The sequence below is a fragment of the Oncorhynchus keta genome, unplaced genomic scaffold, assembly GCF_023373465.1.
Source record: "Oncorhynchus keta strain PuntledgeMale-10-30-2019 unplaced genomic scaffold, Oket_V2 Un_contig_753_pilon_pilon, whole genome shotgun sequence".
NCBI classification, from domain to species: domain Eukaryota; kingdom Metazoa; phylum Chordata; class Actinopteri; order Salmoniformes; family Salmonidae; genus Oncorhynchus; species Oncorhynchus keta.
The window spans coordinates 231093-361602 of NW_026289522.1; the positions used below are offsets into that span (position 1 = coordinate 231093).

Here is a 130510-nt window from a genome sequence, read left to right on the forward strand (position 1 = left end):
GCACTTCTCTTTTCCTACTAGCACTGGCTTAGCTGATAACTCCTCTATATTGTGGAAAAATGTACTTACTTTGACTGTGATATGTGATTGTCTCACTTTGCTATCTTAATATGAATGCACTTTGGATAAAAGTGTCTGCTAAATGACTACATTTAAAAAATATATAATGTAATTCTGATCATGTGCAAACTGTCATGTCTGTTGTTATGTGAACTGAAAATACCAATAATTGACCTACTGTGGAGACAGCAGTCTTTTCCAGGAAGCACAACTCCCAGTATTCTCCTATTATCCAATTACAAACTCGGTTAAGTGGTATTTGTTGTCTCCCTGTCGTCTTCCATAAACTGTCTTTGATTCAGTGCAGTTGGCATGAGGAAGACGACTTAAAATAAGTGTTTTCTCATGCAGTTTGGATTCAGACCCGCCTTGTGCCTTTTGAACAAACAAGATGACTATTGTATTGAGTGGACCAGACTCAACAAACCTCTGTAACGTTTTTTGTATTTGTCAAACATTGTAAATCGAGATTTGTAGTTGAATACTTTTTCATACGTTGTTGGATCATTTTTTAACAAAGGAATGAAAAAATCTATTACTGGTCTTTGCTGTTTATTGCTGTTGCTCTGTATGACTTGTCTGTTTTCAGCTGGCCCACCACCACCAGCCCACCTCCACCTGTCTGGCTCTGCTTTGGTTGTCTGTTTTCAGCTGGCCCGCCACCACCAGCCCACCTCCACCTGTCTGGCTCTGCTTTGGTTGTCTGTTTTCAGCTGGCCCACCACCACCAGCCCACCTCCACCTGTCTGGCTCTGCTTTGGTTGTCTGTTTTCAGCTGGCCCACCACCACCAGCCCACCTCCACCTGTCTGGCTCTGCTTTGGTTGTCTGTTTTCAGCTGGCTTTGGTTGTCCCGCACCACCAGCCCACCTCCACCTGTCTGGCTCTGCTTTGGTTGTCTGTTTTCAGCTGGCCCACCACCACCAGCCCACCTCCACCTGTCTGGCTCTGCTTTGGTTGTCTGTTTTCAGCTGGCTCACCACCACCAGCCCACCTCCACCTGTCTGGCTCTGCTTTGGTTGTCTGTTTTCAGCTGGCCACCACCAGCCCACCTCCACCTGTCTGGCTCTGCTTGGGTTGTCTGTTTTCAGCTGGCCCACCACCACTAGCCCACCTCCACCTGTCTGGCTCTGCTTGGGTTGTCTGTTTTCATCTGGCCCACCACCACTAGCCCACCTCCAGCCCCTGTCTGGCTCTGCTTTGGTTGTCTGTTTTCAGCTGGCCCACCACCACCAGCCCACCTCCACCTGTCTGGCTCTGCTTTGGTCTGTCTGTTTTCAGCTGGCCCACCACCACCAGCCCACCTCCAGTCTGGCTCTGCTTTGGTTGTCTGTTTTCAGCTGGCCCACCACCACCAGCCCACCTCCACCTGTCTGGCTCTGCTTTGGTTGTCTGTTTTCAGCTGGGCCCACCACCACCAGCCCACCACCACAGCTCCACCTCCACCTGTCTGGCTCTGCTTTGGTTGTCTGTTTTCAGCTGGCCCACCACCACCAGCCCACCTCCACCTGTCTGGCTCTGCTTTGGTTGTCTGTTTTCAGCTGGCCCACCACCACCAGCCCACCTCCACCTGTCTGGCTCTGCGTTGTCTGTTTTTGGCCCACCACCACCAGCCCACCTCCACCTGTCTGCTCGGCTGTCTGTTTTCAGCTGGCCCACCACCACCAGCCCACCTCCACCTGTCTGGCTCTGCTTTGGTTGTCTGTTTTCAGCTGGCCCACCACCACCAGCCCACCTCCACCTGTCTGGCTCTGCTTTGGTTGTCTGTTTTCAGCTGGCCCACCACCACCAGCCCACCTCCACCTGTCTGGCTCTGCTTTGGTTGTCTGTTTTCAGCTGGCCCACCACCACCAGCCCAGCCTTGGTATTGCTATACCTCCCTCACTGCCTGTAGTTTGTTATTATTGTAATGATTGAGCCTTGCTCTGGCAGAGAGCTCCCCTGAAGAAGCAGAGCCTAACGCCTAGCCCTAATGACCTAATGCAGGTAGCCTGGTGGGCAGGAGCGTTGGGCCAGTAACCGAAAGGTTGCTGGATCGAATCCCCGAGCTGACAAGGTAAAAATCTGTCATACTGCCTTGGTTGCTGGATCAAATCCCCAAGCTGACAAAGTGAAAATTAGTCAGTCTGCCCCTGAGCAAGGCAATTAACCCACTGTTCCCCGGGCGCGATGCGTGGATGTTGATTAAGGCCCCCCCTCACACCTCTCTGATTCAGAGGGGTTGGGTTAAATGCGGAAGAGACAACACAAGTTCCATGCAATAATGATTCTATATAATATTGTACATTTTGTTGAGTTTGTTCTGGATTTGGGAACTGTGAAAAGACCCCTGGTGGCATGTCTGGTGGGGTAAGTGTGTGTGTCAGAGCTGTGTGTAAATTGACGATGCAAACAATTTGGGATTTTCAACACAATGTTTCTTCTGAAAAGAAGAAGTGATGCAGTCAGTCTCCTCAAATCTTAGCCAAGAGAGACTGGCAGCATTGTATTTATATCTTCCCTCTGTTTACAATGAAGAGGAAGACATGTCACTCTGTTCTGGGCTAGATGCAGTTTAACTAGGTCTTTCCTTGCAGCACTTGACCATATGACTGGACAATAATCAAGATAAGATAAAACTAGAGCCTGCAGAACTTGCTTTTTGGAGTGTGGTGTCAAAAAACCAGAGCATCTCTTTATTACGGACAGACACCTCCCCATCTTTACAACCATTGAATCTATATGTTGACCATGACAGTTTACAATCTAAAGTAACGGCAAGTAATTTAATCTCCTCAACATGTTCAACAGCCCCACCACCATTCATTACCAGATTCAGCGGAGGTCTAGAATTTAGTGAATGATTTGTACCAAATTACAATGCTCTTAGTTTTAGAGATATGCAGGACCAGTTAATTACTGGCCACCCATTCCAAAATAGACTGCAACTCTTTGTTAAGGGTTTCAGTGACTTCATTAGCTGTGGTTGCTGATGCATATATGGTTGAGTCATCAGCATACATGGACACACATGCTTTGTTTAATGCCAGTGGCAGGTCATTGGTAAAAATAGAAAAGAGTAGAGGGCCTAGAGAGCTGCCCTGCGGTACACCACACTTTACATGTTTGACATTAGAGAAGCTTCCTTTAAAGAAAACCCTTTGACTTCTATTAGATAGATAGCTCTGAATCCACAATATGGCAGAGATTGAAAACAGATTATGGTCAATAATATCAAAGGCTGCACTAACATTACAGCTCCCACAATCTTATTATTATCAATTTACATGTTGAGTGCCCTTTTATATAAGCATGCTGAAAGACTGTTAATTTGTTTATAGAGAAATAGCATTTTATTTGGTCAAACACAATTCTTTCCAACCATTTGCTAATTGTTGGCAGCTAGCTGATAGGTCTGCTGTTAGAACCAGTACTGCTTCACCACTGTTGGGTAGTGGAATGACTTTGGTTTCCCTTCAGGCCTGAGGACAAAGACTTTCCTCTAGGCTCAGATTAAAGATATGACAGATAGGAGTGGTTTAGAGTCAGCTACCATCCTCAGTAGCTTCTTTATATCATTGATATTGGCTTCATAATACAGTTTCTTCTTCTTTTTGTTGAGTTTAGTCACATCATTTCTCAATTTGCAGTGAGTCAGCCAGTCAGATGTGCAGCAGACTCCTTTTGCCCCGTCTCTTTCAACCATACAGTTTTTAAATTTCTCATCAATCCATGGAGCCTTAACAGTTCCAACAGTCAGTTTCTTAACAGCTTCGTGTTTATCTATAATTGGAAGAAGACATTTCATAAATTCATCAAGTGCAGCGTCTGGATGCTCCTCATTAATCACATCAGACCAACAATTTTGTTTTTTACATCATCCACATAAGAGTCACAGCAAAATCTTGTGTATGATCTCTTATACATTATTTTAGGCCCAGCTGTTCGGCTTTCCTGGATATAGACACTATATTGTGATCACTGCATCCAATGGGCACATTTACAGCTTTAGAACAAAGTTTTACAGTATTAGTAAAAATGTGATCGATACATGTGGATGATCTTGTTCCTGTAGTGTTTGTAAACACCCAGGTAGATTGATTAATAACCTGAACCAGATTACAGGCACTGGTTACATTGAGAAGCTTCCTCTTGAGTGGACAGCTTGATGAAAACCAGTCAATATTCAGGTCCCCAAGAAAGTAGACCTCTCTGTTTTATATCACATACACATCCTTTGTGTGTGTGTGTGTGTGTGTGTGTGTGTGTGTGTGTGTGTGTGTGTGTGTGTGTGTGTGTGTGTGTGTGTGTGTGTGTGTGTGTGTGTGTGTGTGTGTGTGTGTGTGTGTGTGTGTGTGTGTGTGTGTGTGTGTGTGTGTGTGTGTGTGTGTGTGTGTGTGTGTGTGTGTGTGGTAGTAGGGATGTTCTGTTGATAAGTGTGTGAATTGGGCCATTTTCCTGTCCTGCTAAGCTTTCAAAATGTAAAAGTCCTTTTGGTGTCAGGGAGCAGAAAGTACATCATTTTATTTTCGGAATGTAGTAAAGTAGAAGTTGTCAAAAATATAAATAGTAAAGTAGAGTACAGATACCCCCCAAAAACTACTTAAGTAATACTTTACACCACTGGCACTACTGACCCTGGCTCTGCTATTTCTTTTCCTCTCACTCCCTTATATTTATCTCTGTATCTCTTTCTTACTGTCTCCGTTTCTCTGTCCCAGTCTCTCTCTGTCCCCGTCTCTCTCTCACATTCTCTCTCTGTCTCATTCTCTCTCTGTCTGTCTCATTCTCTCTGTCTCAGTCTGTCTCTGTCTCATTCTCTCTGTGTCTCATTCTCTCTGTCTCAGTCTCTCTCTGTCTCAGTCTCTCTCTCTCTCTGTCTTACTCTTTTGCTCTCGTGCCACTTATTTCATACTTATTTAGGTGACTGATGAAAAAAGGGATAAGATTGATCACAGCTCTTAGAGAGTAAACACTCTCACCTCTATTACAATGAATATGTGGTCTAGTTTTGCTCAGTAGCTTTGCGGTTGACCTGCGCAATGGATACGTTCACATCCAATGAATACTTGATGAAACAGAGAACGTACAGACAAGGGGTTGCTTCTTGGTTAATATTACAGTTTTATTGTTTCTACTTCTCAGGTTGAGCAGATATCAGCTGAACAGGGCTAACGCTACAGGACAGGAAATATTCAAAGGACAAGAGAGAAGGTTTGGAAAAAGTCGTGACACAGGAATGGAAAAAAGCCAGGTGGTGGTATAAGCCCAATGATGGAAGCCCTTTTCAGTACTACAGCAGTCCTATAGGACCAGACAATGGTACGTACTTAACCCTAACTCCCCCCTATCCTCCCTCCCTCTCTTTCTCTTAGAAAGAGTTGCTCAGTAAAGCCCTTCAGTACAGCCAGGAGAAAGACGGCAGCTTCCTCACTGGGTGAAATATTACCCACGGTACCCCTGGGGTGACCGATTTGTTGTTTGTTTACACAGGAAGTAGAAAGCCAGGGTTAAGTCATGTGACCCTCTTCTTAAATCCTTTTGTTTTTGTTGTCCCCCCCAAGCCCCAACCATCCCTCTCTTTATCCATCCTCATGGGTCATGAGTCATAATCAGAGCCAGAATATTAATACTGCCATAATAGTCTAGCGTGGTCTAAAAAAGGAGAAAATATTAGACTAGAAATACACTGATATCTTCTAAGTGTGGAGTCAGGGAGAGAGGGATTGGGGTAGGGTGGTGAGGGGAGGGGCGAGGGGGTGGGGAGGGGAGGGGCGAGGGGGTGGGGAGACTTTGGGGGTAAAGGAATGTGTTGTTCAGCCCCCCGCACCCTGCCTCAACCACACGGCTGCTTTATTTGGAAGAGAGCCCCCCCCCCGCATGCCCCCTTCCGCCCTTCGACACCCCCCGCATCCCCAGTGCCACCCAGCCGGCAGCACGACCGTCTTCTTAAGAGGAGGGGGCGGCGTTAGTCTTGTCGTCGCGGGTGACGGGGATGCTGCGGTCGCCACGGCCGAGGTCGCCACCTCCACCGGTGACCTTTGGGCCACAAAGGGTCAGGAGGCCGTCGGTGGACAGTGTGCAGGAGATAGCCGATTGGTCCACGCTGGAGGGGAGGCGGTAGCGGCGGTGGAACTCACGTGAGATGTAACCGTGGTCGTCCTGGAGACAAGAGAGAGACAAATGTAGTGATTGTAAGTCGCTCTGGATAAGAGCGTCTGCTAAATGACTTAAATGTAAATGTAAATGAGGATGAGAGTAACGATGTAGTGTCCACGTTCAACACTTTAGATGGAAAATGATGAATGTTTTTTATGGTGCTTTTTAAATCATTATCCCTTCACACTGTCAGATACAGGCCTAACCATATGAATTCAGCACTCTAAGAAAAAAACATATGCGGCTGCTGGGAATGACGCAGAAAGGACGTAAGAGAAAGCAAAACGTTCCTTAGTTACAACGGCTCCCCCACTCAGACTGTCCCTGGAGGCCACTAACATCCAGAATGAAAATAAATGATGAGAGAGAGAGAAGAAAGAGCGAAAAGAGACAACATCACTTTGTATGTTGTCTACCTCACTTGCTTTGGCAATGTTAACACATGTTTCCCATGCCAATAAAGCCCTTGAATTGAATTGAATTGAATTGAATTGAGAGATAAGTAGCATATTGTAATCTAATTTAATGACTCTTAACTCTTACAAAGGAAAACTCAAAACATTGTGGGTCACGTTCACCTCTATGACTAACATACATCACATTTGTTCTGTGTCACCGTGTGGCCCAGAAAATGAAATGATTTCTCTTAGAGTTGCTCAGTAAAGCCCTACAGTACTGCCAGGAGAAAGAAGGCAGCTTCCTCACCGGGTGAAATATTACCCGCGGTACCCCTGGGGTGACCGATTTGTTGCTTGTTTACACAGGAAGTAGAAAGCCAGGGTTAAGTCATGTGACCCTCTTCTTAAATCCTTTTGTTTTGTTGTCCCATTGGTTATGTAGGAATCCCTATCATTGGAGATGTTTTTCCCAGCAAAGTGTGTCCGTGTTTATAGTTTCATCTGAGGACACGTAACTGCTTGGTTGGACTTCATCCTGGCTGAACATGGGCCTTGAAAAGGGTTGAATTGAATTCGTATGAGGGGCAATGCGCGTAAGCCAACCAATTCCCAGAGTAAACAAAACAAGGCTGTGGGTGGGTGGGTGGGTGGGTGGGTGTGGGTGGGTGGGTGGGTGGGTGTGCTCGACACACATGAATTAGGTTGAGAAATTCTCCTCTGACTCAAAATGTTGAATCTAATAACACATCTTGTTAGCATCTCTTTGAGGACGTGGCTGGTTCATGCTGGTTGTTGTAGCAGTGGCTCTGTCTAGGTAGTTGGAAGGAGCAACCTGCCTAAGGATGAATGCACTGACCTGGAAAGCACAGTGATGACAGTATCTGGTGCGCTTGTTGCTTCAACTACTGTCACAGGAGGTTTCCATGTGACAGGCCTGCAGGCACTCACACTATACATGTACAGTATATACAGTATGTCACAGGGTGTTTCCATGTGACAGGCCTGCAGGCACTCACACTATACATGTACAGTATAGACAGTATGTCACAGGAGGTTTCCATGTGACAGGCCTGCAGGCACTCACACTATACATGTACAGTATAGACAGTATGTCACAGGGTGTTTCCATGTGACAGGCCTGCAGGCACTCACACTATACATGTACAGTATAGACAGTATGTCACAGGAGGTTGGTAATGACAGGCCTGCAGGCACTCACACTATACATGTACAGTATAGACAGTATGTCACAGGAGGTTGGTAATGACAGGCCTGCAGGCACTCACACTATACATGTACAGTATAGACAGTATGTCACAGGGTGTTTCCATGTGACAGGCCTGCAGGCACTCACACTATACATGTACAGTATAGACAGTATGTCACAGGAGGTTTCCATGTGACAGGCCTGCAGGCACTCACACTATACATGTACAGTATAGACAGTATGTCACAGGAGGTTTCCATGTGACAGGCCTGCAGGCACTCACACTATACATGTACAGTATAGACAGTATGTCACAGGGTGTTTCCATGTGACAGGCCTGCAGGCACTCACACTATACATGTACAGTATAGACAGTATGTCACAGGAGGTTTCCATGTGACAGGCCTGCAGGCACTCACACTATACATGTACAGTATAGACAGTATGTCACAGGAGGTTGGTAATTGGGGAGGATGGGTTCGTGGTAATGACAGGCCTGCAGGCACTCACACTATACATGTACAGTATAGGCAGTATGTCACAGGAGGTTGGTAATTGGGGAGGATGGGTTCGTGGTAATGACAGGAGTGGAATCAGTGGAATGGTATCAAATACATCAAACACATGGTTTCCATGGTGTTGATTCCATTCTATTCGTTTCGTTCCAGACATTATTATGATCCGTCCTCCCGTCAGCAGCCCCCACTGATATATATGTGCACATGTGAGAAACCAGGCATTGGTGTTCCAAGCCATAGTAGAGGGATTGTGTTTGAACTCAGGAGTGGGTGTACTACCACAAGTCACAGTGGTAGTTATGAGCTAGCTCAGCCTGCCCGTCCAGGGAGATTAGGGTGGGTGCTGCTTAGATGGGATGGAATCTTAACCCATCCAACCAGGGGTCACCGATGGTGGGAGGTCTCACCTGTCTCTCTCCATGCTTTCCCTGGATCTCCACATAGTCATCAGTCACCTTTACGTTGAGTTCATCAGGAGAGAAGTGCTTCACATCCATGAAGACAGAGAACTTGTCCCTGTCGGACCTGACCTGGAGAGATAGAGGGAAAGGGGTTAAAGGTCACGGGTGGCGGGAACCTGGTAACCACAGTGATGCTCATCTTCTGAAATGTATTTTTTTCCCCCCATATCAGTTCAGTTCTATATGTTGTCATGGAGTCATATCTCAGAGAGATATGAAGAAGATTATCCATTTCTGGAGTGAGTATAGATGCTGCAAAACAAAATGTATGTCACTAGTCACCAAAACACTCGATGTTGTTTGGACATCGAAATTCTGATATCCTGGCATATAACCCAAGTTGAAATGCAGTTTGAGCTAGTAATGGAATGAGTCAGTCTATTATGGGCAGGACAGAGCATGGTTTAGACTTGGTGGATAACACTGCAGCAGTCTCTGAGCTCTTCCCTGCTGAGAATCACTCAAGATTAGTGCATTCCATTTGCCGCTCATTTTCAACGTACTTGCAATAGTCTTGCAAACTGCAAAATGCACTTCTTATCGTTGTTTACAGCTCCAGTAGTAGGGGTATTTGACCTCTCTGTTCTCTGTACTCTCTTATGACAATCAGCAACATCTACTACAGCTGTATAGGATAGCAGGATGTCGTAGCCATTCAATAACAGATCTGGCTAGTGCTACTACTGTCATAGCCATTCAATAACAGATCTGGCTAGTGCTACTGCTGTCATAGCCATTCAATAACAGATCTGGCTAGTGCTACTGCTGTCATAGCCATTCAATAACAGATCTGGCTAGTGCTACTACTGTCATAGCCATTCAATAACAGATCTGGCTAGTGCTACTGCTGTCATAGCCATTCAATAACAGATCTGGCTAGTGCTACTGCTGTCATAGCCATTCAATAACAGATCTGGCTAGTGCTACTACTGTCGTAGCCATTCAATAACAGATCTGGCTAGTGCTACTGCTGTCATAGCCATTCAATAACAGATCTGGCTAGTGCTACTGCTGTCATAGCCATTCAATAACAGATCTGGCTAGTGCTACTGCTGTCGTAGCCATTCAATAACAGATCTGGCTAGTGCTACTGCTGTCATAGCCATTCAATAACAGATCTGGCTAGTGCTACTGCTGTCGTAGCCATTCAATAACAGATCTGGCTAGTGCTACTGCTGTCATAGCCATTCAATAACAGATCTGGCTAGTGCTACTGCTGTCATAGCCATTCAATAACAGATGGCTAGTGCTACTGCTGTCATAGCCATTCAATAACAGATCTGGCTAGTGCTACTGCTGTCATAGCCATTCAATAACAGATCTGGCTAGTGCTACTGCTGTCGTAGCCATTCAATAACAGATATGGCTAGTGCTACTGCTGTTGTAGCCATTCAATAACAGATCTGGCTAGCGCTACTGCTGTCATAGCCATTCAATAACAGATATGGCTAGCGCTACTGCTGTCATAGCCATTCAATAACAGATCTGGCTAGTGCTACTGCTGTCGTAGCCATTCAATAACAGATCTGGCTAGTGCTACTGCTGTCATAGCCATTCAATAACAGATCTGGCTAGTGCTACTGCTGTCGTAGCCATTCAATAACAGATCTGGCTAGTGCTACTGCTGTCATAGCCATTCAATAACAGATCTGGCTAGTGCTACTGCTGTCGTAGCCATTCAATAACAGATCTGGCTAGTGCTACTGCTGTCATAGCCATTCAATAACAGATCTGGCTAGTGCTACTGCTGTCATAGCCATTCAATAACAGATCTGGCTAGTGCTACTGCTGTCATAGCCATTCAATAACAGATCTGGCTAGTGCTACTGCTGTCATAGCCATTCAATAACAGATCTGGCTAGTGCTACTGCTGTCATAGCCATTCAATAACAGATCTGGCTAGTGCTACTGCTGTCATAGCCATTCAATAACAGATCTGGCTAGTGCTACTGCTGTCATAGCCATTCAATAACAGATCTGGCTAGTGCTACTGCTGTCATAGCCATTCAATAACAGATCTGGCTAGTGCTACTACTGTCGTAGCCATTCAATAACAGATCTGGCTAGTGCTACTGCTGTCATAGCCATTCAATAACAGATCTGGCTAGTGCTACTACTGTCATAGCCATTCAATAACAGATCTGGCTAGTGCTACTGCTGTCATAGCCATTCAATAACAGATCTGGCTAGTGCTACTACTGTCATAGCCATTCAATAACAGATCTGGCTAGTGCTACTACTGTCATAGCCATTCAATAACAGATCTGGCTAGTGCTACTGCTGTCATAGCCATTCAATAACAGATCTGGCTAGTGCTACTACTGTCGTAGCCATTCAATAACAGATCTGGCTAGTGCTACTGCTGTCGTAGCCATTCAATAACAGATCTGGCTAGTGCTACTACTGTCGTAGCCATTCAATAACAGATCTGGCTAGTGCTACTACTGTCGTAGCCATTCAATAACAGATCTGGCTAGTGCTACTACTGTCGTAGCCATTCAATAACAGATCTGGCTAGTGCTACTGCTGTCATAGCCATTCAATAACAGATCTGGCTAGTGCTACTGCTGTCATAGCCATTCAATAACAGATCTGGCTAGTGCTACTGCTGTCGTAGCCATTCAATAACAGATCTGGCTAGTGCTACTGCTGTCATAGCCATTCAATAACAGATCTGGCTAGTGCTACTACTGTCGTAGCCATTCAATAACAGATCTGGCTAGTGCTACTGCTGTCTAGCCATTCAATAACAGATCTGGCTAGTGCACTGCTGTCATAGCCATTCAATAACAGATCTGGCTAGTGCTACTACTGTCATAGCCATTCAATAACAGATCTGGCTAGTGCTACTGCTGTCATAGCCATTCAATAACAGATCTGGCTAGTGCTACTGCTGTCATAGCCATTCAATAACAGATCTGGCTAGTGCTACTGCTGTCATAGCCATTCAATAACAGATCTGGCTAGTGCTACTGCTGTCATAGCCATTCAATAACAGATCTGGCTAGTGCTACTGCTGTCATAGCCATTCAATAACAGATCTGGCTAGTGCTACTACTGTCATAGCCATTCAATAACAGATCTGGCTAGTGCTACTGCTGTCATAGCCATTCAATAACAGATCTGGCTAGTGCTACTGCTGTCATAGCCATTCAATAACAGATCTGGCTAGTGCTACTGCTGTCGTAGCCATTCAATAACAGATCTGGCTAGTGCTACTACTGTCATAGCCATTCAATAACAGATCTGGCTAGTGCTACTGCTGTCGTAGCCATTCAATAACAGATCTGGCTAGTGCTACTGCTGTCATAGCCATTCAATAACAGATCTGGCTAGTGCTACTACTGTCATAGCCATTCAATAACAGATCTGGCTAGTGTTACTACTGTCATAGCCATTCAATAACAGATCTGGCTAGTAGTGCTACTACTGTCGTAGCCATTCAATAACAGATCTGGCTAGTGCTACTGCTGTCGTAGCCATTCAATAACAGATCTGGCTAGTGCTACTGCTGTCATAGCCATTCAATAACAGATCTGGCTAGTGCTACTGCTGTCATAGCCATTCAATAACAGATCTGGCTAGTGCTACTACTGTCATAGCCATTCAATAACAGATCTGGCTAGTGTTACTACTGTCATAGCCATTCAATAACAGATCTGGCTGCTAGCTGTCATAGCCATTCAATAACAGATCTGGCTAGTGCTACTACTGTCGTAGCTATTCAATAACAGATCTGGCTAGTGCTACTGCTGTCGTAGCATTCAATAACAGATCTGGCTAGTGCTACTGCTGTCATAGCCATTCAATAACAGATCTGGCTAGTGCTACTGCTGTCATAGCCATTCAATAACAGATCTGGCTAGTGGGTACTACTGTCTCTAGCCATTCAATAACAGATCTGGCTAGTGAATACTGCTGTCATAGCCATTCAATAACAGATCTGGCTAGTGCTACTGCTGTCATAGCCATTCAATAACAGATCTGGCTAGTGCTACTGCTGTCATAGCCATTCAATAACAGATCTGGCTAGTGTTACTGAGGAACTGTCATAGCCATTCAATAACAGATCTGGCTAGTGCTACTGCTGTCGTAGCCATTCAATAACAGATCTGGCTAGTGCTACTGCTGTCGTAGCCATTCAATAACAGATCTGGCTAGTGCTACTGCTGTCATAGCCATTCAATAACAGATCTGGCTAGTGCTACTGCTTCTCTCTGATTTAGTATAGCGACTTCCCCAGGGTCATGTCCTTGTCTCCCCCACTCAGCTTTCTCTTCTTTATAACTGTTACATCTCCCTGTATTAGTAATGAATGGTCGATTTTACTGTATTACACATCGCGATCAAAATCTAAGCACTGTACCCTAAGTTTGTTTATAGGGGGCAGATGTGATAATCATGGTTTAGTTTACCCATTTAGGAAGCCTGAAAGAACACATGAGACTGCACACAGGGGAGAAGCCTTACAAATGCTCAGTCATGGCCTCCTAGATTAAATACATTTAGTTTCTCTGTGAAAGATATGTACACATAGACCACCTTAGGGCCAATTACAGTACGAGTCAAATCTGTCCAATCTCAGTCCATTTTGCGAATCCTCTTTTTTTTTATAGGAAAACAGCATACTGTTCAACCAATGAAACTGTAGAGGATGTAACCAATGCATCATGGCACTAATAACTCTGCTTCAATTGATTAATTTCACCCTTATTTTACCAGGTCTGTTGACTGAGACCACATTCTCATTTACAGCAACGACCTGCGGATGATTCGATTCCCCCAAGGACACACAAGCTCTCTCTGTTAGCCAGGACAACATCTTCTGTCTATGAAGTATTACATCTTTCCCCATCAAACACTGACAACCAAGTCTGCTTTCTATCCATAAAGATAGACAACAAGAAACATGCAAATCATACATTTGGGTAGTTTGAACTAAACTAAAGGGACTACAGATTTAGAATGATGGTGAATGAATAGGTCTTAGTGGATCCTATTCTTCCCCAGAGGACGGAGCAGGTTAGCCTGGTAAACTGAACACTTCCAATGCTGAGCACAGTGATCAGTCAAGTTGAACAGGTTAGTTGTTACCTCAGACATGCCAGAGTTGGTGGAGTCCAGGAAGTTGCGGAACAGCGACTGTCTGTAGTAGGGGCTGATGGTGGAGGCAGCGTAGGGGAACAGGTCATAGTCGAACATGCCCTCCCCGAAAAACTGGTCAAAGAGACGAGCGGGATACATGGAGCCCATGGCACGTCTGAACCACGGGTGCTGGATGGCAATATCCATACTAGCGTAGGTTAGGTTTTAGCTCAACGGGCCCAAACTCAATACAGACGGTTTCCTGCTGCTCTGCTTTAGCTCGGCTCGCTAGTGCCTGTGTTCTGTTAGGAGTAGAGAGAGAGAGGCGTGAGGGAGGACTAGAGGTAGTAGTAGCAGTAGTAGTAGAGAGGAGTAGGGGTCCCAAGTGGTGCGTGTCCTCTGCAGCCGCCCCCTCTTTATATACCTGTGGGGCAGAAAAGAGAGGCTTTAGTGCAGATCTCTGTGGAATGGCATTATCTCATGGTGGGACGGGCTCAGTCAGCAGAATCGGTGGGTGGAGTGCCCGCTGGCCCGTCCAGCTACAACCTGGCCCTCGTAACGTGGCGGGACCTGTGCCAGCGCCAACCGGACGACAAGGCTCTGACAAAACAAGCCGAGGCTTGGCCTGTGGAGAGGGTGAGGAAGAGGGGGAGACGGAGAGAGAATCAGGAGGTCAGGGGTGAAAAGAAATGGATTGGTGGCACCTTAATATGGGAGGACTGGCTCATAGTAATCACTGGAGAGAATAAATAGAATGGTATTGAACAAATCAAAAACATGGTTTATCATGAGCCGTCCTCCCCTCAGCAGCCTCCTGTGGTTGGTGGGGTTTCTGACACTGGATACGGGGGATGGGAATTAAACCTGTCTGGGTGTGGAGCACCGACATGCTCATCCTCTCTCTCTGTCTTACACACACACACACACACACACATACACTATTGTTCTGGTACTTTGTTGGGATGAAGAGCAGACTTCAGTCACAATACAGTCTGGGCGTGGCTGTGTGAGGGCGTGGAGAGGTCAACATCACAACAGCAGCGGTCAAACATTGTGAGGATGGGTATTTGTCCGATTGACCAGTTTGGAATGTAAAGTAGAGGGAAAACAGCAGAGGAAACAGCAGAGGAAACAGCAGAGGAAACAGCAGGGGAAACAGCAGAGGAAACAGCAGAGGAAACAGCAGGGACAAAGCAGGGAAACAGTAGGGGAAACAGCAGGGAAACAGCAGAGGAAACAGCAGAGAAACAGCAGAGGAAACAGCAGAGGAAACAGCAGGGAAACAGCAGGGAAACAGCAGGGAAACAGCAGAGGAAACAGAAACAGCAGAGGAAACAGCAGGGAAACAGCAGAGGAAACAGCAGAGGAAACAGCAGGGAAACAGCAGAGGAAACAGCAGAGGAAACAGCAGAGGAAACAGCAGAGGAAACAGCAGGGGAAACAGCAGAGGGAAACAGCAGAGGGGAAACAGCAGAGGAAACAGCAGGGAAACAGCAGAGGAAACAGCAGAGGAAACAGCAGAGGAAACAGCAGGGGAAACAGCAGAGGAAACAGCAGAGGAAACAGCAGAGGAAACAGCAGAGGAAACAGCAGGGAAAAAGCAGACGAAACAGCAGAGGAAACAGCAGGGACAAAGCAGAGGAAACAGAAACAGAGGAAACAGCAGGGACAAAGCAGACGAAACAGCAGAGGAAACAGCAGAGGAAACAGCAGGGAAACAGCAGAGGAAACAGCAGGGAAACAGCAGGGAAACAGCAGAGGAAACAGCAGGGAAACAGCAGGGGAAACAGCAGAGGAAACAGCAGAGGAAACAGCCGAGGAAACAGCAGAGGAAACAGCAGAGGAAACAGCAGAGGAAACAGCAGAGGAAACAGCAGGAAACAGCAGAGGAAACAGCAGAGAAACAGCAGGGAAACAGCAGAGGAAACAGCAGAGGAAACAGCAGGAAACAGCAGAGGAAACAGCAGAGGAAACAGCAGAGGAAAAACAGCAGCAGGAAACAGCAGAGGAAACAGCAGAGGAAAAGCAGAAACAGCAGGAAACAGCTGAGGAAACAGCAGCAGAGGAAACAGCAGCTGAGGAAACAGCAGAGGAAACAGCAGCAGGGAAACAGCAGAGGAAACAGCAGAGGAAACAGCTGGAAACAGCAGGGAAACAGCAGAAACAGCAGGGAAACAGCAGAGGAAACAGCAGGGAAACAGCTGAGGAAACAGCAGAGGAAAAACAGCAGAGGAAACAGCAGAGGAAACAGCAGAGGAAACAGCAGGGAAACAGCTGAGGAAACAGCAGGGAAACAGCAGCAGGAAACAGCAGGGAAACAGCAGGGAAACAGCAGAGGAAACAGCAGGGAAACACAGGAAACACAGGGAAACAGCAGGGAAACAGCAGGGAAACAGCTGAGGAAACAGCAGAGGAAACAGCAGGGAAACAGCAGGGGAAACAGCAGGGAAACAGCAGGGGAAACAGCAGAGGAAACAGCAGGGAAACAGCAGGGAAACAGCAGAGGAAACAGCAGGGAAACAGCAGAGGAAACAGCAGGGAAACAGCAGAGGAAACAGCAGAGGAAACAGCAGGGAAACAGCAGAGGAAACAGCAGAGGAAACAGCTGAGGAAACAGCAGGGGAAACAGCAGAGGAAACAGCAGAGGAAACAGCAGGGAAACAGCAGAGGAAACAGCAGGGAAACAGCAGAGGAAACAGCAGAGGAAACAGCAGGGAAACAGCAGGGAAACAGCAGAGGAAACAGCAGGGAAACAGCAGAGGAAACAGCAGAGGAAACAGCAGGGAAACAGCAGGGAAACAGCAGAGGAAACAGCAGAGGAAACAGCAGGGAAACAGCAGAGGAAACAGCAGGGAAACAGCAGGGAAACAGCAGGGAAACAGCAGAGGAAACAGCAGAGGAAACAGCAGAGGAAACAGCAGAGGAAACAGCAGAGGAAAACAGCAGAGGAAACAGCAGAGGAAACAGCAGAGGAAACAGCAGAGGAAACAGCAGGGAAACAGCAGAGGAAACAGCAGGGAAACAGCAGAGGAAACAGCAGGGGAAACAGCAGAGGAAACAGCAGAGGAAACAGCAGGGAAACAGCAGAGGAAACAGCAGGGAAACAGCAGGGGAAACAGCAGAGGAAACAGCAGGGGAAACGGCAGAGGAAACAGCAGGGAAACAAAAACTTTTGTTATTGACCAAATACTTATTTTCCACCATAATTTGCAAATAAATTCATTAAAAATCCTACAATGTGATTTTCTGGATTTTTTAATCTAATTTTGTCTGTCATAGTTGAAGTGTACCTATGATGAAAATTACAGTCCTCTCTCATATTTTTAAGTGGGAGAACTTGCACAATTGGTGGCTGACAAAATACTTTTTTGCCCCACTGTATGTGTGTGTGTGTGTGTCTGTATCATTGTGTTTGTGTGAAGTAGCGTGCAAAATTGTTTCTAAAGCAATAGTGTGTGTGTGTGTGTGTGTGTGTGTGTGTGTGTGTGTGTGTGTGTGTGTGTGTGTGTGTGTGTGTGTGTGTGTCTGAACCATTGTGTGTTTTTGTGTCTGAACAATTGTGTGTGTGTGTGTGTGTGTCTGAACCAGTGTGTGTGTATTAAAGCCTAAGAACTCAGAGAGAGGAGCTATGCACCCAAACAGACCCCTCCACGCCCACTGCACCCACCCCCAGTTCCCATGGCTCTGATCCCTCTCCCGGTGACTTCCCTCCGGGCCTCGCCCCCTGCTGTATTAACCTAATCCCGCTGGGCTTTCACCCGGTCCAGCACAGAGGCTTATACAAAGCACCGGCCAGGCCCTTTCTCCAGCCCACAGACTCACCCGCCAAGACCAACCGGCCTCGGCCAGGGCCGAGCGCTTAGGGGACGTTGTGGGGCTGGATGGAGGCCAGAGGGGGATGGGGGAGAGGATAGGGGTGCCGGACGTAGCTGGGGTTGGGCCTTGTTACAGCCCTGTCAGCAGGTTTTAGGGGCAGAGAGGGTTTTATCAATGAGCCAGACAATAGAAGCCCTGGTCTGTGTATATCCTACAGTACGCTAGACAGGTCAGGTTATTCATCGTCAGCTCTAGTTGGAACAGCGGTATGTAACCTAACCTGGGGCTAACCTGAGGCTAACCTGGGGCTAACCTGGGGCTAACCTGAGGCTAACCTGGGGCTAACCTGAGGCTAACCTGGGGCTAACCTGAGGCTAACCTGAGGCTAACATGTGACTAACCTGAGGCTAACCTGGGATTAACCTGGGACTAACCTGAGGCTAACCTGGGGCTAACCTGAGGCTAACCTGGGGCTAACCTGAGGCTAACCTGAGGCTAACCTGGGGCTAACCTGAGGCTAACCTGAGGCTAACCTGAGGCTAACCTGGGGCTAACCTGAGGCTAACCTGAGGGTGTGGGGATATTGATTTGTGTTCTGGAATGTTGAGGGAGCACAGAAGCATTTCACTGCACCTTTTATACATGCCGACTGTGTATGTTACCATTACAGTCTGATTTGTATTCCTTCCTTTAGCTGATCACAAAATGATAGTGAAATAGGACAGGAAGGAAATGTGGTAGACAAGGTTTGAATCCAGGTCTCCTGTGCACAACAAGACTGTTTTAGCACACTGAGCTAAATTGGGGGGGTTTGGACCTCTGGAAAGGTTACTCACCACATAAGTGTGATTCACTGAACCACCACTACTGAAGGATGGAAGGAAGGAAGGAAAGATGGAAGGAGAGAAGAAGGAAGGATGGAAGGCTGGATAGATAGAAGGATAGAAGGAAGGAAGCCTTTAGAGGCCTTGCTTAGGGCCTGTGTGCTCGCTCTAGCTCAGGGGTAAGCAACCCTGTTCCTGGCCTAACTTCACCACACCTGGCCAACTGAGCTAATTGATCAGTTCAGTGATGGCCTAACTTCACCACACCTGGCCAACTGAGCTAATTGATCAGTTCAGTGATGGCCTAACTTCACCACACCTGGCCAACTGAGCTAATTGATCAGTTCAGTGATGGCCTAACTTCACCACACCTGGCCAACTGGTCAGTTCAGTGATGTCCTAACTTCAACACCCCTGATCTTCCAGGCTGGTTAAATCAACATTATAAGGTGTCACTCCAGGAGCAGTGTTGCCTACCCTTACTATAGCTAGTTGTACAGTAGCTAGAATACTTCAGGAATTGACTAGTTTAGCCATTAATAAGTCACTATTATTCAAAACTCAATTAACGGTCTCGTGGTTAGAGCGTTGGACTAGAGAACCAGAAGGTTGCAAGTTCAAATCCCTGAGCTGACAAGGTACAAATCTGTCGTTCTGCCCCTGAACAGGCAGTTAACCCACTGTTCCTAGGCCGTCATTGAAAATAAGAATTTGTTCTTGACTGACTTGCCTGGTTAAATAAAGGATTTTTTTCCCCCATTGCTATTTGAAGTGTGATTTGGATTGGTCATAATGTGTTAACATGTAATAACTAAACAGCTTTCTGTTTGCATGGTTGAAGGACATTTCTAGCCTACAAGAATGACAATTATGAGAGGACTCACCATCCATGTTATCAATATTATGGTTTTAACCATGTTTGGATGATATAGAGCCCTCAAACTTAACTCTGGACCACGAAGCCAGTTCCACTGCCTTGTTTCATTGTTTCCCTCTAATGAGGGACTGATTTAGACCGGGGACACCAGCTGTGTGCAATTAATTATCAGGTAGAACAGAAAACCTGCAGGCTCTGGACCTCATAGGGTAAGAGTTGGATAGCCCTAGTAGAGTATCAGTTGAACTAAGCTCATGGGGCATTTATAAGTTGTATTCAAGAAATGTAATTAATTAAAAGTCCAAAAATGGATGTACCCTTTAAAACCCTAAACAGTACCTTAAATAATGAAACTGTTGCAAGCCCAAGCAGACTAGAGAGCAGTCATACATAGAATGTTAGATCAACCAAATCTATGCTCTTTCACTGCCGCCTAGTGGTAGTGTGTTGTAACTGCTGATACTGTTATTCATATGCACAGCTCGGCTATACATTCTATCACAGAAGGTTCGGTTGTTTAGCTATCGAGAAGAGATGTCCAGAGAATTCGGCCACGCAGCCACTTTGTACATTATAAACAGGTAATGGCTTAGGGTCAACATCATTAGAGCACCATTTATCTTAACCACAATGGAATCTCAAACTACTATTAAAAGCTCCTGCATTTTCACTCTACACATTCTTTGTGTTTTTTTTGTTGAATTGTATCCCTTTTTCTCCCCAATTTCGTGGTGTCCAATTGTTTTAGTAGCTACTATCTTGTCCCATCGCTACAACTCCCATACGGGCTCGGGAGAGACGAAGGTTGAAAGTCATGCGTCCTCCGATACACAACCCAACCAAGCCGCACTGGTTCTTTACACAGCGCGCATCCAACACGGAAGCCAGCCGCACCAATGTGTCGAGGAAACACCGTGCACATGGCTACCCCTTGGTTAGTGCGCACTGCGCCTGGCCCGCCACAGGAGTCGCTGGTGCGCGATGAGACAAGGACATCCCTACCGGCCAAGCCCTCCCTAACCCGGACGACGCAAGGCCAATTGTGCGTCGCCCCACGGACCTCCCGGTCGCGGCCGGTTACGACAGAGCCTGGGCTCGAACCCAGAGTCTCTGATGGCACAGCTGGCGCTGCACTATACACATTCTACACACAAACAAAATTATTACATAGAAAATATAAATTCAGAGATGTTTTAACAACTTTATTTTTCATAAGATTATAAAGTGATTTTATAGCACACAAATCCCGATAGGACTTTTTACTCTGATACATCCAAAGTGAAAAGCATAAACAACCGTACAAATACATTGTTGGCACACCATATTATCTCTGCCCTTGTATTATACTGGTATATCAATCATTCTATTTCATATGATCTTGTCAAAAAGGCTATTTTGGTAGTTACTAGCTAGACATATTTGTAAAACATGATATTTGTAAAACATGATATTTTGGTAGTTACTAGCTAGACATATTTGTAAAACATGATATTTTGGTAGTTACTAGCTAGACATATTTGACCATTCCAGAACAAAACCTCAGGTTTTTCATTAAGTATAACGTTGAAGAGTACGGCACATTTAATATGTTCTACATCTGCACTGCTTGCTCTTTGAGTTTTTTGTATAAGATATAAAAAGAGCTTTAATAAATACATTAGATTGACTGAAAGTATTTACTCATTACTGTAAATCACTCTGGATAGGAGCGTCTGCTAAATAACTCATTACTGTAAATCACTCTGGATAGGAGCGTCTGCTAAATAACTCATTACTGTAAATCACTCTGGATAGGAGCGTCTGCTAAATAACTCATTACTGTAAATCACTCTGGATAGGAGCGTCTGCTAAATAACTCCTTACTGTAAATCACTCTGGATAGGAGCGTCTGCTAAATAACTCGAATGTGAATCGCGAAAATTCTGATGCCCTTGTAGGGTAAGAGCTGTTTGAAAAGACCGCCTGAAATCACAACCTGTTTTGGTGCGACAGCGTATAAATACAGAAAAAAAAACACACTCTGAAAATTCTGTTTTTCCTGTGTTTAATATCTTACAGCTGATGAAACTGACACTGACAGTGTTATTTCCTGATAGATGCTGGTTGAAAATGCAATCTACACAGGGCCTTCTAATCAGCAGGTTTGTATGGGCGGGAGTTTAGACTCTCCATGGTGACATCATGCCATACAATTTTTTTTAATAGACCAACAGCAAAATGTTCCATACCTCTCTTCCAACAACAGCTAGTTTTGAGTTTTCCCCTCCCCACTCAAATCAAATTTTATTTGTCACATACACATGGTTAGCAGATGTTAATGCGAGTGTAGCGAAATGCTTGTGCTTCTAGTTCAGACCACACCCAAACTGTCCTAGCTGAAGTCTTGCTTGAGAAATTGCTCTTTGCTAAGAAACTACTTGTTTTAATTGAATACAATCACAGTAAAATACTTATTTGTTACCCAGAAATGATTTGATATCCAGATAAAAACAGCTGCATTGAACCTTTAAAAAACACATCAACATACAGGTCTGTTTCTCAAACCTGTTGTAATTGTGCAGGGTTGTGTCATTATGCATAGCGTTGAAATGCGTTGATTGATGTTTTCACAATTAAAACCATTTTTTTCAGTAAAGATTGGTTTCACAATTATTGATTCAGTACATGGGATGGGGTACAGTCTGATCATTTAAATACACATTACAAAGCAACAGGGCAATTCCCTCTGTAGGCACTGTCTACATTCTATGATCAAGCTCGCAAAATATAGCGAGGATTTAAGACTTTCATATGAATGCATTGCACTTGCAACGCTAGGGTTGTGGGTTGGATTCCCACGGGGGACCAGTTGGGGGGGAAACAGTATGAAAATGGGTTGTGGGTTGGATTCCCACGGGGGACCAGTTGGGGAGAAACAGTATGAAAATGGGTTGTGGGTTGGATTCCCACGGGGGACCAGTATGGAAATGGATTGTGGGTTGGATTCCCACAGGGGGACCAGTATGGAAATGGGTTGTGGGTTGGATTCCCACGGGGGACCAGTATGGAAATGGGTTGTGGGTTGGATTCCCACAGGGGACCAGTATGAAAATGGGTTGTGGGTTGGATTCCCACGGGGGACCAGTATGGAAATGGGTTGTGGGTTGGATTCCCACGGGGGACCAGTATGGAAATGGGTTGTGGGTTGGATTCCCACGGGGGACCAGTTGGGGGGGGAACAGTATGTCCTCACTATCTGTAGGTCGCTCTGGATAAGAGCATCTGCTAAATGACTCACATGTCATATGAGAAAGCTGCAACAACAGTTTGTCCATCAATCAAGTTCATACGACCTCATATTCTTTATATTGTCGTTAATATCACAGTGTGTTTGTGTATGGCTGTGAACTGTAGGTGTAATTAACGTGTGTTCCATGTGTGTGTGTACACGAGGTGTTTGTGTGCACATGACCCAGCCGTCACGGGGACACAGTCACAGGTCACTGCACTCAGAGAAGGACCTCTCCCTCTTCTCCCTGGCCGTGACGAAGTTGAGCAGGTCGATGGCCGTCACCACACCAAACACCATCTGCTTCAGGCTGGGGGAGCCGTCCGTCAAGTCTGAGAGTAGGAGAGAGGGAAGGATAGAGAGGGTGGCATTAGCTCCCTCTTACAGCCATCATTGGACGAGGGGAGGGTGGGGTTATGGTTGGTTGCAGGCCCAAATCAATGTTGGGACCAAACAACTGAGGACTTTGAGACTGGCACATACAGTGCATTTGTAAAGTACTCAGACCCCTTGACTTTTCCCACAATTTGTTACGATACAGCCTTATTCTAAAATGTATTAAATAGTTTTATCCCGCCTCATCAATCTACACACAATACCCCCTAATGACATCACAATACCCCCTAATGACATCACAATGCCCCATAATGACATCACAATGCCCCCTAATGACAAAGCAAAAACAGCGTTTTTAGAAATGTTTGCTAAGAAAGTTTATTCTTTTAAATCACATATGCATAAATATTCAGACCCTTTACTCAGTACTTTGTTGAAGCACCATTGACAGTGATTACAGCCTTGAGTCTTTTTGGGTATGACGTTACAAGCTTGGCAAACCTGTATTTGGGGAGTTTCTCCCATTCTTCTCTACAGATCATCTCAAGCTCTGTCAGGTTGAATGGGGAGCATCGCTGCACAGCTATTTTCAGGTCTCTCCAGAGATGTTCAATCGGGTTCAAGTCCGGACTCTGGCTGGGCCACTTGAGGACATTCAGAAACTTGTCCCGAAGCCACTCCTGTGTTGTCTTGGCTGTGTGCTTAGGGTCGTTGTCCTGTTGGAAGGTGAACCTTCGCCCCAGTCCGAGGTCCTGAATGCTCTGGAGCAGGTTTTCATCAAGGAGCTTTCCCTCGATCCCAGTCCCTGCGCTGAAAAACATCCCCACAGCATGATGCTGCCACCACCATGCTTTACCTTAGAGATGGTGCCAGGTTTCCTCCAAACGTGACACTTGGCATTCAGGCCAAAGAGTTCAACCTTGGTTTCATCAGATCAGAGAATCTTGTTTAGATGCCTTTTGACAAACTGCAAGCGGGCTGTCACGTGCCTTTTACTGAAGAGTCGCTTCCGTCTGGCCTCTCTACTATAAAGGCCTGATTGATGGAGTGCTGCAGAGATGGTTGTCCTTCTGGAAGGTTCTCCCATTTCCACAGAGGAACTCTGGAGTGACCATCGGGTTCTTGGTTATCTCCCTGGCAAGGCTTAGTTTAGCCGTGCGGCCAGCTCTAGTTAGAGTCTTGGTGGTTCCAAACTTCTTCCATTTAAGAATGATGCAGACATTTTTTGGTCGCCTTACCCAGACCTGTGCCTTGACACAATCCTGTCTGAGTTCTACAGACAAGTCCTTCGACCTCATGGCTTGGTTTTTGCTCTGACGTGCACTGTCAAGTCTGGGACCTTACGTAAAGACAGAGCTCAATTTCGAGTCTCATAGCAAAAATTCTGAATACTTATGTAAATAAGGTATTTTTTTGTTTGTTATAAATGTGCAAAAATTTCTTGAAACCAGTTTTCAGTTTGTCATTATGAGATAGTGTGTAGATTGACGAGACTTTTTATTTATTTAATCCATTTTAGAATAAGGTTGTAACGTAACAAAATGTGGAAAAAGTCAAGAGGTCTGAATACTTTCCAAATGCACTGTATACCAGTCACATGCACACAGCAGACATTAAACCAAACTGGTTTAAATGGGTTCAGACCAGCCACCTTACCAACTTGTTACTGCCCTCAGAAAAGGTCAACGAACCTTCACTCCTCTTATCGCAACATGTTCACCATTATAGCAGGCAGAAAGACTTACATTGGATCTGTTCGTGTACCACCAGGGCAAAATGGTCCGTCTCCAGGATACGAGAGAGCTTCCCCAGGTTATCAGTCAGACGGATCTGAGAATAGGATGAGACGTGAGGTTATCAGTCAGACGGATCTGAGAATAGGATGAGACGTGAGGTTATCAGTCACGGATCTGAGAATAGGATGAGACGTGAGGTTATCAGTCAGACGGATCTGAGAATAGGATGAGACGTGAGGTTATCAGTCAGACGGATCTGAGAATAGGATGAGACGTGAGGTTATCAGTCAGACGGATCTGAGAATAGGATGAATAGGTTATGAGACGGATCTGAGAATAGGATGAGACGTGAGGTTATCAGTCAAACGGATCTGAGAATAGGATGAGACGTGAGGTTATCAGTCAAACGGATCTGAGAATAGGATGAGACGTGAGGTTATCAGTCAAACGGATCTGAGAATAGGATGAGACGTGAGGTTATCAGTCAAACGGATCTGAGAATAGGATGAGACGTGAGGTTATCAGTCAAACGGATCTGAGAATAGGATGAGACGTGAGGTTATCAGTCAAACGGATCTGAGAATAGGATGAGATGTGAGGTTATCAGTCAAACGGATCTGAGAATAGGATGAGACGTGAGGTTATCAGTCAAACGGATCTGAGAATAGGATGAGACGTGAGGTTATCAGTCAGACGGATCTGAGAATAGGATGAGATGTGAGGTTATCAGTCAGACGGATCTGAGAATAGGATGAGACGTGAGGTCATCAGTCAAACGGATCTGAGAATAGGATGAGACGTGAGGTCATCAGTCAAACGTAAGATAGAGAGGACCGTTTCATCATATAAACAAACATGGGTGATTTCAGTGTGTGTGAGACCTATTTGCACTACTTACAGAAAAAGTGTGTGCGTGTGTGTGTGTGTGTGTGTGTGTGTGTGTGTGTGTGAGACTGACCTGTTTGAACTGGGTGTAGATCACCTTGTTGACTGGGTCTGAGGGTTTGATCTTCCCAGCCAGCACAGAGGCCAGCATGTTCCCCAGAGTAACCATTCCTAGGACCAGCCTACACACTCACACACACAGTTATTCTAGCAGCAGAACAACACTAACCCATGGACAATGTTACCGGAACAGTTGAATGACTTGAATCAGATGGTCAGTGTCCACAGGTGAAACATGGGTCTACAACATTTACAAATCAACAATACTAATGAATTGAATTCCAGGGTTATTTCAATGGAAGATATCTTCACATTCTCTACAATCATTTAATTTCTTCACCATGAACTAGTAAGCGACACAAAGATAATGGATATGTCCAAAATGGCACCCTATTCCCTACATGGTCAACATTAGTGCCCTATGAAGGGAATAGGGTGCCATTTGGGATGAAAGAGGCAGGAGATGAGACAGTGGAGGAGGACACCCACCCAGCCTCGTCCACTACAGGGGCCTGGTCAAAGCCGTTCTCCTTCAGGATCTTGATGGTCTTCTGACAGCTGACTGTGGGCAGGACGGTCAGAGGGGCAGAGAGGTTCAACCCCTGCAGCTTCAGGTTCCACCACCTGGGGAGGGAGAGAGAGAAATAGACAACCAATTAAATAAATAAAAACAAAATACAACCTTTAAAAGGCATAATATACAGAAATCACCCCACAATTGCCGGGTTGCTAAAATTCTACAATTTACGCCTGATATCAGTTTGTGACAAAACAAGCAATGTGCAAAATCATTCTACCATCTAAACCGCTGTGAAACATATTTTCAATTAACAAAATATATAGTATTTAACTGTTTAAACCTGGTGTACCAAACCGAAAGTAAAAAGACGCATAGCACATAGAACGGATCTACTACTTCTTAGACTTGCTTCCAATTTGAATGACAGATCTATAACTCACATTTCTATGTGAGTTTGGTCAGGTCGCCCATAGAGCTACATATTGCACCTTTAAGAGAAAACTACAAACAAATAGACAATGAAGCACTAGATGAAGATATGCTCAGACCCACAGACCCACCAGGGTTTATTCAGACACAGACCCACCCGGGTTTATTCAGAGACACAGACCCACCAGGGTTTATTCAGAGACACAGACCCACCCGGGTTTATTTAGAGACACAGACCCACCAGGGTTTATTTAGAGACACAGACCCACCAGGGTTTATTTAGAGACACAGACCCACCAGGGTTTATTCAGAGACACAGACCCACCAGGGTTTATTTAGAGACACAGACCCACCAGGGTTTATTCAGAGACACAGACCCACCCGGCTTTATTCAGAGACACAGACCCACCAGGTTTTATTCAGAGACACAGACCCAGCGGGGTTTGTTCAGACCTACCAGGGTTTGTTTACCATGATGTCTGACTCCTTCAGGAAGCCTTTCTCAAACATCCACTTGTCACTCAGGAACTTGGTCCTGAAAAAAAGAGTTGTTGTTGTTGGTTACTTCATCCACTAGGAACAGCTGTTAATGGTTCAGATTAAAGAGAAGGGTTGTTAGTTACTTCATCCACTAGGAACAGCTGTTAAAGGTTCAGATTAAAGAGAAGAGTTGTTAGTTACTTCATCCACTAGGAACAGCTGTTAAAGGTTCAGATTAAAGAGAAGGGTTGTTAGTTACTTCATCCACTAGGAACAGCTGTTAATGGTTCAGATTAAAGAGAAGGGTTGTTAGTTACTTCATCCACTAGGAACAGCTGTTAAAGGTTCAGATTAAAGAGAAGGGTTGTTAGTTACTTCATCCACTAGGAACAGCTGTTAATGGTTCAGATTAAAGAGAAGGGTTGTTAGTTACTTCATCCACTAGGAACAGCTGTTAATGGTTCAGATTAAAGAGAAGGGTTGTTAGTTACTTCATCCACTAGGAACAGCTGTTAAAGGTTCAGATTAAAGAGAAGGGTTGTTAGTTACTTCATCCACTAGGAACAGCTGTTAAAGGTTCAGATTAAAGAGAAGGGTTGTTAGTTACTTCATCCACTAGGAACAGCTGTTAAAGGTTCAGATTAAAGAGAAGGGTTGTTAGTTACTTCATCCACTAGGAACAGCTGTTAATGGTTCAGATTAAAGAGAATGGTTGTTGTTCATCCACTAGGAACAGCTGTTAATGGTTCAGATTAAAGAGAAGGGTTGTTAGTTACTTCATCCACTAGGAACAGCTGTTAAAGGTTCAGATTAAAGAGAAGGGTTGTTAGTTACTTCATCCACTAGGAACAGCTGTTAATGGTTCAGATTAAAGAGAAGGGTTGTTAGTTACTTCATCCACTAGGAACAGCTGTTAATGGTTCAGATTAAAGAGAAGGGTTGTTAGTTACTTCATCCACTAGGAACAGCTGTTAATGGTTCAGATTAAAGAGAAGGGTTGTTAGTTACTTCATCCACTAGGAACAGCTGTTAATGGTTCAGATTAAAGAGAAGGGTTGTTAGTTACTTCATCCACTAGGAACAGCTGTTAATGGTTCAGATTAGTTGTTAGTTACTTCATCCACTAGGAACAGCTGTTAATGGTTCAGATTAAAGAGAAGGGTTGTTAGTTACTTCATCCACTAGGAACAGCTGTTAATGGTTCAGATTAAAGAGAAGGGTTGTTAGTTACTTCATCCACTAGGAACAGCTGTTAATGGTTCAGATTAAAGAGAAGGGTTGTTAGTTACTTCATCCACTAGGAACAGCTGTTAATGGTTCAGATTAAAGAGAAGGGTTGTTAGTTACTTCATCCACTAGGAACAGCTGTTAATGGTTCAGATTAAAGAGAAGGGTTGTTAGTTACTTCATCCACTAGGAACAGCTGTTAAAGGTTCAGATTAAAGAGGGGATCATGAATCAGCGATTCCCACGAGGCAACAGCTGCAATATTCAGACATGGCCACAAGGGGCCAGGCTAAGCTAAACGCTGACAGATCATTAGATTCACTATAGGACTACAGTATATTATAGTCATAATATAACAGTATATTCTAGACCCCGTTTCCTCACATGTAGTTGCGGATGGAGTCTGGCAGGATGACCACACACCGCTGGCCCTCCTTCAGGTCCTTGGCCACCCTCACCGCCGCTGCCATGGCCGTGCCCGAGCTGCCACCTGGCACAGGGGACAAGAGACGGGCACACTGGTTGGCATGACGACCCGTGGCCAGGTCAACCCACAAATCAGAACATGACATAGGTGGCGTTCCAGGTGGTCTTTATTGAAGTGGGAATGTGCAGATATCCCAGTCCCTGGAGAAGTACTGAATGTCTCAGGAACCGCCTTCATTTGATGTGCAATACGGATGACCTGCAACACGGCCACAGAGTCACCACTGGTGACAGCGAGATGAATGACAGAGAAACAGAACGGTGACAAACGTACCACACAGCAAGCCCTCGTCTCTGACCAGCATACGGGACATGTTGAAGGACTCCTCATCGTTGGACTTGTACCAGCTATCCACCACCTACAGGTAGACACACCCTGGTGAGGCAGTGTGTGTGTGTGTTTATGTGTGTGTGTGTGTGTCCATCTGACTCACTGATCGGTCCAGTACAGTGGGGATGAAGTCGTATCCGATGCCCTCCACCTCGTACTGGGTCTTGTCTGTCTTGTTCAGCTCCTCTGGTTCAGCCAGGATGGAGCCTTCAGGGTCCACACCGATGATCTGACCACACACACAGACAGAACCATACCAGACAGAACCACATCAGACCAGACAGAACCACACCGAATCACACAAGATCAGACAGAAACACACCAGACAAGACCAGACAGAACCACATCAGACCAGACAGAACCACACCGAATCACACAAGATCAGACAGAACCACACCGAATCACACAAGATCAGACAGAACCACACCGAATCACACAAGATCAGACAGAACCACACCAGACAGAACCACACAAGATCAGACAGAACCACACCAGACAAGACCAGACAGAACCACACCAGACCAGAGAGAACCACACCAGACAGAACCACACAAGATCAGACAGAACCACACCAGACCAGACAGAACCACACCAGACCAGAGAGAACCACACCAGACAGAACCACACAAGATCAGACAGAATCACACAAGATCAAACAGAACCACACCAGACAGAACCACACAAGATCAGACAGAACCACACCAGACCAGACAGAACCACACCAGACCAGAGAGAACCACACCAGACAGAACCACACAAGATCAGACAGAACCACACCACACCAGACAGAACCACACCAGATCAGACAGAAACACACCAGATCAGACAGAAACACACCAGATCAGACAGAACCACACCAGATCAGACAGAACCACACCAGACAAGATCAGACAGAACCACACCGAATCACACAAGATCAGACAGAACCACACCGAATCACACAAGATCAGACAGAACCACACCGAATCACACAAGATCAAACAGAACCACACCAGACAGAACCACACAAGATCAGACAGAACCACACCAGACAAGACCAGACAGAACCACACCAGACCAGACAGAACCACACCAGACAGAACCACACAAGATCAGACAGAACCACACCAGACCAGACAGAACCACACCAGACCAGAGAGAACCACACCAGACAGAACCACACAAGATCAGACAAGATCAGACAGAACCACACCAGACAGAACCACACCAGATCAGACAGAACCACACCAGACAAGACCAGACAGAACCACACCAGACCAGACAGAACCACACCAGACAGAACCACACCAGATCAGACAGAACCACACCAGACCAGACAGAACCACACCAGACCAGACAGAACCACACCAGACAGAACCACACAAGATCAGACAGAACCACACAAGATCAGACAGAACCACACCAGACAGAACCACACAAGACCAGACAGAACCACACCAGACCAGACAGAACCACACCAGATCAGACAGAACCACACCAGACAGAACCACACCAGATCAGACAGAACCACACCAGATCAGACAGAACCACACCAGATCAGACAGAAACACACCAGACAAGACCAGACAGAACCACACCAGACAAGACCAGACAGAACCACACCAGACCAGACAGAACCACACCAGACAAGACCAGACAGAACCACACCAGACCAGACAGAACCACACCAGACCAGACAGAACACACCAGACAAGACCAGACAGAACCACACCAGACCAGACAGAACCACACCAGACAAGACCAGACAGAACCACACCAGACAAGACCAGACAGAACCACACCAGACAAGACCAGACAGAACCACACCAGACAAGACCAGACAGAACCACACCAGACAAGACCAGACAGAACCACACCACAGACCAGACAGAACCACACCAGACCAGACAGAACCACAACACGTCAGACACATGTTAACACCCAGTAAGGACGGCCATAGCCTGTGATCAGAACCAGAACCGTTTCTATTCCGTCATGTTGAAGTAGTGAATGTGAAGATCCAAGTTGAGACTGATTCTATTTGTATGGATCTTTCCATACTTGAATAGCGATTTCAATTGAACTGTCCACAACCCTAGTCAGAAGCCACCTGGGGATGGGAATTGATTCCAGGTGGACACCCAGAGTTCACTCACCTGGATGTTTGGGCACCTCTCCTTCAGTTTGCGGGCAATGCCAGTGATGGTGCCGCCTGTGCCAGCGCCTGCCACCAGCATGTCCACTTTCCCTGCCAGGTCACAGACGTGGAGGGTGTCAGGTTAGCTCATACAGATCATGAACAGTGTCTCTATGAGGGCTACAAGCCCACACAACTGCTCAGACAATGCTTTGCTGTTGACCAAAACCATGAGTTAAACCTTATTCAAACATACACGCTTGTATAACAGCGATTCTCAGCTAGTGGATGACGACGAGGTTTTGAATGGGTAGCAGGTGTCTGAGTAAGTGTCTGAGTAAGTGGTAGAAAGTGTATAGAAATAATGAATGTACATTTCTAAATAACTTAATCTCTGAACAAATTTTCTTCAATCACAGTATTTTAAGAGAAAGAGAGAGAGAATGCCAGCAAGACAAGAGAGAAGGAAAGAGAGAACAAGAGAGGGAGGAATAGAAGGAGGGAGCCGAGAGGCAGTCTGTCTCACCATCACACTGCTCCAGTATCTCCTCTGCTGTGGTGTCATAGTGGGCCAGGGGGTTACTAGGGTTACGGTACTGGTCCAGGATGTGAGAGTTGGGGATCTCGTTCTTCAGACGCCAAGCCACGCCCACGTGAGACTCTGGTGAATCGAAACGAGCGCTGGTGGGAGTACGGACGATCTCTGCGCCCAGGGCTCTCAAAACATCCACCTGGGTGCATGCAGACACACAGACAGGCAGCGTTTTCATGATCACTTGTGCTGACTTCACAATCAAATAGGTCCTGTGAAATTCCCAGAGGGGAGATTGATGAGGCAGACGTACAGCAGTCTTACCTTCTCCATGCTCATCTTCTCAGGCATGACAATGATACAACGGTAACCCTTCACAGCTGCAGCCAGGGCCAGACCGATACCTGTTAATACAATACCAGACCGATACCTGTTAATACAATACCAGACCTATACCTGTTAATACAATACCAGACCTATACCTGTTAATACAATACCAGACCTATACCTGTTAATACAATACCAGACCAATACCTGTCAATACAATACCAGACCTATACCTGTCAATACAATACCAGACCAATACCTGTCAATACAATACCAGACCTATACCTGTCAATACAATACCAGACCAATACCTGTCAATACAATACCAGACCAATACCTGTCAATACAATACCAGACCGATACCTGTTAATACAATACCAGACCAATACCTGTTAATACAATACCAGACCGATACCTGTTAATACAATACCAGACCAATACCTGTCAATACAATACCAGACCAATACCTGTTAATACAATACCAGACCTATACCTGTCAATACAATACCAGACCGATACCTGTCAATACAATACCAGACCGATACCTGTTAATACAATACCAGACCGATACCTGTCAATACAGTACCAGACCTATACCTGTTAATACAATACCAGACCGATACCTGTTAATACAATACCAGACCGATACCTGTTAATACAATACCAGACCGATACCTGTCAATACAGTACCAGACCAATACCTGTTAATACAATACCAGACCTATTATACCTGTTAATACAATACCAGACCTATTATACCTGTTAATACAATACCAGACCTATTATACCTGTTAATACAATACCAGACCAATACCTGTTAATACAATACCAGACCTATACCTGTCAATACAATACCAGACCTATACCTGTCAATACAATACCAGACCTATACCTGTCAATACAATACCAGACCTATACCTGTCAATACAATACCAGACCGATACCTGTCAATACAATACCAGACCTATACCTGTCAATACAATACCAGACCGATACCTGTCAATACAATACCAGACCGATACCTGTCAATACAATACCAGACCGATACCTGTCAATACAATACCAGACCTATACCTGTCAATACAATACCAGACCTATACCTGTCAATACAATACCAGACCTATACCTGTCAATACAATACCAGACCTATACCTGTCAATACAATACCAGACCGATACCTGTCAATACAATACCAGACCGATACCTGTCAATACAATACCAGACCTATACCTGTTAATACAATACCAGACCTATACCTGTTAATACAATACCAGACCGATACCTGTCAATACAATACCAGACCAATACCTGTCAATACAATACCAGACCAATACCTGTCAATACAATACCAGACCAATACCTGTCAATACAATACCAGACCTATACCTGTTAATACAATACCAGACCTATACCTGTCAATACAATACCAGACCAATACCTGTTAATACAATACCAGACCTATACCTGTCAATACAATACCAGACCAATACCTGTCAATACAATACCAGACCAATACCTGTCAATACAATACCAGACCAATACCTGTCAATACAATACCAGACCGATACCTGTTAATACAATACCAGACCTATACCTGTCAATACAATACCAGACCAATACCTGTCAATACAATACCAGACCGATACCTGTTAATACAATACCAGACCTATACCTGTTAATACAATACCAGACCGATACCTGTCAATACAATACCAGACCAATACCTGTCAATACAATACCAGACCAATACCTGTCAATACAATACCAGACCGATACCTGTTAATACAATACCAGACCTATACCTGTTAATACAATACCAGACCAATACCTGTCAATACAATACCAGACCAATACCTGTCAATACAATACCAGACCTATACCTGTCAATACAATACCAGACCTATACCTGTCAATACAATACCAGACCAATACCTGTTAATACAATACCAGACCTATACCTGTCAATACAATACCAGACCAATACCTGTCAATACAATACCAGACCAATACCTGTCAATACAATACCAGACCAATACCTGTCAATACAATACCAGACCGATACCTGTTAATACAATACCAGACCAATACCTGTTAATACAATACCAGACCGATACCTGTTAATACAATACCAGACCAATACCTGTCAATACAATACCAGACCAATACCTGTCAATACAATACCAGACCAATACCTGTCAATACAATACCAGACCTATACCTGTCAATACAATACCAGACCAATACCTGTCAATACAGTACCAGACCGATACCTGTCACACACACACACACACACACACAGGGACACACACACAGGGACACACACACAGGAACACACACACACAGGGACACACACACACACACAGGAACACACACACACAGGGACACACACACAGGAACACACACACAGGAACACACACACACAGGGACACACACACAGGAACACACACACACAGGGACACACACACAGGAACACACACACACAGGGACACACACACACAGACACAGGGACACACACACACAGGGACACACACACACACACACACACACACACACACACACACACACACACACACAGGGACACACACACACACACAGGGACACACACACACACAGGGACACACACACACAGGGACACACACACACAGGGACACACACACACACACAGGGACACACACACAGGGACACACACAGACACACACAGACACACACACACACACACACACACACAGGGACACACACAGGGACACACACACAATTCAGTGAATCTACCACTAGTGAGACACATTCCTATTCATTTACTGAGACACACAGTTACCTGTATTGCCTGAGGTGGGTTCTATGATGGTGTCTCCTGGTTTCAGATGTCCTGCCCTCTCTGCATCCTCCACCATACGCAGACTGATCCTATCCTTCACACTGCCGCCCGCGTTGAAGTACTCACACTTGGCCACTGCACAGAGACAAAACAGAACGGTACACACTGGATCACACACACAGATTCAAATGTTTTTCATTCTGACTTAAAATACCACCTTGTCTGAAAACATCTGATAATGTAACCAGACCTGGGTCAAACATGTTAATCTCATTTAGTTTAGAGTTTGCACTTTAGGAGCTATTCCATTGTACCATAAAATGTATGAAGCACAAGTGGGGTCATTTTCTGTGCAAAAGTCCTAAGCCAACAATATAATTAAACTGTTACATTCGATACAATATAACTGTCAATAAGTCCCAAATGGGATTATGGAGTCAAGCATAAAGAAATCTACAAAGAACACAGACGCCCCAAAGTAAATCCAATTCACACGACTTCTTAAGCCAACCAATGAAAAAGGTTTTGACTGCCTGTGTTCTATGTCTGCCTCAACAGAAAGAGACGTGGAGGGGGAAGACAGCCTTGAATACTGTCTGAACAGTATTCTCAGGACTATGTCTGCCTCAACAGAAAGAGACGTGGAGGGGGAAGACAGCCTTGAATACTATCTGAACAGTATTCTCAGGACTATGTCTGCCTCAACAGAAAGAGACGTGGAGGGGGAAGACAGCCTTGAATACTGTCTGAACAGTATTCTCAGGACTATGTCTGCCTCAACAGAAAGAGACGTGGGAGAGGGGGAAGACAGCCTTGAATACTGTCTGAACAGTATTCTCAGGACTATGTCTGCCTCAACAGAAAGAGACGTGGAGGGGGAAGACAGCCTTGAATACTGTCTGAACAGTATTCTCAGGACTATGTCTGTCTCAACAGAAAGAGACGTGGAGGGGGAAGACAGCCTTGAATACTGTCTGAACAGTATTCTCAGGACTATGTCTGCCTCAACAGAAAGAGACAGTGAGAGGGGGAAGACAGCCTTGAATACTGTCTGAACAGTATTCTCAGGACTATGTCTGCCTCAACAGAAAGAGACGTGGAGGGGGAAGACAGCCTTGAATACTGTCTGAACAGTATTCTCAGGACTATGTCTGTCTCAACAGTAAGAGACGTGGAGGGGGAAGACAGCCTTGAATACTGTCTGAACAGTATTCTCAGGACTATGTCTGCCTCAACAGAAAGAGACGTGGAGGGGGAAGACAGCCTTGAATACTGTCTGAACAGTATTCTCAGGACTATGTCTGTCTCAACAGAAAGAGACGTGGAGGGGGAAGACAGCCTTGAATACTGTCTGAACAGTATTCTCAGGACTATGTCTGTCTCAACAGAAAGAGACGTGGAGGGGGAAGACAGCCTTGAATACTGTCTGAACAGTATTCTCAGGACTATGTCTGTCTCAACAGAAAGAGACGTGGAGGGGGAAGACAGCCTTGAATACTGTCTGAACAGTATTATGTCAGTATTATGTCTGCCTGGCAGATAAAACCTATCCCAGAACCTTGCGTTATCATGTTTGCACGAATAAATTGGTAAGTCTCTGTGAGAAAAGTGCACAAACAAGGCTGAAACATTGAGTGGGAAACATTTGCACCCATGTAGCAAGTTAAGGTTCAACCATTCATCTCAAAGGGGTTCTGAGAAAAGACTCCCTGATAAACTCACAGACTTCACACTTGAGGCCGAAGGTCTTGGGGATCTTGTTCATGCGCACCAGCGGGGTGTCACCGATCCTCCGGAGGATGTTGGTGAGGATTTTAGGAGCTTTGGTCCTGGAAGAGGGGAGTTTATGATGTCACTGACTAACTCCACGATGATTAATGATCAATGCTCATACCACATTGACATGAATCTGACTAAAAGATGGATAATGGAATAAAGTGGAAAGGAGTAGAGGAGGAGACGGGTGGAAGGAATAACATAAAAGGTTACCAGTCTTACTGTTGAGGGTTACCAGTCTTACTGTTGAGGGTTAGTAGTTTTACTGTTGAGGGTTACCAGTTTTACTGTTGAGGGTTACCAGTCTTACTGTTGAGGGTTACCAGTCTTACTGTTGAGGGTTACCAGTCTTACTGTTGAGGGTTACCAGTCTTACTGTTGAGGGTTACCAGTCTTACTGTTGAGGGTTACCAGTTTTACTGTTGAGGGTTACCAGTTTTACTGTTGAGGGTTACCAGTTTTACTGTTGAGGGTTACCAGTCTTACTGTTGAGGGTTACCAGTCTTACTGTTGAGGGTTACCAGTCTTACTGTTGAGGGTTACCAGTCTTACTGTTGAGGGTTACCAGTCTTACTGTTGAGGGTTACCAGTCTTACTGTTGAGGGTTAGTAGTTTTACTGTTGAGGGTTACCAGTTTTACTGTTGAGGGTTACCAGTCTTACTGTTGAGGGTTACCAGTCTTACTGTTGAGGGTTACCAGTCTTACTGTTGAGGGTTACCAGTCTTACTGTTGAGGGTTACCAGTCTTACTGTTGAGGGTTACCAGTCTTACTGTTGAGGGTTACCAGTCTTACTGTTCAGGGTTACCAGTCTTACTGTTCAGGGTTACCAGTCTTACTGTTCAGGGTTACCAGTCTTACTGTTGAGGGTTACCAGTCTTACTGTTGAGGGTTACCAGTTTTACTGTTGAGGGTTACCAGTTTTACTGTTGAGGGTTACCAGTCTTACTGTTGAGGGTTACCAGTCTTACTGTTGAGGGTTACCAGTCTTACTGTTGAGGGTTACCAGTCTTACTGTTGAGGGTTACGGTTACCAGTCTTACTGTTGAGGATGGGTGTGGGGGGAGTCGGCGTGGTTGCCCCCCAGTCTCCAGGTGCACCGGCTGGGAAGGTCGGGACGGATCCACTTCCTCTCCCCCACCGCCTGGATGGTTCCAGTCACGTCCACCTCTAGCTTGTCTCTGACGCCCCCCTTGGTTGGGAGTTGTAACAGCCCTTCCTGGTCCTTGGAGGATCCGTTGGCGTCCCCATTGCCGTTGGTGACGCGTAGCCTGGCAGCGTGCGGGCACACAGGGCCCAGGACGCTGCTGTCTTTAAGGGAGGGGACCGCAGGCATGTCTCACCTAGGAAGTTAAATGGCACATGGGCTAGTAAATGGCACATAGGCTCTGTCCTGCTCATAAGCACAGATCTAGGATCATATTCCCCTTACCCCAGTCCTAATTGTATCCGTTAGCTGGACAATAAGTGATCTGACCCTGTATCAGTGGTTTGGGGCTACTTAAGAGTCCAAGGGACAGGAGCAGCAGAAGGCCACTCTTCAGAATATTTGAGGGAATCGAGGAGCTGCTGCTGTTGTCTGTCTCATACTATACACACACTGCTGGACAGACTGACAACTTCAAACTAATTACAGTCAGGAAGCCATTAAGAACATTCCTGACAAAAATGACACAAAAATCTAAAACGTTTGACCCCAAGAGGCCTAGTGAGGTGCATATTAAGCTGCACACCTGACACCACCATGCCATGCTGTACGTCCCTCTCAAGACTGGTACTGGGAGCCCCACAGTTCAGTTACAAATGACCCAGGCAGACGCACTACCTCAACACGTTTGATGTTTAAGTCCGTGAACATCCTCAGGTCAATGAAAAAAACAATCACTTAAAATATGCGAACGGCCAAATGCAAGATTGGCTCCTATACCCGAGTTGCTAGGTGTGAGGCGCTACAATTGAAAGAAATGTCTCCTGTTCAGAAGGGCTAATCATTAATGGAGGTAATTGTGTGTGTCCAGCTAATTTGTATTGCCTGAAGACCCAGGGTTATAGAAGACAATGTCCTGTCCCTAACAAATTAACAAGACAACATACTGTCCCTGACATATTAACAAGACAACATACTGTCCCTAACGTATTAACAAGACAACATACTGTCCCTAACGTATTAACAAGACAACATACTGTCCCTAACGTATTAACAAGACAACATACTGTCCCTAACGTATTAACAAGACAACATACTGTCCCAAACGTATTAACAAAACAACATACTGTCCCTAACGTATTAACAAGACAACATACTGTCCCTAACATATTAACAAGACAACATACTGTCCCTAACGTATTAACAAGACAACATACTAACATATTAACAAGACAACATACTGTCCCTATTAACAAGACAACATACTGTCCCTAACGTATTAACAAGACAACATACTGTCCCTAACATATTAACAAGACAACATACTGTCCCTAACATATTAACAAGACAACATACTGTCCCTAACATATTAACAAGACAACATACTGTCCCTAACATATTAACAAGACAACATACTGTCCCTAACGGTTAACAAGACAACATACTGTCCCTAACGTATTAACAAGACAACATACTGTCCCTAACGTATTAACAAGACAACATACTGTCCCTAACATATTAACAAGACAACATACTGTCCCTAACGTATTAACAAGACAACATACTGTCCCTAACATATTAACAAGACAACATACTGTCCCTAACGTATTAACAAGACAACATACTGTCCCTAACATGTTAACAAGACAACATACTGTCCCTAACGTATTAACAAGACAACATACTGTCCCTAACATGTTAACAAGACAACATACTGTCCCTAACGTATTAAAAAGACAACGTTAACAAGACAACATACTGTCCCTAACGTATTAAAAAGACAACGTTAACAAGACAACATACTGTCCCTAACGTATTAAAAAGACAACATACTGTCCCTAACATATTAACAAGACAACATACTGTCCCTGACATATTAACAAGACAACATACTGTCCCTAACATATTAACAAGACAACGTTACTGTCCCTAACATATTAACAAGATACTGTCCCTAACATATTAACAAGACACTGTCCCTAACGTTAACAAGACAACATACTGTCCCTAACGTATTAACAAGACAACATACTGTCCCTAACATATTAACAAGACAACATACTGTCCCTAACGTATTAACAAGACAACATACTGTCCCTAACGTATTAACAAGACAACATACTGTCCCTAACATATTAACAAGACAACATACTGTCCCTAACATATTAACAAGACAACATACTGTCCTAACGTATTAACAAGACATACTGTTAACAAGACAACATACTGTCCCTAACGTATTAACAAGACAACATACTGTCCCTAACGTATTAACAAGACAACATACTGTCCCTAACGTATTAACAAGACAACATACTGTCCCTAACGTATTAACAAGACAACATACTGTCCCTAACGTATTAACAAGACAACATACTGTCCCTAACGTATTAACAAGACAACATACTGTCCCTAACGTATTAACAAGACAACATACTGTCCCTAACGTATTAACAAGACAACATACTGTCCCTAACATATTAACAAAACAACATACTGTCCCTAACGTATTAACAAGACAACATACTGTCCCTAACGTATTAACAAGACAACATACTGTCCCTAACAAATTAACAAGACAACATATTAACAAGACAACATACTGTCCCTAACGTATTAACAAGACAACATACTGTCCCTAACGTATTAACAAGACAACATACTGTCCCTAACGTATTAACAAGACAACATACTGTCCCTAACGTATTAACAAGACAACATACTGTCAGTCTTATGTAACTAACGTATTAACAAGACAACATACTGTCCCTAACGTATTAACAAGACAACATACTGTCCCTAACATATTAACAAGACAACATACTGTCCCTAACGTATTAACAAGACAACATACTGTCCCTAACGTATTAACAAAGACAACATACTGTCCCTAACGTATTAACAAGACAACATACTGTCCCTAACGTATTAACAAGACAACATACTGTCCCGTTAACAAGACAACATACTGTCCCTAACGTATTAACAAGACACACATACTGTCCCTAACGTATTAACAAGACAACATACTGTCCCTAACGTATTAACAAGACAACATACTGTCCCTAACATATTAACAAGACAACATACTGTCCCAACGTTAACAAGACAACATACTGTCCCTAACGTATTAACAAGACAACATACTGTCCCTAACGTATTAACAAGACAACATACTGTCCCTAACGTATTAACAAGACAACGTACTGTCCCTAACATATTAACAAGACAACGTACTGTCCCTAACGTATTAACAAGACAACATACTGTCCCTAACGTATTAACAAGACAACATACTGTCCCTAACATATTAACAAGACAACATACTGTCCCTAACGTATTAACAAGACAACATACTGTCCCTAACGTATTAACAAGACAACATACTGTCCCTAACATATTAACAAGACAACATACTGTCCCTAACATATTAACAAGACAACATACTGTCCCTAACATATTAACAAGACAACATACTGTCCCTAACGTATTAACAAGACAACATACTGTCCCTAACGTATTAACAAGACATATTAACAAGACAACGTACTGTCCTAACATATTAACAAGACAACGTTAACAAGACAACATACTGTCCCTAACGTATTAACAAGACAACATACTGTCCCTAACATATTAACAAGACAACATACTGTCCCTAACGTATTAACAAGACAACATACTGTCCCTAACATATTAACAAGACAACATACTGTCCCTAACGTATTAACAAGACAACATACTGTCCCTAACGTATTAACAAGACAACATACTGTCCCTAACGTATTAACAAGACAACATACTGTCCCTAACATATTAACAAGACAACATACTGTCCCTAACATATTAACAAGACAACATACTGTCCCTAACGTATTAACAAGACAACATACTGTCCTAACATATTAACATATTAACAAGACAACATACTGTCCCTAACGTATTAACAAGACAACATACTGTCCCTAACGTATTAACAAGACAACATACTGTCCCTAACGTATTAACAAGACAACATACTGTCCCTAACATATTAACAAGACACAACATACTGTCCCTAACGTATTAACAAGACAACATACTGTCCCTAACGTATTAACAAGACAACATACTGTCCCTAACATATTATTAACAAGACAACATACTGTCCCTAACGTATTAACAAGACAACATACTGTCCCTAACATATTAACAAGACAACATACTGTCCCTAACATATTAACAAAACAACATACTGTCCCTAACGTATTAACAAAACAACATACTGTCCCTAACGTATTAACAAGACAACATACTGTCCCTAACGAATTAACAAGACAACATATTAACAAGACAACATACTGTCCCTAACGTATTAACAAGACAACGTTAACAAGACAACATACTGTCCCTAATGTATTAAAATGGTACTAATTCTTTGGATTCCCAGACAGAGAGTTCAGTCTGTTGTGTTGTCCCTGTCTAATACTAATAGGCAATGTACACTTCCAAGCAGCTGTTCAAATGGACCTCTTTCTGAACTGCACTGAAGACACAAACCTCGCCTGAGTGGCTTGACACCAAATGACCAGCACACAATAAACCCACCGGAGAGCATTGTGTCCTTAGGAAAACAACATACGGTTGGAGACAGAGAGAGACCAAAGGAAACGTTCCCTCCTGAGCCAGCGCATTTCTTAATGGGACTACTACTGCTGGTCATGCTACTGCTGTTACAGCGTCTGTCTAACTACTGCTATGGCAGATATGGGAGCAGAGGTTTGAGTGTTCCTTGGGTGAGTTCATTTGCAATCTGATCCCCCTTGCAGACACGTTCACTGAGTGGCAATGAGGCTGAGTTGAGGCTGAAATGTTCAGAGGGTTGTGTTACCTCACAGCTGGCCTTACGTGTGTAACCAAACCAGTTGAGCTGACACCCTCCAGACCCAACCCACCGGTTGTAACAGTTACTACATGAGATAAACTTCCTTTGGAGCTTCTCTCAACAGATATTCTCAATACCTTCTACCACAAAGTATGTTATTTTTTAAAAATCTCTTTCAGAATTCCCAAAAGTGGAATTAAACGATAGTATGCGATGATATATAGCCTGGCTAAAAACACGGGTAAATAACAAAAAGGACAGGATTTACAACCATATAATAACATAGAACTGCCCTACCAAGACAGTGTCCAATAACGCCTGTCATAACTATTCAGAGCAATGAAGGCCATAGCGGCAGGTGGCCTAGTGGTTCGAGCGTTGGCCTAGTAAACGTAAAGGTTGTAAAAATCGAATCCCCGAGCTGGTGAAAATCTGTCGTTCTGCCCCCTGAACAAGGCAGTTAACCCACTGTTCCTAGGCCGCCATTGAAAATAAGAATTCCTTCTTATTAACTGATTTGCTTCGTTAAATAAAGGTAAAATAAAATAGCGGATTAAACACGGATTTTAGGGCCATACTAGAAACATATTTCGTTTAGTCATGGCACAAGAGTGCACTCATCTATGGCAAATTGTGGTGTGCGAAATGAACTAATGGTGCAGCTCAAATTCATTACCTGCAGCCCTCTGTCACCAGAACAGAAAGAGACAACAAATGTGATGGAGGATTCACAGGTATTACATTATAACTTCATTTCTCAACACAAAGCGATCTTGTATTCAGGTAACTGATGCTAGACAGTAGGACCCAGAAATAGTGCCATATGGTGGGTCAAAGGCAGATGTTTGTGTGTGCCTTTTTGCTAACCCAAACCCGTTTCCTAAATGTACCATAATTGTCATTTTTATTTCACCTTTATTTAACCAGTTAAGCTAGTTGAAAACAAGTTCTCATTTACAACTGCGACCTGACCAAGATAAAGCAAAGCCGTGCGACACAAACAACAGAATTACACATGGAATAAACAAGCGTAGTCAAAAACACAATAACTCCTAACCTACTGTACTACGAAAAGTCAAATCTGTCGTTAATTTGACAAACGTTGGATCCCTTCTAGCCATGACCCCATATGGTCGGGGGTTTATGGACCCCGGAAATAAACCATGTGCTCGTTTAAAACGCGAACGGTCATTGTAGTACCCACCTCTTACTATTATTTTGATTGCCATGACTCAGTAGGTAGGTACAGCATAATTATACAACTTTACAAGGACACAGAACCTTATTTCTATGAATGGAACATGGGATCATAAAATAAATGTGCATTAAAAAAACTTGCACTAACATCATCATGCAAGTGGTCGATCAGTTTCAACTTACCTACGTATCTGATGGTCTTAGGTATCTGGAGAGGTAAAGAATCTTCCTCCGGTGATAGAAAAATACTTACAACAGTTGGATAATAAAGATGACTATCAGCGCGAGGAGGTTAGCCAATCGTTGGGGAAGAATGCATGTTTTAGGGCGCACTTTGATTGGCTGTAGCGAGGGAGTCTATTTCTGCCCCTCCAATAAGAGATGCAGATTTGGTGAAACAAGTAGTACATGGCGAAAAAGTATGGAAGTTTACCAGGGACCTATTTATATTAATTTCCAAAAAGTAAAGAACCTTTTCAATGTTAGTTTCAGAAACATCGGAGCCTATACGCAACTCGCGCATCCCATTGTGCCATTCAATGCGTTAACGTGCCTTTCACGCATGGTTTATGGTCGTAAATGTTTTTTTTTAGGTCACTATTCTTTGTGAGGACTGTATTTTTCCAACTGTTGATCTTGGTTGTCCAAGGTAATTTCCATGCGTAATCATTAGACATAATACGGATCGATACATTTGGGCACACGGTCATAATATTTGCTGAGAAACAACTGGGTACTCGGAAAAATAGGTTCAATCATGACGTCAGTGACCTTCAGGTCGGAGTCTAGAAAGAGGCTGGAGTTCGAGTTGGGTGACCGTTCACAACATTTTTCCCAGTGAGTTCGTTTTTCCCCCAGCCGAGTTTCCAGTTGTTTTGAACGGGGCAACTGTACAACTCACGACACACTTCACTATTGGTGCATTCAAGACAACCGATGGCTCGTTCAAATAACTGGGAACTTGGTGGGGGGGGGGCAACCCCGGATCTCAGGCTGTTTTCTAGAGCTCCAAATGACGTCATGATTTCACATCGTATTTTTCCAAGTTCAAATGCTCCATTTAAAATTGGGAACTCCGAAAAATAAGTCAAATCATGACGTCAGTGAGCTTAAGTTCGGCTCTTAAATGCCCAGTACTCTACCTGTCAAACTCATTCCAGAGGGCCAAGTGTCTGCGGGTTCTCTCTTGTACTTGATCAATTAAGTCACTAATTAGGAACACCCCTCACCTGGTTGTCTAAGTCTTAATTGAAAGGAAAACCCCAAAACCAACAGACACAAACTCTGTCCAGCTGTGTAGTGCTAGGATAAAAACCAAAACATGCACCCAGATGGGGCACCAGGACCGAGTTCGGGGAAACCCTGTGTAACAGTATAGCTTCCGTCCCTCTCCTCGCCCCAACCTGGGCTCGAACCAGGGACCCTCTGCACACATCAACCACAGTACCCATCGCGCCACAAAAGCCACGGGGAACAAGAAGTTTGTGAGTGACTGTGGATGTGTGCAGAGGGTCCCTGGTTCGAGCCCAGGTTGGATCGAGGAGAGGGACAGAAGCTATACATCTAGGTCTCAGAGCGAGTGACATCACCGACTGAAACACTGTTAGCGCGCACCACCGCTAACTAGCCAGCCATTTCACATCGGCCACACTTGCATACATTACATTCAAACGTGTGATAAATGCAGAGGGATTTCTTAAGCGCATTGCCTATACCAGGGCTCTCTAACACTGTTCCTGGAGCGCTACCATCCTCTGGGTTGATAAGCTGTTAGTTACAACTGGGGTTGGAGCGAAAACCTACAGGAGGGTATCGCTCCAGGAACATGGTTGAAGAGCCCTGGCCCATGCAGTAAACCCTTTCACCCAGTTTTATCCCTGATAGATTGTAACTCCAACACCAACCAACTGCAGCAATGAAAGAGGACACAGCAGAGAATCACTACAAAGTCTGTTTTATTGAGAAAGCAACGGAAGCTTGTATTTGTGTCTTTAAAAAAAGGGATAAAAGAAATGAAATTAACGAGGATTCCAACATGTTACACACATTTTTCATCACGGGAGAGAGAGGTAGGAGGAGGGGGACAAGGGGTTGGAAGAGGGGGATAATTAGGTCTTGGCTCATCTTAAAACCTTCCAGAACGTTCCCGGTCCCTGGACCTCCGTTTCTCGCGGTCTCGTCCGCCACCTCTTCCACCATCGCCACCACGGCCACGGTCTCGGGAGCGAGAACGCCTTTCCCGGGATCGCGAGCGAGAGCGGTGTCCTCCTCCTCCTCCTCCTCCTTTGCTAGAAAGGGAGAAATAAAATGCTTGAACCACAGCACACAACTTAACCAGCCTAGAGAATACTCAAACCTCAACTAAAAATGAAGCTTTTACTTTAGTCAACTACACAAGTACCAGTGGTGGGGAAAAGTACCCGATTGTCATACTTGAGTTAAAGTAAAAGGCACCTTAATATAAAATGACTCAAGTAAAAGTGAAAGCCACACAGCAAAATCCTACTTGAGTAATAGTCTAAAAGTATTTGGTTTTAAATATAATTATCAAAAGTAAATGTAAATTGCTAAAATATACATAAGTATCAAAAGTAAACGTATAAATCATTTAAAATTCCTTATATTAAGCAAACCAGACCGCACGTTTTTTTATTTTTTTATAAACATTTACGAATAGACAGGGGCACACTCCAACACTCGGGCATCATTTAAAAACAAAGCATGTGTGTTTAGTGAGTCCGCCAGATCAGATGCAGTAGGAATGACCAGGGATGTTCTCTTTGCGTGATTTAGACAACTTTCCCGTCCTGTTAATCATTAAAAACGGAACGAGTACCTTTCGGTGTCAAGGAAAATATCATGAGGAAATAGTACATCATTTTCTTTAGGAATGTGGTGTAGTAAAAGTTAAACCAATCAAATACAAATAGTAAAGTACAGACACCCCCCAAAAAAACAACTTAAGTCGTACTTTAAAGTATTTTTTACTTAAGTACTTTACACCACTGCCAAGTACAGTATTGGATGCTTCACCATTCAATCCCATGAAACAGTCAAAAGTTGACTGTGACACAGAACAAGATCTTCCTGGAATACAAACATTCCTTAGAATGCGTCCTACCCTTTTCTGCGGCGTCCATACAGGTCCCGACGGAGTTCCCTGGAGATGGGTTTCAGGTGCATGAAGTTGCAGAAGCCTCCTCTGGTGCACTCCCTGTGGATGGTAGGCAAGCAGGGGGTTAATACTGTTACCGCGTGTGAGAAAAGCTTTCCCAATCTCCACCTGTGTCCACTGACTATCACATTTACCACCCTACACTCCAAATCAGAGGCCTAGCAAGCTACATGCATCTCTCCTGCTGGAGTTAGCCAAACAGTTCAACTGTAGCCTTTAAGCAAACAATGGGTGTTCCAATGGAAAAACACTTGAGGTACCATCCCAAATGACACCCTATATAGTGCACTACTTTGACCAGGGCCCATAGGGAATAGGATACCATTTCCCAACACAGCCTGAGTTAATATAGGTATATGCTGCAGGGAAATAAGACTACATTCTTCCTGTCGGATAAGAGGTGGCAACTTAAGCCTCAATCCAAGGGTGTATTCATTTGGAAGAAAATTGAACAAAACAGGGAGGATTCTGAATTTGTCCAATAGAAACTCTAGTTTTCGGGTGTAAAACGTTTTCCGTTTGGTGTAAATGGTTTACGTTGAAAATAGTTTTAGGACTACTGATTACATGGTGGAACTGTACAAATATGGTGGAATGCAGTGGAGAAACAAGACGTCTGGTTATTGTTGCAGGTACACCGACTGTCACACACAGCAGTGTAAAGACATTCATCAGAAAGACAGATCGACACTGACCCCATCTCATACTGCCGACAGCAGGCTTCCCTGAAGTCAGTGACGGGGGAGAGCTCTGAGTGGACAGGCTGACCGTTGAACCAGCGGTTGTTCAGGTCCATCACCGCCTTCTCCGCATCCTCTTCCCGACGGAACTACACACAGAGAGAGAGAGAGGAGAGGCCATGTTTTAGACAGATTTATGCTCCGATGAAGGTCGATGAACCCAAAGCTACTATAAAAACAGGACTTTCTCCTGTTTCTCCAGAAAGATTAACGCAATCACATGGATGGATGCAGGGAGAATTTAACACGGCTGACATGGGATCTCTGACCCTCACCTTCACATAGACGTTGCCGACCAGGTGGTCGCCAAGGTTGTCACACACGTTCATCTCCTCCACCTCTCCGTACTTCTCCTCCATCTCTGTGAAGACTTCCTGTAGGGGTTAGGGTCAGAAGATGGGGTTAGGGTCAGAAGATGGGGTTAGGGTCAGAAGATGGGGTTAGGGTCAGAAGATGGGGTTAGGGTCAGAAAATGGGGTTAGGGTCAGAAAATGGGATTAGGGTCAGAAAATGGGATTAGGGTCAGAAAATGGGATTAGGGTCAGAAAATGGGATTAGGGTCAGAAAATGGGATTAGGGTCAGAAGATGGGGTTAGGGTCATGTGTGACAAAACAATCACTGATTGATAAGTAAAGCAGCACCATGGAGACCCACTTTAAAAGATCCACTAAGAACTACACTGAACAAAATTATAGAAATGCAACATGCAACAATTTCAAAGATTTTACTGAGTTACAGTTCACATAAGGAAATCAGTCATTGAAATAAATTCATTAGGCCTTAATCCATGGATTTCACATGGCTGGGAATACAGATATGCATCTGTTGGTCACAGATACCTTAAAAAAAAGGTGGGGCGTGGATCAGAAAACCAGTCAGTATCTGGTGTGAACACCATTTGCCTCATGCAGCGCGACATCTCCTTCACATAGAGGTGATCAGGCTGTTAATTATGGCCCGAGGAATGTTGATCCACTCCTCGTCAATGGCTGTGCAATGTTTCTGGATATTGGCGGGAACTGGAACACGCTGTCGTACACGTTGATCCAGAGCATCCCAAACATGCTGAACGGGTGACATGTCTGGTGAGTATGCAAACCATGGAAGAACTGGGACACTGTCAGCTTCCAGGAATTGTGTACAGCTTCTTGTGACATTTGGTAGTGCATTATGCTGAAACACGAGGTGATGGCGGTGGATGAATGGCACGACAATGGGCCTCAGGATCTTATCACGTATCGCTGTGTATTCAAATTGCCATGGATAAAATGCAATTGTTTTAGTAGTCCGTAGCTTATGTCTGCCCATATCATAAGCCTACCATAGGGAACTCTTTTCACACCGCTGACATCAGCAAACCGCTCACCCACACGACCTCATACACGTGGTCTGCGATTGGAAGTACTGCCAAATTCTCTAAAACGATATTAGTGGTGGCTAATGAGAGATATTAACATTCAATTCTATGGCAACAGCTCTGGTGGACATCTTCTGCAGTCAGCATGCCAACTGCACACTCCCTCAACTTGAGACATCTGTGGCATTGTGTTGAGTGACAAAACTGCACATTTTAGAGTGGCCTTTTGTCACCAGCACAAGGTGCATTTGTGTAATGATCATGCTGTTTAATCAGCTTGTTGATGTGCCACACCAGTCAGGTGGATGGATTATCTTGGCAAAGGATAAATGCTCACTAAAGGGGATGTACACAAATGTGTGCGTGTGGAACATTCCTGGGATATTTTATTTCAGCTCATGAAACCAACACTTTATCTAGAGACCCAATGAATAACTAGATCCTTTTATCATTAGCCTTTATCTAGAGACCCAATGAATAACTAGATCCTTTTATCATTAGCCTTTATCTAGAGACCCAATGAATAACTAGATCCTTTTATCATTAGCCTTTATCTAGAGACCCAATGAATAACTAGATCCTTTTATCATTAGCCTTTATCTAGAGACCAAATGAATAACTAGATCATTTTATCATTAGCCTTTATCTAGAGACCAAATGAATAACTAGATCATTTTATCATTAGCCTTTATCTAGAGACCAAATGAATAACTAGATCATTTTATCATTAGCCTTTATCTAGAGACCCACTAGTCTAGACTCTTTTCTTTAAGTGCGTTCTAAGCAGCGGTAGTAAACAACAGTCTGCTCTTAGAAACGACACCAACATGATTCTATTAATACTCTAGGACAGGTCATCACCGCAGGTCAAACCAATGACAATGCACTGACAGGCCCTGTCAGTAGCGCCTATTCAACCTCAGGAGGCTGAAGAAATTCGGCTTGTCACCAAAAGCACTCACAAACTTCTACAGATGCACAATCGAAAGCATCCTGGCGGGCTGTATCACCGCCTGGTACGGCAACTGCTCCGCCCTCAACCGTAAGGCTCTCCAGAGGGTAGTGAGGACTGCACAACGCATCACCGGGGGCAAACTACCTGCCCTCCAGGACACCTACACCACCCGTTGTTACAGGAAGGCCATAAAGATCATCAAGGACATCAACCACCCGAACCACTGCCTGTTCACCCCGCTATCATCCAGAAGGCGAGGTCAGTACAGGTGCATCAAAGCTGGGACCGAGAGACTGAAAAACAGCTTCTATCTCAAGGCCATCAGACTGTTAAACAGCCACCACTAACATTGAGTGGCTGCTGCCAACACACTGTCATTGACACTGACCCAACTCCAGCCATTTTAAAAATGGGAAATGATGTAAATATATCACTAGCCACTTTAAACAATGCTACCTTATATAATGTTACTTACCCTACATTATTCATCTCATATGCATATGTATATACTGTACTCTAAATCATCGACTGCATCCTTATGTAATACATGTAATACACATCACTAGCCACTTTAACTATGCCACTTTGTTTACTTTGTCTACACACTCATCTCATATGTATATACTGTACTCGATACCATCTACTGTATGCTGCTCTGTACCATCACTCATTCATATATCCTTATGTACATATTCCTTATCCCCTTACACTGTGTATAAGACAGTAGTTTTGGAATTGTTAGTTAGATTACTTGTTGGTTATCACTGCATTGTCGGAACTAGAAGCACAAGCATTTCGCTACACTCGCATTAACATCTGCTAACCATGTGTATGTGACAAATAAAATATGACTTGATTTGATTTTGAGAGCATCAAAACCATGGTGTATTATGGGTAAATTGTGACCGAGTAATCTACAAATATTATTCAGTAGTTATTTATGATACAAGGCGATTTGTACATCAGTTACATCTCGCCTTCAAAGTCATCTGCAATGTGGAACATGGTTTCTACATGACTGACAAGACTCACTGAGGGTCTTTTCCATTACCCAACTACATATCCTCTACTGTACAAATACTGCCCCTTTCACATCAGTGAACAGGGACAATATTGGCACAGCAGTACTGATCCTGTTGTGAAAAGTAAATGGGAGAGAGGAGGTTGATACGGTGCGCAACAGGCAGGTTTGGCAGAGATGAGGTGAAACATCACAAGTATCTCGTGCCGAGGTCACTCACCTCAAAGAACTCGTCATAGTGCTCTTGCATTTCCACATCGCTGACGGCACCTAAAACCATGAACAAATAACCAGTCAGAAAGCAGCTAGGCGGAGGCGGAGTCACTAAGCATCTGCATCAGTGCAATTTCACATCCAACGACTTACGAGAATATATAGACAACATACCAAGCTGAACCATGAAACTAACAGACGAGTTAACTCTGTGTACGTTTCACACATGTCCTATAGCCACCATTTTAACTCCCTGTTAATTCATCCCCCTTGGAAATCCCCAGATAAACATTACAATGGTGCAACAGCTTAGTAAATTAGGCCAGTGATCTATTAGATTTATATCAATTAAGCCAAGTTGGTGTATACATTAAGATGACACCACTTTGGAACAACAACCTTAATGACAGTGTCTCAGCACCAGCCAGCTCCAATGACAGCGTTTGAGAACCCTGGCAGTGGAGCTGGCTGGTGCTGAAAATGAGTCCAAACGAAGCTAGTATGAGCAAGAAATGCATGCAAACGAGTCAATTTTAGAAGTTGAAAGTCTAGAAATATACAGAAACATTCACTGCATTTCAGGAGTATTTTACCCATAACGTTCAACCTGAAGGACAGGACAGACGGCTCCCCATTTCTCCCTTGCCTGTGGTCTTGGTATTAAACTGAATGACCCTCATGCAAGAAGAAATATAATGGCTAGGTAAATATGTAGCTGATATCTTGCCAGTCAGAGGGGGTCTGTGAGAATGGTATGCTTTTCAGAGCTATTGATCAAGTGACATGTCTGGCCTTCTCCATGACGCAAACATTACTTCATCATTTATATTTCACATAAGCAACAGCATTATTGTGTGCCATGGGGAAAGCTATCCACACTGAGCCCATCACACCAGGCTCACATCAGTGATGCCTCCAGGGATGACAGTGTACATGTCTGGATTCAGCTAATAGGAATATAATAGCATCTGGGTGTTGTCTGGGCACATTGAATTCAGGTCCAGGCTACTAAAAACAAACTAAATGTTTCCCAGGTAAAAAAATCTAAGGTATTGCTACTGTTTCCTGGCAAATGGGGGTGTTGTTTCAGTGTAGGTAGATATACACCAGATAACAGTATAATATATGGGAGGTGTTGTTGTAGTGTAGGTAGATATACACCAGATAACAGTATAATATATGGGAGGTGTTGTTTCAGTGTAGGTAGATATACACCAGATAACAGTATAATATATGGGAGGTGTTGTTGTAGTGTAGGTAGGTGTAGATCAGATAACTGTATATAATAGAGGAGTTGTTGCAGTGTAGGTAGGTAGATATTATCTGGTGTATATAATGAGCAGTCCATGCCGCAGGGCCTTGCAAATGTAGGGGGAACTTACAGCGTATACCATCGGCAGACTGGGCAGTATTTTGAGGGTTACGGTAAATGTTCAACAGGGCAATGGTCTGAAATACAAAACGTACATTTTTGTGATACATGTCAAGCAGTAATGAGGTTTTGGGGGAAGAAAGTTAAATTAGATAAAGTATCATGCTCCTTACAACAGGCCCTGAAGGTTACACACTGAGTCAGCTAATACTTCCTCAATGGACACATTTGACGCCATAACTAGCTTCATTAGTCCCCTCGATGGAACTCTGCTCTGAACCATAGAGTGCATGGTGTGATCTGAAATGCTGAAAGAGAAGGTAACGGTGTGTCTCCTGACCACAGACGTCTCTGCCAGGGCTTCACAGGAGGCTGCAATCACAAGGAACTCAGAACGAATCAAAGTAATGCCAGTTAAAAAGAGACATTACTGACAAGTGTTACTGGAGAAGTAGGAAGGACTCTGGTATATTCATGTGTTGATCATTCAATCCAACACATTTTCCCAAAGGAAATAGCTGTTTGTGAATAGGCCACAGTACAAAAGTCATCTAAGTAAGCACATGTGAAGCCATCTCTGGGCTGTGGCGGGAGGGAGGTGTTTGGCTAGTTCTGAGGTCCTTGTTTGGAAAGTCAGTCATCAGAAGAGAACAGAACCGTAGCCCAGACAGTCTCCTGTGAGAGTCCACAGCCATACCTACCTGTGTGAGAGGAAAGGCGTCAGCTCTAGTAAGACAGGGCTCAACACTGGGTACTGCTCACATGGAGGGTTGCAACTAGGTCTACCCATTTATAGTGCTCAAGGTAGTTTGGGATTTAAATTGGTCAATATAGCCTATAGCATTATGGAATATGTTCTTTTTTTGAGTGGCTGAGAGATTGTGTATAAGAGGGCAAAGACTGAGGCAGAGGAAACAAATATTTGACGATACAAAAGAGATTGAGGAGCATCTTGTTTATTGATCTGATAGTGGTTTGCCATTCGGGGTGGGGACTGGGAGGAGCAGTTACAGTAGCCCAAGTGAGAGAGGTACTGTAATGTTGGGTTCCCTGCTAACAGAGGTGAGGCAGTCCCTCACAGCTCGGCTGCTACGTGACCTACATATGGGGAGCAGGAGGGTGGAAAGGAGGGATTTCTGAACCCCTGAGGCTAACAGATCTTTGGACTTACAGCGAGAGGCGTCGGCCGTCTGTGCACTGTTTTGGGGGTTACGGTAGATGTTTTGAATCAAGATGGTCTGCCGGGATGACAAGAATACAAGAGATAAATCATTAAATTTGTGTAAATTCCAAATGAGTCTAGGTCCCTGATTACTGACGTAAATACGCTATTGCGTTTACTGACTTAGGAGTCGAATCTCTCCTTAGAATCTATGGGCTGTATTTCAGAGAAGTTGGGGTAGAGGACAAAATATGAACGGAGTGAGCTCAATTTGACTGGAGCGTGCAGCGAGTTTCCAAAAGCTGGAGTGTCAGCCTTCTTGCCCGATTCCAATAGCGCTCACTTCCCGAGCTCAGGGCATGCCCAGCCCAGCATGCATTTGTAGTCTACCTGTGTGCTGCTATAGCCCCTTGCTTTAGCTACTGCCATCAAGTATGCTACTTATTTCCATAATTGTTTTTATTTTTATAATAATCAAGGTGACTTACAAAGACGAGAAGGACCAAGAGAGACTGCAGTGATGTAGTGTCCACAACTAAAGAATAATTTTGGTGGCTTCCCGGCACTGCATCGTTGGGGAGTGTCAGCAACGAGACAAAATAGTGAACACGAAATCAGGGACAAAAAGGGGGTAAAGAATTACACCAAAAAAATTATCATTTTGGAATCTGAAAGAAATCCCGAAAGCATGATGGGGAACTTACTACATGTACATGCTAACAGAAAGGAACGAGGTGGGCAGCTAGCTAAGAGTGTTATTGTAGCAAAGTATTTATAAACTAAGTTGTTAATTTTGGTTCTATTATCTATACAATATGCCATAATTGATTTTGGCTCAATAGGTCTGGCATATTACCTCTTTCAAGGAGCTTTCAATTTTTATAGGATTATTTGTTAAATTGTGATTTAAACGAATGGAGCGGCTGTTTTTTTCCCTTCTGTGTCTGCAGAGCGTTTTTTTAGCGGAGCAATTGGAAAGGACGTGGATCGCCGCGCAAGCACCACTCCATGAGCGGGATTTCTGACCGGCTCAACTCCGCCCGCCCACATGCTCTGGTAGAGGCAGATCATCCAATCAGTCTACTGATAGAAAGCTTTGTTTTGTTTCTCATGGTTCGCATAGGGCCAAGCACAACTATCCTGAGTTGGGAGACCTAGGGTTAGGTCAGATTGAGTCTTTCGATATGAAGTGGCTGAGTTGTTTAATGAAGCACAAGGACAGGGGAATTGAGCTGCCACCGTGTCTATCAAATGTCTACCAAAGAGCCAGGCAAGCCGTCTATAGGAGGGGAGCAGGTTGGCCTCATGTCCATGTGAGCATAGTCAAAAGACCCAGGTTGGAGGAAAAGATATACCGTTCAGGATAACACTACTTCATTTCATCAAGGTTGTGCCATCTGCCATTGCATCATGCATACCATAATCAACGTTAGCCTACCAGTGGCTAGGGTGACCACATATCCCGGATTGTGCAGGACACGCCCACATTTAAATTAAAACCCACTAATTTACAAAAAAGTTAGATGTCTGTATTTAAGTCAGATTTCCTATTCATTTGATGAGAATTGACATTCTTAACCGTCTCTTTTGTAGTCATGTTGCACTTTTGACAAGATATATTATAAGGCCGTGGTCCTGGTAACGTTGAACACTTCTCCAATCGTTGAAGATCTCTGATATTCTGCACAGCGCAAGACGAGACTAAGGCCAATGTCATATTGTCAACCAAAATCACATGTCAAATCCTTTCGGGATTTGCTGCTGACAGTGAGTAAACTACTTACAAAAAGTGTGCTTCTGATGAATAGCTACAAGAGTAAATATTAGACTGACAGAAGGTAATTTTGTCACACTTGTAAGGCAATCCATACTCAGTTGCTCATTCAACGTAATTGCTGCTACTTCACTCAATCCCGTTTTAAGTCTTCCTTCCTAAATGTATTAAATTCTCTGACAAACCAGAAATGGTTCCTTGGCCAAATATTCCCTGATTTTCATAACAGCTACACATGTGGTCTCTTTTGCGTCACCAAATTTTGTGCGAGCCCGGAAAAAGAGTAGGCTTCACGCGCTTCGATTACCCTGGTGCAGCTGCAAAAAAAATGTATTCACGTTCGTGGGACAGTATAGCCCACGTCTCGCAAAATCATCCTGTTGTCCCGCATTTGGTTATTTTAAAAATGTGGTCACCCTACCAACAGCAGTTGCTTCTCTTCTGATGATAAATATTGACTGAGAAGCATTGACATGCCGCCAAGCCTATCCTCATCAATCATAATGCAGGTTCTCTGAAAGGCAACAAAATGAACAATGTTATATACACACACTTCTGTAGGTAAGCCAATCGTGGAATCTGAAATGCAAACGTGCACAGGGTTAGTGGAAACAGATCGGCAAACATTTAGGTCTACTTTACATCTGCTCAGCAACCTGTTCTTCCACATGATGCTATTGCAGTATGTACCTAGGCCCATTGGAACATGGAAGCAACATTGCACACGTGAATGGAATTAGGGCTAATTGACAACACTGCATGTTTCAGTACTTCATGAATGATTATTTGATCCTACACAAGGTTAAGTCCAATCTCCACACAAACAAGTAAACAATCAAATGTGAGTATAATCAGTAACGCGAGCTAGCTAACAAAGAAACCTAAGGAAGTCCTGATACGTTCTAGTGGGCTATATCACAAGCATCGGGCAATTGCTTGCCATAAACCCCTAGCTAGCTAATCATATTCAAGACATATAAGTACGCTTACCTGGCTGAAAGTTGGCTTGTTGTGCAACCTAGAGCAGCGGTCCCCATGTCTGCACGCTCCAATTTTAAAGTAGAATGAACAATTGACCCTTGAACATGGACAAGAAAGTAAACAAATTAGATGTTGATAAATGGCTAGGTTAGTGTTCGCTTTGTATAGGTTTGTTGATGCATCTAGCTAGCTACAATGGAAAACAAAAACATGATTCGGTGTGCAGTAGCCAACCTAGCCACTGGAGTCGTCTCGAGACAATGCTAAAGAGTTAGCTAGCTACAGTAGCACGCTAGTTAGCTGCAGATTAGCTTAGCAAACCAAACTTTGAGGTTATACTAACTAGCAAACCATTTAGCTACTGACTCGTAAAACATTTGATACTAAATTGATCTAGAAAATAAAGACTGATTTAGCTTAGTCTGGTCGATTTGGAGGGATACTGACGCGACGCAGCACATGCCGCATTTTCAAACCAAGCCGCCGCCTCCTCCATTCAAGCAAGTTAACTAGCCTTCTACAGTATAGTCAGGAAGCTACGCTAGTTAGCCACACAAGTCTGAATGAAAAGCAACGGGTGCAGTAGCAGTCGTATTTGTAAGTAACCTGGTAGCTTTTTGGGTTAAAACGTGCACGTTCTACAGAATAGCCATTTTATTAGCATTATTATTTCAGCAGTTTCACAAAAAGACGAAATAACCTACTTGTCTTTCTCTGTTCCGAAAATGGAGGCCAGGTACTCCGCCATCTTCGGTTTGTCAACTAAATGGTGCTCTACGTCATGTATTCGACACTTGCCGCTTTTTTGACAGAGGCAAAAGCTGTGCTCTTCGTCATTGTCGTTTGCATACGCTCTAATCTTGTCTGTTTTTTCCCCTTAATACTCTCATGGGGGCGCAATTGCATCCATTTTGATTTCATGAATAGGGCCAAAGATTATGATAACTAAAGCCCTTTCATCTGTTTTAGGGCCCTGTAGAAAATCTCTGCCTGTATGCTACGCTGAATGAAGAAGGAAAGAAGTTTACTTTAAGAAGATTACTTTATTGTATAACGACCATTCATAATGTCAATTAGTAGTAAGGGATTTCAGACTTCCTAGTATCATTCAATGAGAGGATAGTAGAACTGACAAAACAACGACAGCATAGATTTTAAAGCCACCACACAATGTTGGCACATGACTCAATATTACCCTCCAACCACGCAGAAAAACTACAGCAGGGTTATATTAGAGACTATGTGTATGTTCACTCAGAGAGATCTGACAGATATTGTATGAGATAGTAAGCCTGCTGTAATGTGTGTCACTTTAGCCTACTGTAATGTGTATCACTGTAGCCTACTGTAATGTGTATCACTTTAGCCTACTGTAATGTGTATCACTTTAGCCTACTCTAATGTGCTTAACTTTAGCCTACTCTAATGTGCTTAACTTTAGCCTACTATAATGTGCTTAACTTTAGCCTACTATAATGTGTATCACTTTAGCCTACTATAATGTGTATCACTTTAGCCTGCTATAATGTGTATCACTTTAGCCTACTCTAATGTGTATAACTTTAGCCTACTCTCATGTGTATCACTTTAGCCTACTGTAATGTGTATCACTTTAGCCTACTCTGTGTACCACTTTAGCCTACTGTAATGTACATTTGTTTCATTTACTGTATAACCAGTCACACATCCTGCATCTATCTGTTCATGATCATAGCGGATTTATAGTAACAGGGCCACCGTGAAGGGAGTCAAAAAGATTTAAGTTCCTCGGTGTACACATCTCAGAGGAACTGAAATGGTCTAACCACACTGACACCTTGGTGAAGAAGGCATGACAGAGACTCTTCAACCCACATGGACACCCTGGTGAAGAAGGCACGACAGAGACTCTTCAACCCACACGGACACCCTGGTGAAGAAGGCACAACAGAGACTCTTCAAACCACATGGACACCCTGGTGAAGAAGGCGCAACAGAGACTCTTCAAACCACACGGACACTCTGGTGATGAAGGCACGACAGAGACTCTTCAACCCACACGGACACCCTGGTGATGAAGGCACGACAGAGACTCTTCAACCCACATGGACACCCTGGTGATGAAGGCACGACAGAGACTCTTCAACCCACATGGACAACCTGGTGATGAAGGCACGACAGAGACTCTTCAACCCACATGGACACCCTGGTGATGAAGGCACGACAGAGACTCTTCAACCCACATGGACAACCTGGTGATGAAGGCACGACAGAGACTCTTCAACCCACATGGACAACCTGGTGATGAAGGCACGACAGAGACTCTTCAACCCACACGGACACCCTGGTGATGAAGGCACGACAGAGACTCTTCAACCCACATGGACACCCTGGTGATGGAGGCACAACAGAGACTCTTCAACCCACACTGACACCTTGGTAAAGAAGGCACAACAGAGACTCTTCAACCCACACAGACACCTTGGTGAAGAAGGCACAACAGAGACTCTTCAACCCACACAGACATATTGGTAAAGAAGGCACAACAGAGACTCTTCAACCCACACTAACACCCTGGTGATGAAAGTACGACAGTGACTCTTCAACCCACACTGACAAGAGGCTGAAGAAATCCTGCCTGTTCCCGAGGGCCCTCACAGTGTTCTACAGGAGCACCATCGAGAGCATACTGTCGGATAGATCACAGCCTGCAAGGCTCTACAGAAGGTGGTACGCTCAGCCGAACGCACCATTGGGTGTACGCTGCCTGCCCTCCAGGACACCTACAACACCAGATGTCGTATGTGATAAGAAGACCTCAGCCACCCGAGCCACGGCCTGTTCTCCCTGCTTCCATCACTCAGACGTGGGCAGTATAGGTACATCCTGGCAAAAACTGTCAGACTTCTACCACCAAACCATCAGGCTGATGAATAGCCACCACTAGTCAGCTACCTGCTACCCCTGTGTCCCCCCCAACGGACGTTTACCCTGCCCCCACCCCCCAATGGACATTTATAATCGTTACAGTTGTAAATATGTATATATTATTATTATTATTATTATTGTTTCACCCACTTCTCTTTGACCAGCACTGTTGGAGCTCAGAGCTGAAGAATGTCACTGTACCCTGCTATTACATCTGCAACCTTGTGCATGTGACTAATAAACCTAATCTCATCTATAGTGATCACCACAGCCAACTTTATGTAGATGAGAGAGGATGAAGCACATGGGGAGGGAGAGAAAGAGTGAAAGAGAGAGTAGGTGAAGGAAGTAAAACGGAAGAAATGTTACCACAAACACTTGTGCAGTGACAGAGACACTATGATGCTGGGGTGTGTTAAGACTGATGTGAGAGACATTTAAAATTGAGGAAGAGAGAGAGAGAGAACAGACAGTGTATTTCACTCACTCTTACACACACACAAACACACAGAGAGATGATCATCTACCAATGCTGTGGCTGTCTTCCTAAACCAACTCTGGTGTAACCTGTTGATTGTAGAAGGCCGGTGGGCTACAAGTCACCATGGGGCCCCGTGACTGCTGGTCCTGGACCAGCCTACCTCTCACCATCCTGGCTGTGCTTCTCTTCCACCGGGATGCCAATGGTAAGTTAGACCCAGGGGGGAAAAATACTTTTTGTATGTGATTAAACTACAGCGTATCGTGGTCGGTTCAGTTTCAACACACAGTAAGAGAAGTGTTGCTGGTAAATAAAAGAACAACTCTCTTTGAGTGAACATTTTTGTAAATATTTGAAATGTCATCCTCACATTCAAGACTTCCAGTTATTGTCATCCTGGCAAAAAAATATATATATTTTTAAAATGTGTGTGTGAGAGCTCGATGACAGAAAAATATATATCCTGTTGTAGAAAAAGATAAAGGGACTTTAAAATAATAGATTAGCGGGGTAGGAAAATTAGTTCAAAGTCATCTTAATATCTTCCCGATCTTCCTCCCTAAAGATTCATAATTTATGTTGTTCATGATCTTCTCCCTGTTTTCCAGTTGTTGTTGTTGAAACAAATCGCTCTTCTGGCTTCCATTTAGTTTCCGCTGAATAGCAAATACTCCACATTTTACAATGGCATTTTGAATCCATCAACAACATCAATATTTTATAATTACACATTACAGAGATATTGTTGCTTACTGATACCCAGCTGGAATTGTTTTTTTTTTGGCACATCTCAGTTATAGCAATACTAGTGTCATGTATTTTAATTTATATGATTTCAACAACAACAATCATGAGTTAATTTATATTATACTTTTTTTTGTGATTTAGCAGGCGCTCTTATCCAGAGCTACTAACAGGAGCAATTAGGGATAGGTGCCTTGCTCAAGGACACATCGCCAAATTATTTTACCTAGTCGGCTCGGGGATTTGAACTAGCAACCTTTCAGTTACTGGCCCAACGCTCTTAGCTGCTAGACTGTAATATTCATATGTGTAAACATACTGAATTATAATTGGATGCATTTTACCGCCGTATCATACTGTGCTACGATTGGTTAAGACCACCCAGTTGGTTAGGTGATGGCCAGTTGATCCTGTAGTACTGCATTTTATTACTTTGTACAAAGTGTGCAAAACAAGACATGGATTACCTGCTGTCCACTGTTATATTGATAATTATGAAAATACAGGCTTTATTTTTCCTCAGTAGCTTATTATTAACCACAATGAGTCATACTATATCTGTCAGATCTCTCTGTGTGAACATACCTGTGGTCTCTTTTAAAGCTGTGTTATGTCACTTTTTGGACGACCCAACAAAATTCACATAGAAATGTGAGTTATAGATCTGTCCCTCTCATTGAAAGCAAGTCTAATAAGCGATAGATTTGTTCTCTGTGTGGTATTTCTATGCTCCCCATTTTTAAGTTTAGTTTTTTGAGTCTTGTACTTTCGGTTTTGTACACCAGCTGAAAATACAATCTTTTTGGTTATGGAAAATATATTTCATAGCGGTTTAGATGGTACGATGATTCTCTACACTGTAACTTGCTTTTTTTTTGTCACATAAACTGAAATTAGACAAACTATTAACATTTTAGCAACCAGGAAAGGGCGGAACGATTTCTGCATAGTGAATCTTTATTATAGCCCTACTGTGGCTTTCCTGTGTGGTTGGAAGGTATAATCGAGTTGTGTGCCATTGTGTGGTAGGCCTACAGTAAAGTTGTATATGATGCTATCGTGTTGTTACCTCTACTGTCCTCTCATTGATACTGGGAAGTCTGATGCTCCTTGCCACTAATTGACATTCAGAATGTCATTGATTGTCAGTTAAACTGAGACCATTTTGGATATACTCAGTTCCTCAGTGATGATTATGAAGTCTGAAAGTCTTTAGGTTTGTGATAAGTTCCCCCATGGTATGATGAGGTGGTCCTATTTAGTCTGAGACAGGATGCAGCACTGAATAAGTACAGGTGGAGTTGAATCTCAGTTCCCTAGAACCTGTAGTCCCATTGTTTTATGCTAATTGAGTTCCAACTCTTCAGGATGTGAAATGTGTTTTGTCCTTTTTTTTATCTCTCTGTGTGTATCCCCCTTCTATTAGTCATGAACATGTCACTGTCACTGGTACCAAGGGGACATTCTGATGAAGGGGAAAATCTCCTTCACCTGTCTGCAATCTGTAATCACCTCTCATCTTAGTAAAACATATTTTTTTCCACCACCTAGGACCCAGCTAAAGAAAGTTTAAGGCCTATCCATGTAACCATTATTGCAATCTGTGTGTGTGTGTGTGTGTGTGTGTGTGTGTGTGTGTGTGTGTGTGTGTGTGTGACTTGATATAGAGGTGATGGGTGATCTTATGGGGACCTATTGGTCAGGCAGTGACTTAGTTTATTTGAATTCTTTGCAGGTCATGATTCTGATTGTTTCCCAGAGATTAGAGTGGCACGGAACACAGTATTGAGAGCTTCACTTGGGAAACAATTGAAGATTAACTGTTCTATTGCTTTCTGTTCCAACTCACCACCACCACCATCACTATGGTGTAAGGTTGATGAATCAAACAACTGCAATACTGTCAACACAACAACTCTCATTCAAACACAGTGGACCAGTTTGAAAAACACTACAGGGATCTCATTTCTGGTCTTCACCAGCATTTCCATATACGATGTAGGTCTGTACAGGTGTGCATTAAATGAAGCCTCTGTGAGTCATTCTATCAATGTTACTCTCTCAGGTAAGCAATTTCTTTAGTTTGAAATACACATCAAACAATAACAATATTATATTAGCAATAGCCTCCCTGACCGGGTCCCAATTTGTATACATTTCAGAGAGTGTTGAGGACACCACATATGTGCATCAGAAGAATGAAACAACCAGTAAGAGGAGATTTTGACTCTTCATAGCTTAGCATGCATTGCACACAGGGCATAAAGGTGCTGCAGTATGAATGTACATCAAGGCACACCACAACACAATGCTATGTCACACCTAGCTCTGAAACACTGTGGTAACCAGTAACACCCTAACAGTTAAAACTAGTAACCTAGTATCCATGTTGAGTCAAACCTCCTATTCAGGAGCATCATTTTGATTTAAAATATGTGTGTCTGCATGTGTGTAATTAGGCAGAATTATTTTGCTGTTGAAAACGAATTTCCTGCATTTGTATACTTTTTGGCCTATAGCTTTTATGAATTCAAATGTGGGGTGGGAGGACATTTCTTCCCTGTTCATAGTGGAAATTAGGCCTCTTTCTCTTATAGACAGTACAGCGAGTCAGAGTGACAGCTTCCTGGAGTGGGTGTGGCCTTATGTTTACTCCTCGGCTGGGATTGTGGTGTTTGTCATCGTGGTGATAACCATATCCATGCTCTCATTGCGTGGTTGTAAAGGTAAGATGCTCACAATTACCATAGTACATTAATACAGACTAATGATGACTATAGCACATTAACACAGACTAATGATGACTATAGCACATTAACACAGACTAATGATGACTATAGCACATTAACACAGACTAATGATGACCATAGTACATTAATACAGACTAATGATGACTATAGCACATTAACACAGACTAATGATGACCATAGTACATTAATACAGACTAATGATGACTATAGCACATTAATACAGACTAATGATGACCATATCACATTAATACAGACTAATGATGACTATAGCACATTAATACAGACTAATGATGACTATAGTACATTAATACAGACTGATGATGACTATAGTACATTAATACAGACTAATGATGACCATAGTACATTAATACAGACTAATGATGACCATATCACATTAATACAGACTGATGATGACCATAGTACATTAATACAGACTAATGATGACCATATCACATTAAATCAAATCAAATTGTATTTGTCACATACACATGGTTAGCAGATGTTAATGCGAGTGTAGCGAAATGCTTGTGCTTCTAGTTCCGACAATGCAGTGATAACCAACAAGTAATCTAACTAACAATTCCAAAACTACTGTCTTATACACAGTGTAAGGGGATAAGGAATATGTACATAAGGATATATGAATGAGTGATGGTACAGAGCAGCATACAGTAGATGGTATCGAGTACAGTATATACATATGAGATGAGTGTGTAGACAAAGTAAACAAAGTGGCATAGTTAAAGTGGCTAGTGATACATGTATTACATAAGGATGCAGTCGATGATGTAGAGTACAGTATATACATATGCATATGAGATGAATAATGTAGGGTAAGTAACATTATATAAGGTAGCATTGTTTAAAGTGGCTAGTGATATATTTACATCATTTCCCAACAATTCCCATTATTTAAAGTGGCTGGAGTTGGGTCAGTGTCAATGACAGTGTGTTGGCAGCAGCCACTCAATGTTAGGGGTGGCTGTTTAACAGTCTGATGGCCTTGAGATAGAAGCTGTTTTTCAGTCTCTCGGTCCCAGCTTTGATGCACCTGTACTGACCTCGCCTTCTGGATGATAGCGGGGTGAACAGTCAGTGGTTCGGGTGGTTGATGTCCTTGATGATCTTTATGGCCTTCCTGTAACATCGGGTGGTGTAGGTGTCCTGGAGGGCAGGTAGTTTGCCCCCGGTGATGCGTTGTGCAGTCCTCACTACCCTCTGGAGAGCCTTACGGTTGAGGGCGGAGCAGTTGCCGTACCAGGCGGTGATACAGCCCGCCAGGATGCTCTCGATTGTGCATCTGTAGAAGTTTGTGAGTGCTTTTGGTGACAAGCCGAATTTCTTCAGCCTCCTGAGGTTGAAGAGGCGCTGCTGCGCCTTCTTCACGACGCTGTCAGTGTGAGTGGACCAATTCAGTTTGTCTGTGATGTGTATGCCGAGGAACTTAACTTGCTACCCTCTCCACTACTGTTCCATCGATGTGGATAGGGGGGTGTTCCCTCTGCTGTTTCCTGAAGTCCACAATCATCTCCTTAGTTTTGTTGACGTTGAGTGTGAGGTTATTTTCTTGACACCACACTCCGAGGGCCCTCACCTCCTCCCTGTAGGCCGTCTCGTTGTTGTTGGTAATCAAGCCTACCACTGTTGTGTCGTCCGCAAACTTGATGATTGAGTTGGAGGCGTGCGTGGCCACGCAGTCGTGGGTGAACAGGGAGTACAGGAGAGGGCTCAGATCGCACCCTTGTGGGGCCCCCGTGTTGAGGATCAGCGGGGAGGAGATGTTGTTGCCTACCCTCACTACAGACTAATGATGACCATATCACATTAATACAGACTGATGATGACCATATCACATTAATACAGACTAATGATGACCATAGTACATTAATACAGACTAATGATGACCATAGTACATTAATACAGACTAATGATGACCATAGCACATGGGGCGGCAGGGTAGCCTAGTGGTTAGAGCGTTGGACTCGTAACAGTGGGTTGCAAGTTCATACCCCCGAGCTGACAAGGTAGAAATCTGTCATTCTGCCCCTGAACAGGCAGTTAACCCACTGTTCCTAGGCCGTCATTGAAAATAAGAATTTGTTCTTAACTGACTTGCCTAGTTAAATAAAGGTAAAATAAAATAAATAAATACAGACTAATGATGACCATAGTACATTAGTACAGACTAATGATGACCATAGCACATTAACACAGACTAATGATGGCCATAGTACATTAACACAGACTAATGATGGCCATAGCACATTAACACAGACTAATAATGACCATAGCACATTAACACAGACTAATGATGACCCTATCACATTAATACAGACATTTATATCTGGGACATCTAATTTCAATGTTTTGTTCATGATTCCCTTGAAATTGCAGGTGCCTGTCCGGCCAGGAAGTCAAGGAAAGAGGACCAAACAGAGAACCAGGTCAAACAGATATACACTACACATCTTCCTTTCATTGAGTCCTGTATTAGTACTATTAGTACAGATTCTGGATGGTCTTTAATGTGTTTACAGTATGTAACATGGTGGAGTCTTTTGGTGCACTCCTTGTCTGTCAGTCCCAGGTGTTATGTCTGACTGATTCAATTCTATGACAGGCTAGTTTATCAAATCGATTACCTAACGTTGGATTAAGTGTATGAATTAAACCATGCAACAATTAACTCGTTAATAACCTGGGGCACCACGGAAGAGTGTTTATAGAGTTGCTCTTTTCCGAATAAACTCTTAAAGATCTGAAGATCTTTTATAATCAATAGCAGTCAATTATTAATCGTCACCTTATTTAGTCTCATCTTAACGTCGTAAAATTCTTGGTTATCTGCACGAACCCTGGCTAACAAGTTGAATCAGCAATACAAAATGTGGCTTAATTATTATTTACTAAATACCTAAATAATCACACAGAATTACATATACACAGGATAGATCATACATTGATTACTAATCATGTCATAAAAGCAAAAGTCCCTAGCGGATGAAACCGATATGACGGCTGGTTACCCAAAGAAAGGGGGTTGGGTTTGAATGAAAGAGCGGGATAACTGAGTGACAAAGGGGATTGGGACCTTGAGAAGCTATGCTACCGTAAATATAGAATCTTATGCATTCTAATAATCATCCATTTGGAAATTGAAAATGCAAGATATATATTTACACTGAACCATTCGATAGATGGTTTGAAGATGGAAGACTGGTTTGCCCAGCAGATATCGCCATTGTCCTTTGAAGAATCTTTCTGGTCGTAGTGTTGTAGAGCGGATACGTTGAAGTAGCCTGTCGTTCTCAGGAGATCGTCTGCCCTTTCCTAGGCCGCGTACGTTTACAGCTGCAGCTGATAAGTTGATGTACAGAATTTCTTACTTATTCTATAGTGAATAGGAGTTCAAAGTTCATACCAAGTTGCCATAATCAGCTCGTGCTGTATTCTGGCTGGTCTTGTCGAAATTCCTCCTTCCAGCGTGGTGATCGTCACCTCCACATGATCTTGTCATGTAAATTTCATTATGTAGAGTGAATATTCAGCCATTCGCAACCACAGCTCACACTGGGGTTTGCTTAGTCTGACATGAATTAGGTCACGGGGGCTTTATACTGGGGAAGAGAAGGGCGTGTTTCATCCCTCTCCAACCAATGTCTGTTCACTTAAGCGTGGCCACTGAGTGAGAATAAAATTACTTGAAAACAATTATCTCATTTAGAAGGCTAAAATTACATTTAATATTCTCACACACAGTTTCGTATTTAAACATTTAAATTGCACAACAATTCCATGTGAATCTAATGTCTAGACTAGAATGTGTATACTTTCAAGATACAATTTATGTTGTCCTGTCATCAGTAATAATGTCCCAGACAACAACTGATCTGACATCATGGTCTTTAAGTACTTTCAACTGGTTGGATTACAGAAATATTGTTAAATTCCCCAACCTTTTGATGTTACCATACTCTCTCTACGTTAACAAAGTGCTTTCCAAGAGTCCATTCTGTAGAAGGGAGAGAAAGGGGGGAAAGGTATTTATGAGTGGGTCATAAACCTCACCCAACAGGGCAACGTCATGACACAGGCGTGGCCCACTATAATCAAGGGTGGGGGTTGCAAATACACAGAGTATTAAAGTAACTTACTTGTTGTTGCAGTATATGGCTATACCAATGACCCAGCAAGCATTCCCACGACCCAACCCACAATCCCACCACAGAGGAAGCATCCGATCCCACCAATCCCAGGACCGGCTCCAAGCCCAGCCCCGGCCCCAAGCCCAGGCACAAGCCCAGCCCACCCCACCGCCGGACTGTATCTATGACAACGCACCTGCCAGGGGCCCACGTCGCACTCATCCGGCACCCGGCCAAGCTGCAGCCAATCAGGTAGCTGTCCCGGTGGACACGGACAATACCTATAGCAACGGAAAGGAGAAAGAGGAAGAGGGTGATATCATGTACGCAGCGCTAAACCATCAGGTAAAGCCTGGAGCCGCTGCGCGCCCTGCACAGCCTCGGGTAGAGGGCTCAGAGTACGCAGCCATACGAGTGTCCTGAGCCCTGGAACCAGGAAGTAAAACTCCTCTTCCCAGAGGGCCACAGTCCGACTGGTCTTTGTTTCTCCCTGATTACAAGAAGGGGGTCGCTGCGTCCCAAAATGGCGACCGGAGTATGGGCGAGTGGGTGTGTCAAAAGGGAAATAGTGGGTGTGTGGAAAGGAATGGGTGTGTGTCAAATCGTCTGCTATAGGTTAGACGGTTTTGATTGAGCTGTATTTTTTTCTCTTCCGTTTCTTGCCACTCAACCAGACTGTGACACACAACTAGGTGCTATCATCAACCAAAAAGGGTTATTTGTCTGTCCTCATAAGAGAACCCTTTGAAGAACCCCCTTTGGTTCCAGGTAGAACCCTTCTGGGTTCCATGAAGAACCCTTTCCACAGAGGGGTCTGCATGGAATCCAAAAGAGTTCTACCTAGAACCAAAAAGGGTACTCCTATGGGGACAGCCGTAAAACCCTTTTGGAACCCTTTTTTGTATGAGTGTACCTCACATTGAGCTACCATACTGCGAGAGTTGGGACATCTGTTTTTAAGCCAGAGGATGAGTCTGAGTGTTAGAATTACATGAATAATTGTACATTTTCCGGTTTAAAACTGAAGATTGTTTATTTGGGCGGCAGCTAGCCTTGCGTTGGGTCAGTAACCGAAAGGTTGCTAGATCAAATCCCAGAGCTGACAAGGTCAAAATCTGTTGTTCTGCCCCTGAACAAGGCAGTTAACCCACTGTTCCTAGGCGATCATTGTAAATAAGAATGCGTTCTTAACTGACTTGCCTAGTTAAATAAATATTAAATAAAACATTTGAAGTATTGATGATGGGTGTACTGTTGCTTTATGGGTTGTACGCATGTTCCTACTGTGAATGTCACCCTGATATATTACTGTGACTGTCACACTGATATATTACTGTGACTGTCACTCTGATATATTACTGTGACTGTCACACTGATATATTACTGTGACTGTCAACCTGATATATTACTGTGACTGTCACTGATATATTACTGTGACTGTCACCCTGATATATTACTGTGACTGTCACCCTGATATATTACTGTGACTGTCACCCTGATATATTACTGTGACTCACTCTGATATATTACTGTGACTGTCACCCTGATATATTACTGTGACTCACTCTGATATATTACTGTGACTGTCACCATGATGTATTACTGTGACTGTCACCCTGATATATTACTGTGACTCACCCTGATATATTACTGTGACTCACCCTGATATATTACTGTGACTCACCCTGATATATTATTGTGACTGTCACTCTGATATATTACTGTGACTGTCACCCTGATATATTACTGTGACTGTCACCCTGATATATTACTGTGACTGTCACCCTGATATATTACTGTGACTGTCACTCTGATATATTACTGTGACTGTCACTCTGATATATTACTGACTGTCACCCTGATATATTACTGTGACTGTCACCCTGATATATTACTGTGACTGTCACCCTGATATATTACTGTGACTGTCACTCTGATATATTACTGTGACTGTCACCCTGATATATTACTGTGACTGTCACCCTGATATATTACTGTGACTGTCACCCTGATATATTACTGTGACTGTCACCCTGATATATTACTGTGACTGTCACCCTGATATATTACTGTGACTGTCACTCTGATATATTACTGTGACTGTCACTCTGATATATTACTGTGACTGTCACCCTGATATATTACTGTGACTGTCACCCTGATATATTACTGTGACTGTCACTCTGATATTGGCTACTAGGTAGCTACTTCCCACACCGTTGCTGGACAGTAGTGCCTGTCATACGAGAGCGAACGGTACTGGGTCCCGGTGTTCTTGTTTTTCATGCGTGCCCTCCACATTGAGTAGTAGACTGTATGTACTGTATGTATCAAGATGGTTATCAATATTAGTTACTTCTTGTGTAGGCTGCTGCCCTCTTTTAAATAAAATAATTTCAGAGAAAACATTGCCACGTTAGCTGCCGCCTGCAACATGACCACGATACCAGTGGCAATCGGTGCCATTTAAGATTCTTATTATTTTAACCTTTATTTAACCTGGCAAGTCAGTTAAGAACAAATTCTTATTTACAATGATGGCCTGCACCGGCCAAAACCGGACGACGCTGTGCCTATTGTGCACCTCCCTATGGGACTCCCAATCACCTCCAGTTGTGATACAGCCTGGAATTGAACCAGGGTGTCTGTGGTGACGCCAAAAGCACGGAGATGCAGTGCCTTAGACCGCTGCGCCACTCGGGAGGGATGAGGATGGCCTTATTTCTGTTACAGCTTATTGGATGACTGTCATTCATATTCCATTCACCCAGTTCAATGTAACATCGATAGGTTTAGGCTACTACATGATAGTCAAATACTCATCATGAGGTTTCCTCAACCTAGACTATGAATGAAAGCTACACCATGGTGCTGTTTAGGCTACTGTAGACCAACACTGCAAAACAGTGTGTTTTAATCAATTATTTGGTGACTTGAATACATTTAGTCTAGTTTTATCTAAAAAGGCTTACTTCTTAATATTTTGCTATTTAAATTTTTATGAAATTCACTGAGGAAGATGTTCCTTCCTCCTCTGAGGAGCCTCCACTGCATGATACCCAGTAGGAAGGACTTCGGCAGGCATGTCGATACAACCCCGGTGCACTGGTCCGGCTTATCGACTCTTCTTGTAGCCCAATCAGCCACGTAAAACGGTATTCAGTAGCAATAAATCTGCCCAATTAGCTAATAATCCATACACCCACTCTCCCATACTTCGGTCGCCATATTGGGCTGCAGACACCCCTTCTTGGTATTACAGAAATAGATCAGCTGGCTGCATCGAACTTTGAACTTCCACCAATGATAATGTCAGTTTTAACTATGGCCTTTTGGGTACAACTTTCTTACAGAGGTTGATTTTTGAGGCCTACATGAAATATTCCACTGCACTGTAATTAGGTGGAAACCAGTTGACTGTGAATGTAACTGTGATTGATTGTTTTGTTTAATGCAGTTTTCTGTGATTTGCGTGTTTCCTATTTAAACAAATAATCAGATTTGATTTACTATAATATAATTTTCACTGCAATATTACTCTTCTCCATTCCTTACTGTAATCAACCAGTTTCAGTGAAATCACTGTGAGTGATGACAGTCCCCTGGCCTTGGGTTTAGTTGAGGTGTTACTGTCGTTGTGCAGGGTGTTTTGCAGTTTACCTCTTGTGCTGGGATGTGATTAGGAGGTTTCCTGTGCTACACAAACCAAAACCCCCACATGCTGCAGCACACGGTTACATATCCTGTGATGCAGTGAGAAGCTTTCTGTGTGTGTGTGTGTGTGTTCATGCCTGATCTACTGTTCCTGTGTGTGTGCATGTGTTATCCCAGCTAGCACATAATGTTCTGAGAACCATATATTTCTTAGACCTTGGTGAGAGTATGTTTGTCCAATGTTCTGGGAATGGTGCAGGATACCCAGCTAGCACATAATGTTCTAAGAACTTCAGCATAATGTTTTCTGCAGGTTTCCTCATGTTTCTATTTAAAGGAAAAATCCCCCCAAAACCACTCATTCCTATAATTTACAGTGTTGCATAACACTAATATGTGAGAACAATATTTTTGGTGAAATGTTATTTTATTTTGTCATTGTAATAAGGTTGGTAGCAACGTGAAAATCATTGTGGAAATCTGTTGTAGCTCAAGACGACTAAAAAACCCACAATGCAATGCTCTCTCTATGGGCTTGCTGGCCAGTAGCTAGCTAGCAAACATAGCTACACACAATACTACCAAAGTCAATATCAGCATGTGAAAAAGGTAGTTAGCTTTATAATTGCCTAAACAAAATGCAATATCAATTTAGGAGTCTACAGTCTCACCATGTTTAACCTGCAGATTGATGTGCCTCACAGAGTGGAGTCTGACATTCACAACGACACCATGCAATGCACCCTGGACTGAAGAGGCAGACAAATAGGAGAAATGTGTTAGACCCTCTGTTCACACATTTCTCGAGGTAGGAATATCGCAAAAATATGATCAATGGCTCATTGGAGAGAAGACTACCTTCCGTGTTACGACATCGGCCAGTATTAGAATCTGATGTGTATGACAGACCTTTTAACGATCTAAAAGTCATATTCCTACTAACTTCCAGAGACCCTTTAACACAATGCTACATCATACTGGCAGAAGTTCTGCCTGCTTGAACCGCAATAACTCAGATGCACATGAAATGACCCAGGGCATCACTCAATGATCGATGATAGAGCATCACTCAGAGATACACCAAAACAATAGAACATTCAAAATGGGTGAATCTTTACTTTAAAGTCATGTTCTCAGAACACGAAGAAAACTTTCCATAAAAAGCACAAGCAAACATTAGTTAGATTCTAAGAATGTTATTTAAAAACATATACATTCCATTCTCAACATCAACAAAACTCTCTCTGTACTCTCTTGTTAGGTGTGTTCAGGTGTGTTCAGGTGTGTTCAGGTGTGTTGACCGTGATGGGTACTTGTTTCCTTTGAAATGGGGTTTGTTTGAATAGACCAAAATGAACGGTTTTGTGAACGCTAGCTCCATCTTGGTGACACAGTGGACTAATTCCAAAACATTCAGGGAACCATAGTAAACGTTCTCAGAACCTCCCTGCAAACTAAAAATGGACATTCCCAGAAAGTGTTTTACTGGTCAGGAAATGTATGGCTTCCTTCGCAGAAGAAATGGGAAACAAGAAACGTACGTTCCCCCGACTTCCAAGTAACCACATTTAGTAGATGTGAGGGTTTATATGCTTGCATGAGTGTGTGCTTTACTATATGTGATTGTGATCTCCTAACCATCACAAAGACGCAGGGCCTTGAACAGGAAACACAGGGCTGACCACAGTGTCGTGAAGAACACCTGACATGGTGGGATTGAGACTGTGTTGTTTCAGCTCAGGTGTCAAACTCATTCCACGGACGGCCGAGTGTCTGCGGGTTTTGGTTCCTCCATTCTACTTCACTGTAAAAATAGAAAGCCTCATAACACTGTGCATGATTGTGTAACGAAACCATGAAAAATAGTGCAGCTAAACTGAGCTCTGGTGTTTGGAAGGTGTTTGAATGTAAACCCAATGAAAGTGTTTTAATAGAAATGAAGTACTTTGAAAGACCCAAAGTGGTTCATCAACATGACTTGACAGTGCATGTAAAAGGCAGCATCAAAACACACAAACTGTGTTTCTCAGACAATTAATAGTTTATAAATGCAAATGGTTTATAATCCTAAATATTGATTGATGATAAGGACCTATGGAGAATATTTTTGTATTAATATTGATACCTTTATTTTTTCCAATGCTTTATTTAGACAGATTAGAATCCGGAGGTGCAGTCAGATTGTACATTTTGTTGGAACTTTACCCACTCACCCACACACCCACTCACCCACACACCCACTCACCCACACACCCACTCACCCACACACCCACTCACCCACACACCCACTCACCCACACACCCACTCACCCACACACCCACTCACCCACTCACCCACACACCCACTCACCCACACAGCCACACACCCACTCACCCACACAGCCACACACCCACTCACCCCCACACAGCCACTCACCCACACAGCCACACACCCACTCACCCACACAGCCACTCACCCACTCACCCACACAGCCCCACCCACCCCACAGCCACACACCCACTCACAGCCACACAGCCACACACCCACTCACCCACCCAGCCACAGCCACTCACCCACACACCCACTCACCCACACACCCACTCACCCACACAGCCACACACCCACACAGCCACTCACCCACCAGCCACACAGCCACACAGCCACACAGCCACACAGCCACACAGCCACTCAACCACACAGCCACTCACCCACACAGCCACTCACCCACTCACCCACACAGCCACTCAGCCACTCACCCACTCACCCACACACCCACTCACCCACACAGCCACACAGCCACTCACCCACACACCCACTCACCCACACAGCCACTCACCCACTCACCCACTCAGCCACACAGCCACACAGCCACTCACTCACCCACTCACCCACACAGCCACACTGTAAGAAATAATTTGGGGGGGAATTGAAATTTAACCCCCCCCAAAATACATATACTTAATAAAAATGTATGCAAGTTGTGCAGAGCCCGAAGAAAGGGGTTCAATTCTCCACTCCAACCCTTCAATCTGTTTCTCCCACCTGTCTGTATCCTCTCTGTCATTTCATAACTGTCTCAATAAAAAGGGTAAATAGCTCAAAAATATATATATTTTTAAATGTATGCAATCATATAAATGATTTGTTCATTTCATTTTAACAAATTAATGTAAGAATAAATCCAACCTAACATGTTGCTCAAAATGTCAGTATCTTTCATGACTAAAACCAGAGAGAAAATGAGTGATTGAACTCAGTAGAAGTCTGGTTTTAATCACGTTGCATTTTCTATCATGTTTCTTTTTTTTGACTTTATGATTTTTTCACACAATGATTTATGCATGTTTGATGAAATCCCAGTATATTTCTGTATTAGTATTGAGCTTGTGCCATGAAGTGTAATGGATCATGATATCTAAACCATCAGGCTGATGTTCAATGAGGACAGCACCCATTCCCACATATTATTAATGGTGGAGATGATTAATGGTGGAGATGATTAATGGTGGAGATGATTAATGGTGGAGATGATTAATGGTGGAGATGATTAATGGTGGAGATGATTAATGGTGGAGATGATTCATGGTGGAGATGATTAATGGTGGAGATGATTAATGGTGGAGATGATTAATGGTGGAGATGATTAATGGTGGAGATGATTAATGGTGGAGATGATTAATGGTGGAGATGATTAATGGTGGAGATGATTAATGATTAATGGTGGAGATGATTAATGGTGGAGATGATTAATGGTGGAGATGATTAATGGTGGAGATGATTCATGGTGGAGATGATTAATGGTGGAGATGATTAATGGCGGAGATGATTAATGGCGGAGATGATTAATGGCGGAGATGATTAATGGCGGAGATGATTAATGGCGGAGATGATTAATGGCGGAGATGATTAATGGCGGAGATGATTAATGGCGGAGATGATTAATGGCGGAGATGATTAATGGCGGAGATGATTAATGGTGGAGATGATTAATGGAGATGATTAATGGTGGAGATGATTAATGGCGGAGATTGATTAATGGCGGAGATGATTAATGGTGGAGATGATTAATGGTGGAGATTATTAATGGTGGAGATTATTAATGGTGGAGGCAAGTGTAGAATCCCACATTTTTGCAGTTATGCAGTAACAACCTCCAGCAGTAACAACCTCCAGTTACTGCTGGTGATTTGGACACTGCTTGACAATGCCTGCCCAAAACGGTGTATAAAAGGCAAATGATCAAATACATCACAATGTTAAACATTAAGGCACTTCAGACAAAGGGATCTAATTCTGTACTAGACCGGATTCAAAACATCAGAATGGAGTTTAGAAACTTTAAATAGAGGAAATGACACCAAAAGAGAAGGGATCTAATTCTGTACTAAACAGGACTCGAAACACCAACCTGGTGTTTTCTACCTTTTCTGTGAGGGCTCCCAGTCTCTGGCAAGGTGTTGCACAGCACTTGATTAAGTGGTGTTACAACACACCGTGTCATGTTTCAAAATATCTCAGGATGATGTTTTTCAACACTCCAGCAAAGTTAAGGTTTCGTCTCCTTCAATTTGCTGGCCGCTCAGTTACCACAAGTTTTGGCATTACAAAGTACTTCATTTTAACAGTGTTGATTGATAAATGAAGGTCACTAATTAGTAAGGAACTCCCCTCACCTGCTTGTCTATGGCTTAATTGAAAGGAAAAAGCAAAAACCTGAAGACATGAGTTTGACACTCCTGCAGCACAGTATTGTAGATGAGGTGGACCCCAGGTGCACTGGTCATCTGACACCATGATCTTGAAAAACAGGAACCACTTAGCTGACTGGCATGTTTAGGCTGGTAATGGGACTTTATCTCTCAATATCATCATGCACATTTACGTAGACACTCTTGTCCAGAACGGCTTACAGTTGTGAGTGCAAACATTTAAAAAACTTTTTTTGTGCCCCGCTCTACCAACTGAGCTGCACGGAACACATACATGATAATGTTGTGAGGTCACTTGCACCATAAAGACTGTATTGGGAACACAGTTAACCCCACAAGGCCTCATACTCTGACAAGACTTGTTTCATTCCTGTTCTTTTTTCTCTTATAGCAACCTGACAATCTGTATTGTCTCCAGGTCTCTCTTGAAAAAATAGATATGTTTTATATCAACGAGAGTAACCTGGTTAAATAAAGGTTAAATAAGTGTTAATTCTTCCATGGTGCTGCTTCTATAAGACACTGTTCTCTCACTGAATGTACTGGAACAGAACAGCAATGATGATTGCCATTGACTGGCTATTTAAAATGAGACTTTTTATAAAATATGCAGTTTTTTTTACATGTATTATTCAATAAATGTATATTTTCTGAACGGTGAATGATGAACTGTCCGTGAATTAGGATGAATCTATGTATTATGTTTGGTTTAACTGCGTCTGAACTGCATATACAGTTAACCTGATTATTAAGCCTATATGTTTTAACCAAAACATCAGTGACATTTAAGACACTCAGAGAGGGAAGCACCTGTTCCCCTACAAGACCATGCTCCCCCATGCTCAACGTCTCAACGTCCCACTGAATCCAGGAAATGAGCCATTTCAGTTCAAAACAGTGATCCAAAACTTAGACCACGTGGTGCTTCTCTGGTCTCAACCACTTCAGTCCCGTGGTGTGAGGTGGACGTAGGTTGTTCCCGCCACCTGTCTGTGGTCTGTGAGGGGAACTAACTGTTGAAGCCTGACTCTGTGATAGCACGCTCCCCCCCACACACGGACAGACACGTGGATGGGGTTTTAGGTTGGGTTTCTGTAGAAGCACTTTGTGACATCTGCTGATGTAAAAAGGGCTTTATAAATACATGTGATTGACATATGCAAATCAAATAAAATCAAATGTATTTATATAGCCCTTCGTACATCAGCTGATATCGTGCTTCTACACCTGCATTGCTTGCTGTTTGGGGTTTTAGGTTGGGTTTCTGTACAGCACTTTGAGATATCAGCTGATGTATGAAGGGCTATATAAATACATTTGATTTGATATCTCAAAGTGCTGTACAGAAACCCAGCCTAAAACCCCAAACAGCAAGCAGTGCAGGTGTAGAAGCACCCACCAAGTGCTACACCTACAGCAACACCCAGACTGTGTGGCTGACCCCTGACCCTGAGGAGGGGAGGATGTGTAGAGCTACACCTACAGCAGACTGTGTGGCTGACCCCTGACACTGAGGAGGATGTGTAGACTTACACCGACAGTAGACTGTGTGTCTGACCTCTGACACTGAGGAGGATGTGTAGAAGTGAGAAAAACAATACCTGAAAAGATTTTGAGCAGAAAACTTGCCATTAACATTTATTTTTCATCACCCTCATCATAAGGCAATCAATAAAGTCTAGCAGGGGTGTGTGTGCGTGTGTGTGTGTGTGTTCGTCCTATACAAGCACCATGACAGGGGTAGGGGTGTCAGGGGGGACAACTTCCTCCTGTTATTCTCATGTCTCAATTCCCTGTTCTGCTCTCAGGAGGAAGTTGGATATTTCACATACTTCTACAGGTAAACGAGTATGTGTCTGAAGAATGTGCTTAACTGACATCAGAGGACCAAAATTAGAGATCTGAAAACTATATAACTACAGGTGGACCACCTTAAAGTTGCTTATATTAGAACCACCACTACAGAGTTAAAGGGTTAATTACCAGAAGATGATCTATAGTGCCCTCTAGTGGATATATAGTATATAGCGCACAATTAGCTAAACCTCCCACTGCTGTTACCTTGTTTCAGACTGATAATATTGTTATGAACGGGTTCAATCCAAAAGTATTTATCTAGTTTCAACATGAGACCATGATCTGCTGCTCGGTCTCAGGTTAAGAGGCAGGGTATGACCACTAAAATATGTAGGTCCCACATAAAACCTGGCATAACCTTTAAGGCATAATGAAGCCCTATAAATGCTTCATAAGTCAATGTGATGCTATATAAACGGGTAGAAAAAAGGTTATGCCACATTTGGTAAAGAACCAGACGTACAGTCAGATCTGTCACATGACCCTTTGTAGTGCTTATGAAGACTTTACCAATTTATGTCATGTTACGTCAACTCAAATGAAGAAAAAACACATTCAATATAATGATAAATGTCTTTGGTCTGACAGAGTTGGATATAATGATAAATGTCTTTGGTCTGACAGAGTTGGATATAATGATAAATGTCTTTGGTCTGACAGAGTTGGATATAATGATAAATGTCTTTGGTCTGACAGAGTTGGATATAATGATAAATGTCTTTGGTCTCACAGAGTTGGATATAATGATAAATGTCTTTGTTCTCACAGAGTTGGATATAATGATAAATGTCTTTGGTCTGACAGAGTTGGATATAATGATAAATGTCTTTGGTCTGACAGAGTTGGATATAATGATAAATGTCTTTGTTCTCACAGAGTTGGATATAATGATAAATGTCTTTGGTCTGACAGAGTTGGATATAATGATAAATGTCTTTGGTCTGACAGAGTTGGATATAATGATACATGTCTTTGGTCTCACAGAGTTGGACATAATGATAAATGTCTTTGTTCTCACAGAGTTGGATATAATGATAAATGTCTTTGGTCTGACAGAGTTGGATATAATGATAAATGTCTTTGTTCTGACAGAGTTGGATATAATGATAAATGTCTTTGTTCTGACAGAGTTGGATATAATGATAAATGTCTTTGTTCTCACAGAGTTGGATATAATGATAAATGTCTTTGTTCTCACAGAGTTGGATATAATGATAAATGTCTTTGTTCTCACAGAGTTGGATATAATGATAAATGTCTTTGGTCTGACAGAGTTGGATATAATGATAAATGTCTTTGGTCTGACAGAGTTGGATATAATGATAAATGTCTTTGTTCTCACAGAGTTGGATATAATGATAAATGTCTTTGTTCTCACAGAGTTGGATATAATGATAAATGTCTTTGTTCTCACAGAGTTGGATATAATGATAAATGTCTTTGTTCTCACAGAGTTGGATATAATGATAAATGTCTTTGTTCTCACAGAGTTGGATATAATGATACATGTCTTTGTTCTCACAGAGTTGGATATAATGATAAATGTCTTTGTTCTCACAGAGTTGGACATAATGATAAATGTCTTTGTTCTCACAGAGTTGGATATAATGATAAATGTCTTTGTTCTCACAGAGTTGGATATAATGATAAATGTCTTTGGTCTGACAGAGTTGGATATAATGATAAATGTCTTTGGTCTGACAGAGTTGGATATAATGATAAATGTCTTTGGTCTGACAGAGTTGGATATAATGATAAATGTCTTTGTTCTGACAGAGTTGGATATAATGATAAATGTCTTTGGTCTGACAGAGTTGGATATAATGATAAATGTCTTTGGTCTGACAGAGTTGGATATAATGATAAATGTCTTTGGTCTGACAGAGTTGGATATAATGATAAATGTCTTTGGTCTGACAGAGTTGGATATAATGATAAATGTCTTTGTTCTCACAGAGTTGGATATAATGATAAATGTCTTTGGTCTGACAGAGTTGGACATAATGATAAATGTCTTTGTTCTCACAGAGTTGGATATAATGATACATGTCTTTGTTCTCACAGAGTTGGATAGAATGATAAATGTCTTTGGTCTCACAGAGTTGTGGAATCAGGGGGACAAAGAGAAATCAGTGATGCCAAGTTCCAGAGTCAAGAGGTTCATTCATAGGTAACAGAGGGTTTCCTCCAGATAAGCCTTTGATTTACACTCCTAGATGAATGATTTGCTTTTAGAACTTTAATAATATTCAGAACATTCTCAATAATAAACGTTTGTTTGTACGGAACGGATTGTGTTCACTTTCCTGTCATTGTGAAGTGCTCCAGTTTCACCATGCAGTCAACAGAACTAACATACATATCTAGTATTACCATGTGTGGACTCTGGGGGGTTAGGGTTCCTTCGGAAAGTATTCAGACCCCTTGACTTTTTCCACTTTATATTACGTTACAGCTTAGTCCTAAAATTGAATTAAATATGTGTTTTTTCTCATCCATCTACACATAATAACCCATAACGACAAAGCAAAAATAGATATTTAGAATTCTTTGCAAATGTTTTACAAATAAAAAAACTTAAATATCACATTAACATAAGTATTCAGACCCTTTACTCAGTACTTTGGTGAAGCACTTTTGGCAGCGATGAGAGGATCAAGTCCTCTTGGGTATGACGCTACATGCTTGGCACACCTGTATTTGGGAAGTTTCTCCCATTCTTCTCGGCAGATCCTCTCCAGCTCTGTCAGGTTTGATGGTGAGCATCGCTGGACAGCTATTTTCAGGTCTCTTTAGAGATGTTCGATTGGGTTCAAATCCGGGCTCTGTCTGGGCCTCTCAAGGACATGCAGACACTTGTCCTGAATCCACTCCTGCATTCTCTTGGCTGTGTGCTTAGGGTCGTTGTCCTGTTGGAAGATAAAGCTTCGCCCCTGTCTGAGGTCCTGAGCGCTCTGGAGCAGGTTTCATCAAGGATCTCTCTGAACTTTGCTCCGTTCATCTTTGCCTCGATCCTGACTAGTCTCCCAGTCCCTGCCGTTGAAAAACATCCCCGCAGCATGGTGCTGCCACCACCATGTTTCACCTTAGAGATGGTGCCAGGTTTCCTCCAGACGTAACACTTGGCATTCAGGCCAAAGAGTTTAAACTTGGACCAGAGAATCTTGTTTCTCATGGTCTGAGACTCTTCAGGTTCCTTTTGGTAAACTCTAAGCGGACCATCATGTGCCTTTTACTGAGAAGTGGCTTCTGTCTGGCCACTCTACCATAAAGGCCTGATTGGTGGAGTGCTGTAGAGATGGTTGTCCTTCTGGAAGGTTCTCCCATCTCCACAGAGGAACTCTAGAGCTCTGTCAGAGTGACCATCAGGTTCTTGGTCACCTTGCTGACTAAGGACCTTCTCCCCGATTGCTCAGTTTGGCTGGGCAGCTCTAGGAAGAGCTGGCCACCCAACACTCGCATTAGTTGCATTATAACCATTCATAGATTTATTGGCGTTTGCATTTTGACAAAATATCCTATACAACTAAAGCAGACATTCCAACTGAGGCCAGTAGATCTGTGACTAGATCACACTGTTTAAACACTGTTCTGTTAGGATCACACTGTTTAAACACTGTTCTATTAAGACAGACCCGGACAAGACAGACCAAAACAGACCAAGACAGACCAAAACAAGACAAGACAGACAAGGCCGGACAGGCAAAGACAAGACAGGACAAGACAGACCAAGACAGGAAAGGGACAAGATAGACCAAGACAGGTCAAGTCAAGACATGACAGACATGCTGAAGAGAAGCAGGCAGGATGAGTGTGTGTGTGTGTGTTTATGTGTAGGCCCAGTTTCCCTGACTCATATGACTACCTGAAACTGGAGTGAGACTGGGTGTGTGTTTGCTTTGAGGCTATTTCAGAACTTTCACTGTGCCACAATAGTCACAGAACATTTAAGAGTAGATATGTTTAAAAAGCAGTGCCAGTCAGACTGTCCAAGAGAAACAGCATCGAGTTCAAACTGGGCACAAGAGGAGCAGACTGGATGGGCTTTCTGTTAGCTCACCTCCCACAATCTATTCTGACCATCTGTTTCCAAAGGGACTCCTGTGGTTAAACCCTGATGAATAATCTTCAAGAACAACACAACACTAATTCATACAGGTACACACACATGTAAACACACCTACACTCAAAAAGTATGTTGTGGCTCACAAAGCCCTTCAAAGTTGAAGCGTCTTCAAAAAGCATAGGTCTGATAAATCTGGCACCTAATGAAATAAGCCTGGCTGGTGCCACGCTTGTATCGTCTGCAGGATGCAAGGGGCACACAAACATCTCTGGAGTCAAAGCAAGACTTTCAGATCCTGGTACAAGGAGCACTTCCAATGGTGAGGTCCACTAATTATCATAAACACATAATACATACTTTAATACATACTGTTCCACTGGATGTCATAAGGTCAATGCACCAATTTGTAAGTCGCTCTGGATAAGAGCGTCTGCTAAATGACTTAAATGTAAATGTAAATGTTAAAAAGCATCATTTCTAAAGGCAACATAGTCATCTGCAACAATTCATTTGATAATGAAGATCAACAGAGTGAAATGAAGAGCATCTCTGGGTGGTTTAATTGTCCATGTAGGTCCTGTAATAGTGCATTACATACTGTACATAGAGCGCCTTCAGGAAGGATTCACACCCCTTGACTTAATCCACATTTTGTTGTGTTACAGCCTGAATTCAAAAAGGTATTAAATAGATTATTTCTCTCTGCTACATCTGCTCCTGCCGTCTACTTCTCATCCTGTCTCCCTAACCTGCTGCCACTTCCCCAGTGCTCTCTCCCTCTGCATGTGTGTGTGTGTGTGTGTGATTGTGTGAGTGGAGACAGGTGTGTTGGAGACGGAGCAGATCCCCACCAGCTGCAACATGTTCCATAATCAAGGCCTTTACAAATAATCAGCCCTGTCACTTCCACGCTGCTAGTTCGTAGCCTCTGCTCAGTCAGTCTGCGGTTTAAGCTGTTTGTTCCTGCATAGATCGTGTTATCCTCTTGTGCCTGGTTTTCCCTAGCCTGACTCTGCTTTCCGCTACAGTTCCGTCCGCTCTCACTCTGGTCCCTGTCTCCAGTCCCTCGTCAGTCCTGCTTACCCTGCCCCTACTCCCCTTGCCTCAGCCTCAGTTCCTGGTTCCCTGCTACCCGCCTGAGCTTTATTCAAGCTTTGTCAAGTTGGTGGTTGATCATTGCTAGACAGCCATTTTCAAGTCTTTGTGACGTGGTGAGGTTGGACCCAGGTGCAGAGAAGAGACCAGGAATCCGTGGTTAAGGATAAACATAATACTTTACTGAGAAACGGTAGTCACAGGATCACAGTAAACGTAGGTGATTAGATGTTGAAATGGTGCTGGATTAGTGGAGATAATTGTATGTGTGAGGAAAAGAGATGAGGTAGTCATTCAAAAATACATGCAACTTATTACGCGACTTGTTAAGCACATTTTTACTCCTGAACTTATTTTGACTTGCCATAACAAAGGGGTTGAATACTAAATTGACTAAAGACATTTCAGAGTTTCATTTTGAATTACTTTGTAATAGGCCAGTGACACAATCTCAATTGAATCCATTTTAAATTCCGACTGTAACACAACATGTGGAGAAAGACAACGGGTGAATAGTTTCTGAAGCCGCTGTAGATCTGTTCACCAGTAATCCTCAGGCAGCACTTAGAAACACACAGCTAAGCTCACTATTAGTGCTGTTTGACATTGCAACAGGAATATTCACAGTGACGTAAGGGACAGGGGCCTAAAAAGCTACCCTGATATACCCAACCTGACATCCAATGTCATAAGCATATTTCATTGACACAATCACGTCAACTTCCATCGTTGTCTAGACTATTTTGGGTAGGCTGATTTGGTGTGATGTTAAACTATAGGAAGATGCTGAAGAGTTTATTGCTAATAAACAGTAGTAGTTCATTTGTATACATACATCTGTTGTGAGGTTTACAGGCTGAAAAGTTGGAGGCCATTTTCCTGCTGTAATTACACCTTCAGTTCAAATGGTCAGATGGTAGGAATACACTTCAATAGGAAAGGCACGCGAGACAGACATTTTTCATTCCCTGTTGTAAATATGTAAGTTAAATATTGAGCATGAGAAATATATATGATATTGTTTGTATTCTAAATGTCATATAGCTAACTAATACATGGCAAATTGCATTTTAATACTGGAACTCCCATGAAGTCAACTTGTGTTTTTGAGTCATAAAATAAAGATATGTGTAACACCCCCCTTATAACAGCAGCAAAATCACACAAACAAATAACAGGAACTCCTACACAAAAAAGCAGCCTGGTCCTTAAACACACTGTAACTGTTAAACATCACAGTGTGTAATTAGACAGTTTTTGCGAACGTATAATTTAAAACCTACTTTTAAAGCACTTTCTATTAAGGGCCTTTGTCCTATACTTTTTTCTTCATCGAGTGGACCGGTTATAGCCTGATCCCAGATCTGTTGAGCCATTGACGTAACAATGACTATAGGAGTTGGCAAGTCATTACAAAATGATCTGGGACCAGACAAACTAAACTTCAAAGCCACATTTTGATAAGTGTCTTTATATCTACTGTTAATAGAAACATGGCTTTAGTGTTGTTGATGTTGTTGTCACTGGTGGGATGAAGGTTCATGTCCAGTTCACCCAGTGGGGCCTGGAGAAACAGCTGTTGGTGATGTGTAGTACTGTAGTGAGTTGTTCCTTCTAACAGACATGGGGCGTATGGAGCTGAGGAGCTGATAGGTCTAGCTGGATGACCAGAACTCTGGCTTCTCATCAAAACAGTCCTTCTTCCACCATTCCAGGTCAAATCTCAATCTGGATGGTGGGAGAGAGAGAGGGAGGGAGGAGGGGGGCAGAGAGAGGGGGGAGAGACACAGCGAGAGAGAGAGAGAGCGTGAGAGAGAGAGAGGAGGGGGGAGAGACACAGCGAGAGAGAGAGAGAGAGCGTGAGAGAGAGAGAGGAGGGGGGAGAGACACAGCGAGAGAGAGAGAGAGAGGGGAGAGAGACACAGCGAGAGGCACAGCGAGAGAGAGGAGGGGGGAGAGACACAGCGAGATAGAGAGAGACAATTAGACCAAACCAAATCATGAGAAAACAAAAAGATAATTACTTGACACATTGGAAAGAATTAACAAAAACTGAAAAAACTAGAATGCTATTTGGTCCTAAACAGAGAGTACACAGTGGCAGAATACCTGACCACTGTGACTGACCCAAACTTAAGGAAAGCTTTGACTATGTACAGACTCAGTGAGCATAGCCTTGCTATAGAGAAAGGCTGCTGTAGGCAGACATGGCTCTCAAGAGAAGACAGGCTTTGTGCTCACTGCTCACAAAATGAGGTGGAAACTAAGCTGCACTTCCTAACCTCCTGCCCAATGTATGACCATATTAGAGACACATATTTCCCTCAGATTACACAGATCCACAAATAATTAAAAAACAAACCCGATTTTGATAAACTCCCATATCTACTGGGTGAAATACCACAGTGTGACATCACATCAGCAAGATTTGTAACCTGTTGCCACAAGAAAAGGTCAACCAGTGAAGAACAAACACCATTGTAAATACAACCCATATTTATGTTGATTTATTTCCCCTTTTGTACTTTAACTATTTGCACATCGTTACAACTCTGTATATAAACATAATATGACATTTGAAATGTCTTTATTCTTTTGGAACTTCTGTGAGTGAAATGTTTACTGTTCATTTTTATTGTTTATTTCACTTTTGTATATTATCTACCTCACTTGCACTGGCAATGTTAACATATGTTCCCATGCCAATAAAGCTCCTTGAATTGAATTTAATTGAGAGAGGCGGGAGAGAGAGAGAGAGAGAGAGAGAGACAGAGAGTGAGAGAGAAAGAGAGTGAGAGAGACAGAGAGTGAGAGAGACAGAGAGTGAGAGAGACAGAGTGAGTGAGTGAGTGAGTGAGTGAGTGAGTGAGTGAGTGAGTGAGTGAGTGAGTGAGAGAGAGTAGAGGGGGGCAGAGAGAGAGATATTTAATTCCTCATCATATCCAAAAACGAGGTGTTATTGTGTTAGTTGTACCATCATCTACTCCACAGTTTCAACTCAAAACAACAGTCCCCTGTCAGTCAGTCACTCCCTCTTCCTGACCCTCTAATGTCCTCATTACACAAACAGGCAGCCAGCATCATGTGGAGACAGATCAGTCTGCCGCAGGGCGAGAAGTCTGGTGCAGGGCGAGATATCAACACCTTTGTCTTTGAGGCCTACATCGGAGTAGAGACTTCCTCTGGTTTGCTTAAGGAGCAGGACCAAACCTTGTCTTATTCTTCTTCCTGAAAGTGATTAAATCATGCAATGTTCCCTGCCAAAAACATCATAACATCCTGGCCAAGCGTTACACTCATCCAGACACATTATAGAGCAGTGGAGGCTGGAATGGAATCAAACAGTGGAGGCTGGAATGGAATCAAACAGTGGAGGCTGGAATGGAATCAAACAGTGGAGGCTGGAATGGAATCAAACAGTGGAGGCTGGGATAGCAACAAACAGTGGAGGCTGGGATGGAATCAAACAGTGGAGGCTGGAATGGAATCAAACAGTGGAGGCTGGAATGGAATCAAACAGTGGAGGCTGGAATGGAATCAAACAGTGGAGGCTGGAATGGAATCAAACAGTGGAGGCTGGGATAGCAACAAACAGTGGAGGCTGGGATGGAATCAAACAGTGGAGGCTGGAATGGAATCAAACAGTGGAGGCTGGAATGGAATCAAACAGTGGAGGCTGGAATGGAATCAAACAGTGGAGGCTGGAATGGAATCAAACAGTGGAGGCTGGAATGGAATCAAACAGTGGAGGCTGGAATGGAATCAAACAGTGGAGGCTGGAATGGAATCAAACAGTGGAGGCTGGGATGGAATCAAACAGTGGAGGCTGGAATGGAATCAAACAGTGGAGGCTGGAATGGAATCAAACAGTGGAGGCTGGGATAGCAACAAACAGTGGAGGCTGGGATAGCAACAAACAGTGGAGGCTGGGATGGAATCAAACAGTGGAGGCTGGGATGGAATCAAACAGTGGAGGCTGGGATAGCAACAAACAGTGGAGGCTGGGATAGCAACAAACAGTGGAGGCTGGGATGGAATCAAACAGTGGAGGCTGGGATGGAATCAAACAGTGGAGGCTGGGATAGCAACAAACAGTGGAGGCTGGGATGGAATCAAACAGTGGAGGCTGGGATGGAATCAAACAGTGGAGGCTGGAATGGAATCAAACAGTGGAGGCTGGGATGGAATCAAACAGTGGAGGCTGGAATGGAATCAAACAGTGGAGGCTGGGATGGAATCAAACAGTGGAGGCTGGAATGGAATCAAACAGTGGAGGCTGGGATGGAATCAAACAGTGGAGGCTGGAATGGAATCAAACAGTGGAGGCTGGGATAGCAACAAACAGTGGAGGCTGGGATGGAATCAAACAGTGGAGGCTGGGATGGAATCAAACAGTGGAGGCTGGGATAGCAACAAACAGTGGAGGCTGGGATAGCAACAAACACCTGGCAACCACGTGTTTGATGTATCGATACCATTACACTCATTTTGCTCCAATCATTACCCCGAGCCCGTCCTCCCCAATTAAGGTGCCACCAACCTCCTGTGTTATAGAGGGTGTCTACAGTACACGCATTCCACCCGTTTCCAGGAACAGAGGAAACCCCTTAACACATAACCAGCCCTGAAAGACCACATGCACACTTAGAACTCACCAACTACTTATCTGATAGAGTTCAGTGTGTCAAATCGGAGGGCCTGATGTCCTGACCTCTGGCAAACTCTATGGGGGTGCCACAGGGTTCAATTCTCGGGCCGACTCTTTTCTCTGTATACATCAATGATGTTGCTCTTGCTGCTGGTGATTCTTTGATCCACCTCTACACAGATGACACCATTCTGTATACCTCTGGCCCTTCTTTGGACACTGTGTTAACTAACCTCCAGGTGAGCTTCAATGCCATACAACTCTCCTTCCGTGGCCTCCAACTGCTCTTGAATGCAAGTAAAACTAAATGCATGCTCTTCAACCGATCGCTGCCCGCACCTGCCCGCCCGTCCAGCATCACTACTCTGGACGGTTCCGACTTAGAATATGTGGACAACTACAAATACCTAGGTGTCTGGTTAGACTGCAAACTATCCTTCCAGGCTCACATTAAACATCTCCAATCCAAAATTAAATCTAGAATCGGCTTCCTATTCCGCAACAAAGCATCTTTCACTCATGCTGCCAAACATACCCTTGTAAAACTGACTATCCTACCGATCCTCGACTTTGGCGATGTCATTTACACTCTACTCAACAAATTGGATGCAGTCTACCCCAGTGCCATCCGTTTTGTCACCAAAGCCCCATATACTACCCACCACTGAGACCTGTATGCTCTCGTTGGCTGGCCCTCGCTTCATACTCGTTGCCAAACCCACTGGCTCCAGGTCATCTACAAGTCTCTGCTAGGTAAAGCCCCGCCTTATCTCAGCTCACTGGTCCCCATAGCAGCACCCACCCGTAGCACGCGCTCCAGGAGGTATATCTCACTGGTCACCCCCAAAGCCAATTCTTCCTTCGGCCGCCTCTCCTTCCAGTTCTCTGCTGCCAATGACAGGAACGAACTGCAAAAATCACAGAAACTGGAGACTCATATCTCCCTCACTAACTTTAAGCACCAGCTGTCAGAGTAGCTCACAGATCACTGCACCTGTACATAGCCCATCTGTAAATAGCCCATCCAACTACCTCATCCCCCATACTGTTATTTATTTGATTTATTTTGCTCCTTTGCACCCCAGTATCTCTACTTGCACATTCATCTTCTGCACATTCTACCATTCCAGTGTTTAATTGCTATATTGTAATTACTTCACCACCATGGCCTATTTATTGCCGAACCTCTCTTAACCTACCTCATTTGCACATGCGGTATATAGATTTTTCTACTGTATTATTGACTGTATGTTTGTTTTACTCCATGTGTTGTTGTTTGTGTCGAACTGTTTTGCTTTATCTTGGCCAGGTCGCAGTTGTAAATGAGAACTTGTTCTCAACTAGCCTACCTGGTTAAATAAAGGTGAAATAAATAAATAATTAAAAGTAAAGCATGGCTGATATTCCATAGTAGTGTGGGATAGTCAGTGGTGGTTTATCAGTAAAAATAGGCATCAACTTTAAAAAAAACTTTCTTTGCCTTGAAAAGTAAATGAACATGTACAGGCAACCACCAGCAGGTGTCTCCTAACCATCCAATCAGAGGATCTCTAACCAGGTTGCCAGATTGGTGATAGATGACCATGCTTAACGGTCAAGATAACGTAAAGGTGATAAAACTGAAACTGTTATTTCCCTTCTTCTCTTAGACTGTTTCTGAAACTGTCTTCCCTACTTCCCCACAACCAATCAGAGTTTTGCCAACAGTGCCACACTCATGGCGAGGTAAGGTCGGTTGAGCATGTTTGTGTGCCGGACAGGATATGGTTACTCCCCGCACTTCCTCCTGTGTTGCAGATTAAAAGTGCCCCATGCAAACTTCCCCTTTCATCAAATAACAGAAGTTCTTATCTGGACTTGACTTTCTGCATGACTGGCTGAAGCTCATATCCTACAAGATACACATGAAGCTTTTTAACAGTATGTCTGCCGACCGGGTCTCCTGTGTGCCACGACTATGTTATCATACAAACGCTAACTCTGTGGAGACATAAATACAACTGCTGAATTTGACTGGAATACCTTCAGTTCTGGGTTGGGTTCTATTTCCCAGCTGTCATTGAAGCAAACAGACACCACTATGGCCCATTGATTTAGTAGAACCACAGTAGAACCACAGAAACCCACTTGTGGTTCCATGCTGCTCCCAGTCTCTCCCCACACGTCAATAATCTACTCCACCATCCAGACTAGCCACATCTCTGAGCTCCAAATGTTTTGGGACAGTGACAAATGTTTTGTTGTTTGGGATTTGAAATGACACAATGACTATGAGGTTAAAGTGCAGAATGTCAGCTTTCATTTGAGGGTATTTATCTATTTCTTTTGAACCATTACAGCACTTTTTGTACATAGTCCACCCATTTTAGGGGACCAAAAGTATTTGGACAAATTCACTTGTATTTAAGTAGTCAAAAGTGTAGTATTTGGTCCCATATTCCTAACACACAATGATTACATCAAACTCTGTGACTCTACAAACTTTTTTGGATGCACTTGCTGTTTGTTTTGGTTGTGTTTCAGATGATGCCAATAGAAATGAATGGTAAATAATGGATTGAGTCACTTTTATTGTAAATAAGGATAGATTGTTTCCTAACACTTCTACATTCATGTGGATGTTACCATGGTTACAGATCATCCTGAACGAATCGTGAATAATGATAGAGTGAGAAAGTTAGACACACAAATATCATATTTTCAAAATAGACAAAAGGTAATTGTCAAATATGAGATGATATTAGATCAATTAGAGAAGCCATCTCTCATTCCATCACAAGTGTTGGTGTAATTTCAGCTGCTGACATACAGTTGTTTGACCTATAATACAACACAGTGGGAGATAAATCTGAAATCAGAGATGCAGGTGCCTCTCTTGATACAACAACCTCACAGCAACGTCATAATCAAAACCATCTTCTGACCCCATCACGTGATTAATCACGGCACTCTGCACAATGCCATTGAGGGCACAGCAATGAGTGAGGGCCGGGCTAGCATGCGGCAGGAACAGTTTGAGAAAAAGAGAGGCGTTGTTAGCCACTGGGCAGTTTGTCAGATTTTGGGTTCTTTCTGCCCCCTCTTCCCTCCTCCTGGCCCCTTGTGTGAATCTGGCTCCAAGTAGCAGATTAGAGAAAGTCCTTTCTACTGAGAAACTAGCACTGGACAGCCAGCACAATCACTTGTTATTCTGGGGGGAGAGGAGAGGAGCACGAACCATAGACAACACTTAAAACAAACTGAATTAGTAAAAATATCTAAATTACCTCTGTGGTGTTTTTTGGCAGGGGTGACAGTGTGTCACCTCTAAGTTCTGTCTGCTAAATGACTTAAATGTAAATGTAAATCATAGCGAGTTACATTTACTCACACACATTCTATTTACCAATCGGAATATTTCTCATAATGACTTTATGAGAAACAGCTATGCAAAGTCAATTATTACCTCCACAGGTAATTGAAGGTAGTGCACTACTTCAGACCAGGACCCATAGGGCACTACTTCAGACCAGGACCCATAGGGCACTACTTCAGACCAGGACCCATAGGGCACTACTTCAGACCAGGACCCATAGGGCACTACTTCAGACCAGGACTCATAGGGCACTACTTCAGATCAGGACCCATAGGGCACTACTTTAGACCAGGACCCATAGGGCATAGTGCACTACTTTAGACCAGGACCCATAGGGCACTACTTTAGACCAGGACCCATAGGGCATAGTGAACTACTTCAGACCAGGACCCATAGGGCACTACTTCAGACCAGGACCCATAGGGCACTACTTCAGACCAGGACCCATAGGGCACTACTTCAGACCAGGACCCATAGTGCACTACTTCAGACCAGGACCCATAGGGAATTGGGTGCCATTTGGGACGCATCTGTGGTCTTGAATCCACATCATGATTCAGGGGGTGAACCAACAAGGACATGTCTATGTCTGCCCTCCAGGATGTTGATTTTGGAGCCTTTGCTGAAAGTCTGAGAAAAGTAACTCAACAGGAAAGAGGTTGGAGTATTTTGGAGTAGATGAGTACCAGTGAATCTGTCTCCTCAACACATCTACCCACATGGCAGAGGTCTTCCTCATCAGTTCCAGCCTTTCTTATCACGTAAGAACACAGCAATGAGGAAGAGCAACATCGTGATGAAAGCTCTGACCGACCAGTGAGTCAAGTCGGACACTTCCATCAGCTATGGAAACTAAAATAACGACTAAACCTACGCAGTACGCAAACCATGGACGGTCCGTTCAATGACCCTTGAACTTTACAAGAGTACAAAAGAGATCCGACGAACACGATCAACTTCTAAAACGTCTTGGCCTATCTGTAAGAATTGAGAAATCAAATTGTCCCTATTGCTAAATGCTACACCACTTCTAAGATATAGCCATGAGTCAACAGAGCCAACTCTCATGGACTGTGATTATAATTCCTCCAGAGCCAACTCTCATGGACTGTGATTATAATTCCTCCAGAGCCAACTCTCATGGACTGTGATTATAATTCCTCCAGAGCCAACTCTCATGGACTGTGATTATAATTCCTCCAGAGCCAACTCTCATGGACTGTGATTATAATTCCTCCCACAACCCTGCCTGGCTTATATTGACAGCTCAGTTCTCAGATTCAGCAGCAGTGTTCTGCAGACTACACCTCAGTTCCAGACTCAGCAGCAGTGTTCTGCAGACTACACCTCAGTTCCAGACTCAGCAGCAGTGTTCTGCAGACTACACCTCAGTTCCAGACTCAGCAGCAGTGTTCTGCAGACTACACCTCAGTTCCAGACTCAGCAGCAGTGTTCTGCAGACTACACCTCAGTTCCAGACTCAGCAGCAGTGTTCTGCAGACTACACCTCAGTTCCAGACTCAGCAGCAGTGTTCTGCAGACTACACCTCTTTCAGAATAAGTTGACGTACCGCTCACCCCTCCCACCACTGCTTATCATAGACCACACTAACCCCAGAGCCACTTCCCTCTCATTGGCTAAATCATATTATTATCACTAATGATATGGTTAGCGTAATGAGCCTCTTCAGTTTGAACATGTTTAGACGTAAACATGCTGAAGTGGCAGGAGGATTTCTCAGTAGGAAACTGAGTAATACTGTTGTGTTGAATTCCTTGAAGGAACTACCATGAAAGTACTCATACAATTTCCTTTTTAATGCCAGGTAAATACCAATGTAAACTAGTGCTGCCAGAAACTGTGCCCACAGGATTTCACAATCGGAAATGGAACAAAAAAAAATGGACCTTTCCTGAAATCTCTTTGACGGCAACTGTTGTCGGTAGCGTGATCTGTTCTGTTTCCTGCATCTACCTGGGAACTGGGAAGTCCTATTATTATCGCCATTTCACCCTACCCTGAAGAGGTCATGGGAAAAGGTGTCATAGGTCAAGGGTCAAGGGAGCGACGATGACAGAGGACTGGCGTATCCCCCTTCACTTTCCTGTGGACCTCCCACCTCCATGTTAAAATATCAAAGAGTTATCCTTTTCAGTCATGTTTCCTGACCTTTGTGATGTTGGTTTTGTGATTTAGGGGAATGGTAACTTTCCATCAGTGAACATTTTGAAGGTCATACTGTTGTGGTTTTTGTATCAAGCTTTGTGCCAGCTGTACTGAGTGTTCTTTAACAACACTGGTAGTTGCAGAAGTTTGAGATACTTATTACCAAAGAGATAAAACAATTTGTTTTATCAACTGTTATTACTACTCTCTACTAAGCCCCAGTGGAGATCCTGAGAGTCCACTGAAGTCACAGAGATATGATGACGAGGCCTTGACCCCATATCATAAATACTTTATTCATCTCAGGGGGGAAATTTGTTAAATTAAGGTTCTGTTTTTTGATTGACCCAAAACCGCCCCTCCCATGCTAACCAGTGGGAGTTGCAATCAAGATGGAGTCGCAATCAATGAAACATTTGAGCTGCCTTCTACATTGTGTTTATATGACATGGTCCAACCGTGCAAACTCATGGAGCAAGATGTTAACTTTTCACTCTGAGATTGACAATTGGCTTTTAGAGATCGTAGATCTCAGGGAAGGTGACGTCACATTCCAATGCCAACAAAAAGTCTCCTTTATATCTTGAACACATGAAACAACCACAGTAGGAGACAGATGACCCGGGTTATGAGAAGCACTCATAACTTGGCAAGCATAACCCGGTCAAACTGTGTCTGCTGTGTCAGCTCTGAAGAGGCTTGTTCCCAGGATTCAGAAGGACACTGGTATCATTAGCCTCACCATGGCAACAACACATCCATGGTGTTGGAGACGACACAAAAATAGCAGTAATGTCCTTTTTGTGACTGTTTACAAAACACCTAGGGAGTGTATTGAGTAGGACACAACATTTGAAACAATTCAGATGTAATTACAATGTATATTGAATGGACAGGGTCCTCTATTCTGAATGAGAGAATCGTGTCCACTCTATATGTTCAGGTTATATGTTATATGTTCCCACTAAATAAGCCCATGGAGTATCACCTCTTCGACCAGGAAAATGGACTCAAGGAGGATCAGAAGCTGATTGGCTACTCACCGTCTCGACACAGGAAGCACTTGCAGAGGCACACACACAGACAGCACAGGAGCAGGGCTGCCACACAGGATACTGAGATGATAGTAGTGAGGGCCGAACCAACTGCAACACACACACACCATGTTTACCAACAGACATATGACAACCCATGAGATGTGATTGGCGCTGGAGGGATGGCTGCCGTCTTATCGGCTCTCAACCAACCATGCAATTTCTTTTTCTTTTTTTCATGTTGTTCGTAACTTATTTTGTACATAATGTTGCTGCTACCGTCTCTTATGACCTAAAAGAGCTTCTGGACATCAGAACTTGGATTACTCACCTCAGAAGAGTTTTTCTTCAATGAGTCGGACAGGAGGGATATAATACAGACACGCAAACATGCCCAGATCCCCGTCATTGGCTGGAGAAGAAAACTGAGATTTCACGTAAAAAGATCAGGCGACGAGTGGCTAATCTGCCTTCGCCTTCTGCCTTTGCCTGCTAGCTAACGTTCAATCGCTGGAAAATAAATGAGACGAACTGAAAGCATGTATATCCTACCAACGGAACATTAAAAACTGTAATATCTTATGTTTCACAGAGTCATGGCTGAACGACGACATTAAGAACATACAGCTGGCGGGTTATACACTATCGTTGGGATAGAACAGCAGCCTCTGGTAAGACACTTGGCGGTGGCCTATGCTTATTTGCAAACAACAGCTGGTGCACGAAATCAAAGGAAGTCTTGAGGTTTTGCTCACCTGAGGTATCTCATGATAAGCTGTAGCCCACACTGTCTACCTAGAGATTCTAGACCACCTTTACTCCACACACAGAGATGCGTACAAAGCTCTCCCTTGCCCTCAATTTGGCAAATCTGACCGTATTTCTATCCTCCTGATTCCTACTTACAATCTGCAGATAGCACCAGTCACTCAGTCTATAAAGAAAGTGGTCAGATGAAGCAGATGCTAAACTACAGGACTGGTTTGCTACCACAGACTGAAATATGTTCCGCGATTCTTCCGATGGCATTGAGGAGTACACCACAGTCACTGGCTTCATCAATAAGTGCATTGAGGACGTGACGTCGTCCCCACAGTGACTGTACGTACGTACCCCAACCAGAAGCCATGGATTACAGGCAACATTCGCACTGGGCTAAAGGGTAGAGCTGCCGCTTTCAAGGAGCGGGACTCTAACCCGGAAGCTTCTAAGAAATCCCACTATGCCCTCTGACGAACCATCAAACAGGCAAAGCGTTAATACAGGACTTGGAACGAATCGTACTACACCGGCTTCAGCGCTCGTCGGATGTGGCAGGGCTTGCAAACCATTACAGACAACAAAGGGAAGCACAGGCCACCATAGTCCCATTGGCCAAGAACACTAAGGTAACCTGCCTAAATGACTACCGAACCATAGCACTCACGTCTGTAGCCATAAAATGCTTTGAAAGGCTGGCCATGGCTGACATCAACACCATTATCCGAGAACCCCAAGACCCACTCCAATTTGCATACCGCACCAACAGATCCGCAGATGATGCAATCTCTATTACACTCCACATTGCCCTCATACCTGGACAAAAGGAACACCTATGTGAGAATGTTATTCATTGACTACAGCTCAGCATTCAACACCATAGTGCCCTCAAAGCTCATCACTAAGCTAAGGACTCTGGGACTAAAAACCTCCCTCTGCAACTGGATCCTGGACTTCCTGACGGGCCACCCGCAGGTGGTAAGGGCAGGTAACAACACGTCCGCCACGCTGATCCTCAACACGGGGGCCCCTCAGGGGTGCATGCTCAGTCCCCTCCTGTACTCCCTGTTCACTCATGACTGCATGGCCAGGCACGACTCCATCATTACGTTTGCTGATGACACAACAGTGGTAGGCCTGATCACCGACAACGATAAGACCTAGAGACCTGACTGTGTTGTGCAAGGACAACAACCTCTCCCTCAACGTGATCAAGACAAAGGAGATGATTGTGGACTACAGGAAAAGGAGGACCAAGCACGCCCACATTCTCATCGACGGGGCAGGTTGGAGCAGGTTGAGAGTTTCAAGTTCCTTGGCATCCACATCAAGACCCAAGACAGTCGTGAAGAGGGCACAACAAAACCTATCCCCCCTCCCAGGAAACTGAAAAGATTTGGCATGGGTCCTCAGATCCTCAAAAAGTTTTACAGCTGCACCATCGAGGGCATCCTGACGGGTTGCATCACTGCCTGGTAGGGCAACTGTTCGGCCTCCAACCGCAAGGCACTACAGAGGGTAGTGTGTGCGGCCCAGTCCACCACTGGGGCCAAGCATACTGCCATCCAGGACCTCTATACCTGCCGGTATCAGAGGAAGGCCCTAAAAACCGTCAAAGACTCCAGCCACCCTAGTCATAGACTGTTCTCTCTGCTACTGCACGGCAAGCGGTACCGGAGCGCCAAGTCTAGGTCCAAGAGACTTCTAAACAGCTTCTACCCTCAAGCCACAAGACTCCTGAACAGCTAATCAAATGGCTACCCAGACTATTTGCATTGCCCCCCCTCTACACTGCTGCTACTCTCTGTTTTTATCTATGCATAGTCACTTTAATAACTCTACCTACATGTACATATTACCTCAATTATCTCGACACCGGTGCCCCCGCACATTGACACTGTACCGGTACCCCCTGTATATAGCCTCCACATTGACTCTGTACTGGTACCCTCTGTATATAGCCTCCACATTGACTCTGTACAGGTACCCCCTGTATGTAGCCTCCACATTGACTCTGTACAGGTACCCCCTGTAAATAGCCTCCACATTGACTCTGTACCAGTACCCCCTGTATATAGCCTCCACATTGACTCTGTACAGGTACCCTCTTTATATAGCCTCCACATTGACTCTGTACAGGTACCCTCTGTATATAGCCTCCACATTGACTCTGTACTGGTACCCTCTGTATATAGCCTCCACATTGACTCTGTACTGGTACCCTCTGTATATAGCCTCCACATTGACTCTGTACAGGTACCCCCTGTATGTAGCCTCCACATTGACTCTGTACAGGTACCCCCTGTAAATAGCCTCCACATTGACTCTGTACCAGTACCCCCTGTATATAGCCTCCACATTGACTCTGTACAGGTACCCTCTTTATATAGCCTCCACATTGACTCTGTACAGGTACCCTCTGTATATAGCCTCCACATTGACTCTGTACCGGTACCCCTGTATATAGCCTCCACATCGACTCTGTAACGGTACCCCTGTATATAGCCTCCACATCGACTCTGTACCGGTACCCCCTGTATATAGCCTCCACATTGACTCTGTACCGGTACCCCCTGTATGTAGCCTCCACATTGACTCTGTACTGGTATCCCCTGTATGTAGCCTCCACATTGACTCTGTACTGGTACCCCCTGTATAGAGCCTCCACATTGTCTCTGTACCGGTACCCCCTGTATGTAGCCTCCACATTGACTCTGTACCGGTACCCCCTGTATATAGCCTCCACATTGACTCTGTACCGGTACCCCCTGTATAGAGCCTCCACATTGTCTCTGTACCGGTACCCCCTGTATATAGCCTCCACATTGACTCTGTACCGGTACCCCCTGTATATAGCCTCCACATTGACTCTGTACCGGTACCCCCTGTATATAGCCTCCACATTGACTCTGTACCGGTACCCCCTGTATATAGCCTCCACATTGACTCTGTACCGGTACCCCCTGTATATAGCCTCCACATTGACTCTGTACCGGTACCCTCTGTATATTTAGCCCCTCTATTGTTATTTGCTTATGCTCTATAATTATTTGTTATTCTTATCTCTTACCTTTTTTTGTATTTTCTTAAAACTGCATTGTTGTTTAAGGGCTTGTAAGTAAGCATTTCACTGTAAGGTCTACAGCTGTTGTATCCGGCACATGTGACAAATAAAATTTGATAGCATATACCATTTAGCAGGCGCTTTTATCCAAAATGACTCACAGTACAGTGAGCGCATACATTTTGGTAAACAAATCTAACCCCCTGGGAATCGAAGCCAGGACCCTGGCGTTGCTAGCGTCATGACCAACTGAGCCAGACAGGACCACAATATTGACTTCAAGGACATTAAACTATGCCTCGTTTTGACCATAACTCATGATATGAGCTCCACAACAAGAGAGATAGACGTACTGTGGAAAAGGCTTGACGCTTATATTGGTTTTCCACTTCCTGGAAACTGGAGCACTTAATGGTCTATCAAACGAGCCATAATTGTACATAACTAGAATAGCAACTGAAGCTTTCCTAAGAATCACTCCCCCAAATGGATACAATCACAAAACTAGATCAGGACAGTGTTACAATACAGGATTTCAACACACAACTCTACACATGTTGAACCACAATGCAGACCTGGGTTCAAATAGTGGCCCCAAGTCCTGGGCTTGATTGACCTCGCCTGGCGGAATGGTACCAAAACAATAGTCCTAAAAGTGCAAACCCTGCCCATCGTACTCCATGTATGGCATTTGAAAGAAAAAAAATACTATGTGAACCCAGCACTGTAACATTGCGAGGGCTGTTAAGCAGACTTGTCTTCATAAGCAGAAAGAATCTGGGTGACACTTTATTAAAAAAAAAGTCTAATTAACATACCTTTAGTAGATCAATTATAAGACATGTATTAATGATTTACTGCTAATATATACATCTTTATTGAGCCAATGTGATTCTCTGAGCTGCTCACCATTGAGGTTGACGGACATGGGCGAGTCCAGGCCTCGGTGGTGCACCATGCATTTGACGGATTGGTCGTGGGGCAGGGCCTCCTGGAGGAGGAGGGTGCTGGTGACCAGGGTGGTGCCGTCCCCCTGGTCGTAGGACGAGGACACGGACGGCCCCAGCGTCCGGTTGTCCCCCTCCACATTCCATACCATCTGGGCTGCAGGACGGGCTGCGGCCGTGCAGTTGGCCTCGATGACCCCGCTGGAGGTCACGTGGGTGATCTCTGGGTTGGGCAGCACTGAGGGAGACATCACACACAATGGATGAGAGATCATGTTTATGGTGAATGACAGTATATACAGTGTAAGACTGTGGTTCTCAACTCCAGTCCTCCAGTGGTGTCTGACTGATGTTATCCTGTCTGGTGTGGTCTGACTGATGTTATCTTGTCTGGTGTGGTCTGACTGGTGTTATCCTGTCTGGTGTGGTCTGACTGATGTTATCCTGTCTGGTGTGGTCTGACTGATGTTATCCTGTCTGGTGTGGTCTGACTGGTGTTATCCTGTCTGGTGTGGTCTGACTGGTGTTATCCTGTCTGGTGTGGTCTGACTGATGTTATCCTGTCTGGTGTGGTCTGACTGGTGTTATCCTGTCTGATGTTATCCTGTCTGGTGTGGTCTGACTGATGTTATCCTGTCTGGTGTGGTCTGACTGGTGTTATCCTGTCTGGTGTGGTCTGACTGGTGTTATCCTGTCTGATGTTATCCTGTCTGGTGTGGTCTTGACTGATGTTATCCTGACTGGTGTTATCCTGTCTGGTGTTATCCTGTCTGGTGTAGTCAGACTGGTGTTATCCTGTCTGGTGTTATCCTGTCTGGTGTTATCCTGTCTGGTGTAGTCAGACTGGTGTTATCTTGTCTGATGTAGTCAGACTGGTGTTATCTTGTCTGATGTAGTCAGACTGGTGTTATCTTGTCTGATGTAGTCAGACTGGTGTTATCTTGTCTGATGTAGTCCGACTGGTGTTATCTTGTCTGATGTAGTCCGACTGGTGTTATCTTGTCTGATGTAGTCCGACTGGTGTTATCTTGTCTGATGTAGTCCGACTGGTGTTATCTTGTCTGATGTAGTCCGACTGGTGTTATCTTGTCTGATGTAGTCCGACTGGTGTTATCTTGTCTGATGTAGTCCGACTGGTGTTATCTTGTCTGATGTAGTCCGACTGGTGTTATCTTGTCTGATGTAGTCCGACTGGTGTTATCTTGTCTGATGTAGTCCGACTGGTGTTATCTTGTCTGATGTAGTCCGACTGGTGTTATCTTGTCTGATGTAGTCCGACTGGTGTTATCTTGTCTGGTGCACAACATGGAAACAGGACATGGCCTCCAACCCTCCAGTCTCCATCTGACACAATGAGACCTCACTATATCAGACTGGACAACATGGAAACAGAACATGGCCTCCAACCCTCCAGTCTCCATCTGACACAATGAGACCTCACTATATCAGACTGGACAACATGGAAACAGAACATGGCCTCCAACCCTCCAGTCTCCATCTGACACAATGAGACCTCACTATATCAGACTGGACAACATGGAAACAAGACGGATCGACAGATGGGCATCGGTGCCTGGGTTTACTGATGTTTTTACAGTGGACAAAAGCAGGGCTGTTCGGATGAGATTGGAGCAGAGGGACTCACACAGAGACATACTGATTAGAGCACCACACACACACACACAGAGGGCCTGTGTCTAGGGAAAACAGTGACCCAGTCATCCCTTGGGTCTCAGCCCATTTAAATCACCTCTTTCCTGTCTCCAGAATCATCACCCGTCTAACAACTTTATCACTCCCAAGTCCCAACACTCACATTCTGTAGTCAGTCCATAGACAGCCACACAACATCTAAGAGGACTGTAATCAGTCCATAGACAGCCACACAACATCTAAGAGGACTGTAATCAATCCATAGACAGCCACACAGCATCTAAGAGGACTGTAATCAGTCCATAGACAGCCACACAGCATCTAAGAGGACTGTAATCAGTCCATAGACAGCCACACAGCATCTAAGAGGACTGTAATCAGTCCGTACACAGCCACACAGCATCTAAGAGGACTGTAATCAGTCCATAGACAGCCACACAGCATCTAAGAGGACTGTAATCAGTCCATAGACAGCCACACAGCATCTAAGAGGACTGTAATCAGTCCATAGACAGCCACACAGCATCTAAGAGGACTGTAATCAGACCATAGACAGCCACACAGCATCTAAGAGGACTGTAATCAGTCCATAGACAGCCACACAGCATCTAAGAGGACTGTAATCAGTCCATAGACAGCCACACAGCATCTAAGAGGACTGTAATCAGTCCATAGACAGCCACACAGCATCTAAGAGGACTGTAATCAGTCCATAGACAGCCACACAGCATCTAAGAGGACTGTAATCAGTCCATAGACAGCCACACAGCATCTAAGAGGACTGTAATCAGTCCATACACAGCCACACAGCATCTAAGAGGACTGTAATCAGTCCATAGACAGCCACACAGCATCTAAGAGGACTGTAATCAGTCCATAGACAGCCACACAGCATCTAAGAGGACTGTAATCAGTCCATAGACAGCCACACAGCATCTAAGAGCCATTCTGTCAAAGTCAAATTCTATAACTTCCATTCCATAACTGTGAAATTACAATAGGCCATGTTGAGTCTCCAGTGTGAAATACTCATATCTATCTCAGTATGCCACCAAGGGGCAGAACATTTGTGGTTCTTATATGTCAGTGGGCAGAATGCACTAAAACAGCTCAACCCTGTTCCTGGAGAGACCCTCCTGTAGGTTTAAACTCCAACCCTGTTCCTGGAGGACCATCCTGTAGGTTTAAACTCCAACCCTGTTCCTGGAGAGACCCTCCTGTAGGTTTAAACTCCAACCCTGTTCCTGGAGAGATACCCTCCTCCAGGGTTGGAGTATAAACCTACAGGAGGGTCTCTCTCCAGGAACAGGGTTGGAGTATAAACCTACAGGAGGGTATCTCTCCGGGAACAGGGTTGGGCAGTCCTGAACTAAAGGGTAGCCTTCCACCCCTAAAGGGCCCTGGGTTTAGTAACTGTACAATAGTGTCTCCACAGCAGGTCTAAACAGTAGCATTGTGACCCATTCTGGCTCTTCCCATCGGCTACATAAAGCTCTTCCCTTTCCTGTGCTATATCTGGAAACACAACACACACACACACACACACACACACACACACACACACACACACACACAACACACACACACACACACACACACACACACACACACACACACACACACACACACACACACACACACACACACACACACACACACACACACGGAGAAGTGTATCATCTTATAATACGACTTCCTTCCTATCTACTATTCCTTCCAATCTACTATTAGAATGTCTACTATGACAACATCATCTGGGAAATCATCACATGTTTACAGTGTGATTACAGTGTGTTTACAGTGTGTTTACAGTGTGTTTACAGTGTGTTTACAGTGTGATTACAGTGTGTTTACAGTGTGATTACAGTGTGTTTACAGTGTGTTTACAGTGTGTTTACAGTGTGATTACAGTGTGTTTACAGTGTGATTACAGTGTGATTACAGTGTGATTACAGTGTGATTACAGTGTGTTTACAGTGTGTTTACAGTGTGATTACAGTGTGTTTACAGTGTGTTTACAGTGTGATTACAGTGTGATTACAGTGTGTTTACAGTGTGATTACAGTGTGATTACAGTGTGTTTACAGTGTGATTACAGTGTGTTTACAGTGTGATTACAGTGTGATTACAGTGTGATTACAGTGTGTTTACAGTGTGATTACAGTGTGATTACAGTGTGATTACAGTGTGATTACAGTGTGTTTACAGTGTGATTACAGTGTGATTTACACATGGCCCTTTAATGACCTGGAGTGTATAGACATAAACACACATCCTCTCATCCAGTCTCAATGGGCCTGTTTGGCCTTCAATGAGCACAACAACTGACTACCTTGGGGCACATGGATACGTTTTCCGACAAACTAAATATAAAATATACTAGAATGTCTGGGCAGTAGATGACTGCTACTGGTTTTGAGCCACATCTTTATCAGTGAAGATTGGGAGCAGGAAATTCCAGCAAAAACCATAATAAATTAAAACCTTCCTTACAGCAATAGCCTCGGTGGATATACTCCCTGAGATATAATACAACAATACAACCTTCCAAATGACCCCTAATAACCCCCATCCATACACACCATATACAAAGAGGCAGGCCGTGGCGCTCCTGGTGCCTTCTGGGTAAGTGTGGAACTCGCAGGTGTAGCAGCCCTCGTCCTCCGTCTTCACCGGCCTGATGGAGAGCTGGGTGTCTCCCAGGGAGGGGTTCAGGGTCATGCGTCCCCGATAAGGTTCCTCAATGCTGGGTTGGCCTCGCTTGGCAAAGGAGGCCAACGTGGTCGTGTCGCCCTGCTCTGCAGTCTTTCTCCACAGGACCTGGCGTACCCTGTCTGGGAGGCCGTACCAGCAGGACATGGTGGCCAGCTTCCCGCTGATGGCTGTTTTATTACCCTCATTGCCCACTTTGACTGGGTCAGACACAGGGAGACAGAGGAAGGCATCAATAGATGAGCATTGGAATGGGAGGAGCACTTTCATAGTGGTGGGTTAGAGAGATATGACAAAGTGTTTGGAGGCTTACATTTATTTTTTTATTTTTTTATTTTTTCCTTTTAAATTTGACCCCTTTTTCTCCCCAATTTCGTGGTATCCAATTGTTAGTAGCTACTATCTTGTCTCATCGCTACAACTCCCGTATGGGCTCGGAAGAGACGAAGGTTGAGAGTCAAAAGTATGTGGACACTTGCTTGTCTAAAATCTCATTCAAAAATCATGGGCATTAATATGGTGTTGGTCCCCCTATAACAGCCTCCACTCTTTTGGGAGGCCTTTCCACTAGATATTGGAACATTTCTTTGGGGACAGCCACAAGAGCATTAGTGTGGTTGGGCACTTAGGCCTGGTTCGCAGTAGGCGTTCCAATTCATCCCAAAGGTATTCGATGGGGTTGAGGTCAGGGCTCTGTGCAGGCCAGTCAAGGTTTTTATTTTTTTATATATTTTTTAACCTTTATTTAACTAGGCAAGTCAGTTAAGAACAAATTCTTATTTTCAATGATGGCCTACGAACAGTGGGTGCGAACGACAGATTTGTACCTTGTCAGCTCGGGGATTTGAACTTGCAACCTTTCGGTTACTAGTCCAACACTCTAACCACTAAGCTACGCTGCCGCCCCGAAGTTCTTCCATAACGATCTCGATAAACCATTTCTGTATGGACCTCGCTTTGTGCACGGGGGCATTGTCATGCTGAAACAGGAAAGGGCCTTCCCCAAACTTTTGTCAATTTTTGCATTCGGGCATTATGCATTGGGGCAGGCAGCGTTCTCCTGGCATCCGCCAAAACCCAGATTCGTCCGTCGGACTGCCAGATGGTGAAGCGTGATTCATAACTCCAGAGAATGCATTTCCACAATCCCATGGCGCGAGATTTACACCACTCCAGCCGATGCTTGGCATTGAGCATGGTGATCTTAGGCTTGTGTGTGGCTGCTCGGCCATGGAAACCCATTTCATGAAGCTTCTGACGAACAGCTCTTTTGCTGATGATGCTTCTAGAGGCAGTTTAGAACTCGGTAGTGAGTGTTACAACCGAGGAAAGATTCATTTTATGAGCTATGCGTTCAGCACTCCTGTTCTGTGAGCTTGTGTGGCCTACCACTTCGTGGCTGAGCCGTTGTGGCTCCTAGACATTTCCACTTCACAATAACAGCACTTACAGTTGACTGGGGCAGCTCTAGCAAGGCAGACATTTGACCAACTGACCTATGACGGTGCCACATTGAAAGTCACTGAGCTCTTCAGGAAGGCCATTCTACTGACAATGTTTGTCTATGGACATTGCATGGCTGTGTGTTCGATTTTATACATCTGTCAGAAATGGGTGTGGCTGAAATAGCCGAATCCACCAATTTGAAGGGGTGTCCACATACTGCAGTATATATAGTGCATATTTTGGGGCAGTAATACAACAGAGGGTTAGAGGTGTCCTCTTGTTGTGGTCGTTATATTCAGAGAAAGTATCGGGGCCCTGGTCTGTTGAGTATGGCTGACCTCAACCCACTTCCTGTTTCTGATTATCCACAACTGATATATTCTGGGATGGGAGGGCCAAGTGAGCATGTTGACTTTTCATGACCTTCCACAATCAGCAGACAAATCAACTGTGCTGAAAAACATGGGAACTACAAACAAATTCACAGGAGGATTTGTTTTCTATTTTAGAAAAATGTAACAATTGGGAATGTGCCAACCCTATGAGGAAGGCCACCTGGTGCTGGAGAGAGAGTATTTGAGGAGGATAAATTAAGGATCTATTGCATGCCATAGTCCTGGAATCTAGAGTATATTTGGAAGTCCTTGCTAGTGTCACTGACCGGGGTTCAAATCTTGCTCCCTCAAAACAGTGTTAGCATGCTGAGCCAAAGCCTATGCATTACCTCTGGGCACTAATGCAAGTCTTCAGGTCTCAGGCAATGCTACTCATCACATGAGCGTGGTTTACCAAACCACCTTGTTTAGACTGAGGCCAAACTCACCTTCGATACTGAGGCAGGTCTTTCCCTCCTGTGCTCCGCTGGGGTAGATGTCAAAGATGCAGCGGTAGCAGCCCTCGTCGTTAGGCCCCACCCTCTTGATGGTGATGGCGCTGACGTTGCGGTGCGAGGAAGTTAGCTCCACGTCGTCTTGGCGGGAGGTGGTTCTGACTGACTCGCCTGGCTCGTACGCCAGGAGAACCTGCTTGTGTTTGTTCAGCCAGCGGACTTGCTTGACCGTGTCGCCAGTTGCTATGGTGACGTTACAGCCCAGCGTGAAGGGGAGGCCCGCCACAGCGGTCATGCTGGAGGGGGCGATGACCTCACCTGACACATGACAGGAAGTCAACCAACGAGAAGCACTGAAACTCAATACAATTCACTATTTTAAGGTGGTCGACCACATACCAAGTCAAACATGCTTTCTCACTGCAAGGGAAGATCCACTACTTTTGATTCAACATGGCACCTAAACCTACTGTAACGTAGTGAAATATGTTGAGTGTTGGCTACCTTGTGTCCTGAAAACCACCATCACCAATAGCTGCAGACACAGCATTAGCCACCGAGACAGGACAGATACACACATCTTGGTCTGCAGGAGTGTGTTGCATCCAGGTTACTGATAGAGAACAGGACTACTGTTAAAAATAGCACCATGGAACATCCACAGCCAACAGTCACAATGAACTTCAGCATATAAAGTTGAATCAGATTTTTACTTTACCTACCTGTGATCCAGTGTGTGAGACGTGTTGTCGGTCAGTGTTGTAGCAACCTCATCTTACTGGCAGACGGACTCCTGTAGCTGGATCCAGGAACCAGAGGAGGACACAACTCTCTCAACGTTATAACCCTCTATTCAGCATTATAACCAATTATAACAGAGCATTATAACCTACAGTGGCAAGAAAAAAAGTATGTGAACCCTTTGGAATCACCTGGATTTCTGAATAAATTGGTCATAAAATATACAATTTAATCTGATCTTCATCTAAGTCACAACAATAGACAAACACAGTCTGCTTAAACTAATAACACACACAATGATACGTTTTCATGTCTTTATTGAACACACCGTGTGAACAGTCACAGTGCAGGGTGGGAAAAGTATGTGAACCCTCGGATTTAATAACTGGTTGACCCTCCTTTGGCAGCAATAACCTCAACCAAATGTTTTCTGTAGTTGCAGATCAGACCTGCACAACGGTCAGGAGGAAGTTTGGTCCGATCCTCTTTACAAAACTGTTTCAGTTCAGCAATATTCTTGGGAAGTCTGGTGTGAACTGCTCTCGAGGTCATGCCACAGACTCTCAATCGGGTTGAGGTCAGGACTCTGACTGGGCCTCTCCAGAAGATCAGGACTGACTGGGCCTCTCCAGAAGGTCAGGACTCTGACTGGGCCTCTCCAGAAGGTCAGGACTCTGACTGGGCCTCTCCAGAAGGCGTATTTTCTTCTGTTGAAGCCATTCTGTTGTTGATTTACTTCTATGTTTTGGGTCATTGTCCTGTTGCATCACCCAACTTCTGTTGAGCTTCAATTGGCGGATAGCCTTACATTCTCCTGCAAAATGTCTTGATAGACTTGGGAATTCATTTTTCCATTGATGATAGCAAGCTGCCCAGGCCCTGAGGCAGCAAAGCAGCCCCAAACCATGATGCCCCCTCCACCATACTTTACAGTTGGGATGAGGTTTTGATGTTGGTGTGCTGTGCCTTTTTTTCCCCCATGCATAGTGTTGTGTGTTCCTTCCAAACAACAACTTTAGTTTAATCTGTCCACAGAATATTTTGCCAGAAGCGCTGTGGAACATCTAGGTGCACTTTTGCAAACTTCAGATGTGCAGCAATGTTTTTTTGGACAGCAGTGGCTTCTTCCGTGGTGTCCTCCCATGAACACCATTCTTGTTTAGTGTTTGACGTATCGTAGACCCGTCAACAGAGAAGTTAGCATGTTCCAGAGATTTCTGTAAGTCTTTAGCTGACACTCTAGGATTCTTCTTAACCTCATTGAGCATTCTGCGCTGTGCTCTTGCAGTCATCTTTGCAGGACGGCCTCTCCTGGGGAGAGTAGCAACAGTGCTGAACTTTCTCCACTTCTAGACAATTTATCTTACTGTGAACTGATGAACATCAAGGCTTTTAGAGATACTTTTGTAACCCTTTCCAGCTTTATGCAAGTCAACAATTAGGTCTTCTGAGATCTCTCTTGTTCGAGTCATGGTTCCTATCAGGCAATGCTTCTTGTGAATCGCAAACTCACATTTTGTGAGTGTTTTTATAGGGCAGGGCAGCTCTAACCAACATCTCCAATCTCATCTCATTGATTGGACTCCAGGTTAGTTGACTCCTGACTCCAATTATCTTTTGGAGAAGTCATTAGCCTGGGGGTTCACATACTTTTTCCAACCTATACTGTGAATGTTTAAATTATGTATTCAATATGGACAAGAAAAATACAATAATTTGTGTGTTATTAGTTTAAGCAGACTGTGTCTGTTGCTGTGACTTAGATGAAGATCAGATCTAATCCAGATAAGAAATAGTATTTGAACCCTTTTTCATGCCACTGTATAACTTTGCATTCTAACCTTTGATGTACTGTAGCATTCTAACACTCCGTTTAGTGGATGAAAACTAAACTGGATAATGGCTCGGTAGCTCTAATCAAGAGGAGCTTATTTTCAGTAGCATTGCACCGCACCAGGTTGGTTACGCTAAGTGACACAAACAGTGTTGTTAGTCTGAGGGGCTATCGCCATGGGGATTGACTCAACAACAACACCAGCATATTCATCAGTTCTGTCAGATTATAGGTCTTAACCCCTGTGCTGCACTCCTACCCACTGAGAGTGTAATCACCTGGCAAACAGAAGGCCAGCTGTGCTGCACTCCTACCCACTGAGACTGTAATCACCTGGCAAACAGAAGGCCAGCTGTGCTGCACTCCTACCCACTGAGACTGTAATCACCTGGCAAACAGAAGGCCAGCTGTGCTGCACTCCTACCCACTGAGAGTGTAATCACCTGGCAAACAGAAGGCCAGCTGTGCTGCACTCCTACCCACTGAGACTGTAATCACCTGGCAAACAGAAGGCCAGCTGTGCTGCACTCCTACCCACTGAGACTGTAATCACCTGGCAAACAGAAGGCCAGCTGTGCTGCACTCCTACCCACTGAGAGTGTAATCACCTGGCAAACAGAGGGCCAGCTGTGCTGCACTCCTACCCACTGAGAGTGTAATCACCTGGCAAACAGAAGGCCAGCTGTGCTGCACTCCTACCCACTGAGACTGTAATCACCTGGCAAACAGAAGGCCAGCTGTGCTGCACTCCTACCCACTGGGACTGTAATCACCTGGCAAACAGAAGGCCAGCTGTGCTGCACTCCTACCCACTGGGACTGTAATCACCTGGCAAACAGAAGGCCAGCTGTGCTGCACTCCTACCCACTGGGACTGTAATCACCTGGCAAACAGAGGGCCAGCTGTGCTGCACTCCTACCCACTGAGAGTGTAATCACCTGGCAAACAGAAGGCCAGCTGTTCTGCACTCCTACCCACTGGGACTGTAATCACCTGGCAAACAGAAGGCCAGCTGTGCTGCACTCCTACCCACTGGGACTGTAATCACCTGGCAAACAGAGGGCCAGCTGTGCTGCACTCCTACCCACTGGGACTGTAATCACCTGGCAAACAGAAGGCCAGCTGTTCTGCACTCCTACCCACTGGGACTGTAATCACCTGGCAAACAGAAGGCCAGCTGTGCTGCACTCCTACCCACTGAGAGTGTAATCACCTGGCAAACAGAAGGCCAGCTGTGCTGCACTCCTACCCACTGAGACTGTAATCACCTGGCAAACAGAAGGCCAGCTGTGCTGCACTCCTACCCACTGGGACTGTAATCACCTGGCAAACAGAAGGCCAGCTGTGCTGCACTCCTACCCACTGAGAGTGTAATCACCTGGCAAACAGAAGGCCAGCTGTGCTGCACTCCTACCCACTGGGACTGTAATCACCTGGCAAACAGAAGGCCAGCTGTGCTGCACTCCTACCCACTGGGACTGTAATCACCTGGCAAACAGAAGGCCAGCTGTGCTGCACTCCTACCCACTGAGACTGTAATCACCTGGCAAACAGAAGGCCAGCTGTGCTGCACTCCTACCCACTGAGAGTGTAATCACCTGGCAAACAGAAGGCCAGCTGTGCTGCACTCCTACCCACTGAGACTGTAATCACCTGGCAAACAGAAGGCCAGCTGTGCTGCACTCCTACCCACTGGGACTGTAATCACCTGGCAAACAGAAGGCCAGCTGTGCTGCACTCCTACCCACTGAGAGTGTAATCACCTGGCAAACAGAAGGCCAGCTGTGCTGCACTCCTACCCACTGGGACTGTAATCACCTGGCAAACAGAAGGCCAGCTGTGCTGCACTCCTACCCACTGGGACTGTAATCACCTGGCAAACAGAGGGCCAGCTGTGCTGCACTCCTACCCACTGAGAGTGTAATCACCTGGCAAACAGAAGGCCAGCTGTGCTGCACTCCTACCCACTGGGACTGTAATCACCTGGCAAACAGAAGGCCAGCTGTGCTGCACTCCTACCCACTGGGACTGTAATCACCTGGCAAACAGAGGGCCAGCTGTGCTGCACTCCTACCCACTGGGACTGTAATCACCTGGCAAACAGAGGGCCAGCTGTGCTGCACTCCTACCCACTGGGACTGTAATCACCTGGCAAACAGAGGGCCAGCTGTGCTGCTTTGATGTCTGCAATGCACCAGCCCCCGGTCTCAAAAAAACACGTTTGTGCAATCAAACCAGAAGCAAAAATCTGTGAATGACGCAAGATGAGTCCACGACAGAAGAAACAGAGGAACCACCATAACAGCCAGTACTAAGCCATGATGGAGCACGGTGGATGTACACATACAGCAGCCTAGAGGATTCAGGCCTACTGTAAAGCACTGTCTGTCTGGGCATGGGCTTAGAGGTCTGCCAGCCAAGCTCAGCGTGGTTCAGCCGCTATAAAAAACACTTGTGGTTATGCTCCAGTGTCTGCGTTGCCGGGAAATCCACTTGTTTAAGAGAGCCAGTGGGAGGTTGTGACAAAGCAAGGAGAAACAGCCCTCCAGGCAGGGGGTGTCCCTAAGAGCTGATTTGGGATCTGTTTACACAACCACAATGATTATCCCTTCTCCTGTGGAGGTACATATCCAAACTGACCTCAGATCAGCTACAGAGGCAACCTCCACATGAAAAAGAAACTGATAAAAGCCACACGACCAGATGAGAGCGAACCCACCAGTCTTTTATAGGCAGTTCATTGGGTCTTTTACGACGTAAACCGTCTGGGTTCAAACATGCCGTCTGCCCCGTTGGGCAACGTTTTGAAACGACTCCTCTCTTATTCCACTATACACATTAAAAAAGTAGATCTGACATCTTATCGTGAATAAAACATAGTATATGGAGTGAATGTAAACATAGAAACCAGTATTTCCAGATGAAACAGTCCCATAACAGACCCTTGAATCCATGCCCCTCATGCATCTCTTTGAAAAACACAACACAGAAACTCCATTCCTGTATCAAACTGACTTGGATTTGACTGAATATAACAGCATAGATTATTACTGGGCCATGTTTGACTGTTTCCATATCAAAGCGTGCATGGCACAGCCAACACACTTAAACGTCAACCTCATTGCCACAGAGTAAAGGAAAACCTGGCCTTTCACAGGCAGTAGGCCTATACAAGAATAGGACACGTTAGAGCACACTGGTCCTCAGGGGCCAAACAGTGTGCATGTGTATGCACAGCGGTAACATCTTCAACAGCTGTTTGTTTAGTTCTCAGTAACAAGGTGTGTGGACGACTCCTTAATGTCCAAATCAAAGACTGGGGAGTCCAGACATTCTATATCATTATATCACCAGACTTGATTCAACGTGGGCATTTGAGGAGTGCAGAGCCTGTTAAGGCTTGTTCTGTTGATGTACCAACCTATGGGGTTTTTCTGTAATTGTTCTGTTGATGTACCAACCTATGGGGTTTTCTGTAATTGTTCTGTTGATGTACCAACCTATGGGGTTTTCTGTAATTGTTCTGTTGATGTACCAACCTATGGGGTTTCTGTAATTGTTCTGTTGATGTACCAACCTATGGGGTTTCTGTAATTGTTCTGTTGATGTACCAACCTATGGGGTTTTCTGTAATTGTTCTGTTGATGTACCAACCTATGGGGTTTTCTGTAATTGTTCTGTTGATGTACCAACCTATGGGGTTTTCTGTAATTGTTCTGTTGATGTACCAACCTATGGGGTTTTCTGTAATTGTTCTGTTGATGTACCAACCTATGGGGTTTTCTGTAATTGTTCTGTTGATGTACCAACCTATGGGGTTTCTGTAATTGTTCTGTTGATGTACCAACCTGTGGGTTTTCTGTAATTGTTACATTACATTACATTTAAGTCATTTAGCAGACGCTCTTATCCAGAGCGACTTACAAATTGTTCTGTTGATGGATTCACTACCATGCAATACCATGATTAGGCTATTTGACTATAATAGCACATTGTTTTGGAGGGGAAAGAGGGGGGGGGGGTCTATTGAGCATATAAGGTGATACATTGACGATATTAATTCAATAGAAGTTTGAGATAAGCCTACTAGCAATATGTAGGCTAAAAGTTGATCCTAGTCAAAAAAGGCAAATTGCACAAAATACCATTTCATCCAACTTCAATATGATGCTATATTTGTCATAATCCTTGATTAAAAACTGCACTGGGATACAGAAATATATAAACATGATAAACAATTGTTATACCAATATTAACGTAATGCTGTGGTGGGAACGTACTAAATGATAATACTTGAGTCAACGTAAAGAGGTTTTAATAGAAAATGAATCAAGTAAAAATAATTCGCCATGTAAAATACTACTTGAGTACAGTAGTGTCATACTTGAGTAAAAGTAAATGCTATACATCAAAAGCCTTATATTAAGCAAACCAGAAGGCACGATTATTGTTGTTGTTTTTTTAACCACAGTCACATCAACACTCAAGACATCTTTGACAAACGCAGTATTTGTGTTTAGTGAGTCCTCCAGATCCGAGGCAGTAGGGAAGAGACAACGCGTTATATTGATTGGTGCTTGAACGGGATCATAATTCTGTCCTGCTTTACCAGTAAAAGTTAAACAAAAATAATGATAAAGTACAGTTATCCAAAAATAAACGGCTTAAGTAATACTTTAGTGTTTTTACTTTAGTAGGCTACTTTACACCACTGACGTAATGTAAAGGCTAACCCTACAGACTTCTCCCACCTTTAGAAAATAATGCAATATAGACAGCGTTATGATGAACGTATTTATATGCATATTAAACAGAACACAATGTTTTATTTTAACTGGGCCCTATAACAAATTAATACTGGTAAAAAAAAAAACGACTTACCCGTTGAGCAGTGCATGGAGTTAGTGATAATGAGATTGATTTAATTCCGTCCTCTGCAATAACACAATCTCCTACACTTTAACTATCAAATCCATGCTTCAAAAGTCTTAAAGCTGAACAAATCGTGTGTGATGCGTTCTGCCTCTACAAGAGCGGCGTCCGAGAACAGAGACTGTCAAGTGGACCTATATAGCAAATTGTCTTGGGTACGCTGTTGGCGATGTTGCATGAGTGCTGCAAAACTATCAAAACCGTTTCTCTACCACCTCTCTCCCTAAATTATATTCAAGCGACCCCTAGTGGCAGTTATACGCAACATTGGCTGGTCTTGAGTGGCAGAAGAATCAGACAATTCGTTTAAGCTTTGCCAGCAGCAGATTTATGACAATTCCATACATTAATTACAACATTGTTACAGCATTTGATTTATAAAGTGAAGAAATAATAAAACAAAAACGCACACAAAACCCACCACAGAGTACATTATGATGACATTGTGTAGGCTATTATATTACAACACTTAAATTTATAAAAAATGTAAGAATGAAACACACACATCTAGTGTTTCTTCATGACCAAACTGCTAATATATTTACATAGGCTACATATGAACATATTTATACAATAACCCGCAGGACTATATGCGTGTCATTAACCAGTCAGTCAGCTAATCAGTATCTGTCCGAGACAACTAAACTGTCTCCGAGCCACACAGATGTGTGTGTGACAGTATGATAGTCGCTCGGTAATCCTTTAGAAACATTTTCATATTGTTGTGTATAAAGAGGGTAATTAACATATTGTTGTGTATAAAGAGGGTAATTAACATATTGTTGTGTATAAAGAGGGTAATTAACATATTGGTGTGTATAAAGAGGGTAATTAACATATTGTTGTGTATAAAGAGGGTAATTAACATATTGTTGTGTATAAAGAGGGTAATTAACATATCGGGGTGTATAGAGGGTAATTAACATATTGGTGTGTATAAAGAGGGTAATTAACATATTGGTGTGTATAAAGAGGGTAATTAACATATTGGTGTGTATAAAGAGGGTAATTAACATATCGGGGTGTATAGAGGGTAATTAACATATTGTTGTGTATAAAGAGGGTAATTAACATATTGGTGTGTATAAAGAGGGTAATTAACATATTGTTGTGTATAAAGAGGTTAATTAACATATTGTTGTGTATAAAGAGGGTAATTAACATATTGGTGTGTATAAAGAGGCTAATTAACATATTGTTGTGTATAAAGAGGGCAATTAACATATTGTTGTGTATAGAGGGTAATTAACATATCGCTGTGTGTATAAGAGGGTAATTAACATATTGTTGTGTATAAAGAGGATAATTAACATATCGGGGTGTATATAGAGGGTAATTAACATATTGTTGTGTATAAAGAGGGTAATTAACATATTGTTGTGTATAAAGAGGGTAATTAACATATCGGGGTGTATAGAGGGTAATTAACATATTGGTGTGTATAAAGAGGGTAATTAACATATTGGTGTGTATAAAGAGGGTAATTAACATATTGGTGTGTATAAAGAGGTTAATTAACATATTGTTGTGTATAAAGAGGGTAATTAACATATTGGTGTGTATAAAGAGGGTAATTAACATATTGTTGTGTGTAAAGAGGGTAATTAACATATTGTTCTGTGTAAAGAGGGTAATTACATATTGTTGTGTGTAAAGAGGGTAATTAACATATTGTTCTGTGTAAAGAGGGTAATTACATATTGTTCTGTATAAATCAGGGTAATTCACATATTTGTTTTATGAAGTATGTAAGTGACATGAGTAACATCAGAACAACGATGCAGGAATGCAACTCATTTGAATATGTGTTAGATTAGACCTCTGGATTTCAGGGTCATCATGTTGAGGGTTGAGGGTTCCTCATCATGGGCTGTGGGATTTAGGCTAAAGACCGATTGTCAAACTTACCAAAACAATGTCAAATGAATACAGTATTTTCTCTTTGTCATCTGAAAAGTAAAACTTACTGTCACGCCCTGGTCGAAATATATTATGTTTATTCTTCATTTTATTTCGGTCAGGCCAGGGTGTGACATGGGTTATTGTGGGGTGTTTTTTGTCTTGGGGTTTTTGTGGGGCGTCGACGTAGTCTATGGCTGCCTGAGGCGGTTCTCAATCAGTCAGGTGATTTTCGTTGTCTCTGATTGGGAACCATATTTAGGCAGCCATATTCTGTGAGTGTTTCGTGGGTGATTGTTCCTGTCTTTGTGTTTGCACCAGATAGGGCTGTTTCGGTTTTCGTTATTTCATTTCATTATTTTTGTAGTTTCTGCATGTATAGTTTTTCCTTCATTAAAATATATCATGAATCATCATCACGCTGCATTTTGGTCCGATCCTTGTTCCACCTCTTCGTCAGAGGAGGAGATAGAAGAGAGCCGTTACACTTACCTTCTTGTTGTATTTCTCAGTTTGCACCACAGTACCACAGCAGCTCCACAGCACACAGCAATGAAACACAGTGAACTCATCACTGCACCAATCCCTGTTGGGTTACATGTGAAAGATGACAAGATGAGAATGGTACAATTCACAGATAAAAGTGTCAGAGAGTAGTTGTGGTCATTAGATTAATGACTGACCACTGATCCTGTCACAATCAGTGAATTTAAAAAACATGAGCTAGCGCACACCCAGAGAAAGTTATGTTATGTAGAGGTGCTGACTAACGGCGAATAAACTTTAAGCTATAAAAAAATAAAGAGTTGCACACTCCATACATACATTTATTGGGCAAATCACCAATGTTTCGGCATCACTGTGCCTTTTTCAGGGTAATGTCATGAATGCTTGAACCAGGTTACGTAGACAAACAGTGCAATTAGTGCAACCAATGACAAAAGTGAGGAGTGTGTGATAATTATTAAGTTAATTAGAATGAATTGAGTGAAACTGTTAAAAAACAATTGTTTATAGCATATTGAATATACACTGCTCAAAAAAATAAAGGGAACACTAAAATAACACATCCTAGATCTGAATGAATTAAATATTCTTATTAAATACTTTTTTCTTTACATAGTTGAATGTGCTGACTGACAACAAAATCACACAAAAATGATCAATGGAAATCAATTTTATTGCTGTCAATCTGTCTGGTGGCCACAGATGTGTTTAACCCTGCACAACTGACTGTATGGTAGACCATTATAGAGGGGAAGGATACAGTCCACACATAGCAGGGGATTGTAGTCTGTGGGCTTTGTGTAGAAGTCTGTGTGTAATGCATCCTTCTCTTTGATGATCCATAAGTCCAGGTAGTTTATTTTTCTCTCATCAGTCTGCATGGTGAATTTGAGGTATTCGGGGATCTTGTTTAATAGAGTTTGGAATTTATTTAGTTCCTGCTGACTTCCTTCCCAGAGCACAAAGACAGCATCTATGTCTCTTTTCCATAGGGAAGTAGGGGGTGCGTCTCTGTTTTGTAAAGGAGTGCTTCCTAAAATTGTCCCACATACAGGTTTGCATAGTTGGGAGGAAAAGGAGGAGCCCATGGCTACACCCCGAATTTGAAGGAAAAGGTCTGACTCAAAGATAGTCGTTTTTGGATAATACCAGTTCAGTAAGATGCAATCATTGGATGGAGCCAGCATTGCACAAAATAACAGTTTTAAACATATATTCCATACAACATTTCACATAAATAGTAAGCAATTCATTAAATTAATTACTTTCAGGCCCTGGCTGGACCTTAGATGCTTCAAACCAGTTCACATTATCATGTTGAACTAAAATTTTCCTCATTGTCTAATATATTGTGCCAATTTCGAAGTGGCTGTCAAATGCAGTATATTATCAATAAAACCAATTCAATTTACCTTCGGGGAGCGCTATCAGCAGAACAAACAGGTAAATGTGAGAAGCCATGGTAAAAATGTATTCTGTAGGGATCGAATAAGCAGCAGAGATGATCCGCGTCTGACCATTTGTGTACTCTTACACGTGGTGCCGAGCGGAGTTGTCTGGTCGGTGTTGCCGGTTAATTATGAAACTCCGCATCCAATAGATTTTCAATGGAAGGAAAGCGGTGAGGAAGCGACGACGGCTTGGGAAGCGGTGAAAAATAAAAACTTTTCCCAACTCTGACGCAAATCACCAGCGGCGACCGCTGGGCGATGACCAATCATATCGAGTGGTTTCCATGACGAGTATGATGCTATGCAACCCAAGCCTGGAGACTTTCTTCAGTAAAGATGGCTGACAAAAATATTAGGAAGTGATAACGTATCATGTAACACATATGTACAGTTGAGAGGAATATGTTAGGTAATGTAGTGACTAATGATTATGACTTTTGTCATAGAGTTAATTTACGAAAATCGTGATTTAGCAAGCTAGCTGACTAGCTAATATTAGCTGGCTAGCTTTATGGGTGCTGTGACATGAGTAGGAAATTGTAATTCTGGTTGTTTAATGTTTTAGGGACTCCTGAAACAACCAGCAAACCAGGCTGTCGTCTTGTGAAACAGTGGGTGTAAAGAATCTAGCTAGCTAAAGCATTTACTGCAACTTTAATGTACAATTTTGTAAGCTTGCCTTGCTAATATTTGCCATGCAATGCAGATGAAGTAACGTAGCTAGCGAACTGTTTTCTTGCTTATTGTGCAGTACTATTGCGCGTACTAAATGTACAATAAAAAAAAATACTCCATGTTCTCCATAGTAAAAGTAAAATGTACTGTCAGTATAATACACAGTTACTGGTCCCAGAGAATCAACATCACGTTTTGTACCAGCAGAGGGAGCACATGACTAAGGAAATTACAATAAAAAAAATGGGGTCTAAAGAAGCTTTCCACTGAGCTGAAATAAATAAATTAGGAATAAAATATTACATTCACAGAAAACAATGTAAAGATTACTCTAATATCGCTCCTCTTTCAGGTTTTCAGTAAGTAAACAGTAGCACAATTAATATATCTGACCGACCAAAAGGTAGACAGTGAACCCAGAGTCACACTACGTCGCTAATTCCAATGTGACATCTACTGTAAAAGCCGAAAGTCAGACACTAGCAAGGCTCAGACCAACATGGAAGAGTTGCCGTTGTTTATAAAAAGTTTTTCTTTATAATGTGGAAATAAACATGTTTCCAACCCCCATATCACACACTCACAAACTTAAATCATATGAGTGTACAATCAATTAGTGAGAGAGTGCCCGAAACATAACATTAATTTGTATAGATCTGTATGAATCATAGCAAAATTGCTTCCTGTTTCAGTCATGTCTTTGGGTGAGTAAAAAACAGCTAATGATTGGTTGACAATAGAGCCTCCCACCATGCAGGCTATTGCAGCAGGATGTAGTTGGTGAAGGGTAACTGCAAAAACGTTTAAGTTAATACAGTCGACATGTAGGCGAAAGTCAGATAATTTTGATCCCCATAATGCAACACACTTCGATTTGGTGATGGTCACCGACTTAACAAAAGTCATCCGCTTGATTGCATCCTGTGTGTTCGAGATGGCGACGATGAGTATGTTGTGTCTCCTCTAACGCCCCCTTCCCTGAAAATCTCACTTATCTTCATGTACTCCAGTAATAACTGGTTGGTACATTTTTTTTGCCGCTAAACCGTCTCCATATATACTTCCATTAATTTTTTTAAAAATCTGGTACCGGGGACCTTCAGACGAGTCTTGTGAGCGTCCTAGAGCAGAGCAAATCAACCAACATGTAAGTGTTCGTGAGAGTCTCACCTTTCCACCGAGGTCTAACCTTTCCACCTTTCATATTAGTGTGTAGCCAAAACTGTTCAAATGCTATAGACAGAGGTTGGCAGATCAGCTGTACCAATCCAAGACGTCCCAAGCAAAACGGAGAACATGAGAGTCTCATCTTTCCATAGAGGGGTCCTAATCATTTATAGGCCAAACCATTCAGACTACTGACGGTTTTGTGAGAAGACTTTTTGGGATGTCTCATGGTCTGACAAACATTGCTTCAAACATCTTAAAACACAATATTTTTGGTTTAATAAAAATATATTTCACAGTGGTTTAGATTATTCTCTACACTAACCATTGCTTGTTTAGTCACAAACAGAAATTAGGTGAACTACTAGAATTTTAGCAACCAGGAAATAGGTATTTCTGCATATTGCACCTTTAATAAAGTGTAGAATTGCAGGAAAATAGTTAAAATGCAAAAAATTCTAGCCAAACATCTTTCTTGACAGACATGGGATTCAAACCAGCAACCCTCCAGTTGCTGGCCTGCCTCCTCTACACCAACCGGTCAATCGCGATCGAATGGTCAATCTCCAAGGCATTCCTAGTCGATCACCAAACATTTCTGTAAAAAAAACTGTGATAAAGCCTTGACTTCCTATTTTTTTTCTTAATTTCACACCGATGGCGGTAGGTGCACTTGATTCAGCAGCCCTAGAAGGTAGAACTCCACCTACCAGGCAGGCCCAAAGAGCAAATCAAGTGCACCTATAGGACTACCGCTGTCCAATCAGATAGCTCAGATCACTGTGTCTGCAGTTTCCTTGACTCAGAAAAGGTTGTTGACCACTGCTCTAGGTTAACTACAGTTTTACCAGAGCAGTCTAGTCATCAGATAAGGAGCGCCTCCTGTAAGTATCTTTCTGACTGCGTATCCTTCCTGGATTTGGAGTCAGCATATTTGTTTATTAGAATCCCCATTAGCTTTTGCAGAGGCAGCAGCTACTCTTCCTGGGGTCTGCAAAAAACACAAAACATGTAAAAGTACTGAAAGGCAAGGACAGTCACACACATTTTTTAAAAGCATAACCCTGAGGTTGTGAGTGGCCAGAGTACTGTAATAAACCTCCAGCCCAGATCGTTCCTCTTTCATTTGACTCTTTTCTACAGTAAACCTGACTCAGACCTCCTGTTGGGCCACATAGCTAAGCTACTTGGTACAATTACAGAATGTTTTTCAATTGTGGGAACAAAGTCATGATGCAACAAAGTAATGAATCTCCTTGGCATGACGGGCATGACCACGACCCCTAACACCGGAGAGAGACTCAGGACCAGCATCGGGGGAACTTCCTGCTGACTCAGGACCAGCATCGGGGGAACTTCCTGCTGACTCAATTACCAGAATCGCACATACTTTGGGCATCTGAGAAGCATGTGGTGAAAACTGTAAACCTCTATGACACACATACTAATCTCTAAATAAAATCCTCACCCTATTTCTATAACATGGTGTCATCATTTCCCACATTGTAAAACGTTTAATTATGTAAATTGACTGAAATGTATGCTGCTATTCTTGTTACAGTTGTATTTTATGTTCTTATCTTTTAGGCCTATGAATTAAGTATAGGCATGTTTAGCTTCTGGGGTGGAGCATTAGCAGGCAATTGGTTTGGAACTTGCTATGGTTATTAAAGTACTCTGGCCAGGCCCAACATCAGGGTTATGCATTAAAAATAAAAATAAAAATACAAAAAAAAAAAAAAGAGGGCATCAAAAATACATATCAAAACACAGCAATCATTCAACACACAATTATCCATGACCCAGGCCGTCTACTTTATTCTCTTGCATCGTCTGATTGTGTCCAGAATTTTCTATCCATACCTTTTTATTGTTGTGCCACCTAGTGTTTGCTACTTGTTCTGTACCTTATGGTCCATATGCTGGAAATGCTACATTAATTGATAAAAGCGAAGCGAGGTGCCGACAGAGATGGCCGCCTCGCTTCGCGTTCCTAGGAAACTATGCAGTTGTTTGTTTTTTTACGTGTTATTTCTTACATTAGTAATATATATAATAATAATATATGCCATTTAGCAGACGCTTTTATCCAAAGCGACTTATGTCGCATGTGTGCATACATTCTACGTATGGGTGGTCCCGGGGATCGAACCCACTACCCTGGCGTTACAAGCACCATGCTCTACCAACTGAGCTACAGAAGTACCCCAGGTCATCTTAGGTTTCATTACATACAGTCGAGAAGAACTACTAAATATAAGCTCAGCGTCAACTCACCATCAGTACGACCAAGAATATGTTTTCCGCGACGCGGATCCTGTGTTCTGCCTTACAAACAGGACAACGGAATGGATCGCATGCAGTGACCCAAGAAAACGACTCCGAAAAAGAGGGAAACGTAGCGGTCTTCTGGTCAGACTCCGAACAAGGGCACATCGCGCACCACTCCCCAGCATTCTTCTTGCCAATGTCCAGTCTCTTGACAACAAGGTTGACGAAATCCGAGCAAGGGTAGCATTCCAGAGGGACATCAGAGACTGCAACGTTCTCTGCTTCACGGAAACATGGCTTACTGGGAAGACGCTATCCGATGCGGTGCAGCCAGCGGGTTTCTCCACGCATCGCGCCAACAGAAACAAACATCTTTCTGGTAAGAAGAGTGGCGGGGGCGTATGCCTCATGACTAACGAGACATGGTGTGATGAAGGAAACATGCAGGAACTCAAATCCTTCTGTTCACCTGATTTAGAATTCCTCACAATCAAATGTAGACTGCATTATCTTCCAAGAGAATTCTCTTCGATTATAATCACAGCCATATATATCCCCCCCCCCCCAAGCAGACACATCGATGGCTCTGAACTAACTTTATTTAACTCTTTGCAAACTGGAAACCATTTATCCGGAGGCTGCATTCATTGTAGCTGGGGACTTTAACAAAGGTAATCTGAAAACAAGACTCCCTAAATTTTATCAGCATATCGATTGCGCAACCAGGGGTGGTAAAACCTTGGATCATTGTTACTCTAACTTCCGCGACGCATATAAGGCCCTGCCCCGCCCCCCTTTCGGAAAAGCTGACCACGACTCCATTTTGTTGATCCCTGCCTACAGGCAGAAACTCAAACAAGAGGCTCCCACGCTGAGGTCTGTCCAACGCTGGTCAGACCAAGCTGACTCCACACTCCAAGACTGCTTCCATCACGTGGACTGGGACATGTTTCGTATTGCGTCAGATAAAAATATTGACGAATACGCTGATTCGGTGTGCGAGTTCATTAGAACGTGCGTCGAAGATGTCGTTCCCATAGCAACGATAAAAACATTCCCTAACCAGAAACCGTGGATTGATGGCAGCATTCGCGTGAAACTGAAAGCGCGAACCACTGCTTTTAATCAGGGCAAGGTGTCTGGCAACATGACCGAATACAAACAGTGCAGCTATTCCCTCCGCAAGGCTATTAAACAAGCTAAGCGTCAGTACAGAGACAAAGTGGAATCTCAATTCAACGGCTCAGACACAAGAGGCATGTGGCAGGGTCTACAGTCAATCACGGACTACAAGAAGAAACCCAGCCCAGTCACGGACCAGGATGTCTTGCTCCCAGGCAGACTAAATAACTTTTTTGCCCGCTTTGAGGACAATACAGTGCCACTGACACGGCCTGCAACGAAAACATGCGGTCTCTCCTTCACTGCAGCCGAGGTGAGTAAGACATTTAAACATGTTAACCCTCGCAAGGCTGCAGGCCCAGACGGCATCCCCAGCCGCGCCCTCAGACCATGCGCAGACCAGCTGGCCGGTGTGTTTACGGACATATTCAATCAATCCCTATACCAGTCTGCTGTTCCCACATGCTTCAAGAGGGCCACCATTGTTCCTGTTCCCAAGAAAGCTAAGGTAACTGAGCTAAACGACTACCGCCCCGTAGCACTCACTTCCATCATCATGAAGTGCTTTGAGAGACTAGTCAAGGACCATATCACCTCCACCCTACCCGACACCCTAGACCCACTCCAATTTGCTTACCGCCCAAATAGGTCCACAGACGATGCTCAACCACACTGCACACTGCCCTAACCCACCTGGACAAGAGGAATACCTATGTGAGAATGCTGTTCATCGACTACAGCTCGGCACTCAACACCATAGTACCCTCCAAGCTCGAGACCCTGGGTCTCGACCCCGCCCTGTGCAACTGGGTACTGGACTTCCTGACGGGCCGCCCCCAGGTGGTGAGGGTAGGCAACAACATCTCCTCCCCGCTGATCCTCAACACGGGGGCCCCACAAGGGTGCGTTCTGAGCCCTCTCCTGTACTCCCTGTTCACCCACGACTGCGTGGCCACGCACGCCTCCAACTCAATCATCAAGTTTGCGGACGACACAACAGTGGTAGGCTTGATTACCAACAATGACGAGACGGCCCACAGGGAGGAGGTGAGGGCCCTCGGAGTGTGGTGTCAGGAAAATAACCTCACACTCAACGTCAACAAAACTAAGGAGATGATTGTGGACTTCAGGAAACAGCAGAGGGAACACCCCCCTATCCACATCGATGGAACAGTAGTGGAGAGGGTAGCAAGTTAAGTTCCTCGGCATACACATCACAGACAAACTGAATTGGTCTACTCACACTGACAGCGTCGTGAAGAAGGCGCAGCAGCGCCTCTTCAACCTCAGGAGGCTGAAGAAATTCGGCTTGTCACCAAAAGCACTCACAAACTTCTACAGATGCACAATCGAGAGCATCCTGGCGGGCTGTATCACCGCCTGGTACGGCAACTGCTCCGCCCTCAACCGTAAGGCTCTCCAGAGGGTAGTGAGGTCTGCACAACGCATCACCGGGGGCAAACTACCTGCCCTCCAGGACACCTACACCACCCGATGTTACAGGAAGGCCATAAAGATCATCAAGGACATCAACCACCCGAACCACTGCCTGTTCACCCCGCTATAATCCAGAAGGCGAGGTCAGTACAGGTGCATCAAAGCTGGGACCGAGAGACTGAAAAACAGCTTCTATCTCAAGGCCATCAGACTGTTAAACAGCCACCACTAACATTGAGTGGCTGCTGCCAACACACTGTCATTGACACTGACCCAACTCCAGCCACTTTAATAATGGGAATTGATGGGAAATGTAAATATATCACTAGCCACTTTAAACAATGCTACCTTATATAATGTTACTTACCCTACATTATTCATCTCATATGCATACGTATATACTGTACTCTACATCATCGACTGCATCCTTATGTAATACATGTATCACTAGCCACTTTAACTATGCCACTTTGTTTACTTTGTCTACATACTCATCTCATATGTATATACTGTACTCGATACCATCTACTGTATGCTGCTCTGTACCATCACTCATTCATATATCCTTATGTACATATTCCTTATCCCCTTACACTGTGTATAAGACAGTAGTTTTGGAATTGTTAGTTAGATTACTTGTTGGTTATCACTGCATTGTCGGAACTAGAAGCACAAGCATTTCGCTACACTCGCATTAACATCTGCTAACCATGTGTATGTGACAAATAAAATTTGATTTGATGTATACTTCAGAAAGTGTATTGTCTGTCATTAGTGTCTGTGTTTCTAGATTTAAACATTGAGATGCAGCTGGAGTCATCCTCTGGTTGAGTGAGACAGCTTCACATGTATCAATGTCACCACAGTAACAGAAGACCACACCAGCCAACCAGAAAATGAGGCAGGTACTTCCCAAGATATAATGAAAATGTTTTGTTCAGATTAAAAACACCTTGCTGCTCTATTTCTCCTTTCAGGGGTTTCTATGGCAACTACACATATCCATTTGGAACCATACAGTGTTTTGACACTGTAAACTCTGACATATGCATACCCTGAGGGTCCGTGTCAGCTGTGGTGCAGCATCATACTGTATTTCCTGATGGACCTGTGAATTGAACCAGCAACCATCTAGTTACTGGTCCACCTCTCTAACTCTATGCTACCTACAGTTCTACCAGATGACTCAGTACACATTTCAACACAATCACAGGATATCAAAGTTTACAGTAGCTTAGTCATCAGATAAGGAGTGGCTACTGTAAGTATCATTCTGACAGATAAGGAGTGGCTACTGTAAGTATCATTCTGACTAGAGGTCTTCCATGACCGATTAATTAGGGCCTATTTCAAGTTTTCATAACAATCGGAAATTGGTATTTTTGGACACCGATTTTGCAGATTTTTTTTTTACACCTTTATTTCATCTTTATTTAAGTAGGTAAGTCAGTTAAGAACACACTCTTATTTTCAATGACGGCCTAGGAACGGTGGGTTAACTGCCTCGTTCAGGGGCAGAATGACAGATTTTCACCTTGTCGGCTCGGGGGATCCAATCTTGCAAAATTACAGTTAACTAGTCCAACGCAATAACGACCTGCCTCTTGTTGCACTCCACAAGGAGACAGACTGCCTGTTACACGAATGCAGTAAGCCAAGGTAAATTGCTTGCGAGCATTAAACTAGTCTTATAAAAACAATCAATCATAATCACTAGTTAACTACACATGGTTGATGATATTACTAGATATTATCTAGCGTGTCCTGCGTTGCGTATAATCTGACTGAGCACACAAGTATCTAAGTATCTGACTGAGCGGTGGTAGGCAGAAGCAGGCGCATAAGCATAAACATCATTCAAACAGCATTTCTTTGCGTTTTGCCAGCAGCTCTTCGTTGTGCGTCAAGCATTGCGCTGTTTATGACTTCAAGCCTATCAACTCCCGAGATGAGGCTGGTGTGACCGAAGTGAAATGGCTAGCTAGTGAGCGCGCTAATAGCGTTTCAAACGTCACTCGCTCGTAGTTCTTTGACTTTGTGCGATTAATTTACCAGCTATGAAACAAAACGGCAGAAATACTCTGAAAACAGCTGCTGCACCATTTATTTAACTATACATGTGATCATACTTGACATTTTTTTAAATTCACAAATGCGAGTGAAATGCTCGCCCTGTGGAGCCATGACAAACCGTCAACATGGCTGGTGAAATAGACATCTGGTGAAAGGGTCACTTTAATGTTACTAACTCCCAACGCCAGCAGCTAACTTTCACTTTCACTCACCAATATTTAAAGGTCCAACGCCAGAAACAGAATGATCTTGTTAACATTCACCCGCTGAGAATGAACACTTACCTAATTATTTTATGCGTGCTGTCTGAAGGTACGTTATTTTCCATGGATCTGACCAGTTGATTCTGATCGTATATGATAAAGGAACATTTCCCACTTTTGACAGGCCATTGATTTTTTTGTAAGGCTAAACTGTATTTACCTGTTGACATTCCTTCTTCCATTTCTAGCCGTCTCTGCCAACGTCGTAGCTAGAGGAGACACCAGTGTTGACTTCAATGCCGACGCATCATATACCTGCACTCATGCGGACCCGACAGGTGTGCTGCAAGTCACCTGGCAGAGGCTGTTCAAAGACGACTCGGTGGAGAATCTGGCCACCTACAGCAAGCGGTTTGGAGCTCAAATCATAGACCCGCACCGAGGCAAGGTGGTTTTCACGGAGGCATCTCTCAACTCAACGTCTATTACCGTGAAGAACGTAACATGGTCGGACGACGCCTGCTATATTTGTTCCTTTAATGTTTACCCGAGTGGTTCAATAAGCAAGCAGATTTGTCTTACCGTTCAAGGTTAGTCAACTAATTCACTAATTTACTAGTTACTAATTAATTAACGAACTGCTCAACTAATTATCCAGCCCTTGATTAGGCCTAGTTGAATCAGGTGTGTTGGTGGTATAGGAGCCTAAAAAGTCTCTGGGGGTATTCTTGGAGAGAATAATTTTGGGAAAACACTGTTATACAGTATTCATAAAGTTTTAACAATACATATATGCTTCACAACTAATTTATGAGCAAAATCATACATTAGCAGAGATGCTGTAATATGTTTTACAGTACTATTTTCCTTACTGTAAAGACATATTACAGCATACTTGCAGTAACTGTAAATGGATGATGTAATGTTTTACAGTAAGGAAAATGGTACTGTAAAGCAAAATTACAGTATTAAGATGCCAACTCTGGTGTCAGGATATTGCTGCAAATTTACAGCGAACTTCTACCTGATATATACATTTAAGAAAAACAACACATTTATGGTATTATCCGATCCTACAGTGTTTTACTGTTGAAATGACAGAAAAGTCTTACAGTGGGACCTTTGCTAAGGCATGATTTCTGAATCATACAGTATGGGCTAAGGGTTTATTATGGGTTTATTAAGCCTTTTTAACCAAAATATGAAATGGAATTATGACTTCTCAGATTTATTGTGTTGACTGTCTTGTCCTAGACTTTTAAACCCCGCCCTCTGCGCCTTTTAAACCCCGCCCTCTGCGCCACAGGATTCCTTTGGCTGTCATTGTAAATAATAATTTGTTCTTAATTGACCTGCTTTGTAAAATAAATTAAATCAATATTAGCTAATATTCCCTGTTTCATCTATTCAAAGGTTTATCTGAAGTGAGAGCCACAATGCAAAAAGTCCCCAGCACTGAACCTAAAGCAGACATGGAAGTTGTGGTCAGCTGCTCTGCCACAGGTAAACCAGCACCTTGGATCCAATGGAACGTATCTGCTGCAGCACTCATAAAGACACCTAACAACTGGACTGTCATTAACAAAGACCAAACTGTCACAGCCAATAGCAACATCACCCTCCAACTGTTGCCAGGCTCAGGGGGATACGTGGACTGTATCATAAACAATGGGATGAGGACACAGAGACACGAGCGGGTCCTGCTTCCTATTCTCCCTGGAGAGAGGGAGGTTGAAGAGGGTACGTAATGTTGACGTGTCATATACTTTTAGACCATACTCTTTTACCGTGTCAGTACAGAACGGTTCAACTTGAAAACAACATTGAGAAAAGATCATCCCCAATGACGTTGGGATAGCCTAGTGAACCAGCCAGATCATGCGACAGCTCACTATTCTAACATTCCAACAGAATGGTGAGCACAATGAGATCAGGCTGGTTGCAAGAGCCTAATGTTGTGATGCTAGTAGTGCTGTTATCTAATCTCACCAGTTAAGTTTCATTTTGAGTACTGTGGTAAAGAACCATGAGTCACTCCCTGTAGAGTCAAGTGTTTTATTGAGTTCTGGGTAGTTTCCTGCCCCTCAGGGAAGATAAATGAAGGATAGATGATATGCTAAAGGGTGAAATCCATATCAACATGCTATTCAAACAGACTTCTTTGGAAAGAGGATGTACAATTCCCAGCTTCCTCTTATCAAGAAATGGATCTCTCCAAATGCATGATCACGGCAATTTCATAGGGGCGGCAGGTAGCCTAGTGGTTGGAGCGTTGTGTCAGTAACTGAAAGGTTGCTGAATCAAATCCCTGGGCTGACAAAGTAAAAAATCTGTGCTTCTGCCCCTGAACAAGGCAGTTAACCCACTGTTCCTAGGCCGTGATTGTAAATAAGAATTTGTTCTTAACTGACTTGCCTAGTTAAATAAAAAAAATAAAAAAATGTTTCACCTTCCAGATGACAAGAGGACATCCCCGTGGGCGGTTGGCATTCCAGTGTTCCTAATCATCTCCCTTTTAGTCATCTGCGGCAGTGTCATGCTTCAACAGAGAAAAGGTGAGTCAGCACAAGATTATCTGATGTCCATTTGTCTGTCTGGTTTGCTTAACAGTCATGAGAGACTACTAGATGTAATAACACCCTAGAAAGACCAACTGAGTGAATGTCTAATCAGAACCATAGTATATCATCTCTCTCTCTCTCTCTATATATATATATATATATATATATATGTGTGTGTGTGTATGTATGTGTCTCTGGCTTTATGAAATAAACTGTGTGAAGTATCAGCTGTGGGCGAGTCATGTCTTAGAGCCCTAGAATGGTTACTGATAAAGTGTACAGTCCATTCAGAAAGTATTCAGACCCCTTCCTCTTTACCACATTTTGTTACATTACAGCCTTGTTCTAAAATTGATGAAATCGTTTTTTTCCCCTTCATCAGTCTACACACAATACCCCATAATGACAAAACGAAAACAGGTTTTTAGAAATATTTGCAAATGTTTAAAAAAACAAAAACAACAGATACCTTATTTACATAAGTATTCAGACCCTTTGCTATGAGACTTGAAATTGAGCTCCGGTGCATCCTGTTTCCATTAATTATACTTTAGATCTTTCTACAACTTGATTGGAGCCCACCTGTGGTAAATTCAATTGATTGGACATGATTTGGAAATGCACACACCTGTTTATATAAGGTCCCACAGTTGACAGTGCATGTCAGAACAAAAATCAAGCCATAAGGTCGAAGGAATTGTCCGTAGAGCTCCGAGACAGGATTGTGTCGAGGCACAGATCTGGGGAAGGGTAGCAAAAAATGTCTGCAGCATTGAAGGTCTCCAATAACACAGTGGCCTCCATCATTCTTAAATGGAAGAAGTTTGGAACCATCAAGACTCTTCCTAGAGCTGACCGACCAGCCAAACTGAGCATTTGGGGGAGAAGGGCCTTGATCAGGGAGGTGACCAAGAACCCATTGGTCACTCTGACAGAGCTCCAGAGTTCCTCTGTGGAGATGGGAGAATCTTCCAGAAGGACAACCATCTCTGTAGCACTCCACCAATCAGACCTTTACGGTAGAGTGGCCAGACAAAAGCCACTCCTCAGTAAAAGACACATGAAAGTCCACTTGGAGTTTGACAAAAGGCACATAAAGGACTCACAGACCATGAGAAACAAGATTCTCTGGTCTGATGAAACAAAGATTGAACTCTTTGGCCTGAATGCCAAGCATTTTCCAGAGGCAGGGACTGGAAGGAGGGAAAGATGAATGGACAAAAGTAAAGAGATCTTTGATGAAAACCTGTTCCAGAACATTCAGGACCTCAGAATAGGGTGAAGGTTCCCCTTTCAACAGCACAACAACCCTAAGCACACAGCCAAGACAATGCAGGAGTGTCTTCGGGACAAGTCTCTGACTGTCCTTGAGTGGCCCAGCCAGAGCCCGGACTTGAACCAGTTCGAAATTCTCTGGAGAGACCTGGAAATAGCTGTGCAGTGACGCTCCCCATCCAACCTAACAGGGCTTGAGAGGATCTGAAGAGAATAATGGAAGAAACTCCCCAAATACAGGTGTGCCAAGCTTGCAGCGTCAAACACAAGAAGACTTGAGTCTGTAATCGCTGCCAAAGGTCCTTCAACAAAATACTGAGTAAAGGGTCTGAATACTTAAAAAAATATATATTTACAAACATTTCTAAAAACCTGTTTTTGCTTTGTCATTATGGTGTATTGTGTGTAGATTGAGGGGGAAACATTTATCCATATTAGAATAAGGCTGTAACAAAATGTAGAAAAAGTCAAGGGGTCTGAATACTTTCTGAATGTTCTGTATGTCTTTACTACCTATAGTAAAGTCTAACCTTCACGTTCTCTCTGGCAGGTTACAGGCAAGCAGCAACCACAGCAGACGAGCAGGACGCTTTTGGGGAAAGTGTGTAAATGTTTGTCTGTGTTGATTGCTATACTTGTGTACTTTAGCTGACAGAGGTTTTTATTGAGCATCGGAGCGCTGTTGGTATTAAGAGT

At 43.6% G+C, this 130510-nt stretch overlaps 6 protein-coding genes and 3 long non-coding RNA genes across 37 annotated transcripts; 4 read left to right on the plus strand and 5 right to left on the minus strand.

Moving 5' to 3' along the window:
• Positions 1 to 5142: 5142 nt before the first annotated feature.
• Positions 5143 to 19523, minus strand: cryaa (crystallin, alpha A). Of its 2 annotated transcripts, XM_052511794.1 has the most exons (4): positions 19391 to 19523; positions 13876 to 14168; positions 8728 to 8850; positions 5895 to 6200 (listed from the first exon to the last, which is right to left on the minus strand). In XM_052511794.1, the coding sequence occupies exons 2-4, from the start codon at positions 14071 to 14073 to the stop codon at positions 5988 to 5990; spliced, it is 534 nt and encodes a 177-aa protein (XP_052367754.1). In that variant the 5' UTR covers positions 14074 to 14168; positions 19391 to 19523; the 3' UTR covers positions 5895 to 5987. The 2 variants fall into 2 exon arrangements, with proteins under 2 accessions (XP_052367753.1, XP_052367754.1); XM_052511793.1 differs by lacking the exon at positions 19391 to 19523 and having other exon boundaries at positions 5143 to 6200; positions 13876 to 14286.
• A 1041-nt stretch (positions 19524 to 20564) lies between these two features.
• cbsa (cystathionine beta-synthase a) lies at positions 20565 to 44385 on the minus strand. 7 transcript variants are annotated; one of them, XM_052511801.1, is made up of 15 exons: positions 44098 to 44367; positions 37750 to 38049; positions 36654 to 36760; positions 34932 to 35066; positions 32114 to 32193; positions 31784 to 31988; positions 31277 to 31368; positions 29245 to 29370; positions 29085 to 29169; positions 28709 to 28814; positions 27075 to 27152; positions 26158 to 26292; positions 25682 to 25790; positions 24733 to 24817; positions 20565 to 22983 (listed from the first exon to the last, which is right to left on the minus strand). In XM_052511801.1, the coding sequence occupies exons 2-15, from the start codon at positions 38040 to 38042 to the stop codon at positions 22856 to 22858; spliced, it is 1764 nt and encodes a 587-aa protein (XP_052367761.1). In that variant the 5' UTR covers positions 38043 to 38049; positions 44098 to 44367; the 3' UTR covers positions 20565 to 22855. The 7 variants fall into 7 exon arrangements, 6 of the variants coding, with proteins under 6 accessions (XP_052367761.1, XP_052367765.1, XP_052367763.1 ...); XM_052511805.1 differs by lacking the exon at positions 44098 to 44367 and adding an exon at positions 43779 to 43898; XM_052511803.1 differs by lacking the exon at positions 44098 to 44367 and adding an exon at positions 43775 to 43881.
• Positions 24754 to 25522, plus strand: LOC127926407 (uncharacterized). Of its 4 annotated transcripts, none has more exons than XR_008124052.1 (4): positions 24754 to 24881; positions 24921 to 25002; positions 25118 to 25322; positions 25405 to 25522. It is a non-coding gene; the product is annotated as an uncharacterized LOC127926407 (long non-coding RNA). The 4 variants fall into 4 exon arrangements; XR_008124049.1 differs by having other exon boundaries at positions 25118 to 25281; positions 25323 to 25450; XR_008124050.1 differs by lacking the exon at positions 24754 to 24881 and having other exon boundaries at positions 24891 to 25002; positions 25077 to 25281; positions 25323 to 25450.
• Positions 27109 to 28049, plus strand: LOC127926408 (uncharacterized). 2 transcript variants are annotated; one of them, XR_008124053.1, is made up of 4 exons: positions 27120 to 27209; positions 27326 to 27383; positions 27442 to 27557; positions 27901 to 28049. It is a non-coding gene; the product is annotated as an uncharacterized LOC127926408 (long non-coding RNA). The 2 variants fall into 2 exon arrangements; XR_008124054.1 differs by lacking the exon at positions 27326 to 27383 and having other exon boundaries at positions 27109 to 27209.
• Positions 44386 to 45851: 1466 nt separating the features above from the next.
• LOC118370549 (splicing factor U2AF 35 kDa subunit) lies at positions 45852 to 57534 on the minus strand. 3 transcript variants are annotated; one of them, XM_052511816.1, is made up of 8 exons: positions 57370 to 57534; positions 56675 to 56762; positions 53920 to 53986; positions 51384 to 51433; positions 48105 to 48203; positions 47785 to 47918; positions 47036 to 47128; positions 45852 to 46202 (listed from the first exon to the last, which is right to left on the minus strand). In XM_052511816.1, the coding sequence occupies exons 1-8, from the start codon at positions 57411 to 57413 to the stop codon at positions 46040 to 46042; spliced, it is 738 nt and encodes a 245-aa protein (XP_052367776.1). In that variant the 5' UTR covers positions 57414 to 57534; the 3' UTR covers positions 45852 to 46039. The 3 variants fall into 3 exon arrangements, with proteins under 3 accessions (XP_052367776.1, XP_052367775.1, XP_035611486.1); XM_052511815.1 differs by lacking the exon at positions 53920 to 53986 and adding an exon at positions 52759 to 52825 and having other exon boundaries at positions 57370 to 57532; XM_035755593.2 differs by lacking the exon at positions 57370 to 57534 and adding an exon at positions 52759 to 52825.
• Positions 56238 to 71229, plus strand: LOC118370550 (uncharacterized). 5 transcript variants are annotated; one of them, XM_052511810.1, is made up of 8 exons: positions 56994 to 57262; positions 57635 to 57713; positions 60153 to 60258; positions 62533 to 62862; positions 62960 to 63007; positions 63395 to 63523; positions 65942 to 65991; positions 67714 to 71229. In XM_052511810.1, the coding sequence occupies exons 3-8, from the start codon at positions 60177 to 60179 to the stop codon at positions 68113 to 68115; spliced, it is 1041 nt and encodes a 346-aa protein (XP_052367770.1). In that variant the 5' UTR covers positions 56994 to 57262; positions 57635 to 57713; positions 60153 to 60176; the 3' UTR covers positions 68116 to 71229. The 5 variants fall into 5 exon arrangements, with proteins under 5 accessions (XP_052367772.1, XP_052367770.1, XP_052367771.1 ...); XM_052511812.1 differs by lacking the exons at positions 56994 to 57262; positions 57635 to 57713 and adding an exon at positions 56238 to 56525; XM_052511811.1 differs by lacking the exons at positions 56994 to 57262; positions 57635 to 57713 and adding an exon at positions 57726 to 57744.
• Positions 71230 to 82494: 11265 nt separating this feature from the next.
• Positions 82495 to 106541, minus strand: LOC127926409 (OX-2 membrane glycoprotein-like). 2 transcript variants are annotated; one of them, XM_052511808.1, is made up of 7 exons: positions 106389 to 106541; positions 106171 to 106279; positions 105661 to 105984; positions 103262 to 103591; positions 98989 to 99264; positions 94266 to 94367; positions 82495 to 84780 (listed from the first exon to the last, which is right to left on the minus strand). In XM_052511808.1, the coding sequence occupies exons 2-7, from the start codon at positions 106244 to 106246 to the stop codon at positions 84776 to 84778; spliced, it is 1113 nt and encodes a 370-aa protein (XP_052367768.1). In that variant the 5' UTR covers positions 106247 to 106279; positions 106389 to 106541; the 3' UTR covers positions 82495 to 84775. The 2 variants fall into 2 exon arrangements, with proteins under 2 accessions (XP_052367768.1, XP_052367769.1); XM_052511809.1 differs by having other exon boundaries at positions 106385 to 106531.
• Positions 106542 to 108838: 2297 nt separating this feature from the next.
• On the minus strand, positions 108839 to 114796 carry LOC127926410 (uncharacterized). Of its 11 annotated transcripts, XR_008124060.1 has the most exons (5): positions 111857 to 114796; positions 109455 to 111780; positions 109235 to 109344; positions 109125 to 109179; positions 108862 to 108959 (listed from the first exon to the last, which is right to left on the minus strand). It is a non-coding gene; the product is annotated as an uncharacterized LOC127926410 (long non-coding RNA). The 11 variants fall into 11 exon arrangements; XR_008124056.1 differs by having other exon boundaries at positions 108844 to 108904; positions 109015 to 109344; XR_008124064.1 differs by lacking the exon at positions 109235 to 109344 and having other exon boundaries at positions 108866 to 108959; positions 109730 to 111780.
• Positions 114797 to 125459: 10663 nt separating this feature from the next.
• Positions 125460 to 130510, plus strand: LOC127926402 (OX-2 membrane glycoprotein-like). Its single transcript, XM_052511791.1, has 5 exons — positions 125460 to 126087; positions 126227 to 126568; positions 127392 to 127718; positions 128435 to 128533; positions 130365 to 130510. The coding sequence occupies exons 1-5, from the start codon at positions 126048 to 126050 to the stop codon at positions 130421 to 130423; spliced, it is 867 nt and encodes a 288-aa protein (XP_052367751.1). The 5' UTR covers positions 125460 to 126047; the 3' UTR covers positions 130424 to 130510.

Coding starts and splice junctions, on each gene's coding strand:
- cryaa (XM_052511793.1), bottom strand. CDS start 14,073: ATGGATATTGCCATCCAGCACCCGTGGTTCAGACGTGCCATGGGCTCC. Junction 8,851..13,875: donor CCAACTCTGGCATGTCTGAG/GTAACAACTAAC, acceptor CTATCTCTCCAG/GTCAGGTCCGACAGGGACAA. Junction 6,201..8,727: donor GAAAGCATGGAGAGAGACAG/GTGAGACCTCCC, acceptor TCTTGTCTCCAG/GACGACCACGGTTACATCTC.
- cbsa (XM_052511801.1), bottom strand. CDS start 38,042: ATGCCTGCGGTCCCCTCCCTTAAAGACAGCAGCGTCCTGGGCCCTGTG. Junction 29,371..31,276: donor AGAGGTGCCCAAACATCCAG/GTGAGTGAACTC, acceptor GTGTGTGGTCAG/ATCATCGGTGTGGACCCTGA. Junction 24,818..25,681: donor TCTACACCCAGTTCAAACAG/GTCAGTCTCACA, acceptor TCCTATTCTCAG/ATCCGTCTGACTGATAACCT.
- LOC118370549 (XM_052511816.1), bottom strand. CDS start 57,413: ATGGCGGAGTACCTGGCCTCCATTTTCGGAACAGAGAAAGACAA. Junction 56,763..57,369: donor TTCGGAACAGAGAAAGACAA/GTAGGTTATTTC, acceptor TCCATGTTCAAG/GGTCAATTGTTCATTCTACT. Junction 47,919..48,104: donor TCGGCAACGTCTATGTGAAG/GTGAGGGTCAGA, acceptor CTCTGTGTGTAG/TTCCGTCGGGAAGAGGATGC.
- LOC118370550 (XM_052511812.1), top strand. CDS start 60,177: ATGGGGCCCCGTGACTGCTGGTCCTGGACCAGCCTACCTCTCACCATC. Junction 60,259..62,532: donor CTTCCACCGGGATGCCAATG/GTAAGTTAGACC, acceptor AATTCTTTGCAG/GTCATGATTCTGATTGTTTC. Junction 63,524..65,941: donor CTCATTGCGTGGTTGTAAAG/GTAAGATGCTCA, acceptor TTGAAATTGCAG/GTGCCTGTCCGGCCAGGAAG.
- LOC127926409 (XM_052511808.1), bottom strand. CDS start 106,246: ATGTGTGTATCTGTCCTGTCTCGGTGGCTAATGCTGTGTCTGCAGCTA. Junction 103,592..105,660: donor GACCTGCCTCAGTATCGAAG/GTGAGTTTGGCC, acceptor TGTCTGACCCAG/TCAAAGTGGGCAATGAGGGT. Junction 99,265..103,261: donor GGCCTGCCTCTTTGTATATG/GTGTGTATGGAT, acceptor TGTCTCCCTCAG/TGCTGCCCAACCCAGAGATC.
- LOC127926402 (XM_052511791.1), top strand. CDS start 126,048: ATGAACACTTACCTAATTATTTTATGCGTGCTGTCTGAAG. Junction 126,088..126,226: donor TTTATGCGTGCTGTCTGAAG/GTACGTTATTTT, acceptor TTCCATTTCTAG/CCGTCTCTGCCAACGTCGTA. Junction 128,534..130,364: donor CATGCTTCAACAGAGAAAAG/GTGAGTCAGCAC, acceptor TCTCTCTGGCAG/GTTACAGGCAAGCAGCAACC.